This window comes from Trachurus trachurus (assembly GCF_905171665.1).
Source record: "Trachurus trachurus genome assembly, chromosome: 3".
Classification (NCBI taxonomy): Eukaryota; Metazoa; Chordata; class Actinopteri; order Carangiformes; family Carangidae; genus Trachurus; species Trachurus trachurus.
Window position 1 is genome coordinate 21,988,880 of NC_139893.1, and position 144,179 is coordinate 22,133,058.

Here is a 144,179-nt window from a genome sequence, read left to right on the forward strand (position 1 = left end):
TCCTTGGGTGTCTTGAAAGGCGCGATATAAATTAAAATTATTATTATTATTATTATTACTTTCATATGGTTCACTGATACTCCTTTTACACTTACAGTATGTCATTCTATATTACAGTAATGCATGTTAATATTTTGCTACTTCACAATTATAATACAAAGGGTTCTGTGTAGAAGACATAAAAGTGTGACTGCACTAATATAATCAGACAAAAGTAACACTAGGGCGCTATTTATGTCATGTTGGATTTTTTGTCATCATGGTTATGTATGGTCACCTCATTATATGTGAATAATTTCAGCCCTGTACATAATGTTCATAAGATTATTTGTGTAGTTGTAAGTAGTAAATGGACAACACAATAAAAAGGCACTATATGTGCTCTACATGTCCCACAAAAAATTCTTCATTCATTCCAACACAGTCTGCCAACTCACACACCCCCACCAAGGAGACATGGTATGATCCGCTATGGGACATCATTATAGAGAGTAGATGTCTTGCATAGAGGCAAAGCTCTCTAATCCGAAGGCCAGATAATTCGACTGCAAAGAGGATTAGCTCCACCCCAGAAGAGCCATTGGCTAAATTTAGCCCCCATACTCTCCGTCTTCACCAGTCTCCATTTGACCCCTCCTCCAAGCCCCGCCTATGAGTCCCTTCACTCATGCATCCAGCCACGCTATCCACCAATCATAAGCTGCGGTTCATCATTACGCAGTCATGACATTGTGGGACCTCTCCAGACAAATAATCCAGCATTTAGGCCCAACAGCCTGGCCCTGCATCCAGTCAGTATAAATGATACAGAGTGAAATCACAACACTGAGACACCATCTTGAAGCGATCACATAGGTGAGAGTTTTCCTGAGATGGAAAGTTAAGAGATGTGGCTGCTAGCATGCTACGCTCCCTAACCTGTGTGCCCTTCATCTGCACAGCTCCTCGTCCTCTGGTGAACACACTGGGATTATAGTTGATGGTGCCGGGCCGGCCCCCTCTGCACAATCCCTGTGATGGCGAGCAAACAGCATCGCAGAGACGTCTCATGCAAACATCCAGGAAATTAATAGCTTTCAGGGGGAGGATTCTGGGAAAGCGTGATAAACCCGCTCCCCGTGTCCCTGTTGTTCCTGGTTTAACTTGAAACCACTGTTTGCTACTTAGCTTTATTATTTTGCTCCAGTGAATTTGATGATGAGCCCAGACTCCAGGGTCAGTGGGATGTTTGTTTCTGTTTGTCTCTGATACTTGACATCCTCACTGGCAGCTGCTTGTTGATGATCTGGGATTTAAAGCTTACTCCACAGAGTCAGTGAAATGCACATTATTTAGAATATAATGTGTGTTGTGTTGATTTAGGTTAAGGAAATTATGTACTTTTGTGTCTTTTCTTGTCTAACGTATATGTGTGTGTGTGTGTGTGTGTGTGTGTGTGTGTGTGTGTGTGTGTGTGTGTGTGTGTACAGTATACAGCATATTGTATGTATTTTATTGTTTATAAGCCCATCAGGGTGTATCACCAGCTCTCTTTCCCTTTTAAGTGCCTCATGCTTTGTATGTAGACAGAAAATAACTTTAAGATAACAAGGCAGAGAAGAGATGCAACAAACAAAAACCCTGCTGGTGCAATTACTGCCACAGAGTTTTGTGCCATTTGTCCTGCTAACTGGGCCTTAATGGGATCAGTGTCACATTTTTGGGGGGTGGGTGGTTGTGTTATTTCAAAAACACTTGTGGAGCATCACAGTGGATCTTGGACCTGGAGCAACCCTTGAAGTCTTGTTGTGGCTCATTTTCCATCCCTTTCCTCTGTATCTAATGTTCAGAGTGCACAGGGTGAAACGTTACAAATCAGAGTGTCACACTCCCTGATGTGACTGACAGTGCAAAATACAATCCAAATGATGGTGCGTTTTAGAGAAAGTGATTAATTCTCTGTGTCCTCTGCAATACAGAAATGGAGCTAGCCTATATATATTTCTCTCCTCTCCCCCGATGGATTGATATGGTCTCATGGTATATTTAATGGACCAGACTGATGTTTTAACATAGAAAAAAAGATAAAATCTGAGAGTATGTGTCAGCAAAAATATGTTAGGCCTGCCTTAGTTTTTTCCCCCACTGTGCTTCTTTGAATTATGTGTATTGATTTACTGTGCCTTCATTCTTCCTGCCTACACCTAATTAAAGAGGAGAGATCCTCCAAAGGTAATCTCCTAGGCTTTAGTGAATGGAGGTATAGGATGTGGATGAGGGTGGGAGGCAGCGTGGATCCGACCTCCCCAAATCCCTCAAACCGGATTGGATGCAACAGCTTGGCTTAAGTCACCTGACCTGGCGTGCATCCAGGGCTGAATGTGCGGCACATGCATGTAGATAAAAATAAAGATGCAGAGGAGGTTGGTAAAAATTCAGGCACACTGAGGCAGTTGACTGGCTGTCAAATTTCAATCATAGTGTTACAACAATGAAAATCATTTGCTCCCCATTCTTAGGTTTGAAAATGCTTGGAAATGTTATTTTACCATTCAGGAAGATTAGCGCAACACACACACACACACACACACACGCACGCACGCACGCACGCACGCACGCACACACACACACACACACACACACACACACAGGTTGTGTGACAGTGGTGTGTTTCGACTTCACAAATCCCAGCTGATGAGATCAGATGGACTTACTGACCCTGCACCACAGACACTGACATCTTGTGGACATGACAGAGACTGAAATTATTTATACCTGTTATAATGTGGATTTATTGACCTTTTTAGACTCGTGAAGAACAATGAAAGGTCACCTTCTTTCTGTCTTCTCCTGTAAATGTTTCTACTTTATGTTTCAGTTGTAGCTGTAAACATTATTATGCATGTCTCTTTGTACGTGTCTTTTGTTGATTAATCATGTTAGCCTAATAAAGGCTTAAAGCGGCACCATTCTTCACCTTGCCATACACATTCCTGCTTTTGCTCACAGTGATTTTTTTAGTCACCAGCATGTTCTTTTACTGTAATACTCTATGACTGGCTCATACAGAAGACATACTGTAAAACTCATGGAGTTTCATTTTTTATGAAAGGCAACATAATCTCCTAAAAAAAAAGCTGTGCAAACATTGCTCAAACAAAAGTAAATGGTGAAGTTGCTGGAGACTATTTTTAGCCGGTGAATACATATTGTGTGCTCTTTGTAGTGCAACAGTGTGCCTCTTTTGAAAGGATGGAAGATTCCTACTTCAATTATTATTTTATTTCATTAAAATTGGTATGTTGTCAGTTTTAGTTTTTCAAGGGATTTGTTGACAATAAAACTAAAGTATCACCTTTAAGAAGAGTACACATTGCCTGCAGGACGGCAATGTTGGATGTTACTCAATCCAACCAGCTGAATAACAGCAGTATGATTAGCATAATGTTAACTGTACAATCACACCACACTGTATCAAGAAAAGTCTGAGGTAATATTCACAAGCTAGGATGAAGAAAAGAGGAACTGATCGAGTGAGTCACACACCCTGAGACAATTTAAAGTTACAGAGAAACAGAATTGGTGTGAAATATCATGAGCCTCGTTGTACCTGTGGGGTTAGCATGCAAAAAACTCCACCAAAACAAATGCTGGGTGGAAGGTGAATGAACTTGCCAAGAAGACAGACAGCTTTAGCCAGAGGAGGCTTTAAGACATTGTCCGGATCTTTACACTGTATGACCCCCCCCCCCCCCCCCCCCCCCCCTTCGAACAGTGAACAGAAACTTTAAAGCAAAACATGTTAGGGCATTTTGTGTTATGTGAATGGCTACAGTTGACAACAAAACTAATCCAGCTTTGCCATTTTTACCCAGCTCAACAGAAGGTTTTGGCTAATTGATATTTACACTGCAACTGTTCAATTCTGGTTCACTCTCAGCCACAATTTCATTTGCTGCAGCCAGGTTTGGCTACTTGCCAAACATTAAATGACCAAATGATAAAGCTAGTCACTACCTGGTGAACACGATCGTACATTTAGAAATGCTTAAGCTAAATGGTCAGATATTTCCTCTGCAGTTAGTGAGGGAGCAATAGAAATGAAAAATTAGTGAGAATTGGACTTAAGTTCACCAAGTGGCCACGACTCCAGGTGAATGCTAATGCTGCTCTGTGGCTGTTAGCAGCATAAAAAAGGAAACTGTTTGCTGGCATGTTTACCACAAAACACTTATGAGGTTTTAATATGTAAATTTTCATTCTGAGCTGCCCTTAAGACACAAAAATAAATTATTGCTGCACTAAATCAAACTGGAGGACAAAAACAAAAACCTCCTTTATCTCTAGAAATGCTAACTAAAAATGCAGAGAAGAGGGAAGTGGTATTGTAAATATTCAGTTTGGCCTCCTAATTCGAGGAATGTCCAAGATAGCCCAAGATTATACTAAAAATATTCATCAATTCCATAATTCATGAACTTCACATATGAAATGAAAGTGATATCTGGTGCAGATTACAGATGTTTTTTGCAATCATGATGGGGAATTCTAATGAGGTTCAAAGTTCATTCTTGATCTTGATTCTTGATTAGGCTACATTCAAAAAACACATCAAAAAAGTAGCGAATACAATACGATTCAGCCTGCAGAATTTTAAACAAATCAGGCCCTTCATCTCGTCTGAAGCAGCTAAATCTTAAGCTTCATTGTATGATTTTATCCCACATTGAATATTGTTTTGTGATATGGTCGTTCGCCGGTGTCACCACACTGAAACCGATTGAACAGTTGTATGAAAAAGCTGTTACTGTAAGGTATTCGCCAAAAAATCTTTTTCCTCTCATCACTGTCCGATTTTAGAGAGGCACAATTTTCTGAGCTTTGAAAACCTTAGGAGTTTTAAGAATAGCTGTCTCATCTACAAAACCCTCAACGGGCTGGCCCCTCCCCCGCTGAGGGAATTTTTCAGACGGAGAGATAACACGCTCAGCACCAGATCTGCCTCCAGAGGGGACTGCGAGGTGCCATTCAGACGTAGCCAAATAGACCAAAACTCTTTAACTGTGAAGGGCGGTACTTGTTGGAACAGTCTACCAACCCCAATTAGAGACAGCCCCACGTTTAACGCATTCAAAAAACAGCTTAAAACATGGTTACTGTCCCACCAAACTTGCACCCATGTCTGAAATACTGACTAATTAGCACTTTCATACAGTACTACTGTAGTTCTTATCTCCTCTTATAGCATATCCATTACTGTAAATTATTGTGTAGCTACCTCTTTTATATCTATGCAGATATTATTATCTGGCCTCTCATTTCTTATTGTTATAATGGCTGCTAACTTTGTACACTACCTTTGTTACCACTGTGGTTATTACTATTATTATTATTATTATTATTATTATTATTATTATTATTATTATTATTATTATTATTATTATTATTATTATTATTATTCTATTTTATAAATTTTTTTCTTTTTTTTCTTTCTCTGCAAGTGGCAATGCGTCGCCTAGCATTGTCACCTGCATTATTATCTATTTATTTTTATTTTTATTTTATTTTATTTTTATTTTTTTCTCTTTTCTCTCTCTTCTTTCTCTGCAGGTGGCAATGCGTCGCTTAGCATTGTCACCTGCTGAGTAATTTGCAACATTGTAATTGTAACTGCTGCTAAACACCCTATGGAGGTTATTGTCTATCGTTTTAAATGTCTGAGTGTAATTCTATGTATTTATGTACCATGGGACTGCGGATGGAAATTAGCTTTCCAGCTAAATCCGACATATTTACAGCAATTAAATTTTTTTTTTTTTTGTATGTTCATGAATATGTGAGGTCCCATTCCAAATAAACCAATAAAATAAAAAATAAAACAAACAGCCATTGGCAAAAACTCATCTCAACATATGGATACCTTGGACAAGTCACCAGTTTATCATGGGACAGATACTGTATATAGACACAAACAATACACACACACACACACTCACATTTACACCTACGGACAATTTACAGTCTCCAATCATGTGTTTGGACTGTGGGATGAAGCCAGAAAAGCCCTGGGAGAACCTGGGAGAACATGCAAACTCCACATAGCAAGGCCTGCAAAGCCCGGGAATCTGACCCAGAACCTTCTTTCTGTGAGTGCCGACCACTGCACCACAGTGCCACCCTGGTCTTTGAGGTGATTTATAGTGATTATATTACCCAAGTTCTGTAATTCTGCTGCCTGGTATGGACACTGGTTTGAAATCAGCAGAATTAGGAGCGGTGAGAGTTGAACAGTGGTGTGTGAGTGTAAACTGGTCATAATGTTGGGCAACTTCGCTTGCATTTTATTGACAGATGTGATGTTACATAATTTGGGTATTGAAGTTCAAACACTTTCAAGCATTCCCCTCCTCCCTCTTTGGGACTGTTAAAGTTTCCCAGTGCAGCTTTAACACAAGAAAAACAACAAAATTCTGTCGGACCAGACTGAGCAAGAAGAAATGTGGGCCGGGTTGCAGAGCGTAAGAAGCTTTCCACTGAATTGTGAGACAGTGTATGCAGCACTCTGAAGGCACTTCAGCCAAATGATATGCCTCTCGCTCCTTTCCTCTCGCTCCCCCCTCCTTTCTCTTGCAACTAGTGTGTTTTTGTCTCTATCCAAGTGTTTACTCTGGCTGGGGGGTTTTCAGCGCTATCTCTTCCATCCAAGTCCTTCAACTTACAAAACCTCCTTTTATCGCCACACAAAGGCAGCTATGTACTTCTTTGTGCCGTGCTTGTTTCCCTGTCTCGCTTATGTTCTGGTAGTCTGCAGACTGCCCTGCTTCAACATTCGCCCCACGTCCCTCCTCTCCTCCTCCAAACTCCAATAATGTGTCGAAGGGCAGCTCAGCATGGCTTTGAATGGAGACTCTTTTCAATAACACCTGCCATTTATCTAACCCTCTGTTGGCTACAGGTGGAGGAGAGAGACAAAGCACCAAGCTCAGATGCTTGTGAAGGGATGCAGGCCTGGATCCCTGTGGGGGATCTGAATCAACCTTTCTGTGGTTACATTTCACATACAGTTGGTGTGTGTTTATGCATGTGTTTGATGCGGTGCCAGATACCATCTTGTTTTGAGGGAATTTGAGCTTGAAAGACTCCAGTAGCTTCCTGTATGGTGTATCTTTATAGCTTTAGCTGCTGCTCAAATACATGTGTGTAATTTAGTCAACCGGTGACATAACAGCTTGTGTCCTTTTCATTTTTGTCCACCCACAAAAATGCAGTAATACCCACTTTTCCACAAATGTGCAGAAATTTTATTTGAATCTAAAAATGTTCTCAGGTTTATTCGTGCCCCCGCTATCCATCAGGCTTAAATGTAAGTCTGTGTTCTGCCTGCTGCAGCTGATGACACTCCACAGCAGAATACAGGGTACTTATTGTGTTTTCCTCTTCCTGGCAACAGTCATTTATTTGGAAAAGCAAGCTGACAGTGGTGTGATACATCTGTAATACTTTTGTCACAGTTATGATCCATAACAACATAGCTATACTGAGAGTGGAGTGGCGACAGACACAAACCCAGTTTCTGAATGGGATCTGATAGGTCAGCCTGCTCTTACAGCAACAAGCCATCAATCTGGAGTGTGAGTCGTCTCGTAAAATGATCAAAATATAGTACTTCAAAACTTAAATGATGAGCACTCTCAGACTTGCTGCCCGCTCCAAATAACAATTCTTCTTTCCTCCATGTTTTTTATACTTGATTTTTTTTTCTTTACAAGCTCTAATGAATTTTATTGATTTCTGAAAGGAAATAATGGAAACTATGAAGCTTAATGTGGTCAACTAATGCCGGGAAATGAATAGGCTACTCCTTTTCATCATGACCCTGCTTTGCACTCATGCACACCCACATAAAGAAATCTGATGAAAAGTAAGGTTATTCTAACACTGCATTCTTTCATACATGTGTGTACAACAAACACATTTAACACCTACAGTACTGTCTACTGAGGAGTAGAATCATTTGAATGCTTAACAGTGATTGTTTGTATTGAATATAAGGACGCCATTTCACTCAAGTAGCTAGAGATACACTATGAGTTGTTTTGATGTGAAGTAAAATAACAAAATACACCACCTACTCAAACTCCTCATGAGCTCCTGCCCTCATACATTATTGCAGAAGGCCTTTTAAACCAGCAGGGGGCAGTTCAAACCACAAGAGTGTTTAGTCCTGTGGCTAAAAGGTGATATGCAGTCACAATGAGACAGCAATGAATCCTCCCTACATACACCTAGGCTACCTAGTGTTTGCACTGCTGGACAAGCCTGATATCTGTGAATACTTTTATTATAGCTGGTTATAGTTTCCAGCTCTGACCACTTGGCCCAATTTGGCACACTATACATATTCACCTCTGTCCTGCAAAAAATAAAGATAGAAAAGGAAAAGGCGCCATAATCCCACAGATTCATATAATGTGTCTGTTATCTTCAGTGACCTTTATCTTTTTGTAAAGCATGTAATCACTGTAGTGTTTGATGATCCTGTGTGCTGAACAGTGACCTTAGTGTTCTTACAAGTTAATGCATTTTAATCCCTGAACAGTGATACTAAAGCCTAACACTAGGACAAGATGTGATTTATAGTTGGTCTTTCAGGCTGGTGTGAAGCAGTTATCAGTTACAGTGGTGGGGCACAGGAAACTGAGTCACCATGCTGATTATAATGTAGTTAGAGTTTGTTTGTTTATGACAACAATAAAACATACTGCGCAATAACACTAAATTTCAACATCTGTTCCCTTTTAATGCTGGAGCATGAAAAAAAGTCTCATTAAAAAAACGCAAGTTAGTTGGACGTTTGTGGACGGATGTTTAAATTCAAAATAAAAGTACACTTAAAAGTTAAAACATGGCGTTTGCGTTCTTGTTTTTGAGCCAAACTACTGCATGTGTAATTGTAATAAAAGTGTAGCACCTGTCAACACAAACAATCTAATAAGCTCTTCAAATGCTTCAAAACGACTGTAAAGTTGCAGAAACTCACGTTTCTCTTGATTTGAAGTTGCCTATTTTTCTTTTTTATGTATTTATTTATTTATTGTCGTTGTACATAACCGTAAAATGACAAAATGGGTCAGAAAAAAACGCCTTTTATAATAAGTTTAACTTACTATAACTACTCACATTTTAGCCAATATCCCGCATCAGCGAAGCTTTTATTGTGAAAAGTTCAAACAGGAAGTTCTCATAATTTTAGAAGCATCACCCATAGGTACTGGTAGGCTATCACCCTGTTGTTCGGGTGCAGCCCCTGAAAAGTCACCACTTCTCTAATGACGCATATTAAAATAATAAGAAAAAGTCCACTAATGTAACCTCGGCCTACCCCACGGCAGAAGACGTACTTCCCCTGGTGTGAAACTTAACTCCTGCAGAAAGCCCAGTGCAGATGGAGCTTATAATAGCACCTCCTGCAAGCTCCTCCCACTGAGTTGTCCTGGGAAACACTAACAACTGTAAGAAAGTGCACGCAGACCTCCTGCTTCTCACCGAGGACACTTTGGTAGGAAACCACGCCGCTGCTCGTCCATTTCACTCTACGGTACTCAACTTTATATATTTTAAAAAGGGACTTCGGCCCCGCTTTAGACACTCAAGAGTCGACCCACCAGGAGGATTATTATGCGTCCAAAAGCTGCTGCTTCTTCACGCCGAGCTTCATTTGCTTAAGGTAAGAGGAGTCATTTACAATGTCGCCCGCTGTTCACTGTAGGCTGATATATTATGAATGGGCTCCTACTTTGTTGGCCACGGTGGTGTTAAACACCGAGGGGAGCTGTTTAATGGCTGAGAGGGGAGCTGGGTTTTAACTTGTTGCTTGGTAGCCATGACATCCTCATCCACAGCCTGTAGGGCCAATGTGGGAACTTCTCACGTTTCTGTGAACCCAGTCCTCCCATACTCATGTAAACTGATACTAAACAAAAGCAGCAGGCACAATATAAGCTCTGTATGTAAAACAAATTATTCTAACTTCAGAAAGAATACCTTAAAGTGATTAAAAATATTCGTTGTGGGATTTTAAAAAACAAGACAAAACAAGACAAAACAAAAAAACACTTGATCGATTAAATGAGATGTAAAAAACATAATAGCCTACATGCGATAGTAGGCTAATTAGTTTAGAAGGAAGTAGCCTACATACTGTGTAGCCTATTAACTCTGCCAAACTATAATTTTTTTTCAGCAGGATGTCACAAGTAATCTGGTGAATTGGTGATTATTATCAGTAAATATTCTAACTAATGATGTGCTGCAAAACTGCTTTCAGCAACAAAAGTGATAGATGTGTTGACAAAGACTGCCCATTCTTTAGTGTCCAATAAAGAAATACACTGACAGTGTCCCAAATAAAACTCCCAGCAAGCACAATAAAACCATTATAAAATCCCTTTTGGGAAGCACTTCTGATCCCCTTGGGACTATTTTTTGTCATCAAAGAAGTCTGGTTACGCAAGTTTGATTTAACTTAATAGTTTATTTTTTCAGCCTGTGGGAGAGTCCTCACACATGTAAAGGCAAAACTGTAGCCTACTAATTCATTTCCACTCGCTTGACCTCACCCACTTAACCAGGAGCACAAACATGCTGCCCTCTGGTTTACCATGTTGTTGTAGACTCATAGTGTGCATTGCTATGTCACATCATCAGCCTCATCATTTTCTTCTTGGACTATTCTCACTCTGTCACAGCATGGAAACTGATCCAGTGAGGATACCCAGTCAGGAACTAGAGGGTACTATTAGTTACAATTGTAATACCCAACACTTTTTCCCCCCTAGTCTTTCAAAAATGAACTTTTGCCCTTAAAACTGATGCTAATATTAAAAGCAATCCTGCTTAACACTGTCTTAATACCCACACTAACTCACACCATACTGGATATCTAGACTGGACTCATGTTTTGTATTTAATTGACCTTGAGAAGAATAAACTGACAATGAAGAGCAGCTGGAAATACAGGTTTACACAAGTTGTTTTTATACCTTCTTTTTCCATGATTTGTTTTCAGAGAGGATGGATGAGACTGGACACAGTTGAAGTCACACACCTCTAGCATTGTGGCGTGAGCCTCATAATCACCGGTATTGACTCCTCACACAGTTTGTGACAAGCATGTGCTGTCATTACAGAGACGTGTTACAGTCAGTACTGACTCAAAGGGCTCTGGTGTTTAGTCATCTACTTTTTCATTGTCTCCATATGGATGCTTTTCACCGTGGGATTGGCCTGTTAATCTGAGTCACTGCCTTTTGAATGTAGGGGTTTATTGTCCATAAAGTATTATATTCTGCAGGGAAGAAGGAAACCTGTTGTGACTCTTTCCTGTAACCTCTTCAAGGTGTGTCAGATTTAGCCTATAGTATAACTTTAACTACTTTGATAATTTTTAACTTTTATGTGTCTGTGGAAATCTGTCTGAGCTTCACTGAAACTCTGCCACATTTTGATCCACACCATGATAATCACAATGATTCCTAGTAAGATCATGTTTTTTAAAAATCACAATTCATTGATTTTAAGGACAACATAACGTTATTGTACTTACACCACACACATAAACAGAGCAATGCTTTCAGTTCCTTTTTTTTGCCACCTTCCTGCAGATGTTTAAATCTTTGCCACAAAATAAGACAGACACTTGTTCACAGTGCATCCTTTATTAACCTAAGTTTGGTTTCATTTTCACACAATAATTTAAATGAGCATTTAATTTGTAGTGGGTTTACTTTTTAATGCTAACAAAGTAAATGCTGCTATCTTTTATAAGTAACCCATACTGTCTTTATCATTGGGGAATATAGCCTATGCTTATTCAATCTCTGGCTGCAATTACGATGAGAGGGTCCACAATCCTTTCATATCTGTTCATTAACTATAAGGCCACAACCAACAAGCAGTTGTTTGACTGATTATATTTTGTTTGTTTGAAGGAGCCAGTGTTAGCATTAACAACAGCTGTGTACTCACCAGTCTAGACAACATTGGAGTACAGCATCAAACTTCTTGCCAAGAGCTGACTCCAGAGGTGGTCAACAACGTCAATGATAACTCTTGTCTCTATCATGTATTTACCTCTACTTGTCACTTTTTGATAGGGACTGGCCTCCAATCTGTCCTGAACACATGGTAGTGCTGCTCACAGGGCGTATTATAACCTCCTGCACTCTAAACACAACAATTGCCAAAGCTCTTGTCAAGTGACAATCACCACCATCCACTTCCAGCAAGAAACTCTGTTCGGCAAAAAACACCTAGAGATAGCCTCTATATCTGTACGGTTCAGAAGCTCAAATGACTGTTTTATGAGGTGTTATGTGCCAGACCTTTTTGTTTTTTGTCTGGTAGCTGTTGCCAAGCGACCATTTGTGACCATGGGGAGTAAGTGCCCAGAGCCAGGCATTTGTCCAACACATACCTCCCAGAAAATTGGAAATGGGGGCATTTCCCCATCTTCAGTCTTAATGCTAAGATAAGCGATGCTAAACCTAAGCTGTAGCATCAATCTTCTCAGACAGAAAGCGAATAAGCTTATTTACCAAATTTTGCTGTGGGCTAACATGTTGTCAGGTTGGGTATCATTTCAGATCAATCATTGGATATAGTGATTTGTAACAACAAGCTACATATGCAAATACATATCACAATAAGTTATCAGTGCCTCTCTTGATACAGCTGATGCTATTAACCAGAGTGAGCGAGTGCAACAATAGACCAAACTGCATTTTTTGTTGTTATATTGCCAACACTCCACAAAACAGTAAACATTCATCTACAATTACATTTTTCTTCATAAGGCTGAGACTGTCAGGAGGGAACGTCTACACTATGCCTCCACTAAACAAAAGCTTATTAGTCTGCGCTTGACGTGTCTCCCTGAAAACCTTAGGCTCACTTGTGAGGCCGTCCCAGGCAGAAATATGTACAAGAGACAAATGAAAGAGGAGTTGGCCTCCCGTTTAGAGTACTGTAAATTACCATGAGGATTCTGCTGGCTCCATGTTGAACCCAGGCAATTTCTCATCTTCACAAACCCCCTAATTTAATGATGATGGAGGATACACGCAGTGTCAGCCTTGTAATTACACAGTATTTAGTGTTGAATGGAAGCATTAGAGGAAGTCTTACAGGTATGAGTGCATGATGTAGTGCTGTCTCAGGGATGGGTTTTGTATGCCTGGGAGGGTGACTGCTGAATTCCCTCCTGATATTTACAATAAAGCCTTGACTTAGTTTTTGTTAAGACAGGAATTGCTGGAATCCTCTCAGCATGCCAAACAGCAGCCACACACTCCCTGTTCCAAAACAGCAGCCATCTCTGCAGCTCGTCCAAACTCTATGGCCTGGAGTAGTAGTTTTCTTTTCTTCTGGAAATTATCAAACTGTGCCTCTGGTGATCCAAAGCTTTCCTAATGTAATGTGTAAATGCTGCGCGCATCAAAGGAAATTGACAGCATTTGACATTTTTCAGCAAATTTTGAAAAAGGGACAGAAAAAAACTGCAGTAATATTAATTTCTGTTTGGAAGACATTTTCAGACTCCCTAACCACCAGGGCTCCTCCATCCTGTTGCTATGAAAAGAACACAGGATAATTTTTTTTTACAAACTCCTGTGGTATTTCAAACATTTTAAGATAACAATAGGAAAGAGTTGACAAAACAATGTCAGTAAAACACCCAGTATGTAAATCTGTTCAAATTAACCCCACCATTTAAGCACTGCTTACATTCATCTTAATGAGTACTTAGTTTTTATGCTAAGTAAGCTAAGATGCTGATTAAGGCAGCAGGTAAAGATTGGCTCTGGTACAGATTAATTTGCTAAATTGTTTCTTAAGATTAAGGGATTAAGAGATTTTAGTCTATAAAACATAAAAAACGGTCCAAGGTGACTTCATCAAATGCTTTGTTTTGTCTGACCACTTGTCGCAACCACAACAGGTTCTGTTTACTATTATGTAAGTGCAAGATCAAGATCAACCATTACAATTTTTACCTAAAGGATTACTTTACCGCTTATTGGTGTCTCATGCCACATGCAGTGTGTGATTTAGGGATTCTGTGTTTGCCTCTTTTTTAGATGTGATGCACGTGTAAAAACATGGGGAGGGTCTGATACCAAACCAGAATTATCTTTTTTTTGTGACATTATGCTTGAAAAGTTACCCAATGAATTGTCATAGGGTCATCAAAGCTTTTGCAAATGATTTTTATGAAAATTGATTTATCGTTGACTAATTGTGGACAATCAATTTGTACATTAATTTAAAAAAAAAAATTCAGGACAGTTTTTTTCTTAGTGGTTTTAGCCTATAGTGTGGTGTTGCAGTTTTTACTGCAAACATGGCAACCATTCCCAATATCCCATGAGCTTCCCCATCATTCAGTAGTTGGGATTGAGCAGCTGTTTCATTGACAATTCCATCAGCACCAAAACATTATCGTTGGCCACAGGAGATAGTTGTAACGTGAATCTCCCCATGCTACGGTCTGCTACATGTCCTAGAAGATGGTCAAAGAGCAAGGACAGGATACCTGGAGTTGCACCATTGCAGTTGCAGCAGACACCTGACCTGTGGCCTGCAAGCTCCGCCTCTCCCCTCTGACATCAAGGCTTTGATCTGCCTACTGTCTGTGTTAGCACAAAGCCATATTTAGCTCAGTGTAATCAGTGCAGTGAGAGCTCACATGCCCGCTCCGAGGATACCTGTCTAGTATAAACACACCTGCTCTCTCTGATGGGCTCAAGATGAATTTAATGTGCACTTGAAGGGGTCCGCTTGCTGCCATTGTCATCAAATAGACTGTGGGTAAGGTTTTTCATTAATGCCTTCATGTGCGGTTTGTTAGCTGGGGTCGTTGCTGACAAAGTTGGCCTGTAGTTTGAGGTGACAAGAGTTCAAACAGTTAAATAATCATAGCTTTTAGTTTGTAAGGTGGTGATGTTAATGAAAGGAAAGCATTATGTATGAAGTTGCACACTGAGGTTGAACTGTTTTCTTCCTTGTTTTTGTTTTGATGATATTCCTCAGGGCAAAGTCTGAGTGTGATGCAACTACTGGGCTTAGCAACGTCTGCCTCAGTGATAATACTTAAAGGATTCAATAACAACACCTGAGACATCTGTTAAATTAAGTTGTAATTGGGCTCTGTTTAATGCAATATTACATGCAATATTTTATCCCTGTAGCAGATGTACTCAATATGAGATGTGGGACTTGAATGTAAGACATTGAAATAAAAGCAGACACTTTATGATGATACACTGCATTAGAGCACATTGTTCTCACTTTTGACAGGGTGTTTCAAAGCAAGTCTTCCACACTGACATAGTATGGAGTGTGAACAAATGCAAAATCAAAGTAGCAGTCCAGTCACAAAGTATCCCAAGGACCAAAATTGCTGGGGCCTACATTTCCCATTATGCAACTGTGTCAGAACAGTCTTAATTCAGTAATCCATAGGTGGGCGACTTCAGAATCTATCCAGATTGCAATTATTAATCTCAGTTATAACTTAACCCATTCATCCATTCTGTGTTGGGTACATAGATGGCTCCTGTGGGCTGAGCTCCTTGTTACATAAACAGGACATCAGTGGGGGAAGTGAGCAATTCATGCACATCACTTTCAATTCTGTTCCTCAAACCACTGCAGTGGTCTTAGTGTCACATGTCTCAGAGTCACTTTTGAAGCGATTCTTATGAAACGGAGTAGATTGACTATTATGTGTCATCTGGTTGTAGTATAACTCATTGGAAAGACCCTGGAGAAGTCACCATTGTGCTGCAGGGTAAATACACACTTACTTGTGTGTATTTTGTGGGGCATTTGGAGTTTCTGATTGACCAGACTTGCATTTCCCAGCCTCACTTAGAAGAGCTACAATTCAAGTATGAGTATTACACAACTACTCACCACAAAACCACTATGTGGTCACCAACAAAGTTGTGGACATACCTATATACATAGCTTTATTCCTCCTGCTGTATTACTAGAGACTAGTGTGATGACGTTGATTTGTTAAGGGAAGTGATGTGGCTTAACTATACACATCAGCTCTTACTGCAGTCGGGGAGTAATATTAATCTGATCAGGTCTGCTGTGAGACTGAGGTTAGCATTGCTCAGGCTAAACCTCTTACTTCCCAGATGGGACTAACAGCCACTTTCCTTTTCTAAAACCCTGTTGTCATCCTGTCTCTCTGCGTTTTCTTTGCTCCTGAGCTGTTTTGTCTTCTTTTCAATGTTAGTCTGTTATTTCACAATTGTTTGGTCAATGAGCAAGAGCAGCAGGATAGCTGAAAATCAAATGTTATATTGATCATTTCGAAAGAGCCTGTAACAGTGTTCTCTCTCACCAAATAAGGTAAAATCCACATTACCCATCTAGTTCTTGCACATCACCATTCTGTCACAGATCAGTTGCGAAGTGCAGCTGCAATCAAACAACTCAGATCAGCCCTGTTGATAAAGCAATATGTTAAACACAGGCAAAAGTATAAAGTGGATCTGATATGCCACTGCAGCTATCTGGGCCATCCTGAATCTTTAAATATTAACATTTCATCAGATAGCCATAACACCCTTAAATCTTCATGTGAAATATCAGCCCATGCCTATGTTTCTCAAGAAGAGCCCATCATTTTGTGAAATCCGCTTATTCACTTCACTATCTTGTCATGAGAACATTGATACCGATAGTATTTCCGTCGGGTACGAAGCTGCCACCAGGCAAGGTTAGCTTAGGGAAACTGCTAGTTTAGCAATGTTAACAGAACAAGCCACCTGCAGTTCTATAGGTTAGAAAGTAGCAGGGGTGTCTCATTTGTTTGATCAATGCAAAAAACCTATTTGAATAGTTTAGCATATACCTCGTCATTTTATTTATTTATTTATTTATTTAAAAGGGACAATACACATTAATGAAAATTTGTACGTGTGCACAAATGTAAATGCGTCAGAGTTAGCAACTTGCTAATTTGCATCCGTAGTCCCTTGGCAGGTAACACACAAACAGACATAAATACACAAGAATTATACAGTGGTTCACAATCATATATCATAATCAAAGTACAAGCTGCTGTTTTCACACCTTATTTTTTGTCTGATCTCAGCTTAATATTTTTTTTCCCTCCTATTTCCAATCTCGCTGTGATGATAACATGATACCCTGAGTTATCCAGCTGCTGGTCAAAGCATCATATTTGCTGGACAGATGTGCAAATGGTATCAAACTTCTAATCTAATGTTCTGCCCCCTCAAAAAAGGTGGGCTGTTCCTTTAAAGTGACTACAGAGCACCTCATGGTGGTGGAAACGGGGGGAGGGGATGGCATCAAACCTGGGGAGGAGCGCTGATCAAGGCTCAGGCCCTGATTACAGGCCGGCCCCCAGTGTGTGCCTCACAATAAGATAATGCTATCTGGGCCCACAGGTATTTGGTTTCAGTGGAGAGGGTAATAACTGTCACCAAACACTGAAGGGACCTTTCATCCCTCGGCCTCGTGTTGTCAGCCAGCGTTTGTGTACCGTTCCAGCACAGAGGCAGCTTTTGTGTGGGCTGGTGAGGTCGCGTCACCACGAAAGCCTCATATCTGTCCATAGAGACAATACCTTGGTTTGATTAAATCAAACAGCCGTGACTATCTAAACGGTAGTCAACATGGTGTGTCCAAGTTACTGTGGTGGCGTTGTTAAGAATGTGACGTAGGCCGGACTAATTTAGCTGTGCCCCAGAAGAGTGGTGCTGATAGTGAACCGTAAAAAGAATCAGATGAGGGTTCAACACAAAGCAGACGCACTTTGTCTCTCCGGAGTTTTTGTGCTGTGGGTGAGTGCAGGCGCTGTACGTCATGTTCTAGTGGTCTGTCAGTAACTAGTGGTTGACCAGGGGAGAAAACATGAGACGTTAAACAAATATCTGAGTTAAAGATCAAACCACTCTGAGCCACAAAGAACCTCAGTCCTCCCCCGGTGTCCCACATTTGAAGACTTTGATAGCCAACCTAATGTATTCATAGAGAGCCTATGTGCCAACTTGTCATGAGTTTGACAGGTTTAGTCATCAAGAGTTTTAAAAGTCTTGCATTACGACTGTAATGTTATTCACATTTTAAATTAAATATGTGGATATTTGGCCTAAAATGTCCAGATTCATTCTGTCTTTTATTTTACCCAAACTTTAGAATGGGAACTTTTATTCAGTGTGCAGCCCTAGCTCAAGCACTTACAGTTCTCATAAAAAGTGTAAGGTATGACCTAGACAGGTGGATAATAACAGAATAAGAGCTGGTTAAGAGGAGTAAGGGTGAGGATCAGAGGACTGTTGGACATTTCATATGATCCTGTCTCTCACTTGGATTTAAACCATTTAAATCAGCCTGAAAGCTTTCCCTGGCACACTTATCTACCATGTGGTGGCAGAGGTTTTTATCCAAAGCTCCTTAGAGTGCCGTGAGGTCTTACATCTAAAGCAATAGTGGCTCAAATTGACATTGAAACACAACAAACATTTGAAAGACTTGCATGGTCCCATGGTGGAGGTGCTCTCAAGACAAAGTGATGTTTTATTATATGAATGACTGAACTGGTAAAATCTAAAAATAGACCAAAACTGGCTCAAAAATATCCCAGGTATGTAGTTTATGTATGAGGGAAAGGGGAATACATGGGGTACAAACTCAGTCCTATTGCTCCCAGAGACTTAAGACTCTGTTGTCATCATGGAGTCCTGGTGTTGGTTGACACCTCAGATCTATTGGGCTTCAGCGCGCTCTTTACAGATGTCTCCATTTCCTCGACTACAGCTCTATATGCACTGCCAAATTTCAATAAACTCCACCAAGGAACAGCCGCAGGTAACTGTTGTCCCTATAACATGGGTCTCCCTGCCATTCTTCAAGTTAATTAATGGCCAATCGGAGGTCTGTGGCCTAGAAAGACTGAAGTATGAAGCTTTGAGGTGATGAAACACTAATGTTGATTGCCAGTGTACTTTACACTGTGTCCAAGTGATATTACCTATTTTATTTCATGATTCTACAGGCTAGACATTTGACCAGATTTCTCCGGCTTACACTTTGTGTGGGGGATTATTTGTCTAGAAGAGGTTGGATAAATCCTATAGTCTTTTTCAGCAGCAGATGTGAAGATTAAAACCTAGGAGTTGTTGAGATAAAGCGTTATTATTTGATCTTTTTTTTTATACCTTGTCGAGAACTGGATGGCACTTACTGGTGTGTGGCTCCTATAAGCTCCTGTCTGCTGACTTTCATTTGCGATGCAACACTGATACCATGGTTGGTTGCCAGAGTTCATTGTTCTCTGAAGGACAAACTCATCTTAAGACACATGGTGTGGCATAAAAGTAGATCAATCAATCAATCAATCAAATTTTATTTATATAGCACCTTTCAAAGCAAACAGATGCCGTTCAAAGTGCTTTACATTTTGACTGAACAAATAGGAGGTAAAACAAGAAAAGCAAGGAGACTAAAGCACGAAGATTAAAAACAACAAGAAAAAATAACAGCCTCAAACAACAATACAATTTTACAAAACAAAATAGATACAACTATTAATATTAAGCATCACTGGAAGCATTTCAATCAGGTGCACCATTTCACAGATTCTTGGTTTACAGTTGTTCAGTAAAGATGGACTGAACATATGTCGTTCTGAACTTAATTTCCCCGTAATGATGCCAGTTCAGTGATAAGATTAGCTAGCAGATGACCAAACTAAGGTGTGATAATGACTTGAAGAGCATTGCTGCACTGGGAACAACACGTAGACCATGGTTGTACTGTAGGGTGGAGTGAGGTTGGCACTGTTTGGATCATGGAGCCATAATGACTTTGTCTCTTGAAGCATTTTCCCAGGAGCTATACTCGAACCTTGACCTGCACCTAACATGTGCGTTTGTTTGAGTAGTTTGAAGAGTTGTGGCCTTTGGACAGGACGACTCAGATGTTCCTGCAGGAAGCGTCTGAGGGAGTGGTACTGACAGAAGAGATTATGTTGATGCCATCATGGGCCTCTAGTCACCTCTGATCTACCCACTGTCTAGTGCTCCTACCACCACTTCTTTAGGTTTGAATGTGATCTGTAGTGAATTCTCTTTGAAGTGAAGGATTTCAAAAAAGGTTCTCCAAGCTCCAATTAAAACTGTATGAACAAAACAACCGCATATTTCCACAAGTCTGGCTTTGCAATAGTTTTATAAGGAAATAAATATATTAAACATATATTTTAGATGCCAGATACACACAATGCATTTTGGCAAGTAACTCTGAATGTAAACATAACTTTTTCTGTTTACAAGAAGACTCTGCATGGTACCTTTAAGTTGTGTCAGAATGCACTCAGGCCTGTTAAAAAGGCACCTGATTCAGTGATCACAGTCAAGATGCTCCTGTGGCTTGTATTGGACCCAAACTGGTGTTTACTTGACTGTGACATTTACCGTTGTTGAATGCACCTCTCTCCACAGGGAGCCACTGAATCGTGTGTGATGGCAAGCTGGTTAGGATCTCTTTTTTCCCGAGAGAGAACTCGTCACAGACAAAAGCAGCACATTTCCAGACAGAGCTGTGAGAAAATTGTCTGATATTGATTAATGAAATGTAGTCATAGACAGTCCTTTGCATGTGGCTCTGTTGGGGAATCCTCAACCTTAGCTGATCATGGGGAAGGGTGTGGGAGACAGTCCGATTAATGAGTTGCGAAGCTAATCCTATTCATCCTCCCACTCACGCTGCAGTCACATGGCTATTATGGCTTATTTTGATAGCCAGGGGACCTGTGGAAGCCATAACAGGTCCATTCACATCCCTGACTCGGCGCATTACCACTCCTATCCCAGCATTGAGGGGCTTTTGTCTCTTGATTTATTGGTCCATTTGTGACGGCTGTGCACTTGAACGTGGCTGATGTCGTGCTTCTTTGTGGCCCTCCTGCAGCAGAGGAAGAAAATTCAGTTTTAGTAGCAGTTCAAAGGCAGTTTCTGCCGTAATGAAGACTCTGAGGAGCTCAGCTGTAGGCTGGCTGCACCCAGTGTTTTAGGTGGAGTTAATGGGTTGTGCAATCTCTATAAGCAAGTGTCGGGTAGCTGTAGGTTGAGCTTAGAGAATGTGATTTCTCAAGGTGCTTCTGTAACCAGCGAAGGAAACGGAGATACAAGGTCTTTTACTGAATTAAATAGTTTTTTTCTTGTTTCGTTAATTGCAAAGATATAAGCATGTTTGATGGTGTGAGTTGCTACAGAGTTTGGGCCAATTATTTCCTGATGTTGAGATTCACTCTGGCCCATTCCTCACTAAAGTTAACCAAAGGTCTAATGTAACATTGGCATGTGTTTAATGTAAACAAAACTGGACTTTCATTGTGGGATTATGTGTTTTTTTTTTTCTTTTTTTCTTTCATTGCTTGAGAAAAGGTATAAGATTTTTACCATTATATGACTTGTACACTGTAACTTGACCTACAAGCACAAGCCTTTTCCACAGCACCAAAATATCTTGTTGCAGTAAATTGCCTGGGACTTGTTTACCTCTGAGAAAATACTTCAGCCCTTTTGTGATACAGGAATCATTGTATTCAGTGCAACCATTTCTGCAGTTTTCGGTATCAGGAATTGTAGATATAAATGACCTACAGATGTAGCTATTTCAGAATTCCCCATGAGGGCTCTCTAAATTATTGCTGCTGGCCAAGAGAAGGCGTATGGCCAGATGAACTGTCACACCCACTCTACTGTAGGGTCATGAGGCCGACCAGAGAAAATGGACTCAAGGCCGTCTGTGGGATAGATATTAAACCTGCATCAAGGGATATGTTTTATGATATGAAAGAAGTCACTCCTGGGAGTGAACATCTCCTGCCCTCATGAACACACTCACAGAATTAACATCTCTGTGGTTGTAGCCCCTTTTAGCCCATTGTTTTTGTTTGGTTTGATTTACTGTCTGGTTGAACTCCTCCTCCCTCTCTACGCCCCCTATATACATCTGTGGGCTGATGGTAACAGCAAAACATAAACCAAAATAGACTACAGGCTGATAAGGAAACAGCATGATATATATGCAGTCAGGAGCTCCTAGATAACAAAATAAAACTTAAAAATATCCGTCCTTCATTCATCAGGTTTTGAGAAACACTATAGACAATATTTACTAACACATTAGCCTGAAAGGCTTGACTAGCTAAAGGTTGGGGTGTGTTGTGTTGTGTTGTGAGATCCCTTTGCAGTCTTTCTGTCCCGTAGTGTTTAGAAAAACAGATTAATTGTGTGTGTCTGTTATCAGCCGTTTGAATGTGTCTGCTGAATATATTATAGAAAAAATAGAAATGCAGTATCATCTTCATTTTCTTATGTTTTGTCTACTAATGGCACTGAATAATTTATTTTTTATCGATAATATTTTGTTAATTGTCCATTACACATATAAGTAGCAGGAAAACATCTGAAAACACCTGATCAACTACAAGCTTTACTTTTAGATTACAAACTACTCAGGTGGGATGATGTTGCATAGTAGGTTCACTAAAGAGGAAGTTCTGGAAGTATGTTGTAATCTTACACCCCCTCGTGAATTCTGAGTAACCAGTGGAGCAGTATCATCCACTGATGATGAAGTACACTGAATCAGTTTCCTTTAAGCAAGTGTGACTCAAACCGCAGAAACAGAAGTGACCATGTGAAAGTGAGGAAGGGGAGAAGGTGAGGAATGGGTGGCTTGTTCTGAAAAGGCTGATGGTTAAGGCCCACGTGTTTCTCACTAAAGTATGACTAAGCTTGACTTTCTCACTTGACTTGCATTACAATCTCAAACGAATTGGCAAAAAAAAGCTAAATTAAACTATTGTTTTGCCATTTGAAAATGGTGCCAGATCTACAAACCATGCTGTGCATAGAGTAATGAAACCTTATTGTCTGTTTATGACACTTAATCACTGATTGAGCTAAAGAACAGATAACAACACAGGACATCAACAAAAGATTTTTTTCATGAAGAGAAATTATTTCAAACTTTTCAGATATTTTTGGGTGCACTGCATTTGCAAAATCAATGTCCTTAACAGCTGCTGACATGCCCTTGAGGTAAGGAAGGAACATCACAGTTGCAGCCGGAGCTCTAGTGTGCAGCTGCCAGGTGTGAATATGTAGATGCTGACAAGCAGGGTGGAGCTGATAAAAGCTGAGGGAGAAGAAGAATACATCTTATCAAGTCTGTTGTCAACGTTGAAAACTGTGAATTTAGCAATGCACCTACTTCTCAAAAAATATTATCTTATTGTGCAATGGCTCCGGTCGTTGAGGGGCCATTAAGATGTCACATCGCAGTAAGTGAAATGTCATAAGTCCAACGCCTGCAACAGTTGACAGCAGTGTTGACCGGAGCACCAGAGAGAACGACCACAGCCGGCAGAAGATAAATGTCAAAAACGTCAACATATAGAAGAACCAGTGAGCCAGTTGGGGACATTATGTGAGAGTCTTATCAGTCAAAGTCTTGCATGTGTTGAGGAAGCTGGTCCCTGGCCCAGTGCACTTAAGGCAAGAGGATTAGACCTCAGAGTATTATTAGAGCAACTGATTATCCCCTTACCTGATCCGCCTAATTCTAGCTCGAGCCTATTTATTTAGCAGAAAAGTGGAAAAATGTTTGGATTGGGCTTCAGAAAGTGAATTGGCCCCACTGCACTTCAGTGCTCTGTCGAGCCCAACATTGACTCTTTTGGTGTACTCTGCTGAACCCATTAGGTCCTGGCCTTTTGTCTCCGCCTCCTCCGCCGTGGGGTGCATGTGATTAATGCACTGCTGACCACTGAGGCCAACAGCAAGGACTTGTTTTAGTGCCAGGGAACAGCAAACAAAAGAAAATTGTCTCTCCAAACAACTGAGGAGAATACGGGCCCTCAAAGCTGACCATTCCCTTGACTCGTTGATGAATGCAAGCAGGCCAATATCTCCTCAAGAAAGTATAACAAAAAGGTTTCCAATCCATTTGTCCTCAAGTCTATAGCTGTATTGCGTTTGTTTGGATGTAATTACACACCCACTGCTTCTGACCTTGTGCCCAGAAAATGGCTTTGAGGCCTGTGTCCCAGACAGGGAGTGGGGACTCAAACGTGAACATGAGCCGGTAAATCCTGCTAACTGATCTTCCCGGCATAAACCCAAGCTGAAGAGGCAAAGTAGTGTGTTATTGTTTTGCTCATTGAAGAGTTAATGGGTGACTTGAGAAGGCAGGAGCCTCGGAGCTCACGAAAAGTTTGTTATAATTACTGCGGCATCTTTGTCTAAACAAGCAGAGATGGAGAGCTGGCAGTTTTGGTTGGATGATGTGTGTGTGTGCTCCTGTGTGATCCTGTGTGTCTGTATTTCATACTCATGCTCTATCAACCTCCCACAGAGTGTTGGGCTTCCAGGGTCAAGCTTAATGTCACCTTGTGAGCAGCAGAGTGTTGGAAATAGTTGCCTTTTGTTTTCAAGAGGAATTTATTTACTGAAGCAATTTCACCTAGATAAATCAATTCTAAAGTTTTAGAAGTCTGACTAAACTTATCACTACTTTGATCCATCCATCCATCCTAATTTGGTGGCAGGCCCACGACAGCTAGCCTAGCACAAAAACTCTAAACAAGATATATGGTGTTAGTTACAGACCTTGGTTGGTGGATTTTGTTATTTTAAATAAAGCTAGGCTAGCTGTTTCCCATTATACTAAGATATCTCACCGGCCGCTGACAGCCATGTAGTATTTAAAGAAATTCAAGGTGCTGCTTGTTTTGCTGCATTTCACGCATGTTATGCATTATAGGTGGTAGAGCCTGAGGGCTATCCTTGTAGTCACACCAGATAAACATCCTACATTAGCGTCATGTGATGTGTTTATTTGTGTTTATAGTTGGAGCAGTTTGTTTCCAAGTGAAACCAGATACAGACAGTGTAAAGCTCTTGTGCTATAAAATGAGCTGAATGGACGTGCGTGTGTGGGAGATGTCTGTGCCATTATACCTGATATCTCAGTCTCTGAGTCACAAGTTGGAGGTTGGAATGAAGGGTTTTTCACACTCGGCTGCTCGTAATTATGGTTCAACCAATATGGTGTGAATGTAGCATTAGTGCAGCAGGTATCCAGCTAAATCAGCTCCTCAAGTGGCCTTTTTAGTGTTGGGTGGTGCAGCAAAATTTCCTCTCTTTTTATCGATCTTCTCTAAACCCAACTCTTGGCACCTGGGGCCGTGTAATCAGCTTCCTCAGAACATTGACATCATTCATTACCCCATGAGCTTGTTGTGGCTGATTTGATTTGCTTATTAAGACAGGCAGTGAACGTCAATGGAAGATGTGCTTGTGGTCTTCAGGTGAATTTAAGTCGGATATTCAGAGTTGATCACTGTCAGTCAGCACAAATCACTCATGCTATGATTTAAATAACCTGTGTCTACTCTGGGCTGCTCTCCGTCTGCCAATTAAAATGTGTTTCATAATCTTTGTAGCCTACAGGTGAGCCAAGTAGACAAATCACAGACAGACCTATCTGAGATCCCTAAAATGAACCAATATACAGATTATTGACAGTGGCTGTCAGGTCTTTTAGCCATTTGTTTTGGTGTGCACCACCATCTGAGGTATTTATCCAGCTGTTTAACAGCCAAATGCTCCACTGTGTTTACCACCACAAGCTAGCTGCTTACTATTGTCTGCCTGTCATGTGGTATGGGCAACCAGTGCACGGTTGGTTTACCTGAGTATTGGCTCAAATTACTCTGTAACATGAGATGTGTTTCTCGTAGTGTGAACCTGCAAGATAATAATTACCAGCTGCAGCAGGTAGCTGGTTTCAGGGAAAACCCTTCCATCTACCTACCTACACCTAGGCTACTCGGCACCAAACAACAGTCAGTTGCTTGTTCTCGTAGGAGTTGCTGGAGGGCAAAACAGAGCTAAAACGCTAATAAAAATTAGACTTCCAGCTGCTGTTTTGCTAACATATTAGCTATATCGACTTGCACTACTTTTTTTTTTATTAATGTTGCTTCAAGTCGTGACCTCTGCTTTTGTAGAGGACTACACTGTATTAACATACCAGCTAACCGAAACCTTTCATTGGTTCTTCTCTTCACAGTGTCCAGGGACATGAAACTCAATCCACAGCAAGCTCCACTCTATGTAAGTATCACTATATTCACACTTGTACCACTTGTACAGTGTAAGCAGGTGTTTTCACCCAGTGATTAAACCTCAGTTCAGGACTGAGGGCAGAGGGTCCATTTGCTGCACCTGGGTGGGGCAATTATTAGCACATAGAGTTTGATAACCTCATGTAATTCCTAGAATAGCTCCCCTGACTTCAAAGTAGGGCTGTCACAGAATCCCATTTTCACTACTCAATTATCACAGCCCAAATAATTCATTTTAATACATTTTTCCTTCTTCTATAGCACCTCATCACAACAGAAGTTATCCCGAGGCACTTCTCATATAGAGCAGGTCTAGACCGTGCTCACAGAGACTCAGCAATTCCCACTGTGAAGCTTCCACCATATTACAGCAATAGAGGAATTTAAATAAGAATAATATCAGTGAAATTCATCTTTTGTTTATTATCTGGTTTGTCCTTTTATTGTCAAATTAATTTGGTACGACTGCACAGAGGCAAACAAAGTAACAGTTATTCTCAATAGATAGCGAAAACAACAAGAAGGTGAACTGACAACATACAGTATATGTATTATTAACACATTATTTCATTTTTAGATCATAACAGCTATTGTCAGTACTGGTATATTGCAACAACCCTACCTCAAAGCTAAGAACAGGTCCAATTAACTGGAATAACTGAAAACAACTGTGTGGGTGAGTGGGCCAGATAGAGGAGAACACAACATCAGACTGCATGCAAATCGACTGTTTAATGTTTGCTGACGAGCAAATATGCATAACAGCCTGCGCTCTTTTTACTGTCCTCCACTGTGTATTTTAGTGGTCATGTTTTACATGGTATTAATTAAATGAAATAAGAACCACTTGATGGTCTGGTGATTTTACAAAAATAGATCCAGATAATTTAAGAAATGACTAACATGTGACAAAAGCAAGACTTCCGACATGACAGTGTGCAGCATGATGGATTCATCCATTCATATGATTTGTTTCTTTCATCAGGTTTGGGTTGGAAACAGCAAAGAGCAACATAACATGCATTCTGTTTAAAGAATAGGTGCTGATCCACTTAGGGGCCTTGTAATTTAGATAAGTATTCAGAAAAGGACAAATTGATGCCTAGTTTTCTAGGACATGTGCCATTTGTCCTAATCAATAGGTGAGCAGGTAATTACTGCAAAGAGCGTGGTGCCGCCTTGCTGCTGAGAGGATGCGAATCCTCTGTTCCTCTTGTTAACAGTGAGCTGAAACACTTTGATTACGCTGCTTGTTTGCGTGTGTAAAAGAACATGCTGTACTTCAAAGCTAAGTTTGTGTATGTACAGTCTCTTCTGGCGTATTGGCTGTTTGACAAAGAAATGAAAAGCCTTCATTGTGCAGTGACAAGGATTTTAGATGAGAGATGAGCAACAAGATAAACTTTGGATGTGGTGGATTAATTTCTCAAACCTCAACCAAATTTTTATGCCTCTTTTTAAACATGAGCATGACTTGTGCCTAATCATTCTGAGATACTTTTTTTTTAAAATCCTTGTTGTGACCACAAACATAGAGTAAACATGGTAAGTGTGTTATTTGCCCTCAGGTGTTGGGGAGCTATTAGCTTTCCCTGATCTGCTGGGAGACTTGTTTTTTTCCAGAGTGACTCGAATCTAATTCATGTTGTCCCCTCAGTTGATTGTGTTGGGTATTCCTTCAGAGGGAGACACCTGGGTGGTCTGCTACTCAGCGGAGCCACATGAGGTGGTTGATGTGGAGGAGGTGCAGCTTGTTGCAGAGGCCCTCTCACGTTGCTGAACTACCCACTGGGTCATGCAGAATGTGGCAAACAAGCTGCAGAGGTTAAAATCTCCAGCCTCGGGCAACATCCACACTAACACACTTCTGTTTTCTAATAAAATGTATTGGTGTGTTGTAAAGCTTTAGTCTGGACAGACAGACACAGGGACTGAAAACACACAGTATGTTTACATGCACAGCTTAATCGAGCTATGCTCAAAATTCGATTTTGGCGTCTAATCGGACTTCTGTCCCTGTCCCAGTTTATGCAACTGAGAAAATTGAATAACTGACGGGAACGTGTCCTTCTCCTCAACACCAGGGGGCGTTAATGCGTCATTTCAGTGGGTTAATACGGCCCCTTTTCCGGTTGACCTATTAGCCAGTCAGCCAACCAGCAAGATGGTTAATTGTACAGCTTTGTTCATGTCGTACGTAATGTGCGTGTTACTTATTGGGCAGATAAGGTGCACGCCATCCCTCGTGGTCATAGTGATTTCGAGAGGCAGGCAAGAACGCCCTAACGCTACAACAATAGCTTCTGCGACCGGCTTTCTTGGATGTTTTTGTTCCAGGGTCTTAAGCCAGCGCGGGGGAGGTGGAGCATGCGCGCATAAGAGAGAAAGCCCCGAAATAAGCGACATTTTTAAAACCCTACATTACTAAAAACACGAGATGGCCAGAAAAAAGAGAGAGTAAGTCAGTAAAAAAGTGTAATAAATACGCGATCGCAGGATTACGCGACGATCGAAACAGCAATCTTTTTCCTTTTTTTTTCTTCTTAGAAAGCGTCTATGTGGCCGGAAAAAAATAACAAGAGCAGTAAAAAAAACAACAACAACAAAAAAACAACGTTGCACAACGACCGCGCGATGATCGAAACTGTTGCACGTCGCCATAAGAGCCCGGTGGGTTCCTGTCTGCAGTGGAGACACGGCCACCGAGAGGGCCGAGTGAGAGGACGGTTCCTGTAGAAGTTCCTACCCCCTCCTTTTACCAGGAACTCCTGCAGTGGAAATGCAGCTAATAATTTGGTTTTCTCAAGTGTCATGTAAACATACTGACTGGTCTTCTTGCTTTGTGGCTCATATTCCTTCACGATCCCTCTTACCCTCAATTGTGAATAAAGCCCCAAGATGACTGGGTTATCTGTCAAGAATATAACAAGTTCATCCAGGAACACGCTGTGGCCTCAAGTAGTTTCTTGTCCTCTCTCTTTTTCATTCATTCATGTTCTATACCGCTTAACCTGCACTAGGGTCACGGGTGAGCTGGAGCCTACCTCAGCTGACTTTGGACGAGAGGCGGGGTACACCCTGGACAGGTCGCCAGTTTATCGCAGGGCTAACATATGTAGACAGACACCATTCACACTCTCATTCACACCTATGGGCAATTTTAGAGTCAATTTAAGAGAACATGGAGAACATGCAAACTCCACACAGAAGGACCCCAGCCAGCCGGCCGGCTCGAACCCAGAACCCTCTTACTGTGAGGCGACAGTGTTAACCATTGCACCACCCTTATTTCTTTTTTTTCTTCTAATTTTAATGTTAGATGCCGCTTGGTTTTTTGAGGCACTGATTTAGTTTTAAATACAGTTTTAGGTCCTGAAGTGTCCCGACTTTGGTTTGGTATAGAGCTTGATTTCACTGATAAGTATTTACTAAGATAGGTGTGTATATGTGTGTTTGTGTGTGAGAGAGGGATGGGGACATATCTGAGAGGGTGTCTGAGTGGTCACACTGGTCCCCTATCACTAGCAGGTGAGGAAGGCACACAGGAAATTAGATAACCGTGTGTGTGTGTGTGTGTCTCCAAAGGCTAGACTGGCTCTCACATTAATCAACCAGACAACTTTATCTGTGATTTACAGACTCTTCAGTGGAACCGGGCGGGCAGTCATGGCTCATTAGACATCAGATTTGAGACACTTATCACAGCAGCTAACAGTGAGATAGCTCATAGGTGTTAAGTAGTCAGCCTGTAATTATGTGTCTCAAAAACACACATTTAGGGAATGCTGCCACCCAGAGCGACTGAGGACAACGGCCCCAGTTTGTTGTCTAAAATTCCTAGCTCACTTACTTAGAAACAAGCCAGAGGTGAGAAGGTGCTCACCCAAAATCACTTTCACCAAAGAAGGACTTCTAATGAGGAGGTGACAGGTAAAGAAACAAAGTAAAGGCCGACTCTGTTTCTGTTATTTGAGGAAGATTCCTAAAGTAACTAAGAGCCTCTTTCACGGCATGTATCACCTAAACAAGCATGTAGGGGTTCCGTCTCTACACACAGGACATGTGATGAAACCTGTGACCTCTCTGCTGTGTGGTGATCTCCAACTGTACTGCAGCACGGATAAAGGATGCATGATATACCAACGGCCTTTGTGAGTTTTAAATGGTAAGATTTGTGTAGTTGATTTAGGGAGTTCTCTGGCAATTTCAGATTTCATGGCTATGTGGGAACAGAAGCTGATTTCATGTCTCTCTGCTCTCCTCAACTCGCCAACACGCTGCAAAGATTTCCATTAATTGTCTTCTAAACTGTCTAGTGGAAACAGTGTTTGCAGAAATGTTTGTGGGCAGACCTTGTCAATGTTTGCAATGTTCTGCCTCCAAGAAAAACCTTCACTCACCAGTGAAAATCTGCAGGAACTGGGAACCTTTGGAGAAGCTCTGTGTGTTTCCACCACAGGGGCCACGGACCCCCCAGCAAGGGTCATCCTGCTTGAGGGATCAATTGGCCATGGATGCATTACTGAAAATATCTAAATGATTAAGTGCTCCCACTTTTTTTAAATTTCATTTTATTCCATTATTAAAAATCTTAAGGTTTAAAGAAGAAGCAGAAGACAGCATATTGCAGATTGAAGAAGAATGAAGGCCCAGCCTGTACTGAGTATTTTTTTTGAATGGAGATGTGATGACTAAAAAAATCTCCTGAAAGTTAAGCAAAATTGAACAGTACTCAGATGATGAAACAGTGCTGCAGGGAGAAGCATTAAAGATGAAAACAAGCAGGACAAGACAACAACAGAAGCATGTACAGCTTGTTGTAGCTAATTCCTCTAACCTTGCAGCGTTGTGGAAAATGCAGCAATGAACTATGAACGAACCTTTTAGTTACGAGGGCAAAAAGTTCAGGACACTTGTTGTCGAAATGTGACTAATGTGGGAAATAAAACTCTAGCTGCTCTTACAAATGATCTTCTTCTGACATCGTCCATGTTACCGACACAGAGAGTACAGGAGGTAGGATACAAACCTCTATTGACATATATGTATCCCTGTAAATTGAGTGATTTTTACTATATTCACATGTGTGCTCAGTTGGACCCTCATTGACTAATATACTATGGAGCTGGTCCAACTGTTTCAGACATTTACATTCACATACACGTCCACTGGCTCATGTCTAGAAAAGTTCAGAGTTGCTGTTCATGTGTGAAAGCACGTTCACACTATCAGACAAATGCAGCCATAAACCTTTAACTTTATGACTGCTCAGCTCCTTACAGAACATTGCAGTTGATGTATTGTCAATACCGTGTTTTTAATGCTATTCCAGCAGTTTCTGTACCTCAGGACTCAGGAGTAAAAGGTCCAAGTCTGAACTGCAGTCAAGTAACTGATGAGCAAATAGTCCTGTGCATGGCTCGTGGATTTGTTGACAGGTAGCTGTGGCACTGAAATGCAGTAAGAAACAAATCATCAATGAGATGAATATTAATTAGTATTACGCTGAAAATGTTTGATCTAAAGCCATCCTTAAAGTCAGAATTCATTATATAACAATAATATTATGGAGGTAACAAGGCCTTAAACCGACCACAGCATTACCTGGATAGTTGAACCGTGTAGAGTCACAGGATGTGAGGAAGGGCCTACACTCACGCATGCATATTTAAAAAGAGGGGGTTGGGTTCGTAGCCTCCAGCTGTTCTTTAGATGTTGCTCAAAAGCTGCCTATTCGCTGTTGAAGTTCCATGATTAGCAGGTCAATACCCCAGTAGGTCACTTTTAAGTACTTATTACCAGCAGAGAGCATAGTCATACTGAAAGAAGTGGCTGAAAGAAATCCATTTGAGTAAGTCACACAGCTTTACAAAACACCAATCAAGTCACTTCCCTGAGTTAAGGTGGACTCTGGACTGTTTTGCATTTGACTTATTGTTGTTATTAAGACACTTATTATCAGTAGTAGTAGTTTGTGCATTGGCCTGTTTGCGTGCTTTGCAAAGGTCGCTACGCGCAGCTGTGTTTCCTGCTGGTTCCAACAGATGTTTCACATCTCTGTTTCTCTACCTCCACCCCCTGCTACCACATGTGTCTCCAACGAGGCTGACAATAACCTTATTCAGTCAATTTTTTCCTCTACTCTCCACTTGCTTCTCTATTGAAACAAATTTCAGTTTACACATTACAGATTGATTACACACAATCTTAACAATAGAGGTAAAAAGCAATAGGAGGAGAATGAAAATGTATTATGTAGTCATCAATTTGTGAATTGTATTAGGCTATTCCTGTAATCTGGTTCCAGGTGTTTTTTTTGTTTTTTTTCAGTTGTTTATAATGGTATTCGGGAAATATTAATTTAGACAAAATAAGAGACCGCTGTGTTGCTTTCACAAATCATTTGAGAAGCCATTGTGTCACAATGCAGCAGGTTGGTATTGTGGCTGAGGCGATTTGCCACCTACCTTCAATAGTGGAGAGAAAACCATTTCTCCTCTTGCCTTCACCTTTTCTTTGTAGTGAAGAGGTGGAACTTATTTTGTACTAATGTGTGTTCATTTTCACATGGAGTGCAACTCACAAATCTGCGGAGGTACCAATCCATTCACTAGCCACAAACCTTAATTTCCAATCTGGGCTTTGGATAAGAGATGAGTTTTTAATGGAGAGAATGTCATGCCTGCTGGCTTCCACCCATTTACAACTCATTTACGCCAGTGCCTCTGCTCTGCTTGTTAAGGCTGAAGACTCTCCCTGCATAGTAAAGCTCTGCATCCCCCGTGCTGCAAGTTGGTGTATTCAGTCCTGGCTCACAGAGTGTTCCTGCAGGCTGTTTCTCTTCCTGTGGCCTCTGGGCTATGTGGTCGTCTTTGAACTCATTTCCCTCCCCTCACATTGCTCTGCAGCAGCAGTGGCTTGCCAAAGTGAGAGATCCCAAGGTTGCTGGTTAGCCTCATTGCTGTCAACCTGCTGATCCCCCCCCCCCCCTGTATGGAACAAGGCCTTGAGTCTTGAGTCTACCACTTTGTAAGAAGAGGAAGAAGCACCTTTAACCCTGACTGTTAAACTCTCCTCGACATGAGCCTTCACTGGTCGCCAAGTCAGGCTGTTCATGTTGGACCAGTCTGGTGAAAAGATTGCAACACTGGTCAGATTAAGTGGGATGAAATGTCCCATTATCCCTCCTCGGTGTCAACAATCTGCAGTCCCACAGTGGAAAGCAGCTAATTTTGAACAATATCCCTATTTTTGTGCCGCTTCTCCTCCTCCTCACTCTGTCCTCAGATGACACCACATCATACCCCACGACACTCAGCCACAACACAACCAATTGTCACAAAAAGACTGCACAATAAACTGTGCACAATTGTGCTTGCACAATGGATGATAAGCACGTTGAAAAGACATTTAATATTGTTTAGTAAGAAAAATTATACAGTAACCAAGAAAAAGTATGCAGACAGAAATTGATTTTAAGTAGATTCTGGTTCTTAAACTCCCTGATCCCTGCCGCTTAATTTCTACACCTATTTTCAGTGCAGTGCCAGTTTTCTGTTCTCATATAACACATATCAGGTTACAATGAAAAAGGTACCACTCAAAATTGAAACATTTTGTGTCTTCAGATGCTGTTAGACAAATGTACACTTCTCTTTTCTAGCCAGTCACCACTGGTTCTGTCAGCTGAATGTGGGTATAGAGTACACAGAGTTTTAATAAAGCTAACATTGGCTTTTTGAATTGGTTGAAAAGGCTTCAGCCGACCTTTTTTAATGCACCCAACGGACTTGTTGTATCCTGTAAAAGGGGTCTTGAATGTGAATTTGATGGCTGTCTGCTGCAAAATATTGTGTCAAAATATAGAGCTTAAAGTTGTCTAAGGCCAATGTCGAGTGGTCAGTGCCCACATGAAAAGAAGAGTCATGTGCTTAAATGAGGGTGTGGGGGCGAAACATGTAGCCCTGAAATAAGTATGACAAGATCAGACTTATTTCTGACTTGTTTCCCTGCTTGGATACTTGTTCAGTTTTTAGGGGAGACCGGGGTAAGTTTGGCCACTCTTCATATTCAGGATCACTACATCAAAACAATTATATTTTAGGTGCTAACTAATTTCAGGATGTTTTGAATCCCTACAAATAAACAGAATGAGTGTAAACATAACTGTTTTGATAATGTAGCCTGTCCAAAAAAAGTGGTCTCATGGCTCAACTCCCCACATGCATGGAGTAAGTTGAGCCACCCCCCTCCTTCCCTTCCATCCATCCCCCACCTCCCCCTTTACTCAGTACTCCACCTGTCCAGGTTGCAGGTGAATACAAACAGCTGGGACTTCCTGCTGCTGAGCCACTAACTCAATGAGGTTTGGGGAGTTTTGCTTGGCTCACCATAACCAGCTTTGCCTGTTCTCTGGAACATACTTACTGTAATCATAAAAATGCAGAATCCTGATTTAATATTAATAATTATGAAATATACAACCAAAATACACTCATGGCACAGGTGGCTCAACTTACCCCATAGCATATTGACTTTGTTGGTCCCCACAGCTAAAATGGTGCACTTTCATGCTAGGTTTACTACCTCATGTTGTAGCTTATAGATACCACAACCGACGTATAAAACACATTTATGATTATCTCTTTTGGTCTAAACACAATTCTCATGAAACGTGTGATAGACTGAATTCACGACACGTTCGAGAGTGAAAAATGTTTTTTTGGCCATACGCTAAATTTTTCTTATGGTTTCCTAGCAACAACGGGTGGTTCAACTTGCCCCTATGCTCAACTTACCCAAGTCTCCCCTAATTGGAGCTGTAACGTTGCATTTAATACATGCGAACTGTCACATCTTTGGGCCTTTGCTCCAGACTTGTACATATTGCTGTGGAAATCAATTAGGTGATAACCATTAGTGGTGTGTGTATCTCAGGTGAAAGACGCCACCCATATGAAGTAGGACTTAGGAAAAGAGCAGTGGCCTTGATTAATGTCCCATGGAAGCACGAGGCTTAAAAAGCTGGAGTACAAAAAAAAAAAAAAGTGCCAATAGAGAAGAGTTGTTGTTAATTATGTTGCCTCCTTTTTGTAAAAGTCCACATCTGGCATCAGACTCTGACTTAAATGCATCTTAAATGAACAACTCTGATAGGCTTTTACTTTTCTGATCATGTTTGATTTAATCTGTGGCTAAATAGATCAACTGACACAGCTATGCTGAGACAGTTAGTCACAGATGTTCTCAATTTCTCTTGTTTTACACACACTCCTTGTCGCACTCGTCTGTCCTTGTGTCAGGGATCCATCAACAACCTTGACCATTCTTTTCATTCACTCCTTTGTGATGCTCCTCTGACTAGCTCCTGATGTAGATTTAATAAATTACACCCAAATACATTCTCATTTCATTTGCAGTCATCTAGAGGTGTCTGTTTCTAAACGGATCAGCCAAGCTGCAGTTTAGCAATTGTGAACAGGGTCTTTGTTCCTCTTCATTAGGACTTGAGATTAAACAATTGTGCTTGTTTTACAGAACCAGACACAGTTTTCTTCAAATTAGCCCAGTTACTCTTTTGTAGCTGCAGAGGTTCAACAAATAGCACAACTCAGATGTATGACAGCTGATCATTCCCCCTGTTTTAATATGATGTCATAATGATGTATGCAAATTCACTTTGATATCTCTCTTAAGTATCTTGTTCTCTTTTTTTCTTCCTTTCTTATTTCCTCTGGCTGTCGGCCTATCTCTGCAGGGGCGGTGTGTTATCTGGGTGCAGCTCGCTGATGAAGAGCTGGCTGGGGATGAGGAGGGCGTGGACTACTTCCTGCTGTTCGCTGGCAGCACACAAAGGCACCTGACCAGCACCCTAAGGAGCAGTCATGACACCTTGCAGGCAGTGTGTCCCGGTAAGCCACCCCACTCACAATGCCTTGTGCTGTCTTTGTCACTTCCAATGGACCTGAGGGAAGGCAGCTCCACCTACAGTATTTAATACAAGCTAAATCTATTTTTAATTTCTGCCACCCTGTTTGTTTGTGCTAAGTGACAGGACAATCTCTTTACCTAGATTACTCTGGGTACATGAAAACATGAAGCTTAGGTTCTCTGCATGCAGCTGTACTCCCCCATATTTAAAAAAAAAAATGACAAAGAAGTGAAAAATCTCCCTTAGTGGTCTATCCTCTGCAGCTGCATCGTGAGCCATAGCCCAAGATTAACATTAACATTAGGGGTGCCAAAAGCATGCTCAAACATCACGTACTGTAAAACAATAATTGTTTTTAAGAGAGGGATGTTATTCTGACCTGGCATCAATCAGAGAGCATGGGACAGCCAAGAGTTATTATAGCCATAGAAGAAAATCAAAGTAATAAATGATTAATTATCCACCACCACTGTCCTCGTTTTTAAAACTAATGTTGTGTTTTGGAGAGAGAGAGAAATCACCTCACTTTAGGTTTTATAGAGCCTGGCTCATTTATCACTCCACTTGGAGCACATCCCACTTACTCTCACAGAAGTGAGTATATTTAAGCATTGCTGTGAATCAGAGATACTTTCTCTGAAGTGAATGAGCCACAACCGGCAGCACGGAGATCAGGGGTCAAAGGTCACTCTACACGAAAAAATAGGAGGTAAAAAATGCAGAGTACTTTTACTTAAAACATAGATGGCTACCACACATTTGGAAAGACATAACATATGAGGTGAAGGGACAAATTAGAAAAACATTGCGTAACTCATTGTTTTCCTCAAGTCTTGGCCTTCTCCGTGAGGAAAAAAGAAGGTAGAACATGATAAACTCTGTTATCTTGTTAAGAGCTCGACTTAATTACAGCCGTCTGCATGGGGGGGTGAAGAGGTGTTACTCTACTAACAGATTAGTTCTGCTTCACCACTTCCTCCATCAGGACAAACAGAGCTCCATAGGAACGGTCCCGTGACTGACCCCAAGGTCGCAGGATAGAGTTCTCAGGTGGCCTGACAAATCACTGCAGAGACACACTGAGTTAGTGCTTCAGCTTTGACTGAGGTGCCTTTGAGCCAAGCCTTTATGTTAATGAGCTGACTGTTTGACACATGGTCAATGATTGGACGGTGTGGTAGAGAAATGGGTTTGATACCGTAGAAATCAGATGCACAGGACGCATAGAAGTGACGAGATAATTTCTTTTGAGAGAGTACAGTGACAATGAGTCGTGCATCCAACAGCATTTCACTTGGCTTTTTGCGAGGAGGCAGATTAACGGAGAAGGCTTTGGTAACGAGGAGCAGGAAGTCTGTCAGCACTGCATTACAGTGCAGCCAGTAGAGCTGTGTTTTGACACCGGCCACAATCCTCTTTGTTCTCTCTTTGTTTTTTTGTGAGAACTGAAAACTCGTTCTGCCTGAACTTTCGTTTAGTTGATAACATGTAGTGTTGTTAATTTGTTTGTAGGGGAAGTTTTGATTTGTGACTGCTGAATGGTCATCAGTGGGATGAACTGAGTGAAATAATATTATGATTTATTTGTATTAATTAGATCTGGATTTGAGTCAGCAATGCAAGTCTGTAGCTGATTATTGTTAAAGCAGATATCAGCTTCACGGCCGTTTCGGCTAATGCTGCGTTCAAGGCAGGCTTTTGAAACCGTAAGTTACAGCTTCAAGTCACAACTACGACTTGGTAGCGTTCCAGGTAACCCGTAGCTCGTGTTTTTACCATCCTGTTGTCTGTGAAAGTTCCCTATAACGGCCACTCGTAACTTCCGACCCGTGAACTCGTACCAGATCGAACTGGTATGACTTCACAGGAAGGAAAAACACAAAGTACGAGTTTCTTTGAACGCACCATGAGTTAGCAGCCCCCGCCCTTGTCAGGCATCAATTGGTCCTCGTGCTACGTCACCACATTCACGCGCATCCCTTGGCTGCACACACAGCCCTTCATGCCGTTCTCTCTCCTCATTGGATAACACTTGTATCCCACAAGGAAAATTTTCTCCTCGGGTTACAGCAGAGCAGAGTGACGGAGAGACTCGTGTTTAGGCTGAAATACTTCATGTAAGTGATTGCTGACGGAAAATAGGACTATTTAGGACTTATATTAACAAAAACATTCCACTGATATCTGCTTTAAGGATTGTTTCTTGTTTTACAAATTTGTTGTGACATCAAGTGAAAGAGTATGATGTTTTTTTTTCTTTGTTTATTTCATGAGGGTTTTGGATTGTGACTGTGTGTGACTGTTTCATCTCCTCTCCTGCATAAACCTGCCAAAGGCACAGAAGTTATTCAAACAACACAACATCAGAGACATCTATCTACATCCATGAGCTAACAGCTCCATTCACACCTGGCACTAACTTAGTCTTTGTTGTCAGCTCGAGGTACGTCAGACTATAACTGGCGTTGAAATGCATCTCAAGTGACCACTGGTGATTGGATCCCATTTCTGTGCTCTTAATGCAAATAAGCGTGATGTCTCTTTTCAAAGACCATGAGTGACGTTGGCATTATTACCATCACCTGTACTCATTACCCGGCATCTGTTTTGAAATGACCTCATAAATCGCTCTGTTGCGATTATGAATCTTCCAGTTTCTGTTGGACCAATCAGACGGTGTGTATTGTGTGCTCAGTCAGCCCACAGGAATGTATTTACCTTGTAATTGTTGTTGGTCTCCTTTACCTTCTTCGTTTTGTTGACCCATTTTCAAATAACACAACTGGCACATGAATACATGCAAAGGACATGAGTTGAGTAGTTGGTTGTTCGGTGTGACACATCCGTGTACATACTGCTAAGAGAAAGTGACCTGCAATATACTCTGTGTGCTCACATGTGTACTGTTAATAGCCTGTGAGAAAAGGGCCTTAGATGTGTTTCTTGGAGTATGAAAGTTTGGGTGAAAGAAGGAATTTTAACATATTAACATCACATTAATATCACATTTCTTACGTTGCTTATTGATTTCTCCATCATTGTTTTTATGCTTTCTACAACTCACTCTGAAAACAGCTTATGTCAAAGACTAATTCAATAATTAATTCATGGGCTTAGTCATAAACACAGAAAGACTATAACTAACTTATTTGTTGTTTATTTACATATCTCATTTCCTTCTCTCCCTTCCCCCTTTCTTCTTGTCTTGCAGCTCATGACTGCTGTGAGGCGGTGCTGGTCACCTTGTGTTCTGTAAGCCGGGGCGTCCCTGAGGACCCTGATGCCCCCGAGGACCTGAGACCCTGTCTAGGCCGCGTGGCTCCGCTGGCTGAGCATCGATTCAGCTTCGTCCAAGATTTGGCTTTTGACATGGCCCAGTTTCTGGTGAGTGACAGGAGGATGAGTCATTTCCATTTTTTAATTTCTCAGCTGTAGAATTATCCCCAAAAATGGAGGCTAATCATAGAGCAGGAGAAAAGTGGTTACCAATGGTAACAAGTGAAAGAGCAATGTGGGCAGACTGATAATAAAACAAAAAAGATTACCGTGTCAGTGTTCTTCCCTGACAAGGCCTGATGTCTCACAGTCCTTAGTATTTAATTAATGAAATCTTCTCAGCACAGTTTCTCATCCCATAGACATTTAATATTGAGTTTGTTTTGTCAGTAAGGAAAAGATAAAAGGTGTGTCCTCAGCGCTCAAACCTAAATCTTCTCATAGAACATTTTCCAATTTTTAAATCTGTGTTTTCGTCAACACAGCGTAGGTCCAAATTGAGCTTAGTGCTGATACACACCCATGGATATGTCTTCCTCCATTTACATCGCACATTTTATGCGTTTGGTTAATGCTCTTATGCTGAGCATCTTAAAACGAGTGCTTCCAGTAGACTAAGCCTCAGCTCCTCCTCTGTAAAACTTGACTCATCTTTGTAATCACCCTCCACACAGGTGAGCACAGCGGGCCGGGCCGACGGCCTCGACGGGGCGCTGCTGCTGGATGAGTGTCAGATTCCTCTGCAGGAGTGTGAGCGTCTGGATGAGAGTCTGGCACTGGCCCTCCACCACCTTGCACTGCCTCCAGGATGGAGCCTTCTGGGAAACAAACTAATCAACAGCACCGGTGAGACTGAGGGGCAGTTGGCTCACTGGAACATGTCATTTCCTCACACAGGAAAATGTACAAGAGTCACGCTACATGTGTCTGCACTGATGCAGAGGCATGTTGACAAATTATAGTTGTGCCACACATAATGACACACAGGGCGCCTCTGTTTGTGTGTTTGTCAGTGTGCCACATATCGTCTAAAGTGGTGACATTTGTCAATGAAATTAGGAAGACTGAGCTCTTGCAGCAATCTGTTTTCAAAGCCGTGCCACAATTACAGGTCAACACAATGAGACAGTGCTGTAGATTTCTGCAGGAGGTGGATGTTATTGGCACACGACTTCCAGTTTACTGTCCCCATAGTCTGTCTGCATGTGTGTCCATGGACATGGCTCCTGTTAAGCATTTAGCTTTACAGACGACTCAGGTGATTGATTTTTGCGTTGCATGCTCGAAGCGAGGACATTTTGCGCTGACAGTAGAAACACTGATGTTTAGGAGGATAATCACGGTTGACTGTCGCGTCCTCCAATACTTAAAGGTAGTCTGTGTGATTGATATGTAGCTTCAAAACACAAGACCCAGTCTTTGTCTTTGACTTTCACAGTTTGGATGAGAAAGTGCTGTGTGAAGTAAGGTGACTAAATCCAGCAGGAATTACTCACTGACTTTATTTAAATCATCAGACTCTGATGGTAAATGTTACTGTAAAGGTGGAAATTTAGTCAGTTAACATAACAACACACAACATTTAAGTCTGCATACTATAACCTTTATTTTAATGGTATTTGATCATTATATTATCAGTAACATTCTTGTACTGGATCTCCGAGACATATATCTTGACTTAAAATAAGGGGCTAAAAATGAAATCCTTAAATGATGATAATAATAACAGTAGGTGCTTAGTTTGATACGCTGTACAATATAACAACCTCATCGAACAATGTATCGTCGTCAGTGCCTACAGTAGCTGCTGTAGGCGCAGCTGCATGGTTGTGACCCCTGTGATGGAGATGCCACATGGACAGCACAATGATTGTTTTCCCCCACGGGAGCCGGCGGAGATTATCGGCTCCTTTTCAATAACACATCATGCAAAAATGATTTCCGCTGCAGAACGACTCCTTGCTGCGATCCCTTCTCTCCGTATCACCCTGAATGAAAACATGTAAACAAGGCAATTGCACAGGAATAGTCTCCTATCTCTAAGTAAATTAAATTAAATAATTAAAGCACAATATGGCCCGATCACGTACGATGCATCCATGCAGTGTTGTAGTGGTGATATCAGCACAGCTGCAGGTTTATTGTTCAATCGAAAGCAACACTGTAGGTTTCTACAGCAGGACCTCTATTAACCCCTTTAGTTGGAGCAATGACCAAAAAGAGGAAAAAACACAAGCCAATCATAGCATTTTTGAGGACACAACCAGAATATAAAGGTTTTTTCACTCACTCTGACTAGTTGATGAACTTGATGCTTAGTGGAAATAGCAGAGGCTGTGCATATATCAGTGTTGTTCATACTCACAGATGGACATGAACATGTCTCTGTTGGGCTTTGATCTGACTCTGGCATTAGTATGAGCAGAGCCTGGTGCTGCTACCAAACAGCAGTTTGTGTTGTGAGAAGGAGCCATGTCAATCCAAACAAACATATTTTATTATTAAAATTAAAGTACTGATTTTTTTCAGCCACTGACTCTGATGACTTTAATCTGCTAAAGGAAGCCAAATGAGCTGATGGGGCTGATAAATTCTGCAAGGTAATTGCCCTCTGTGAAGCAGCATAAACAAGACTTTTGGGAGTAGTTAGATCTTTCCTGCTGCCTGTGGCTATTGTTAAGGTAATAGCTTATGGTTTAATTCAGACTTGGATATTAGACCAGACCAGCACAACCAGCAGGATTTTAGTTTTTTAAATGACAAAAAAATGAGCCAAGAAAATTGAGTCAGTGTATGGTGAAGATTGAAAGTCTACACACTTGTTTATTTAATATTATTTTTGAGCCTGGAAAGAAAACTCATCAAATCAAATTTTCACACACACACACACACACACACACACACACACACACACACACACACACACACACACACACACACACACACACACACACACACACACACACACACACACACACACACACACACACACACACACACACACACACACACACACAGAGGCTCCTTTGGGCTGAAGTCTGTTGTCATGTTGTTGATGTGGAAGGCGGCTTCCAGCTGCGGTGAGTGATGTGTGCTCTAATAGGCTGTGCTCCACAATATGTCAGCGCTTCAATACAAGACGCTCAACTGCAGTGAACTGTGGGGAGGAAGAGGAGTGCAATTCTGCTCTCCATTTATCAGATCTGTCAGATGATGGATAGCCGCAGACTACAGGTGGAGGTGACGGTGGTTTATCTCAGTCATCCTTTACGCTGTGGGTACGCAGCAGTCACTGATCTCACCATAGCCAGCCATTTATTGTCCTCTGAGAAATTCACTTCTCTTGGAGGAACTGTCCGTGTTATTGGAAATATATGACACACACGCAATTCACTAACAAACTCACAGCATTCATTCACAAATTAGCTGTAGCTTTTGGTTTGTCATTGAATACTATTGTGGGGGTTGTTGTGGAGCATGTCTATTATGCATTTAAATTGTTGAAACTAAATCAAATCTAATTAATTGATTATATGATTTAAAAAAAAGTATATAAAAGTACTGGGCTTGAGCTTCAGTTTAATAGTAATGTAAGGTAGGTATAATTTGTGCTATGTTTAACTTGTTATTTTAGCCGACTAGCATGCTAATGCAAATAATTATAAATCACAGCTGCATCTGAATCCCATTAATCTTTTCAGGTATTTCATGCAAAGTATTGGACTAATTAAAATTGTGGTCATGCCAGATGAAAGGTTAGGTGATAAGATTATCATTTATCCTCAAGTGAGTATGTGTGATTTCAAGGCAGTCCATCCAAAAGTTATTATAATTATGCCAATTCAATCTTCAAGCAAAAGATAAGAGGTTAATTGGCTGATAACATGAATGATTTACTAATTAGAGTTGGACAACAGCTAGTTGTGGTCAAGCTATTATGGTGACTTATGGTTTAACACACCGTTGGGCCTGGAACCATTAATCCATCCACACCAGGGACAGTGGAAGTGTGACTTGAGGGGGGGGGGCACACATTTTAACAGGTTAGTTGTTACTTTGATGCAGAGAGCTGGCCTCTGGTTTTATTTTTTACATACAGTCCTCATGTCACAACAACATTAGGCATAGAAAAGACCTGTTGGTCTCATATTGGCATTCTCCCAGCAATATTAAGCAAAACTGACACCACTTCTACTTGAGTTATGTATTATGCTGAACCTTCATATGATACAGACATGAAATATATGTGTATATGTATAAAAAAACATTTTAGCAGTGCCATGTGGAGGCATTGGCATTTTAATGATAATTTCTGTCATGAATAAACCGGAAAGTCATTTGGAATGGAAAGATATCTAGCATTAGAGAAGCTTGCAAACTGAGGAAACAGAGAGTGCTTCTCCACAACAGGTCAGCGACATCAGCAGCTACAATCATGCAACAAAGGCATTGTGTTCCCAGTGTTAAGCCACTTTATGTTGGTGGTTGCTGTATTGCAACAAGTCACTGTATGTAATTACATGTATTTCCCAGATTAGCCTCCCAGATGCCATTGTAGGAAAATGTCATGGGGGTTATGCCAGTCAGTTTTAAGGAACTGCCATCAAACCCAGCAGTGAAGCATTTCCTGCTGCTGTTTGGCACCTCACATTCCAGTCCGGCATAGCTTGGCTAAGTGGAGCATTAAATTTGACCAATTAGCTAGAGGTTCATCAGGGCAGTCTGGTACAGGCTGGTCCCACAGTAAATGGAGTGAAACCTCTCATCAGCAGACACAACCAGCATTGTAAATGTTGCCTAATGACTATTTTGGGGCAGAACACACAAACTAAAAAAAAGATGTTTTGTTGTTGTTTATACGGCCTTATAAATAAATATAAATGATCACATCTTACTCGTGAGATCTGCACAAAGAACAGTTAAAAAGTCCTTGAATAGATCACATAAAAGCTCCTCTCTCAGTGGGAAAACCCAGAATTTTCCCTGTGTTCTCAAATAAATGTCAGTTTTTTTGTATGTACACTGAAGAAAACCCCCTCTGCTAACAGTGACAAATGAAAACTAAAGAGTAAAACAAAATGTTTTTAATAAATAACTGTGAAGAGGCACAGCAGCCGTGTCGTAATTCTTTTCTCTTTCTCAGTCCTGTAATTTCTGCTGTGTGAAAATAACCACAGACCAGCTGCTTTGATAAACATGAGCATTTTATGTGCAGTGTACTGACTCTGCATTTCATCACATCTGGGTTGCTGAGCAGGCTAGAGTTTTAGCTTATTAAGGTTTTTATTGCTCTCTAATGATCTGTATGTTCCACTTTTCATTGTGAAATCACCATCAACTGAGCCTGGCTCACTCCACACGCTTTAGTGCCCTTTATCTCAGAACACCCTTTTAAATTGACAATATATTTGTAAGTAGTCAGGTAGTAAAAGATGCTAATATTAACAGAAAAAATTGCACAACTCACATAAACAAAACACAGATTCAGTGGAGGATTGGGGGGGTGGAATAACCAACGCCCATTCAGGCTGGCTTTAATACGAATGGGAGCTTTGCTGGCAAAATGTCGCTTTGGCAGAAAGAGAGTGTGTGTTTGTGTTTGGGTGTGTGTGTCCATGAATCTCCATTACTGTCTTTGTGGACATATAAAGGAAGGAATTCAGTGTTTGATGGTGTTATTAGAAGTCCGACTGATAAATGAGGCCATTAATGGGCTTTAATTAAAACTGAGAGTTCAGTCTAGTGAGTGTGGCTCACCTCTTGTAAAATAAAATGGTCTAGTTTGATGTCATCAAATACATCAATGTTGTTGTTGTTGTTGCTGTGATTTGTTTGTTTTATTATCAGGTGTTAGATGCTGCTTCAGAGGTTTCTCCACACTGTCCTGAACCGTGAAACGGAAAAACTCGACATATTGTGTATTGCTGTCAGTTGACATGTGGGCTCTTACCCAGAAATGACAGTGTTGGTCCATTGTTAAAGACAGACAGAGGCAAGCTGTTGTTTTATCAATGTGTGAAGGTTGTTCCTGTGCCTGTTTAATTTAACACTGCTGTGTTGCCAAGTTGCTGCGAGTGGTGGTATGTCAGCTACGATGCTGCAAACTGGACCACCCCACCCTTCAGTCTCTCTCTGCTTCTTTCTCTGTTGCTCATGTTCTTGATTTCATGTATTCTTTTTTCCTCCTGCCTTACAGTACCTGTCATCCTCTGTCTTTTCCGCAGACCTGAATCCTCAGGAGACTCTGCTGCACTTCTCGGCTCGGCGGGGTCTGCTTCGGGTAACGCACTTCTTGTTGCGGCAGTCTGGAGCGAAAGAGGCCCTGCGACTGGCCAACAGACAAGGCCACACCCCAGCCGCCATTGCTGCTTCACGGGGACACGAGTGTCTCCATGAGCTCCTCACAAAGTAAGGACCAAACTTACATGTAACATGCAAAAAAAAATAAAAAAATACTGAAATGTTTTGAAATCATAAATGGTTAATCTTTGTTTTTCGAAAACGCGCTGCTCCCAGTCTTGTTGGTAGGATTTATCACATCGGATTTAGTTTGTTTCAGGTGTAAAGATTACCTCTAAACTGTTTCCACTGTGCTTGACAGTGATACTCTTACAATTTCAGAGAACATTGCCCTTTCCACCCTACAAACAGCCTCATGTCAATAACAGAGGCTAGATAGCGTGGTTCCTCCAGAGCCCTTTCAGGCAACACTGTTTGTCTGTTGTCGTGATGGAACAATGGAGGTATCTAAAGAACATCACTACAAAGCCACACTGCAGATGAAAGCTTAGCACTCTGGGCCGCAGTCGGATAGTTGAGGGCAAATTGAAACGGTGTGGGCTGCCGGGATCGTTCCGAGGAATCCAGAAGGATGGGAAACTATTCCACAACACAAAAGCTGTGGGTTACGACTTGTACGTCTCCTGACCTATCGAAGCACCTCCCTACAAACATCTTACTATCTGTTACTGTCAGCCAAACATACTGCAGCATTGTCTAGTGTCGAGTGTAATGGCAAATAGATGTATGTGTTTTGTTTGTAGTTGTCAGGTATAATCCTTAGCAACGCCCTCTTTCTGACTGACTGTTGAGGTCAAATGCCTCTCATCCTTTTAGAGTGAAACATTAAACTACACGGGGGAAAAAAATGCTATTTTGGTAAATGAACTGAGACACAGCTTAAAGTGGAAATAGACCCCTTTTATGTCTTCTAAGCGTTCCACTTATCTGCTGAAGAATAGTTTTCGCTTACTAAATGAAGATGCCACAAGCTGAAAGACAACTACCACTTAGTGAGCTTGCTTATTGCCTGGAGTTGCTTTACAACTTACAGCTCTCTCTCTTTATGTGTCGGTAATTGCATTTCCCTCTTCGAAAATAGTGAAGTCACTCTCAGCCTGGCTGGTGACCTCAGCTGCTGGGCCTCTCAGCTAAAGCAATCCACCCAGGATTACGCAAACATTTTAGGTGTCTCCTCTTTAGCACTATCTTTATGAAGAAAAACACTGCACATACTTTTACCTTCTCTACACCCGCAAAGGCAGCAGGGGGAGTGAACTTCTCTTGGAAAGCTTATCGACAAGGAGTGGTCTTTATGTGTGCTATCACCGGGTGCATTCTACCACAGGGAAGTCACTTTTTTCCTTTTTGCTTCTTTTCTGACTCGTCTGGAACTTTTTAACATTTACTAGCTGCGTAATTACCTGACAGTATCTCTGTAGGTTGTTTTATTACTTGCTAAAAGGCACCACAGCACTGGACTGGTTGCCCTTTCCTATTCTGTGAGAAAAAAAACACACACACACACAAGCACGTGGGGTTATGGAGGAAAAAGTGTGAGTGTGGAGAATGCAGCTGACATCACAGTTGAAACCTTCCCTGAAAAGGAGTTTCTGTGTTCTATTAGCCAATCGTGCTATAGGCTCAGAATGATCTAAGTGTTTATTTCTCGACAGGGCCGACATGGACACAGAGACGGACGAAGGCGCTGAGAGTGTCCACCTGGTCTCTACAGATGCCCGAGTAATTTGCCACCTCCCCAGGCTGAACACGCACACCCTGACACTGAGAATCCACCCTGGGCGTGAACCTCCGACCCTTCAGAGGAGTGTGGAGCAGCTGCTGCACTTGATATGCCATCTCCATGCCAAGGTGAGTCACTCCACCCTGCCCATTTAGCACGATATCTCTACCCGGGTTGGCTGGAAGCAGGGCCTGGACTGCCACTGAACATTGTTGGACATTGTTTGTCTTTTCTCTGCCCTCATTTTTTTAACCTTCAAAGTTTGTATAACTGGTGGAACACCTTGTGTAATCACTGAGTTGGCGATTGATAAGAAGTAGATAGCAGCTCTGTTGGTTTCTCTGAGGGGGAAAAAAAAACAAAAACTAACGTCTCTCCTCCTCCTCTTCTATATTCCGCAGGGAGTTTCTGAACTGGAGCTGCAGGTTGAGTGTCTGCACACAGCTGCTGAATGTTGTGATGGTGTCAAAACAGAGATAACCTGCGCGGAGCAGCCTGCTACAGCGTCAGAGTGCTCGGATACAACAACCGAAGGCAGCGGGGTAGAAAACTGCACAGTGGAAAGCGCCGTCGCCGGCTGTGGACATGGTGAACCTGGGAATGCGGAGAAAGACTGGAGTTTGTCTGTGAGCGCTCCAACATTAGAAGTACGCCCCCAGGAGCACGGCCTCAGCTCCCCAGAGGAGCGGGTGTGTCTCAGTTCAAACACTGGGAGAGATTACTGCCAAACAGAGGAGGAGGGAACGGAGCAGCCTGTTGTTTCCACCCAGAGTTTGAGTTTGTGTGACAGGAGTGAAGGAGCACGGAGTGAGCCAGAAGGGGCAAAGCTCACTGTGGGAACCACACCAGCAGCAGGCTGCGGTAAACAGGCAGAGGAAACTGATAGAGGAGAGGCTGTGATCCGGGAAGGACAGGAGGCCACAAAGGGAGAGGACAGATGTGAGCAGGAAGAAGAGGACAGCACAGCCAGGAGGAGGGACGAGGATGCCGGCACAGAGTCAACAGAGCTAATAACGACCAGTGGAGACACGACGGCTTTAGTCATGGGCCAGTCTCCGTCTTTAAGCGGCTCAGAGCTGTCAGACAACTATGATTCTGAAATGAAGGACTGCTCTCAGGTAGGGGAGGCTGTCAGGGCAGAGGAGCTGAAACTCAGCGAGGATCGCCTGGACAAGCCCTCTTTGGACCAGGATAAGGCAGAGAGTGAAGGGTTAACAGACCTTGTATCAACCCCCAGCCCATCGCTGATAGACTGCGGTGATGTAATCGAGGAGCCCGAACCTGCTTATTCACGTCTCCTGATAGAAGGCCTCCACAAGGGGGAGCGTCCACCAGACATAAACAGCCTGGAACAAAACCAGGAAACAGCTGGTAGGGGTTACGGCACAGAGCAGCAGCAGCAGCAGGGCCGGGCTCCAGAAACTTGTTGTCATTCTGGGAATTGTACTGGAGCAGCAAGCGATAAAGAACTTGGTGGTGAAGACATAGCTGAACCCTCTGGATGTTGTATCGAGAGCATTCATTTTGCTATGGACGAAACCGACAGCGCAGAGGATTGTCAGACTGCTGACAGCTCCTTGGAGGAGACACGGACCGATCAAGCAACCGACTGTGAGCAATCACCTGAAATCGTGCCCAGCTCTGGTACCAGACATGCTGATCTAGACTCTTGCGTGGCTCACGGCCTCTCCAGCGATGACGATGGCAGTTTCCGATCCCTTGGAAGCTCCACGACAGAAATATACCATCCCACTCAGGACAGCGCCACCGTGGAAGAGTCAGGCTTTAACCGAAGCAGCGTGGAGATAGCAGAGATGTCTTCAGCGGGATCTGTGATGGAGGAACCGGATGATGTGAACCCCGGTGAAAGCGTTGAACACTCAACCGCCGTGGATGCAGAGCTCCCCTTGGAGCCAGGCACTGTCAGTGCAGAGACAGTGACGGACTGCGACCAGACTGGCACTGAGCCTGAATCACAACTGCCACCCAGCCCTCAAACAATGGAGGCTTTGAATCCCGAGGGGGCAGGAGAGAAACTTGTCCCAGAACTCTCCAAAGAGGATCTGTTGTTAGGTTCAGCGTTGTCAGAGAACGAGGACTCTCCAACTGTGAATATGGATGAAAGTAAAAACGGAGAGGCCAACGGCTCTGACCTGAATGCGGAGCCTGAGCATTCAGCATCAGAGGTCACCACCAGTACAGTGTTAACTGAACCCGGCCACTTTGTTGCAGAAGAGTCTGAAGTGACTGGTACAGCTGGAGATGACTGTCAGTCATTAGAGACCAGTGATAAACCTGTGGTGGTCTCAGCAGAGGAGAGTGGACAAGTGCAATTGGTGCTCCAGCAGGAGAAACAGGATAATTTAGAGATGACAGCACATGAAAGGTCACCTGATGAAGGCTCAAGACACTCGGAGAATCAGATCGATGCACCTCCATCACAAAATATCGGTCTGCTTTCAGACAGTGGAGAAGTAGAGTCGTCTTTTCCAAACATTGAAACATCCAGTGAACCTGCTGTTGTGAATGAGACAACTGAAAAGCCAGAGAGTCTTGATTCAGTGGATGGAGGCTCAGAAAACCACAACAGTGCAACCCAAGGTGGGGAAAAGCTGATTTATTTCAATACAATTGCAGGTTTATTCTTGTGCCATGCACTCACATACATCACAGAGCTATGTGTTTGTCATCGTCTTATTTCTAAACAAATCTGCTGAATCAGATTCAGTCCCTGTCTGGTGATTAATGGCAACATTTCCACAAAGCTAAATGCAATGTAGGCCATTATAATTGTGCTCACAGGTATTGCGGGCTTGTGTCTGACAACCTGTTGTGATAGATTGCTGTTATAAAGACACATTTTGTTTCGTCTTTCTACTTTTTTTGTGCCAATTGTCTCTCTAATGAGGATTTAGCTTTCGGGCATTCTTTAGGATTCGCTTTTTGTAATGTCAGAAAAGAGGTTATTAAAAAAAAAGTCTCTCCGTAAAATGTCACAGAATCCCATTAATTTAGCCAGATATCGTGCTGGGACACTGGGATACATGACATATTACATAACAGGAAATACTGAGCTGAGTTATATCTTTGGTACCTCAGGCCATGTATAGTTTGACAACACTTCCCTTTATATTCATATGTTCTCTGTTGGGCTCTGCCTCATGCACACTCACACTCTTTGGCTACAGTATATGTCAGCAGGCACAGTCACATTACCAGTGCATGTGACCGAGTCTTAGACGCACAGCCAGAAGGCTGGGTTCCTCCAGAACAAACATACTGGAGCCAGCTGATGTGAGTATAGAGCAGGAAGTGAGAGCTGCAGAGTCTGTCTCTTCTCCAGCACTCTGTCTGCAATTTTCACTCATCAGTAATAATTGTACTGGACCCAAGTCAAATAAAGAGAGGTCAAGGGCAAGCCTGATGCTGTGCGTCACACAGAGAGTGGGGGTGTAATAATGAACGAGGGGACGCATCTACAGCCTGATATTAGCCTAGCATGGAGGTGACATCAGGCAGACTTTTTGTTGTATTATATTTTGGGTATAAAGAAGTGAATATTCACTTTGATTCTAGAGGAGGCTTAAAAACAAAACAAAGTCGAAAGTCATTCTTCACTTTTAATTTCATCGAATTATATAGAAGCAAACTTTTAATCCACCCAAATAATTGTATAATACCATCACTGGACCATTTGCATTCTGTTTTTCTAATCAGAGAATGATAAATTAATTTACATTTTAATGGTTATTTTCCCCATGGCAAATTTTCCTTTTAGGAAAGTTTTAATAGTAATAATAACCCTATACACAACTTGCTGCATCATTATTGTACAGAGTCTTAACCCATCAGTGGATCTGCAGTGAGGATAGGCAAGCCTCAGTTCCTTTCACATCAAAACAGTTGTTATTGATTCCTGTATTTGGAGGATTTGCCTTTGGACTGATTGCATTGTGTTGTGTGTATTTCTCCAGAGGTGGATGTCATTAAGTCTGAAGACACTGTAATTGCTGCAGGGGAGGAAGAAAATGATACAGCGGAGGAAACCGACTTCTCCACGGTGAGCTTAAAGTTCCTACTGCGGCTGTGAGCGATCACGCTCTGCTTTGTTGTTCGACGAGGCTTGATTAACCTTTGTATGAAATGAATCATTGTTTGCCAAGGTCTTGAAACACCCTAGGTAACCTTTGATACGAAGACGTGAACGAGGAGGTGACCACCAGTTTCCTGCTGTTGCAACACGACCAGGGCTGAAATACAATGTGAAGCTAAACACTTTTCACTTGGAGTTGTCAAACACAGGTGTAACTAATAACGTCACCAATTGCTGCGTTGCCAGGAGCCGACATTAACGTAATCAGTTCCACCTGACGAGTGCAGTGTAAAAATATTATTTCATTCAAGGAAGTATAAAGAGACACGTGTGCTCTGATGCTTACAAGGCTGTCAAGGTGATACATTTATTTAACAAAAACATAACAGAATGTGCAGTTGAAGATGGACAGACTTCTGGCAGACAGAAAAGAAAAGCAGGTATGAAAAAGATTTCACATTTTGGGATTTCTGCGTTTATGGCATTTCAAACTGTCGAGTGCCCATGACCCACTCCACCATAAATCAACAAACATTAATGATAAATAGTGGTGAAATCCAGATAGGCAGATTATAAAAATGTATATAGAAGACATTACCATGGATTAGAATAAAAATTTGCATGCATTGATTTATAAGACACACATACTCAGTGATAAGGCATGTTCAGAGTCACCGTTTGTTGTGTGGTGCGGGGATGTGCTGTGTGTTTTCAACAACATCTATCATCTGTGGTGTCTGGATACCACTCATTTATAACTTGAAACATCCAAATATGGAGTGGGTGTTTGTGTTGTGCATAACTTACCATGGCCGGTTGGCACCATAGTCTCCATGCAACTGAGTAAAGGCAACTGCAACAGAGAAATATGCACGAGAAGAAACATGGAATTTGTGTGCAGTCAAAGTGAAGTGGAATCTTTGTTCTCCTTTTGGTTTTCTCATAATTGCTACTAAATGTTTTGGTGAGACTTTTTTTTTTTTTGGTTTGGCAGGGATATCCACAGTACAAAAAGAAGAGTATATCAAAATTTGGGGGGGGAGAAGGCAAAAGGCAGGATTTGCTTACGAGCAGCTTGATGTGCCAACTCGAGATTTGCAGGAAGTTCAGGAAGAAAGCTGTCTGGAACATTTTTCCCTCCAAGTAAAAGCTCTCAATTTGAGACTTGAGCTTAGTCAGCTCTTTCTTGTACTTCTAAGGAGTGCAGTCATTCAACAAGGAATATATTACCTGCTAGCATGCAGTGTGTCCTTAACCATGACCTCTGCGTTTGCTTTACTATAAAATCAAAAAGGATCTCTGCCTCATCCTATGGGACGGTGTTGCGCAGTTAATTTTCTCTCCCTGCCACTGAGCACATGGACGTGATCTTCAGTAGACAAGACTTTACTCTGAAATGTTGCTGACTGACAGATTCCTCGGCAGCCATAGACTGGAGTGGCTCGGCTTATTCCTGGGTTGTGGTCTGGGTCAGTGGCTTGTTCTGAATGCCAGATGTTTGACTGCAGGAGGACGTACACACACACATGCACACGCACACACACAGACACATGCAGGGTAGTGGGGTCGCCAGCAGAGGGCGATGTGGCACCAGAGGCATCACTGTAGTTTCTCTTATTGGCCTGAGCCAGTATTTAATGATCCTGCATTTTGATGCTGTTGAAATCTTCTGCAATTCTTATGACGGTCTATGAAGTGGTTTGGACAAACTGTAGCATGATGGTAGGTGAAGAGTGGCCTGACTTCACTGGGCATTTAGGACTTAAGTTTTACAGTATTGTCAATTTTGGTAATATTCCTAATAATCCTAATAATGGGAATGCACGTTAATATTAGAGCTGATCAATCGGTGTTTAACCATCACAACGTTTGAAGCCAAGAAAACTGAGAATGTAGTGGATTATAAAATAAAAGTGAATGGAAGTGACTGGATTAGAGAATCTAAATGACAGCAATAACAACTACGTATCCTCAAATGAGATGCAAGGTTAATGAAGTAATTAAAATCACAAAGAGTGTGTCGATGTTTTGACAATATGTGAGCCATTTCGACAGCAGATAATTTAGTCCTGGAAAATTCAGCAGGCTAACATCTGCGTTTCATATCTCAGAGTACTGGAACTTGTAGTTAGTGAGTCCACACAGCATCACGGCTCTTCAAAGTTCTTTAAATCACACATCAGAGCGGAATAACATGGTTTTCATCTGCAGCTGTGAGTCCTGTCAAAGTGCCAGACAGAGTTAGACACTCAAGACATGAGCATGAGATAAATTTAGATTATTCTGTGATTTGTTTTGCAAATGGAATTCATATAGACATCTGCAGGGAAGTCACAGCAGAGATCCAATGCTGTAAGAGAGGGTAATAGTGAAGTTAAACGTGGTGTTGTTGAGGTCTGTTCAATAAACACATTTGGCCAGTGATGTTGTTTTTATTTACGACGGGGAGTGGCTGCGTTCACAGTCTGGTTGGATAACAAGGATGGGGGAAGTAGCAGCTTTGGGGATGTTAGTTTCATTTCAGCTGCCATTTTGCTATTTAGGTAAACAGCCATCGCATGAGTGAGCTTCACAGCCAAGGGGCCTGTCTTTAACCGTTTGTAAAAATGGGCTATACAAATAAAATTGCCTTTCTTTGAACCGATCAGTTTTTCAGCTCTGCCCAGTCAATATAAATACAGTTTGAATATTGAGGAGTGGCATTTGATTGATTCATTGATTCATTGATAAATGGGTTGGTGACAGTTAAATCTTACAGGAAGATAAGAAGCATTTTTTTTATCTGACAGTGTGTGGAAATTGTTTGGGCATTAGTTAAGACTTAGTGACTGAGTAGTGTTTTTCTTTTTGATATGAATCCATATTTGTGTATGTGGGTGTTGTTGTGTGTTTATAGACTCATATGCGTCCTCACTATGTGGAGAGGTGGAGTAATACACGATGGGAGGTTGTTCAGTCATTGGGCTCTGTGTAATTTTCTGGCTGTACACTGTGAGCTACAGCAGAGTGATACAGAGATTGTCAGTTCTTCATCCTGTCAAACAACAAACACTGAGGTTTGTCTGGTTCAACAAATTGATCGCAGTGTTTCCCTGAACTATGAAACACCTGGTACGACGTGAAGGTCAGAGTTTTGATTAGAGGAGGAGGGTTTGATTTGTTTTTGGCCACTGGGATTAAAGCCTTTGCGATATTGACCAGCTATGGCCAGGGACCTGAGGGCAAAGCAGAGTCTCGTGACGGGGACAACCCACAAACTGCAGCGACCACCTCGTGTTTACATGGATCTACATATCATCCAGGAGGAGCTCGCCACAGAGTGCAGGCTGCCTCTTGCACCCAGTTTGATTTAGAAGGCGGTGGCCACACAAATATTGTTGACTTTTGTAATTCATCTTGTTTGTTGTGTTTGTTAAGTGTGATTTATCATAAAGAGATATGATGGATGAGAAGCCACCAGGGGGAAGAATATTCACAGATGATTTCACAAGCTCTTGACCTACTGCTGTCCTGCAGAGTTGTGGAGAGAGAGACATATTTCCTGCTCTTAAAGTGGCATGTTTTCACCCTGGAGCAGGGCAGGAACCCATCACAGTGACAATATAATGTTCCTTCATTCAATTTGTTTCTTAAACCCAAATTATACTTTTCACATCTGCCTCACAGTGAGGGTCCGCATAAATTTTTACCATCGCGGCATCAAGGTATCTACACACATGCACAGAGCCCTCCACCCAACCGCTGTCTGTGTCCATTTTGGGATGTAGCAGGGCCCTGTGCTGCACTGCCTGTACGAGGAGAGAGAGAGTTTTGTCTTACAGGAGACAATAGATTCATCAGTAACTTTCACAGAAATAAGAAATAATGAAGACTGGGCGATTCTATTTCGCCACAGCAGAATCTTATCAAAATGTTATGATGCTTTTATCTCAACATTTTAATAAATTACTGTTCGTTCTCTACATTTTATTTCGTATACAGTATATAACGATTTATGTACTAATTTCAAACATATCATGTGGACGGGCACATAATATATTATGTCAGTAATTAAGAAACCGCTGCCCCCATAGAAGGAATGTGCATGTAAAACCATTTATTTGCATCACTTCCAACTTTTATCATCACACCCACTGGTCATGTCCACTTAGGGGCATCATGTGAGGAAGATAGAATCACAACCAGTGGCTGCCTTGTCCAGCAGGGGGTGTTGAATCTCACCAACATAAATTCTGAGGATTGAATAGCATTAACTGAAGTAATAATGGCCTTCTGTCATCTGTCATACTGTAACTGGTACTTTAGAGGGTTGTTTCACAGGATAAGAGAGCAGCATTCACAGCCTCTTAAAGAGAGAGAGATAGAGAGAGCAGACAGAGAGAGAGGCAGTGAGTCAGGCAGAGTCAGGAGAGAAGTTGAGAGGCGACAGAGGAAAGAAAAAGAGAGGGAGGGAGGGAGGGAAGACGAGAAGGAGGGAGGGAGCAGGGCTGGAGTCTGGTAGGAGGCTGCTTCTGCGGCCAGATGTGAAGCTTAGCAAGCAGCCTGAGGTCTCCACAAGAGTGTTTCTCCTGGATTTTAACTCTCTCTTCAGTAAATCTGATCTGGATATTTAAAGGAAAATGTATGAACGCCACAAGCGGAGGTACAGTCTCTGTGCCAAAGGAGAGAGGGCTGTAGACGTGGTTTTGATAAAGGTAGGTTACCAATCCGTACTTTCAAACAAAGTTGTTTGGCATTATAACGCTGCCACTGCCACGGTAATAACAGTTATTTAAACAGATGCTTTGATAACACAATTGTTGCTACCTTGAACAAATGAAAAAGTAACAGCGAAAGCAATAGAAGAAAGGTAAGAAATACAAGAGCAGGACTGAAATCATAAAAGTTAACAGTAAAAAGGACGTCAAACTGAATTAATAAGATTATTACATGAAATCCTTTCAAGAGAATCAATTCAGCAGCTTAAGCTTCTCTGGTTTGTTTTCGAGGGCCGGATCAGACCTATTTAAAAAAAACAACAAAAAAAACACCCGGTAAAAAGTTTTTTCTCCGGTAAAGCATAATCATAACTGTGTTACGGCAAACCTGTCGTCAGCCAGGCATGTTGTGAGGGGTTTTTGCTGTGTTGCACCCTGGGAGATGATTGCATGGTTGTTGATAGTGGCCCTCCAGATGCAGAGTGCTGATTATTTTGGGGTGGAGTGTGGTTTCTTTGGATGTACACTGCATGGGTATGCTGTAAGCGACACCAAGACGAATGCCTGCACTCTGTCCATCTCTGTGGAGCAGCTGTGTATGAAACTTAATGAGGCTCAGACAGTTTAAGGTCTTTCTGGGGTTGTTTGGTCAGGAGAGTGAGTACTTGTCTTACAAACTATGAAGCTAAAACGGAATAGAAGTCCACTGATGCTTACAGTGACTTAGCCCCTTTTCCCTCTCTCAAAGGTCCTGTTACTGTATCATAAATGTTCAGTGTTGAACCTTTTGAACTGGGGTTTCAGTGGAATCTTTCTAAATGGGATCTTTTATAGCTCCCAAATGTTATATAAAGCCCTTTACAACATTGTTTTTTCTGGGCATTTTTCTTGTTTTCTTCCTCATTGTTGGTATTTAAAAATCAATCAAAAAGTTTCATTCATTGAATATAGCCAGTGAACCAACCCCAAGCCAGATTTTGACTTTGACAGTTTCATACTCAAGTATATGAAGTATCAAGAAAACACATCTCGAAGAATCTAGACTAAATATAATGTTCGCTACAAGAGCCGTCAACCAAACCAGAGACGCTAAACAAAACTTAATGACTCAAAATGGAAATATTTCCCATTGCTTGATGACTCTTCACTTTAATCTAAAGTAATAAACAGACTGAAAGCTGGACTGTTTATTATAATGCATTAACTAAACTTTGAATGACTCCACAGTTATGTTTGACATGTCCGACCGTCTGCTGAATGTGACATCCACAGGCAGGGCAGAGCAGAGAGGGAGGTACTGAGAGGAAAATATTTATGAAGTGGATCGCTCTGGTATATGTAACACCTCTCTCTAGTCTATTGTCACTTTCTAAACTTGTTCCTGATGTCAGCCTCTCTTTTCACCTAAGGGGTGAAATAGCAAGGATGAGAGAGTGTCTGTCTGTGTGTGTGTGTGTGTGTGTGTGTGTGAGAGGGAGAGAAAAAGAGAGCGAGAGGAAGAGGGAAAGTGAGAGAGATATGACGGTGTGGGAAAAAGGCAGCGCCGGGCTAACGGTTTCCTCTGGCTTCAGATGGAAACAGGCGTTCGGCCAAATGACTTCATTCCAGCCAGTGTTTCACATCCCAGCATCTCTCCTGGCCTTGAGTCACAAAACACATCATCACCCTACTTACCAAGTTCAGTAATTGTGAAAAGGCCTTTACACAAACTAACATAGGTCTATAGTATATACACGCAGCAAATAGATGACAAAGAGGCATGCAAAAAACCCATCTCAAACTCCCCTTGCCCTTGTTTGGTCTTTACTTCTGTATTCTGCTACAACTTCTGACTTGAAGAGTGGTGATCCATGATGTGAGGCTTATTATACTGTTGATCCCACAGGAGATCAGTATTGGTCCAGGTCTTCTGGTTGATAAAAAACCCAAGGACTTAGATTCACTTCTGCACCATGCTGAAATGCTGTGTGTTCACTGTGTGCCACCTCCACTTGTGCACTATTCTGTAGTTGCCTGTGACCTATGATCTCAATAGAGCCTTGAATAGACTTTCAGTAGAGCAGAGCACTTTGTGCTCTTAAACCCTAAAATAACATCCATGATAAATAAATCCAGTCCAACAGTTGGGCCATTGTCTGAAAAGTGGTGTGTTTGCTTTTATCCTATTAAAATGTTTTGGAAGTTGGATTTAGTGCACTTCCAAGGTGCAACAGAGAATAGCTTTGCCCTCAGGTCTGCCACCAGCCACCCTGAGGGATCAAATGGTGTATAAATACCTGGCAGGAAACAGTCATTCAGTCAGCCATTGCATCTTTCAATGCTGCAGAACCTCTCTGGCTGCCTGCCTGTTCAGAAATAAGGCAGCAGGCCAAGTCCTGCCTGTCCCGGCGTACACACGCTAGCCCGCCTTTTTATTTTTAAACCAGATGTGTTTTTACTGGGTACAGTTTAGATTCCCCCGGCACTACAAATATGCACTGGGCTGTTCTGAATCCAGGGTACCAGCTTTCAGAGGGGGGGATCAGTTCCTCGCTCGCTGGCTGACAGACCAACTTTGGCTGACTGATTGAATACGAGGCTGCCCAACTGGCTGACACTTTGTGTCTCTTGGTTTATATTGGACACAACATTAACCACCTCATAGATATTGCTACATTTCCAATCCTAGGTTTTCCTTTTATTCACAGTGCTTCTGTCAGGAAAAATAGGCTTTGTCTGGTGATGTGCACAAACTCCTGAGTGTTGTTGTTTCTGAGACGAATGATGGTCTTTTGCCAAGAGCTTCAGCCATTGTTGCATTTACAATTGTTACCAGGGGTTATAATGAAATCACTGAGCATTGCTACCTCTTCAGGGCAGACTGGATGCTACAGCGAGTCGGTATCAAAAAGTGACAAGATGGGGTGTACAGTACTGGCTAACATGATAACCTCAGAAAAAGAAAAGAGGTGATAGAATTAGACGAGAATTAGATTAGTTAACATTGGTGTTGCTTTATTTCACAACTGGAGACGACCCACGGTGAGTGAAGGAATGTAGTTTGATGCTGAACTCACAATGTTTCTTCTAGAACTGGTTAAACAGAAGCAAACAGCTGTTAAAGCTAATGTTGGCTGAAGTCTGACAGCAAAGTTACAAAGCCTGACCCTGACTGGCACTCTGTTTAACTTAACTAGACACAGTGAATTTAAGCTAAAGCGCTGAGTTTGTGTGACTCTGTGACGTTGTTGTTGCCTGCCTGTTTACCCTGATTACATGGGCACCTGTGAATCACTGGCTTTTGCAGCAGCTTCAGCGATTCTGTGTGACTTGTATCAGTGAACTGAGTTATGAATTGAAAGAGTCTGATGATGTGATGATTGAAGCTGAAGAGGCTGCTGCCTTGTACAGAGTCAAGTGTATTTTATCATTCTTCATTCATGTCCCCCATATTTATCCCTTTCACCAAATAATATGGACTGCAACACACTGCCAAAAATACAAATAAAGGAAATAGACTACTTAACCTGCATTATATATTTCCACATATGTTCATCCACTCCCAAAGACAAGTATCCACTTCATATCTCATTATGCTGAGGATCCAGCCCATTGCATAATTGTTGCCAAGACACACAAAAGCAGTTCTGGTTCACAGTGGGCAAACAGTCTATTAAAATACTTGGAGCTGCTGTTTCCTTTACTCTGGCTCTAGTGTGTGTTTTACTCAGGTTCCTTTTGTTTCTGTTTGAAGCTCTGTCACTATGCTCCTCTGAGGTCAAGCCTCATAGCCGTTTGTAATTTGTTGCAATCACTTGCAATCATTTCACTTTTGCACATAAACCTGTGCATGCATTTGTGTGTATGTGTGTGTGTGTGTGTGTGTGTGTGTGCACGCTTGTGTGTTCGTCTGTGTTTGTGTGCTATGTCTGTCTCTACTAGCGCCCTCTGTGACCAGCTAATCTTTCCTCGTCAGCGTGTTTGTTCTCTCTCAGCGGGATCTGTTTGATATCTGAACACAGCTGTGAGAAAAGAAAAAGCCTGTGTGTGCTGTCTGTGCATGCAACTGTGTGTGTGGGATTTTGTTGTGTGCACGTGAAGCTTGATGAGTGAAAAAAAAGGATCATAAGCGAGTGTTTGTACAGTAACATGTGCACATGCAGGAGCCACTGTTGGCCGATGCGGTGCCATTCGGTATGTAAGTAGTTGTCACTTCTCAGTGCATTTTTAGGAATGTCAAAATGTGTGATCACAGTGGGTGCTTTCACACACGCACACACGCGGACACTCACTCTCACACTCAAACACCCATACCCATGCACCACTCCCAGGCCGGGACAACAGCGCTCAGTGTTTTTGTGGACCTCAGCAGGCTTGTCAATGCTTTGGGACAGTTGAGGGTTAGTTGTTTAGAAACTGCTCAGTCCCCACGTCCCTCACCCTCAAAGCATTCTGGGAGGGTCAGCCTTGCTTGTTCCTCCTCCTCTATCTGATGTACCTCTTTCATTTCTGTCTCTGTTCTTTTTTCATGTCTGTCTCTGTTCTTCTTTTTAACAACTGCAGCGTATGTGGTCCAATTTGGTGTTGACTTCTTTTCCTGCTTTTATTTGTAGCTGGATTTGTTTTTTTTTGTGTTTTTGTCTTAAACTCAGTAGGCCAGTAATTTGCTACATTTCTCTGTTTGTGTGTAAAATTAGAACTTGGACTGCTGTGGCAAATTGTGAAAGACTCACTTTTTTCTGTTTTGATTGATTGATCGGTTGAAAATATAATTGGCAACCGTGAGGATGAGACTTTGTAAAGATGGAAGTTCTTGTTCTTTTCAAATAGTCTGGCATGTACCTGAATATAATGCCACATTTTCAAATAAAAAAAACGTTAACACTCATGATATAACACTAATTATTAAGTATTGATGCTGCTGGTAGGAGGTTTTTTTTTTTTTACCCGTTTCTTCTTGTTCCTTGTCTTTGTGCCCTGTCAAACCTCTCATCTAATTCTTGCCAGTGAAACCAAATAAGCATATTTTCCAAAATGTCGAACTAATCCTTTAAAATCAATATTAGCATTCTTGTTTTGTTATGTTTATTTTGGAATATCTCAGCTCCTTTCTTCCATTTTCTCATTCAGACAGAGAGCTGAGTGCTGCTGACACACATCTTAATGAATTAGAAATAATAGTATGCACATTGCAGACCTCGCAGTGTAACAGAAACAAGGTTAATTGTATTGTATTGAACTGTCAAGAACCTGGGAAACATTCACAGCTGATAAAAGCTACAGGATCCATATTGTGTCTGAGACTCAAAGACTGAGTTGGTGGCCCATGATGGAGCTGCTCTTTGTTTTATTCCCCTGATTCCTCCTTCAGATTAAAGGTTGTGGCCTTAAGATTAGTGAGCTGTTTGTACTATGTCTGGAGGTTCCTTTGTACAAGTCTCACACAGCCCATTTTAAAGGGCCATGCTAAAGCCTGCTGATCTGAGCCGGGCTTAACTTGGGTTTACTGCAGTTGAAAGTTAAATGGGAAGAATTAAGAAGAGGAAGAAACAAGTAGTACAGTAAAAAAGGAACGAACAAGCCATTGATGCAGAACAGACCATAAACATCTTAAAGGAAGTAGCATCCATTATCCTTCCAGTAGCTGGAGCTGCAGTTCAGACACCACTTGACCCCCAGAAAACAAAAGCCATGCGTCCAACCTGTAGGCTTTTGTAACGGGGTTATTTTGGTTAAGAAGCTATGTTAATGTATTCTGATTTTGTTAATAGATTGTTTATCTGCCCTCCCTCAGTTTGTATGAGAGACCCATCTCTGAGTCAAAGCTCATCATTCTTATCTGCATCTTGTTGATGGAGTTCATCAAAACACAATGAGTCTCTTCACATTGAGAGCTGTCAGTAGAGCTTCAGCCAAACTGTTGAAGCTTTTGTGTTGCATGCGAAGAAGGGGGTGGTGGGGGCTTTTTTAAACCCATCTCTCTCTCTCTCTCTCTCTAACCCACACACGCGCACACACAGCACACACAGCACACACAGCACACACACAGCTGTTTTATAGACATTCAGAGGAAGCAGAGCCCAGCGTTGTGTGTTTACAGCCAACCACAGATCTCTGACTGTGTGTGTGTGTGTGTGTGTGTGTGTGTGTGTGTGTGTGTGTGTGTGTGTGTGTGTGTGTGTGTGTGTGTGTGTGTGTGTGTGTGTGTGTGTGTGTGTGAGCCAGTGTGTGTGTGTGTGAGCCAGTGTGTGTGTGTGTGAGCCAGTGTGTTTGAGTTGGTGTCAGCATGACTGTTAGCTCTGACGGCTGAAAACAGACCAAAGCTAGATCTTTGCAAGCAGTTCCTTGAGGAGATGGAGCAAGAGTGCAGCTACTAAATCCTATGAATACACTTAAGCCTGCGTTTATAAAGAGTGACTTATCGTTGCCTCCCATCCTGTGCACTGAGCAACGCTTCCTAAACAGACACACTGGTCTGCATCATTATTTCGTTGTGGGTGACAATCACATGTTGCTGAGGCTGATTCAGTGTCTTCCTGTTTCTTTGTAGATCCACCGAGACAGAGAGGCGTCGTTTCATCAGCCCTGTAACAATCAACTCTCAGGTAAGCTACTAAAAATCCAGACTAGCTGCTCAGATTGTTTTTGTTTTTTGCCTTGTTTCCTTAATTTATGTAAGCTTATTTATAGATATTGTTATAAGATGCAATATTACTTTGCTACAGTGACAAATATGTTGCACTGGATCATTTATGTGTTCCTGTTTTTGCTGGAAGACGTTGTAGCCTTTGACTCATGATGATACCCATTTGTTTGAAGTGATAGAAAATGGATGTTTGGCCTGGTGACTTTTCAAACAGTCTGGTTGAAGTGTCACAGATACAAAGCACTGACACTTGTATTGTCTGAGCCTTGCCATTTTGACAACAGTCTTTCTTTTTTTTTTGGATTCAATACCGCAGCTGTTAAGCTGCTTTTTTCCACTCAAAAGATACAATGGAGATTATTGTAAATGTAGCTGGCCTGACTTCGACCCATATGAGATCTTCTTGTCAGATATTGGTATTTTTGGAGCCTGCTATCCTCTGATTGTGCTTTTTTGCTGATATTTAATATCTTTGTTTTGCCAGTCTCATGCCAAAGATTTTCAAGGATTCACCCAACATTACAAAGTCGACAGATATGATCAACTGTGGCTGTGTCTGCGTCTTTTGTCAGCCAACAGTCGAGTTGTGGGTTGGATAGTAATTCTACTGCTCAAGTTGTCGCCCCTGGCACGTGGCTCAGCTGTCGTGTTGCTACGGTGTTGATCGAAATGTGACTTTAAAAATATAATACAGGCATACTATGTTTAATTTTGTTTTGTTTGTTAAAAAGTAGTTGATCATTAGCACATATACGTGTACTTTTTGGGGGAAAGTGTGAGCTTTCCGATACTGAAGGGACTATAAAGCACAGTGTTGATGAGATGGACTCATGTCTGTAGGCCCATTGTTTGTATCTCACACTAAAACGGCATGCACACAGGGATATGGATGCATGCCACGAGCATGGCAATGATGTGATGCATATTTTTGCCAGCTGCACAGGGTGGTAACAGTTGGTGTTATTCCAGTTGACCCTTTTTGTGCTGCGTTTGACCCTCTGGAGATTTTGGAAGTGGCCCAGCATGTGTAACCGAGCTAATTAATGTTAGTGCCAGTGGTGTCACAGGGAAACAGCAGGATGGACGGTAGAAAGCCTGAGGTGAGAGATGTGATGTTAGCTCAGCAGTTTAGCTAACAGTAGGTTACTTAAAGTTAAGTTGGCTTTTTATGCATGTTGTTGTCACTCCTGTTGGATTTAAACTTTAATTCATTCTTCTCTGTCTCTGTCTCTGTCTCTGTCAGTGGTTAACAAGCAAGCAGCTCCTCAGGGTTGTTGAGATGAGCTTAAATATGAACATGCTGGTGTTTATGGTCGCCACGATCAACTTTCGCTATGGAGAAAAACTTTCAAAGTACAGCCGAGCGAGCCAGATGGTAATTAATGTTGGAGTTCAGTTAAAAACGATTAGTATTAGACCATGTAGAAGTTTGACCTCGTGTTGGTGTTAGGTGAGCAGTCAGGGGATTGTTGCTGTCATGAGGAATTATCCTCAGGGGACCACCGATGTCCACACAATTCATGGCTATCCATCCAAAATGTGTTGATATGTTCAGATTTCAGCTTTCACTCTGGACCAACTGATTAATTGATGGACGTTACAGTACCATCCATCCTGCTTTATGTGGCTAAAAACAACATGAGCTTTCTTGACTTTCGGGCAAACAGCCGATAGTTGCCAGGGCAGCTGTGAATGTATTTCTGAGTGAAAGCAAGAGAAATCCTTAAACTGAATTTTAGATGTTGACACATATACGGTATATGTACGTCTGAGCAGCAGCCAGAGCAAGATAAGAAAAAAGGATTCTTTGACCTCTATGAGATGAGACTCTCAGCAGAGACTGGTCTCAATAAAACAGACCAACAGATCAATGAGCTGGATCAGCCTGAAAACAAAAAAACTTTTATTTGTGTGGAAAACAGACAAACATCAGTCTGTTAGATAGAGGAAGATAAAAAGAAGTTGGAGTCAGTGAAATAAAGAAATACAAGGGAAACTCAGGAAACTCAAAGGTGGTAAGAGAAAGATTAAAAAAAAACCTGGAGTGTCAAACGGAAGTAAAATAGAAATGTGTTTGAGGGTGGGATTTCCTCTGAAGCAGCTGGAACAAGTCCACATCACTTCCTCTTTGGTGGAAATATACATCTTGCTTCCTTACTTGACCCCACCCACCCCCTACAGTCTCTCTCTCTCTCTCTCTCTCTCTCTCTCTCTCTCTCTCTCTCTCTCTCTCTCTCTCTCTCTCTCTCTCTCTCTCTCTCTCTCTCTCTCATTAATTATTGGGGATGACAACAGAAGGTAGGGACAGTAGCCACAGCAGGAAACCGACTCACTGCTGGTAACTCTCTATGTGCCTGCAGAATACGGAGGGCAGTAAACGTTATGTTTCTATAGTTTTATCTGAAATCAGCCCCTGATTTTTTTTAATACTTTAAATTTACACCATTGCAAGTGTCTCAATTCGCCATTCACAATCACAAAGCATCCTTGTGAGTTTTTTAAGCCGTTCAAGCAGCAGCATGGTTTTGTTTCTGTCAACCTGTCAGTTGGTGGGTCCACCACTTTGGTTCAGACTGAAATATTGCAACAGTTTCTGGATGGATGTCCTTGAAACTTTGTAAATGCATCAATGGTCTTCTGACAGGACAGGACTAAGGACTTCTGCAATCCCCTGTCTTTTCCTACAGTGCCACAGGGTGTCAAAGTTTCAACTTATTCTGTGAAGTCTGTCAACATCTACTCAGCAGCTTGGCACTACACTATATTTGGTACATGACAGTCAGGGCTCCCAGGTGATGAATCCCAGTGATTTTGATGATCTGCTAACCTTTTCTCCAGGGCCACTGTGAGATTGATATTTTAAGGTTTTGAATCGGGTGCACTGCCTTGACATTTGGTGCACACAATAACACCTAAGAATGATTTGTAAAGCTGTTGCTGACCTCTAAATATTTAATTTAGCACCATCATCACATCAAATGTAAGTTTGTCCGATACTTTGGTTTATGAACTCATATCTGCAAAACTTAAGTCATTCCCCTCAGGGACATCTTCAGGTCAGAGTCAGACCAGAGAGCTCAGTGTTGGTCTGTTTCAGGGTTTCAGTCAATGTCCACTTTGTTGTGTAGCCAACTGTTTCTTGAACATTTCCTTATGTTGATATGAAAAATCTTACTGTTTAGATTACCAAGCACCAAGGATGACACATATATCCGATGATATATCTGAATTTAGCTGCTCCATACTGCTGTTTGTTATGTTTCATATTACATGTATCATTGGTTGAGCCGTAACCTGCTTTGCTCAGCTCAGTGCAGTAACCCTTATTTATGCAGGAGGAGACACACTTGGTGTGCCACGGGTTCAAGGCAAAAATAAAACAGTGAGGAAACAAAGATATAGAAGTAAATCAAAGTGAAGTTTTGAATTATAGTTTAGTTAAGCATGCTCTCTAAAATGTTAGCAAGGAAGACAGCAGAGGACACATCTTAATTTCTGTAAAAAATGAGAGGCTGTATGAAGTGTAGCCTCTAGACAAAGTTGCCAAGACTTTTCAGTTGGTATTTTACTGTTTGCTTTTTTTTTATAATTGGTTTGTTTTGCAAATGTGTGTTGCCCAAACCAACACACTTAAGAGCACATGTTAATGAGATAGTTAATAATCCTTTCACCTGCTGCACTTTCAGAATGTGATACAGTACGTTTTCCATCCCCATGCAGGATACACAGTGTATCACATGTGGTTAGACCCTAGCGGTTTCTCAGTTTTGTCTCCTGAGACCTGCAAAACGTCACCTCAGTTGCACAAAGACAAGTTTGACACACAATGTTCTCAGAACATACAGGAAAAGGAAATGAAGGGTTAAAAGGAGAAAATAATTTTGATCGAAAATGTTGATATTATCTGCAGGAGAAAACACTTACGGTAGCCTCAGTGGCGACGCATCTCCACTAACAGTCTGAAAATGTGCAGAGAAGAGTGTTTTGTGTGTTTTGAGACAGGGAGGCCTGATGGATTCCTTATCTTGCATGGATGATTTTTTTTGGGATCATATCTTCTTTGCAATTTTTTCCTCTGCCGCAGTCATCTAATAACATACACTTCTCGTGAATTCAGCTTCACTTGCTGACATTTGAACCACATTGATAAAAACACCAACAGCAATAACTGTCTGGACTAAAAGCAGCATTTCATCGAGTTGGTTCAGCGTCAGCATGGCAACATCTGAGCCATGAATAGAGCCTATAGCATGACAATATTGACGCGGTTCGTTTGTAAGATCTCTATCTAGGTCACCCATTTTTGCTATGGTTGCTTACATCTGTGATGATCTGAAAGCTGAGGCTTTTTTTTGATGTTGACCCTGTTTGGCTTCTCTAAATAAAAGTCAAATAGATGATGAAAGATAAAATATCTTACAGTTGTGTGAACAGAGTCACAGTAACCAACAACCCCAACCACCCACTGACTCATTATAGGGTCTTACACCTGTTCTCTGCGTCTTTTCTGTGTGTGTGTGTGTGTGTGTGTGTGTGTGTGTGTGTGTGTGTGTGTGTGTGTGTGTGTGTGTGTGTGTGTATGTGAGTGAGTGTGCGTCTCTGTTTGAAAGAGAGGGAGCGAGACAGCTGTTAAAGCTCACAGTCCCCTGCTAGTTTTGGTGGACAGGTGTGAGGGGGTGGAGTCCGGGAAAAAACTCCCATCGTCCACTTTGGCCTCCACCACTTCTCACTCTCCTAACACAACACAGACACACTCAGGCACGTTTCACATTTACATTTTGGCATTATCCATGCACAGAGGAACAAAGAACAGATGAAGAACAAAGGACGAAATGTTTTTGCATTAACCTCCGCAACCTCTTTGGTCAAGGTTACGCTCCCCTGCAGCACTTTAGTCAAAGGTCAGTGGAGTTTTCATGTTCAGACTGTGATCTAACCACCATACTGTAAAGTCATGAAGAGACCGTCTTTATGATGCATGCATACTGTATCACATATAACATGATACAGTACATATATGACCCTGTGTGCGCAATGATCAGTGATTATATTTATTTGATTTATTTGTTTATTTGAATGGGACAGTGCGCATTAATGGACATAAGAACATATAAATATGCCGGATTATAGCAGGATGCTAGTTTCTGTCCGTATATCACACAGCTGAACTTTTGATCTTTGCTCTGGAGAAATGTTTATGCTTTTCCTGTGTGAGGAAAACATGTTTAACCCTCTGCCTGTCATATTGTGGCCAGTGTGGAGTCCTACAGCTTCACATTCAGGCCAATTCCTAAAATAAGATGTAAACTGCAGACACCTCTGATATTATCCCCCTCGTTTCAGAGTTGAACATTATGTCATTTCTTTGTTCTTTTGAGCTCCGTAAATGCAAATGATGGATACTTTATAGCGTCAGCCCACAGATCCGTGCAGCACTGTGCAACTGAGATTCAAAATTTAATTCCAGTCAGATATTAAAACAGCTGATTAGTTCATCCTCTAAGGTTAAGAATGTGTTAATTAGCCAAATCAATGTGGGAATATGTGAAAATCCACAGTTAATTTGATGCAGGAAGTCTCTTGATTGTACTCCCTGTTTTAGTTGCTTATTCATGCAGCGTAATAGCTACTGTAATGTCTGGCTGAGTGATGGAAGCCCCCCATCCCACCTCCCCACCCCCTGATGGCCCCTTCCTCAGAACAGCTGACCTGAGCTGAATCCTGAAGCCTCATGTTTCTAGCAGCCTCAGGATTCCCTGAGGCTGCTCTTAGCTGTTGCCCATGAACATAGTATCATCATGATTATGAGCTCGTTCATTGCACCAACTGCCAGACCTGTTCCGTGTTCTCAGGCTGCAAAAGGTACAAAAAAAACGAAAAACAAAACCATGTTGTGGGACAGGCAACAATGTGGTCTGCCCTTTGTGGTTTTGTGGTTTGGCAGCTTGGCAGATTGGCTGCTGCCACTCACACGCCCGAAAGAAAAAGCTCCTGTCTGAAAAAAAAAGTCAGACCAGTTTCACAATGAATTTTGTACACATTTGATACACAATGTTCTTAGAAAATAAAAGGGTAAAAGGAAAAGAAAAAAAAGTTTAATCTGTAAGTGCTGATATTATCTGCAGGGGAAAACACTCCAGGTAGCCTCAGTGGAGACTTATCTCCACTAACAGTATGAAAATGTGCAGAGAGGAGTTTTTTGAGACAGGAAAGCCTGATGGATACTTCATTTTGTTTGTTATTTCTTACCATACTACCTATTCATTGCTCAAGACTGAAATATTTCCTTTATTTTATTTATTTAACTTTTTTTTATCATATCTACTTTTTTCCTCTGTCGCAGTCATCTACGTAACATCACCTACCTACCACTAACCCTCTCCTGCTGAATTCTATTTAACATCCCTTTTCTTCTCCAAACATTTGAACAACCTTGAAAACGTCCCATAACAGTAAATGTTTGCATTGATTGCAGCTTTCGATAGACCTGAGTAAAAGCAGTGTTAACTTCTGCTGTCCTCTCTCCTTTTGCAGTAACCTCAAACTTAAACTCTGTGACTCCTTGTTGTATGAAAAAAATATGGACATTTTCAGTAATTGCAGCTGTGGGTCGTTGTCAGTGAGAATACAGAATTCATCCATGCACACATACACACACAAGTACATACATGGAACTTCCTCTTGCTCACATGAGTGCAGGGAATGTAAAATGTTCCTGAGGGATAAAGAACAACTTCCGCTTTTCAGGCAGAAATAGACATGAGAAATGATGCAAAATAACAAACTCGGTACATGATCTCATCCAGTTGTTCTTGGCAGCTGGCTAAAGTAAGCCAACTGGTATACATTTGTGGCTGGGGCACAATCTTCCTCTTTTAGTTTGCCCAGGAATATTATCTGTACATGTCCTTACATGTACAAAATATTACAGCAGTGAAACCTTGTTACATAAGAAATGTTGCTCTGTGTTCAGACATTAGGGTGGATTGCTTGTTATTCAGTAAAAAATGGGCTTGAAACAGCATCAGAAATAGTTGTGTGCAAACTCAAATTGGGCTCATGGTAGGCTGCTGTTGAAAAGCAGCTGGTTAAGAAGCACTGGGGCTTGATGGGAAGCACTGACCTGGGGTTTCAGGCCCAGGGTTTATCAGTTGAATGTGATGTGATACATCGTTGGCTTTGACTCAGTGACTTACTCAAGGCACATCACTGCGGCTGCCTTTTCCTGGAAACATGATTGCATGATATCCGTGATTGCTGTTCACCAGACAAGTGTAACTGCAGTGAAAATTACTTCTAAGTTTAAAGCAAATACAAAACACACTGCTGTGGATCCTTTTTTAAACATCAGTGTACCGTTGCCCCGAGGGTTAATAATGGTATATGTGATGCTGCTCTGTCATAAAAGCAGTTTTTCTGGCTCTCACCAGCAAGCAAGATCTTCATTTCAGTTCTGCCCTTAGACCTTTTTTAAAAAAACAAACAAACAAACCAAAAAACGATGACATACAAACAGTAATTGTTTTTCTTTGCAGTTCAGTACAGATGGCTCTAGGCAGGACAGTCAGCCATTGATCCAACAGGCTTTTCACACCTTCTCAGATTCCCAAAGTGCTTTCACTGGTGTCTAACAAACCTGCTTGTGTATTAGAGCCGGGAACCAAAACATATTATTGTGGAAACATGGTGTTTTTCGCTTCAAAAGCTGAGCGCTCTTAATTAAGAAAAAGTTGTAGCACTGAATGTGACGTTAATCAGACAAACAGAACGTTTTTCTGATGAAAACTTCAAACTTTCTTTCGTTATCTTAATTTTTTTACTGATTGCTCAAGTTGAATTGTTTTCCAGTTGACATTGCCATCCCCCCTCTCTGTATATAATTGTTAATGCGTTGTTGTTATGTTTTTCAGGGTCCTCACAATCTTCAGCATTTCCCAGTTTGCCCAATCGGACCAGCAGTACCTCCAGTTGCCCCTCTGCAGTTCACAGAGATTCTGGCAGTGACATAGAGAGCCTCCTGAACGCAGAGCCAGGATACGACAGCATCTTCAGAAAGGTCTGACCTGCTGCGGCTTGTGGATTTTCTATTTGCAGCCGGGGTTGGGTGGGGAAAATTTGCCTCGAGGACGCACAAAGTGGACTGGTTTGCTAATTAGACTGTCCTTACCACACAATCCACTCCCTGGAAATCAGCATTAAGGTGTCCTTGAACAATACATTAGATAATACTGTGTTGATGTGAAGTGAGCAGATTGGTGGTTCAAAATCTCTAATATGAAAACATGGTCAGTGTTGCTGTGTAAGTTTAATGCAGCCTGCTACAGACCCCAATGAATAAATGTAAAAAAATAAGGGAAAGTATATTAACTTTGATTCAGCTCCTTTGGCTGCCGTCCAAAAATGCAACACTCATGTTGCACAGCAAGAAAATATTTTGTGTTTGCCCCTGCAACTAGTCCTGTAGGGATTATATACTATAAATGAAGTAGCTGTTTTGTCAGTCTGTGCTTGGCTTTTTTATTTATCAGCACCCAAGGCTGAGATGCCAAACATCTACTAAGCATCTTTTTAAGCCAGTAGCTCTACACTGCTGCTGAAGAAGCGCAAGCCGCGGTCCCTGCTGTCACTCTGCTGCTATTGAAAGTCTGTTTGAAGCCGCGCGCCCTTTGGTTAAAGTTGAAATACTTGTATTTCTCACTTTCTGCTGTGTTGAGCACTTGAATCGTGCTCATGGTAATATGACGTGTATGTCCTTTCTTTGTTATAAAGAACAATAGAAGAAGCTGCTGGGGAGTGTACAGTCTGATGCTGAGGGTTAGGACGCTGTAGATGGAGCAGCGATGGACTTAATGTGCCATGAAGGCCATAAGCTTTAATTCCAAATAAAGATCACAGCAGTTGAATTCAGTTTTAAAAGAGGCTTAATGTCTGCACTGCACTGCACTGCGGGGGAAAGTGTATTTTCCTTTGCACCATGCAATTCTGTACATTTTTTATGTAACTCAAAGGAAGGTCGTGGCATTGATAACATGTCAGCTGAATGCCCAGGTGCCCTGAGCAATGCCTTGCTCAGGGCACCCTGAACTACGGTACTCAATAATTATACAGTGCAAGGACACGAGCATCATCTTAAATCTAAATCAAAATCTAAAATACAAAGTTTAAAACGGCTGATTCCTCCTCCTAGCCCTAGTGCTGAAGTCATGTGACTCACAAACATACACTGCAGCAGCATGCACTCTGAATACACATAAACACATGCACTCTTTCACTCCCAGAGGAAGTTGTGTGCGCAGCATAAAGCAGATCTTTCATTCCCGGCTCTCTCAACAGAAGCAGTTCTATGCTTGGCTCTCACGTTGCAGCTGGCTGCACAATAGGCCCAGTTAAAGCTCACACCTACAAATTAGCTCTAAATGGACTATTCCAAACTTGTGTGTTTGTGTGTGTGCATGCAAGAACTCTTTCCCACCAGACGTAGGCAATAACACATTCACCAGCACTATTTGTTTTCATAGTTTTATTCATTGCTTATATTACAAGGCTGTCAGACCAGTCAAGGACAATGAAAGGAGTCCCAGCATTTTTGGCCTCCTCCACCATACATTCTGCATTTTCTGATTTGCAAAGATTCCTATTATTGCCAAATACTGTATATCAACTGCACCCTGCAGCAGTGATGTATACACCATGACTTGACTATACACTGTACATTAACTTAAAAACACTTTCCTGGGAAAGGTTTGTTTTTGCAAGGAAGCTGTTATTTAATGGTGCTTGTTTTAATGTCTGTGTTGCTATTATGACTCTGGCTCATTATGCCTGAGCTTTGGCATTTGGTCCTCATTATATCCCATTCCTGTGGGTTAAATAACTTCACTAACTCCCCTTAAATTCATCTCCTGCTTTAGTTCAGAGATGCTGATAGCTATACTGTGTATAAAAAGTCGTACGCCATAGGTAATTAAAAGGAATTTTAAAGACATCTGCTCTCTGCGTCTTTCAAAATAGTGAGATTGACTTTATGGGGGGCCATAAAGTTATTTTCTTGTTCAGGGTTAAAGTTTCCACTTTTCTAACATTGCCTGTTGGAGTTCACTGTGGTTATAATTCATTCTCCACTGGAGCATTCCTTAATTGACTGTAGAGTGGAAGTGTGGACTTAAAAAAAACACTCCTGGTCCCTGAAATAATAAATCAATCGGTATTTCATCAGAGTTTGGCATTGACTTTAGTCATTTTTGAAGTTTGAATTTCTCAAAGCCCATGGTAAACCATCACTTTGACAGTTCTGCCCAGGTGCACGATGCAGGGCAGTGGGGCATTCGAATAATTATGTGTTTTCGTTTTAATGTTTGCAGAATGATGAACCTGTGACAGGGGGAGACAGCGCCAGCGAGGTTTCCGTCTCCTGCTCCTCCACAGACGACACCGCTAGTGTCGGCCCGTCCAGCTCCAGTCCCGAGGGCAGCCAAGGGTTGGGCTGCAGCTGGAGCCCAGAGGAGGGCATCCAGACTGGGGCTGCCACCTCTGCAGGATTGGATGGTGGAGGAGGAGGGGGAGGAAGTGCAGCAGGAGAAGCTGAAGAAGAGGCCAAAGACAGAGTGACAGAGGTGCCGCGACGCTCTTGCCTCCTCCGGAACAGTCTCCGCTCCCTCTCACCTCTACGCCGCCACAGCTGGGGTCCTGGGAAGAACAACGGAGGCGACGCAGAGATGAACCAGCGGAGGTGAGACTGCAAAGGCCTCTGGATTATATATCATTCTTTAACATGAAGAGTTGTTGCTTATAACTCAGATGAAGTTGAAATGGTTTTGAAAACAAGGCAATGCTGCTGCTGTTGCTGCTGCTGCTGCTGCTGCTGCAGGTGTTTGTCTGGTGTTAGTCAGTAGATGTCAGTAGACCTGAAGTGGGCAGATGTCAGCATTATTAGAGCTTGTTGATGCCACTCCCTCTGTGCCATGTTGAGTTTTTCCTCCTCCTGCTGTGGCCAGCTGTGCTGCCATTTGTCTGGTGTTGTTAGGAAGCTACCAAAAACTGTCTTTGTGTATATGCATCTGTGTACGTGTGTACACAGGGATACACACCACCTTGACTTGAACACATGCACTTACACACACGGATTCCAAGTCACACTGTCACAGCATCGTGTGCAGCAGTCATCAGTTAACACATACTACTTGCGTTGACACAGTAACAATGCTAATAGACACAAGACAAAACACACACATCAGACCTTGCAACCCATTTTGTGTTCTGCAGAGCAGCAGCCTGTCAAAAAATATCTGCAGTGTAGCTGCCTGTTGGAGAAACAACGGAAAAACAACTCATTGTGCAGCCATCACCACAGAGCTTACGTTAAGTAGTCTTTCTTTACAGCGTAACTAATGACATTGAGTTTGGATGTTTCTAAGCATTAATTTCTAAAGTTTAGCTTTAGACTAGTTAAACTGGTTTAAATGTAAGAAAACAGTCCAATTTACCACGATGAGCCGTGTTAAGTCGTCTCACTGATGAGGATCACAGCATCTGCAGGTAAATGATGTTATACTGGTTTATAGAAAATGGCTGATGATAGCAGCAACCTTCCTCCAGTCTAGTAGTTATATCCCAATTTATTCTAACAGATACATACAACCTCATTTTCATTTTGGGATAAAAATTCTGCCAAAGGGTGCCCTGATCATGTTGCCGGTCCTGCTGTCCACATTGCTTGTTTACAACATCTGAGCATTAGCGCATGGAGATGCTACAGTTAACTGGTGCTGCAAATTAATTAAATACTTATAATTAGTTTAAACTGAATAGTATTTCTGGTGCTGACAAGCAGGAGCAGCAATGTTAAATAGTTTGTTTGACTGATTGAGCACATCCCACTTCTTAACAGAGAGACCTGTACTGGTCTTTTGACATGAGGTCAATGTTACAGATCAACATGATCTGATGATAATCAGGCAGCTGGAGCACATGAGAAACTGGAAAAGTGTTGAAGTTAAAACTTTTAGAAAAGGTTCTTCTTGCTGCTGCATGAACACACAATCTGTAAAGAATAAGAGCTGTGACAGTAGAACTATAACACACATGCAAAGCAGTATAGGAAAATCAAAAGAGACTCAAACACATGGCATCATAAGAAGTCCAAAGCTGTAGCTAGTAGTTGATTAACATAGCTTAGCATCAACACAGAAACAGAGGGAGACAGCCAGCCAGACCACAGTCCACCTATTAGCACCACTTCAGCTCACCCACTTTTAAAATTGCAAAAATTACATTTTGTGGTTTTACAGGGAATTTATTTCTTCACTGCTACCGGCCATGACATAGTTTGGCACAAAAAATGTTATACTTTTTTTCTCTCTCTCTTTTTTTTTTATTTTTTTTATTTTTTTACAGGTGCTGGTAGTTGGATTTTGTCACCTGTTTTCAGTGTTTGTGCTAAGCTAAGCTTACTGTGTCCATAATGTAGCTCAACTTCATTTATTGAACAGAAGTGGTATAATTTTTCTCTAACTCCTGGCTAGCTCCTTTGTTAAGATCTTTGCTCTGAACAAAATGTCATTGTTATGACTCCATCATGGTGGTGTGGGCCTTAGAGCCTTTTTCACAGACAACAGTGCTATAATAGATATCTAACTCACTGAAAAGATAATGGACCCCTCATTAAGTAATAGAGTCTGTTCATTCATTGATCATGCTCTTATTGCCCTGCCATCCCCTCATGTCCCATCTCATCTCACCCATCATATACCACCCCCTTTCTCTGTCTCATCCATCACTTTCCAGTTCCATCCGTAGCCCTGGTGAGGGGAAGCCGACCTTTCACAGGAGAAGGTACTAATGAATCACATTCATCAGCTCATGTATTGTATAGACTAACCTGTTGCTGGGTGAGAACATTAATGTAGGTGTAGCCCCTGTGGTTCTCCCATTTTTTAATGTATGCTCGCTGAACTGCTGCTGCATTGTGCTCCATCCCTGCAGGCTACCGCACTGAAAAATGTTGCTCTCGTTTCACCCCTTGGAATGTGCAAGAAATACTGTGGCAAATAGATGGTTGAGACACACTGGTGTTTTTTATTGCAGTGGTAATAACAAGCAGCCACACAGAAAGAGGGAAGAGGGGAGTTTAGCTCTGCAGGCTCAGAGGACTGTATTGGCCAGAGATTGAGAACAGGGTTTTGTTGTCGTGTTTTGTTTTTTTCTTTTTTTTCTTTCTTATTTTCCTTTTTTGGTGTAATAAGTTCCTGTAGGGAGAGATTTTTGTCAAGACCTCAGAGGAGTTTTGAATTTCAGTCCTGAAGGAGACATTATGCCACAGCAGTGAAAACAGGATGGAAGTTGTGCTGGCATTGCACAGAACTGGTCTAGATGAATGGCTATGACTGTATAAAAAACTATGCTGGCAGCAACCAAGCCAAAGTCTGTGTCATCCACCATCCAGTGATCATGATGCTATGACCCAGAGCAGAGTTGTTTAGGATGAACCAAACCCTGTGAAGACGATCTTGCAGCTTTAATGGGCCAAAGCCTCTGTAGTGAGGACTGATGGCGGTCATAATTGTAGTGCCGTGTTGGGGGAGACTAGTCTAGGTCGTTAGGACCCACATGTCATGTTTCAACCATCTGGTATGACTGCAGTGAAGGCCTGGAGGATGTTAGCTGGAGATCTGTATGAGATACTACATCAGCAGGATCTCAGCATCACAACACAGACAGTAATCTGTCACTGCTTACTGTATCAGTGAATAGAGAAGGTCAAACATGGTTTTCGAGGTCAGATGTGCCAGTCAGCAGTTTTTTAAATACTTTTTTTCTTGTTCCTCAGTAATATTTTGATGTCAGTTTGTTATTCCCTAAAAATAAGCATCGTTCTCATCACAGCTAGATCCAGACGGATGCTGTATTGATGGATTGTTGATATTTCTCTCTTTTGATATTATTACTTTTTTAGTTTTTACCTTCAACGTTAGTAAAGAATTTAGACCAAGACCCTCTGGTGGGCTGCCCCTACTATCTGTCAGATTATAATTAAGACATGGCTCATATGATTAGAGGCCACTGCTGTAAATGGGTCGCATCAGAGGCTGTGCAGTGTTAACATTACCTAACAAGTACCAAGGCTGCTCTAACATTAGGAGGCTGCGTGTCTGGGTAACAACTTGTTTATTTCCTGTCTGCTATTGATGTTATAATAATCATGGCAACAGGAAATAAACCTTAACACATTTACAGTATATATGTTTGACTGTGTGAACTGATGCACTCCAGTCCAGATTGTAGACTGCACTTCACACCAGTCGCCGTACTTGCTTGTCCATCTACCCATCACTCCTCTTTTATCTCTTTCACCTCTGTTCTTCTCCTGACTAATCCTCCACCTCAAACTCTGTTAGTATCAGCTGGTGCCCTCCTGATGCTCCCCACAGCCACCGTGTGGAAGTAGTTAGTTCCCTCAGGTACAGTGTGTGTTTCTGTGTGTGTATGTGTGTGCTGTTTTTTTTCCTCTTCTTGCCAAGAGCCCATGACCTACTTTGAATTTGGTGTATTTACATGCTGCTCGATTTGCATTTGACGTTGTTGTGGCCGTACATACCTGTGTGCGTATATGAATGCCCTTCCCAGTTGGTCTGCCAGTCAGTAACTTCCTGTAGCAGAGAGCTGCTGGTGTTATTCATGTTTCAGTGCCTCGGACCTTCTGCTCTATGGGAAAGTATGTAATAATACTGGCAGGAAGGAAGCTTTAATATGACAAATATAGTCATCTGCATTCACAGCCCCGAGGATAGGTGAGTGCTGCTCCATCATTGGTCACTGGTAATCACATAGTCATGGTTCTTTTGGTCCAGTTTAGGTTAGTGATGTTTGAATGTGTTGGACTGATGATTTACTGGATAATGGAGTGCCATATAGACCCAAGGGCTGGAGATAAGAGAGATTTACTGCTGGAGCTTTAACTATCACAGAGTCTGTCCTGAAGCGAATAGAGCTGCAGCCGTGCAGCATATCTCATCCTGAAATGTAGCTGTAGTTTTCTTCTCCATAATCATTGTATTGGATTTTTCAAGGCCTCTTATTTCCAGTCATAGATCGATGTAATAGGGTTTGTAAATCACAGTTGCAGAGCTCCCTATGCTGATGCTGATGTAGGAAATCATTTGCTGCTGCTTCAGCTGTAAATCTGCTCCGGAGCACAGTGATAACTCAGCTGGCTAAACACTGTGCAGGACCAGCTGTGTGTATGCATGTCTGTCAACAGGTGCATGCATGCATGTCTACGAGTGTGTGTGTGTGTCTTTGATGCAACTCTAGTTATGGGTAACCAGCAAACTGTAACATGTTGAGTGCTCAATGCAGTCAATTTCTCCTTCACTGAGGTCACCTCTTGTATTGTGTGTGTCTGTGCAGCTACAGCCTGGAGGGGCTTAGTGGGGGGCCAGAGGAGCTGAGAGGTCGCACTGTCCAGGGGCCCCGAATCCTGGAGCCTTTAAGGATGCCCCGACAAGACAGCGATGACAGGGGCTCACTGGTCTCTCTGACAGAGGAGCAGGAGGAGCTCGGGGAGCATGGCAGACTTCATGACCAGGTCAGCCAACACACACCAACACAATCACACAAACACGCACAGGCTCATCGAGTTTGTCCTTTAGATGTCATACTGTATCTGCATACTGTCGCATATTGGAGCCAGAGGGATCCTCATAAACATCCTCAGCCTAATTCACATGAGAGGAAAGATGGATATGAAAAGCGGGTACATAAACCACAGTCGGGGGAAATTTGAAACTTCCCAGTTTGGGGATTAGTAAGATTTAATAACATGACTTTCCTCAGGCATCTGGACTCCACTCTCACTGAATTCGCAACAAATTGTAAACACAACATCACATATCACTTGTCAAGTTTCTCCTTTTAGGTTATTGTTCCTGTTTCCACTCTGGCAGCTGATGATGTTTTGTTCCACGTTGCATCTGCCTGGTTTACGTACCTTTTTATTTGTTTTTACATTGACATTCACCTTCCAATTGAACCGTGTCCTTCTCTTTGTGTAGAAATCGCGGCGGTATCGGCCTCTGCGGAACAGCTGTCCCCCCATGAGCCTGCCCCTCACCAAGTCTGTGTCTATGCTCGCCATCAGCCAGAGAGACATTGATGGTGAGTGACATGCTGAGAAACTGATTCAACGGCAATGTGTAATTACTGATTCTGATCACAACTAATATAACGTTCAGCCTCATTAATATATTTATCAACAGTGTCCTCTTTGTTATCTACATCCCTATTATACTGTACCTCTAAATATTTAAAATGCAGGATTTCAAATCTGCCTCTAAGCGTATGTCACATCCAGACAATACTGGATCAGAAGTCATTTAAATGTAGACTAACATGTGTTTTGCCAGTATTAATACCAGCAGGGATGTAGAGAAAGCTGGATGTGTAAATGGTGGCATGTTGGTAACAGGAAGAAGAATAGATTCCCTTTTACTCATTCACCTATTTACAAGACTTTTTTTTAAATTTAATTTATGATGTATTAAAGGCTCTCTTTATTTTGACATGTATACCTTCCATTCTTTTATAAAGTCTCTTAAGTGATCTTTTCTTACTCTTACTCTTTTCTTACTCTTCGTCTTTCCTCCCCACTGCCTCCTTTCAGCGGTGGGACGTCTGAGACGTAAAAGGCGAATCTCCTTCTCTTTCAACCTTTCCCCAATCCTCACCAAATCTAAGTCTCAGTTCATTTACGGGGATTCTTCATCTAGCGATGATGAGGATAACATAAGTGAGTACTGTAAACGTAGCCACAGTAGGAAATAGCTGTGATGTGAGAACCCAGTGGCTAGCTGCTCCCTCTCCAGCTGCTTAGGACTGCAACCAACAGTCAGAGGTGTCATTACTATTCACTGTGTGAATATGAAAGTGAGAATACCACTGAAAAAGGTCCAAGGTCGTGTTTTATCTATGGACACGGTTACACATTCAAATCTTCACACAAGAGCAGTAAGCTGATTTACCAAATATATACCTGTATGTATCTCCACATGAGTGGAAGTGTAGTATCTTTATGCACCCCTTTTGTGGAGGTGGCAAAAAGATTTCTGCAGCCACTCAGACAGATGAAAGCAAGGTCGGCTGAGGCAAAGCTGGCTGCACTGAAAAAAGAGTCCTAATATTCACAAAACACACTAAATGGATTCCATTGAATATTATACACAGCCTACCCTTTGCTGCGACCTTTCTGTTTCTACAGGCTTGTGCTGGGTGAGCGCTTGCTGTCGGATTTATGCTGTTGTAGTTGAGTCTGAACACAGCTAGAAACTGAGGTTAGACGAAGCCCAAAAGTTCAGTTGCAGCTAACTTTTCATGAAGCACTAATTACTGCTGATATTAAGCCACTTGCTGTGTGGATGTGCAGTTAGACTCAGCTTGTAGCAAAATCACTGGTGTAGAAACCCACCTTTCACCTAGGCAGCAGACTTTGTGTTAATAATTCCAGTTGACAGCATTAAATAAGACTTGGGCTTCTCCCCTCCTCCACTCAGCCCAAAATTTAGCTGACCTTTACTTGGATTAGACTTTTGTTTGTCTCCTTGCAAAAAAAGAAAGAAAACATAAACAAAACACAATCACCAGGAATAGGAAAAGGGTGATCATAAACCGTGCAAGTGAAGTATAGGAGCCCTTTCCTCCCTCCAGATAATGTGAGCTTGTCACCTTTAGTCAAAGACGCTGAGCCATTCCCCCCCTCTTTCTTATCTGTGAGATATTTCCATTAGTGTTCTCTGTTTTTTCAACTGTGTTGGTGGGATTGCAGGAAGGCCAAGACTTTGTCCTCATTATCCTGTTTTTGGGTTTTGACTTTCTCATGCAGAGCAGCCGAGTCATGCTTTGCATATTTCTGTGTTTTGGTAGAAATGATTGTTTACAGGGAGGCAGAGTAGTTACTCATAAAAAAATGCATGCCTACGTTCAACTGATGCCAAATCAGAAGACTGTGGTGATTTCTGCTTGGCAAAGACTTCAATGCATGCCTCCATTTGTATGTTGTAATTATTATTTCTTTTTCATCTGCATTATGCGTAAACAGATTAAACTACAGCTACGTTAGAGATTAATTGAATAATATCAACATTTTGACAGTTCATTGAATTTAGGGAATCTGAATTTGTTAATCAGGGAGTTTTGCTAGTAACAGTTAACTTGGCTTTGTGTGATAGACTGAATAGCACAGAATAAGTTAATTTAAGTTTTTTTTGTATGTGGGGGAAAAAAATGACTGTATTTTGAGAGTTTGTGAGGTTGGGTGTCTGTGCAGCCACATATTTTTGGCACCTGTGTCCAGCAGCCATTAATGGCACTGGATCTAAAGGCAGAGCTGGCATCAAGCTTTTGGCCTTTTTTCCTGCCACCCTCATTGGTGCCAGAGACATTTTGTTGTCAGCCTTCACACACCTCTACGAGGGTAACTAGAGGTTAAGTACCATACTCAAGGGCATTATTCTGTTCTTTGTCAGATCCCCACAGCCAGGACATGAACTGCTTTCTGGTCTAGAGAAAGATTTTTTTAACCATCATGTCAGTAAGGTCACTCTGTTACTTCAGGGAAACCAGGACGACACAGTGGCGACTGTGAGTTTTCTCTGCCTTAAATAGAGGCAGGAAGGACAATTTCCACCTGAGATGACAGAAATAGCAGAGAAAAAAAAAAACGCTACTGTCCTATTTATACCACATCCCACAGCTCACATCCTCTCTCTCGTTTCTTTCCAGGTATGAGGTCGTTTTCCAGCACCTCTGGATCACTAGCATACAGGTCAGTCTTTAGGTTTTTCTCCAGCTGGGACCTTTATAGACCTATAAAAGAAAGAGATTCTCTGAAGCGAAATCTCAGAATGTGTGAACAAGTAACTGCCTTGTGAATGTTTATAAAATAAAATGAAATAAATAACTGTGTGTGTGTGTGTGCTCCAGTATATCAGAGGAGGAGCCTGGACCTCTGCGGAGCGACAATGAGGGAAAGGGTGCGACAAAAGTCAGCCGGACCTTCAGCTACCTCAAAAACAAGATGTACAAGAAGACCAGGGTGAGCAAAGATTGAGTTTTCATTCTCTTAAATCAAACTATGGCCTTTTAAAGGTCTCCTCTCTTTGTTCGACTTCACTTTATAGCATTAACTGCACTGTTTCTCAGAGCAATGCCTACATGTGTGCAGTGTGCTTTGTCAACATTCAGTCTCCTTTCATACTCTTCTCCTCCTTAAACATTTATTCCTTCAAGCAAGGATGACTGAACAGCAGGCTACTTTTCAGCCTCACACTGCTCCACATTCACACATCTGCACACATCCACACTGGAAGCTGCACTCCGCATCTTCTCCCGTCAGTCTCTGAGTAGCTCAGGTCAGACAGCTGGGGGGGTTATGTGTCTTTGCTTTAGGGCAAGTTAGTGTTTCTTGTAACTTCTCCCATTTCAAGTCTCCAGCGTAGGTTTGGTTGTGAACCCACAACATTTTCTGGTCGCAGACCTGAATCTCTGGTGTGAGATGTGGTCAAAGTCATCTTTATTTTACATCTAGTACTAAGCCATGTGAGGTGATTGACTTAAAATGTCATTTTCCGATGAGAATATACAAGGTCTTTTCGGACTGCACTGTGAGCAATGATAATCCTGAATCCCTTGCACTAATAACACGGTGTCTGCGGGTCTTTAAAACTCTGATAATTGAATACAGTTTCCTCAAAAAATGGCCCTAGAAGGTATCAGAAAGTCTTAAATTTAATTTTCAAAGGTCTTAAATATTTTCTGTCGTCTGCCATAGGCTGTGATGTCCGTTATAAAATGTTTTTCTTTCCAGCTGCAGGCTGTCAGGAGACATTTTACAGCTATAAAGTAAAACTGAGATTGTTGCACTAGAGAGTAGACTGAAGTCAGCACCATCTGTCCTAAAGCAGGTACTGTGCCTGATGCGCATATGTACATAAATTGAATTAACATACATGAAATGTAGGCAGTATAGGCACATATAAAATTCCATGTGTAAAAATGAAATGAAATGTATTTTACAAAGCACAAGTACCGTATATAGAATTTCTACATGTATACTTAGATACATTTAAATATATTAATTAAATGTACACCCTTACCATATGTATGCTTGCAATATACAGTATGAACCATTACTCGGGATATGTTGCAAGCTTTACTTTTATATATCCAGGGGATCTATGTGTTTGATAAGAATATACAGCCTTAACTGTATGTCATATATGACATCTATATAAAAGACTATTTTCATTTTCACATTTATCTTTGTTACATTGCTTATCTTTATTGTATCAAACAATAATGAATAATTCAAGGCCATTGGCTCTGCTGGTTTTCCATCATCCATGGGTGTCATGATTGTGGAATAGGCATTAACAGTATTGCAGGTCTATGTTTATTATGAAATAGCATGCTGAACCCTTTAAGTGGGTGTTTTCTTTCTGTTTGCTTTGTGTAAATGTGCCGCCCTTGCAAAGACACACTGAGGGGTGAACAGGAAGTAAAACAGGAAGACAGAGGGAGCTTTGGTTCTATAATCTCTTGTCTAACCTCAGTTGTTGCTTTCCTTTTAAAGCGACAGAGTTTGGCTGCTCCCATCCTGTCAAATGTCAAAATAATTGATTAGCGTCGTATAGAATCCAAGACAATTAGCAAAGCTTTGATGTTCAAATTGGACTCATTTTGGCAGCTGTAGTCCTCGTCAGGCTTATTGGATTGCCTCCATAATTGACAGAACATGTTCAGTGACAATTAAAGTCGCCCCCCTCAGTAACCACAGTCGCACACCAAATTAAAACATTTCTTTATTGAATTAATGTGAAAAAGAAGTAAAGAATGAAAAGCAGGCATCCAAATGTTCACTTTATTTTTCACTGCTTATCTGGTTTTGGGTGAACTGTGTGCATCCAGGTTGTTCGCAGTGTCTGAAGTTTGACTGTTGGAAGGGGAAGGGGGCCTACTGTAGTTTGTGCTGTGTTGTCACAGCGTCTGCATCAGAGCGAAAGATCATTGCAGAAATAGCACCTCCCGTTGCAATCCAGTCACTTCCTCATTGCAGCTTTTCTGATGTCGCCTCATTGCTGGTAGCAGCTTCAGCTACTCATCCACAGTCAGGGATGTTATATAGGAGATTTACAGGGAGCCACGGATTCTCACTGAGATGGAAAGGCTGGCACGAGGTAGGCTAACAGGGAGCTCTGCTTTCCCAGTCAAATTACAAAGAAAGAGACTGTCACAATATCATGTTAAAAGTGACTGGTGCTCCCCTCAGGGCTAATGTCTTTTTCCAGTGAAGTCAATGCCTGTTATGTTATTTTTCACTCGAACGTCTTCTTGTTTAAATCTCTGGTTTAGATGTCACAAATGATTACTTCCTCTGTTGTGTTTGCGTGTAGCCAAAAGAGATGTTCTTCTGAGATTCTTTGCTCTTTGTGTTTTTTTCCAATAAGTTGAACCCTCTTAGTACTTAAGATATGAACAGGCCTAAAATTGTAAAACAAAAACAAACAAATGACAATAATTCCTCCTGCAGTGTAAAATACTTTCAGTAGGCTTCTAGTTCACAGGAGCTTTTCAGTGAGTTTCACCACTGGTGAGGCAGCTGTTGTTGCAGGAAGTGAAAATGAATGCCAAGCGTTGCAATGGCTGTGAAACATGCAGGCTCGCCTTGGTCCAGTCAGCCCTATAGTATGTTGAATCGTATGAACTGAATGAGCTCTAGTATGTCAGAGCTCTGTGGTCCCCTCAAACCAAGAGGCCCAGGGCTGCCCATTAAAACGAGCTGGAAACTCCATTTTCCCATTTCCTCTGGGTTTGGGTGGAGGCTCTGTGATGTAAATCCAAGAGAATAAGAGCTCTGTTCTCCTCTGCATCACTTTTATGGGATTGTGATTCAACGCAGCGTACGAGGATGAACAACAGCTGAGGATGACCTCGTCCATTAATGCAGAGGCAGCAGAAAGGCCACCCTGTTATTGAAAGGTCAAAGATTTGATTCCCAGACAGTGTGTCTCCATCAGTCATCCTGCAGGAACGTCTTCCCCAGTGCTCATTCACCAGACACTGGGGTGAATATAAGCATTTGGGGAAGCTGGGAAAACACGAAATATAGCATGAAGATTCGCTATAAATGGCTACTATTTGTGTTGCTTCACCATCATCTCTGAGATCATATTAACATCTATATGTGACATCTACCAACTGATCAAATTATCATCATGAGTCTTTGAGGAAAAACCCAAGAGCCAAAACTCTTGGAACAAACACAAAACATTTAAAACAGACTCTTAATGAGACACTTTGTTGTCAGCATAAATAATGCAGCACTTAATATGCAAGGCCCCCCGCTGTGTCGTACATGAGAGTAATAATGTTGCTCTGCTGGATTCAGATTGGAATTTAACATAATCAGCTGGACAAATGCTTAGATATTGTGTCAATGACTGCTACATTAGTCCAGTTTTAGCACTGTCTTATTTTTTCCCTGAACATCTAATTGTCTGGCATTAACTAGTCGCTGAAGCAAAGTCCACAGTCGCTTCGTACCGCTAACCACAATAACTCTACTATTTTCAGGAGAAGGAGCGAGATAAAAGGGAGAAAGACAAGGATGGGAAGGAGAAGGACAAGAAGACTACGAATGGTCATGTATTCACACCAGTCAGCTGGTCCCAGGGAGCCCAGTGCTCCCAGTGCAATAAGGCTTTCAACAGCAAGGATGCTTTCCACTGCATACGTACGTACCTTTGTTCATCTTTTTTTTTTTCAGGCTCTTTCACTCCAGGTGTTGTTCTTTTCATTTGTGACAGATACATGTGAGTGCGTCTGTTGCATCAGGTTTAATCAAAGCCCATTAAGTGCTGTGATCCTTTATTAAAACATTTCATCTCATAATAAATTTAATTCCAATATGAAAATGGACTAAATGCTCTGCTCTGCTGGTAAGAGTCAGCAAGTGAGGAGAAAAAAAGAAGACACAGAGGAGAGGATCTTCAGTGGACATACATCATCAGACATGAATCATGCTCTTTAACTTCCAGTAAAGGCTCAGTCAGTACAATTTACAGTAGTATCTATGTACATATGTTATTGATTGAGCTTTATTATTTTGATTCACAGTTGATAACAATTGATAACACTTCATAAAAATGAATGATTTGCAAAGTTAGTCTGTTACAGCCCAATCCATGTATGCCTTGTCTGTCACATATTTGTTTTACACAGCCTGATGATCTGTATGAAGTACTGAAACTCCATAAAGAGCTACTTCTAATGTTCAAGTCTGGCTTTTAGCACAGACAACAAAACTTTTTTTTTTGCATTGTTTTCCACTGATGCAGCAGCAGCAGTAGCTCTAAAGAGGATGTTTATTGCACAATGCTTTTGGCGCAACCCCAGGAAGAGCCTAAAAAGGAGAAACCATTCTGCAATAGATCACAGAAACACTGCGACCCTCTCAGCGGTCACAATCTGCCTCAGATACTTCAGACTGGCCAAAAAAACAACAACAATCAGCTCCAGTTGTGTTCAGTCGTTCTGGTTGGGATTATTGGAGCCACAAGCGGTTCTGAGAGTGTTTTTTTTTTTTTTTGGGGGGGGGGGGGGGGGGGGTGGGGGGGTGGATTGTACTTGCAGATGTCTGGCTGGTGTCCATTCAGCAGACAAATAACAGAGATCCTTTGTCTCAGATTAGCTAGAATTAGTTGTACATCCACAAAACACAGTGAAATACCCAGTAAGACCATTTAGGAAGAGAAAATCACTGCAGGGATTTAAGATGGTTTTACTGTGCAGGTTATAGTTTGATGCATCACACAAAAAGCCTTTTCTTACAATTAGACAATCATGTATTTTCATTTTACAGGTGGAAATGAAAATGGAACTCCTGTTGTTGTACTTACGAGATGTTTTTCTCACCCTGACGGTGACTTTAAATGGGCTGATGTAATTTCAAAAGCGGAAATGTCATGTGACTCTGAGCATAGATGGGTCCTATAGTGGGTGCGTTGGTTTCACTTGTGCAACATGTCTGTTTTTCTGTCTGTTGTTCAAAGAAAATGTGAAAATTACTGGAAACATAGTGAAGACTTTAACAAAGCTGAAGATGGTTCCTCTTATTAACACTTCCTTTTTTTTTTGCCACTGAGGCTCCAGTTGTAGACAAGTTTCTGCTCGATAAAATGACCGAGTATGAAATGTAAACATTGTGTGGTAGCTTCTGAAGGAGAACAGAAGACTTTGAGTCCTTGATCGACCGATGGGGATCAGATTACAGGGCAGATCTTATTTTAGCAGCCTCACATGATGACCCCTGTCCCAAGTAGTGATTTGGGAATGTTTATATAAATGAAAATTTCCCATGCAATTCAGTTTTTATGCGTGTGTGTCATTCCTCCGCCTATCTCTCTTTTTTCCCCTCTCCCCCCGTCATCTATGAGAAGTATTACATCTCGGTTGCATCACATGCTTTGCTCCAGTCTGTCTTTCATTAGTGGGCTGGTGGAGTTTCCTGGCCGGCTATGAAAACCAGTCAGAATTTCTAACCCCCACCTTTCCTCCCCACCTCCATCAGCAGCCTCATAGTATTCACTGAGCGTTTTGTTGCTTTTCTTTCCAGACTGTAATGCTTCCGTCCACAAGGGCTGCAGGGACAGCCTGCCTCCCTGTGCCAAGGTGAAGATGAAGGTAAAAGTTCCCTCACAGTTACTCCACCGCCGATTGTGCAGTATTTTGTTGTCTTGCAGCATGTATCGATTTGGGCTTGTCACTTATGCTTTTATGCTCTCCATTCCTCTGGATAGTTGCCCAAGCAGCAGTTTGCGGTACCAGATTCAAGCCATTTTCCTACAGTCACCATGAGGAACAAATGTAAGTGTCAAAACAAACTGGAATTCTCAATGTAATCATCATGGCCTGTGATTGTTTACAGATTCATCGTTCCGCCACATCTAGTAAAAAGTGTAGTTTCTGTACCTACACTATGAAATCAAGCCATTCCTTTTGGGTTGTTATTGTGATCCAGGGATCAAAATAAGAAATTTCATGGGGAAATTCATCAGAACACAGGATGTGATGTTTCTGTCTCTCAAAGTAAAAGAGAAGTCTTCTGTGCAGGATTCACTACACCCATATCTCCAATCTGAAAGTCTCTATGTTTTCAGATCAGTTGAAGCTTTCGAAGTTCCTCCATGAAATAAACCGATCCTTTCATCTAGATCCATAGATGTTCTGCTAACTGTGCTATATGTCTGTCTCTGGTGCAGCTGGTGGGACGCGGGAGCGCCCTTGGTCGGCCATCTTGTCCCCTGAAGACCATTCTTCTCTGATGATCCCACAACCACGGAGACACACCAGCATCATGCCTTTCCATGGCAACAACCTGTCCAAGAGTCTGTCCATAAGCAACATCGCTGGGTGAGTGTGTGTGTGTGTGTGTGTTTGTTATTCATCCTCGGTTATTCACATTATTTAAATGAATTGTTGCTGTTGGTTTGTGTTGAATTATCATTATTATATCTGTGGTTGTTGTGATGTGTTATGAAACAACATTCTTAATGTAACCTTTATTGTTATTACCCCTTTTTCAGTCCGGTGTTTGATGAGATGCCCATTAAAGGCCTGCGGTATCTCTCTCAGTCGACTGACTCCCTCAACAGAAACAACCAGGTCACAGAGTCCATGGAATCACTCACTGATGAAGGTCATTAAACACACACACACACACACACACACACCTTTATCCTCAGAGCGTCAGCTTTTCTAGTTCAATGTGAGAATCGTGAAAATAATGAATAATAGTGGAAATGTAGAATGTGGCAAACTAAATATTTCAAGTTTAAAACTAACAATCCACCAGTTATTTAATGAAAGGTGACGGTTTGAAAATCAATGTGTCAAGTGCAGACTGTGTTGTTGGTTCAGGGACGGAGATGATGGACGGGCAGTTGATGGGGGAGTTTGAGGCAGAAGCCAAAGAGCTGGAAGCTGATTCATGGAGTTTATGTGTGGAGCAGCAATACATGCAGCAGCTGGACAAAGAGCTGGTGAAGAGACAAGACGTCATCTACGGTACAGCATCACCATTCAACACACTCATTCAATGAAAAATACCAGTTGTTTCAGAGCGTGAGTTCATTTTAGCCCCAAAGGTCAGCAGTATAAAAAAAAAAGTATCACTTCCACTCTCATTCTGTCACAGCATTTTAATGTCGTCTGTCAGGTGACACAAGCCTGTTTTGACTTGGATCTTTGGTAGACTCACTCTCATCAAGCAGTGATGACTCTCACTTCAGTTTATTTCAGTTGCACTCAAGTCTCTATGGTCTACAGTGGCCACACATTTACTGACATCTTGCTTTGAATTCCTCAGTGTGTTTCCAGCTTTTGATTAGAATCTGTTTGCAAATGAATTTGATTGAAAAATCCTGAGAAGCTCATTCATGTCCGTATGAAATGTGCAGTCACATGCAAAATCATGTCTTGAATTTAGTTCTTGTAGGCCTCTGAGTCACACTGTATGAAACTGCTGCTTATGTCATTCTCTGCCGCGGTATCACTTCCTGTCCTTCAGAGCTGATGCAGACGGAGATGCATCACATCCGGACGCTGCGCATTATGTCAGAGGTCTACAGTAAGGGCCTGCAGAAGGAGGTGCAGCTAGAGCTCCAGACCGTGGAGAAGCTGTTTCCGGTCCTGGACGAGCTGTTGGATTTCCACACGCAGCACCTCCTGCGCCTCCTGGAGAGGAAGAGGGAGTGCCAGCTGGAGGGGGGAAGCTTGGAGGGAGAATTCATCATCAACAGGATAGGAGATATCTTGGTCAACCAGGTTAGAGGAGGGATGAGTGTGTGTGTGTGTGTGTGTATGTATGTGTGTGTGCAAGAAAAAGTAGAAATCCTTTACTCAGGGGAGAATAATGGTGTCCTCAACAAATACTCAAGTCTTCGTGTGCTGCATACATGTAGACCTTCTTTGAATTAGATATTGTTCTCTATCTCCTGCACCAATGTGTATTTTGTGTGTATTAACGTCAGTCAAACTCTTCTCCAGTTCTCAGGATGCAACGGTGAGAGTATGAGGAGGGTTTACGGAAAATTCTGCAGCCGCCACAATGAAGCCGTCAACTACTACAAGGACCTGCTGACCAAAGACAAACGCTTCAAAGCCTTCATCAAAGTAAGGCCTTTATCTCAGCCTGTGTCTGTGTATCTATCATACATCTATCCCTCCACATGGTTGACATCTCTTGTCATGCTTTTGTATTGTTCTGCCTTTTTCCTGATTTATGTTGAATGACAAAACATCTTGGTTGGAGCATTATTTATATTTTTGCATAAAGTAAACTCACTGCTGTGTCAACCTTGGGAGCCTGCTCTTGCGTTGTTTAGCTCCTGTGTTTATTTCATTTATTCATTTTTCAACATTTTTGAAACCTCGTCTTGTTTTGAGCCAGTTGTTGTATGGACATGTTTTACTAAACCGCCTCTTGTTGTCTCTTTCAGAAAAAGATGACCAGCAGTATAGTGCGGAGGCTTAGTATCCCAGAATGCATCTTGCTGGTGACCCAGAGGATAACAAAGTACCCGGTGTTGATTCAGAGATTGCTACAGCACACTAAAGGTTAGCGTCATCTACTGTATTTACTTTGTGATCACAATGATTTCATTTGGGGGGAAACTAAAAGGAGGCAAGAGGAAGATCCTGGATGACCACAGATTCCTGTATAATTTACAGGCTAACAAAGCAACTTTATTCTGGTTTTCAGCTGAAGTCAGTATAGTAATATCAAGCCTATAGTTTAACCAGAAAACATTTCTAACCCAATTTACAGAGGAATGAATAAGCGGGAAAGTAGGTGATTAAGATGTTGCAGTATTACACAGTTCCCAGCTGTCATTTTAGAGTAAAAGAGCAAATTAAAGTCATAGATTTGAAGGCTGTAAAGAAAATTGTCATATTCTGTCACAAGTGCTTTTTTTTGTTTGTTTGTTTTAAAAAAAAATTGAAACTTTCTGCTGGTGGGCTGCGTTAATTACGCTCTCGTCTAAAGGATTTTTGCATAAACAAGTGACAGAAAACATGACAGAATAAGGCTAATCAGTGCATTGGGGTCTAGAAAATGTTGCTGGCTCATAGATCATTAGACAAACAAGTTGATTTGCAGTCATTTTCAGTTGTAATAGTGCGACACACACCAAAGTGTTTGTTTCAAGAAGCCTAAAACCCCGTTCATATATTCTGAGAAAAATGAGACATGCGTCAGATGGATGTTTTTTAGGATAAAGGAACAAGCACACTAAGAGGAACTGAAAAAATTCACACCATATTTATATCTGATTTGAAGCAGCTCTCGTCAGCTGGCCTCCCACTGTGTACATTCTCTGTAATCCGTCCCCAAAGCCTGTTTATAGTTCCATGTGGGATGGGGGAGCTCCGACTTAATTCCCAAGGTGCTTTAAGAAGACTCTCTCCTGCCAACTCTGATATGCACTGAGTGGAAATGACACAGTGCACTACCAGTTAAAGATAGTATTTTGATGCTTAGGAGTACAACAGCCATATGGGGAAAATATTGCATTTTTTTTTGGGGGGGGGGGTGATATGTGTTGAGTCCAAAACTCAGGTGAGCAATACACAGGAGAAATGTATCAGGGGTTTGTTGGTTCTGGAGCTGTGTCAAAAGTTGTTAAGTGTTCAGTTTCTCTTTGTTGAGCGGAATAGTTAGTGAGAGCAACTGCAGCTGAAACTGCTCAACACGCTGAGAACAGAGGAGCTGCATGCACATCAACAAAACATTTTGAGGAATAGTTCCACATTTTGGAAAATATGCTTATCTGCTTCCATGCAGAGACTTAGAAATGAGACTGCGATCGATCCTCTCAGCTTATAAACCAACGAGACGCGACACGTTAATTAGTGAAGTTCAGATAAAGCGAATAAAGCTCTTTTCGAAGAATGCTGATTTATTTTTTAAGGATCCTGGAAACCTGTGATCTCCAACAGCTCCTCATTCTGAGCGATGGGATCCTCGTTTAGAGAAACATGTATACACTGGCATCAGCTTTCAAGAAAAAAAGTCTTTGCAGCACTGACTAACGAGAGGGAAGTTTAGTGCAAGAGCAGCACAGCTCTGAAATACTGCTCAACAACAGAAACAATAGGTTAGGTCAGAAGTTTGTATAATGCCTTTCCATTTTCTGTCTCTACTCTGACACTGGTGAAAAATACCAGAAACTGTAGTCAGTAATACAGGCAGTCATCAGTTTGCATTCTGAGGCACATTATACTCTACATCCTAAATTCCCATTAAGGTGTGTTGAATGGATCTTTTTAGGGTAAAGTGGAATTCACATATGAACAGTTGGGGAGGAAGATGTATTCAGAAAGACTATTATAATTAACTCAAAGAGCAGGCGCTGCTGGGTCAGACAGAGCAGCCAGTGGTGCATACAAATGACTCTGACTTGTGTTGTCTGTTCCAGACTATATAAGCAGGAGAAACAGAATGAACGTGGCTCACATGAAAGAAAAAGTGACTTTACAGAGTGTTTATTTGTGTGTCCAACTCCACTGACTAAAAACAGGCTAACAGGCTTCCATTACTGTTTGCAGCACAGTTAAATGCCAAAACTGGTACCAAAATTTCACAACACCCTCTGCTGTGTGTAAAGTGGTCCTCAGCTGTGCCCCGCTAACCGTCTGGTTCTGCTGTGGAGTAGTTGCAGAGCCATTACATTACCAAATTGACTAGTAGCATTGGCTTTTGCCTTCATTTCTACTTCGAGTGGTTTCGCGTCTGTGTAATAATCTTTTCATAATTTAAACTTTTCACTAAAAGCGACTGGATAACACACAGGGTTGGCTTTGATTTTTATTCCACTGACAATGAGAATTATTTTCCTGTTGGTTATGATCTAACCTTACACTGTGTGGTTACTGTCATGACATGCCCCGCCGCTGCCTCTCTGACCCCTCTGCTTACATGTCACAACACAGAGGACGAAGAAGAGTACGATGACCTGACGGAGGCTGTCCGGCTGGTGAAGGAGGTGATCGCCGCGGTCGATAGCAAAGTGAACGAACATGAGAAGAGACGGCGTCTGAAGGAATTCCACAGCCGCATGGACAGCAAGTCCATCATGATGATGAAGAGCGGTCAGATTTTCGCAAGGGAGGATCTGCTGAGGAGGAGGCTGATCCACGAAGGAGCGCTGCAGCTGAAGAACAGCCAGGGGAGACTAAAGGGTTTGGATGCTTACTAATGTATTTACACAATTCTCTTTATAAGTATAAAATGTGGAGACATGTTTGCATTTGAACTTTTCTCCTGTTGATCCTCCAGACATCCACGCTCTGCTGCTGTCAGACATCTTTGTCTTCCTCCAAGAAAAGGACCAGAAATATGTCTTTGCCATGCTGGTAGGAACCTGCTGTCATCTCTCTCTCCTTTCATCTCATTATGTCTCCTACCCTCTCTCTCTCTCTTCCCGTCATCAGTTCCCTCCATGTGCCCCCCCTCCCTCCCTCCCTCCCTCCCTCCCTCCCTCCCTCCCTTCAGTAATAAAGATGTTATGAGCGCTGCCAGAGATGTTGCTGTCATATTTTCCTATCCCACTGTTGTTGCTGTTAGCACTAGCTGCCCTGCTTAGCATTCCCATTGTGTAACACTCTGAGCTTCTGGCTAACTCGCTAGCTGCACCTAATAAAGCTGATCTGGCCCAGGGCACCTAACCCAACTGTGATAAATCATATAGGTTTGAGTCATTTTTTCCATGTTTACAGGACTCACAGTTACATGGCATGGCACACACACACATACACACATACACACATACACATACACATACACATACACATACACATACACATACACATACACATAGTCTGCCTCTCTCTCTCTCACACACTCATCAGGGAGAATAAAACAGAAGTAGGCCTGTGGCATCATAATTACATCTATCATTAAAATAAAGCTTGGCATGTTTTGAAGTGAGGCAGTTTCATAAAGAGGAATACCATGTGGTAGTAAATGGATAACAGCCATCTGACCCATGCTGAGTTTTGGGGAGGGTCGGCGTCAGGTCTGAGGGTGACCAACTGTCCAATGCGCCTGTAGCAACAAGGACAGAGAAGTCAGAGCACCAGGCCAAGAGGTACAATATGTTGCTGTGGCTAATATGATGCTTGAGGAGCCAAATCAGTTGAGCCTCATCCACAGTTGTGGTGTTAATACAGATTTCATTTGTTTCTACGCTGCACTGCAGTGAAAAGTCCACAAATCCAAAGAGGGAATTATATACAAAAACAGGTAGAGCAGTACTAAGGACTGTGGATTTTACTCACAGCACAACACAGTCACAGTAAGAGCCAGCTGGAGGGGGCAAGGAAAAAAGAATAAAAAACCAATTGTTTCTTTCTTTAAACCTCAGATAAGACATTGCATGAGAAACGCTGGGATGTGGTTACATTGAGAGAGTGTTGCTGGACAGAACAGAAATGAAACGGCGGTTTGCGGTGTTACATGTACAATGCTGAAATGTACTTCATAGTGTCTGCAGCCTTGAGCTCTGCTGATGCTCCACAAGTCAGCTCAGTCTAATGTATGATGATAATCAGAATCTCTTTCTGTCCTCTCTCCCCCTTTGTTCCACGTCTTTTTCATCCTCTGTAATCCTCCTTTTCTCTGACTGACCTTCCTTCTATCTGTCCCTCTGTCTTCCCGGCACTTGTTTCTGTCCTGCTTTCTTTTTCTCCTCCCACAATTGTCCCTCTCTTTCTCTCCCCCCTCCTTCTCTCTCATGCTCCAACCCACCCTCCACCATCCTCTTTCCCCCACCTCAACATCTTCCTCCCTCCTCCCCTTCTTTCTCCTCGACCCTCCCACTGTCATCTTTCCTTTTTCTTTTCATTTTTTCCTTCCTCTCTGCCTCCATCAATACATCCCCTCCTTCTCCCACCCTCCTCTCCCTGTAGGACCAGCGCTCTACGGTCATCTCCCTTCAGAAGCTGATCGTCAGGGAGGTCGCAAACGAAGAGCGCGGCCTCTTCCTCATCACGGCAGGCATTGAGAAGCCGGAGATGATGGAGGTCCTGGCCAGCTCAAAGGACGAACGTAACACCTGGATGCAGCTGATCCAGGAGGCCATGCAGTCCATGTAAGTAGGATACATATATGTTTTTGTTTGGGTTTTTTTTACTCAAAAACATTTGTAGGTCAAATATGCAAGTACTTAAGGCTTTTTTGTTGCCAGAAGAATGTTTTTTACCAAAGGTTTTACCTGAGTGGAAATTTCCCACCTAATCCACCCTATTTCCTCTAACTCATAAACCTTGATTACAAAAAGCAACTCCACCTTTATAGTGTTTAACATTCAGTGCTGGCCTCTTACAGTTCACCCACAGAGCGTTTCTGTTGTAACCTAGGAGTTAGACCCAGCCCAAGTCTCTAGATAGTAATATACGGTAAGCTGCGACAGAGCACTGTGCTGTCAGGAGGATTAGCACTACTCTACCTGGGGATGGGATGTACTCAGGGACAGTCTAATGCTGGATTGGCTTCAAGGGCAGCTCACTATAAGCAGAGGATTATTTGACTACAGCCAGCGGGAAGGAGAGAGATTTAATACTCTGTTTCTCTCTCTCTACCTCTGACTTCCATCAAAATACGAAACTGAGCTCAAGCTATTGGCAGAAATAGATGAGATTTTAAAAAAAGAGAACGTTTTCCCTGATGTGCCGATAGTCCTCCACCAAAAACACAATACATATGTACAGTATGTATGTAAATTGTGAACTGTGAATGGTGCATCTTTACCTGACAAGAACTTCAACAGTTGATTCAATAGTAGTTATTAAAATCCTGGGGCAGTTCATTTTTGTTCAGTTTTTTGCTGACTTGTCAGCTGCTTTATCTGACCACTGGTTCCTGGTGTTGTCATAGACATAAATATTGTGACTCGCGTCAATTTTGTTCCAGTATTATTTTAAGCTCAAGATATTATACACCATGTTTGCTTTCCTATTTTCTTTTCGGCTGGACAGGGAAAAGGATGAGGATGAAGGTATTCCCAGTGAGACAGAAGATGACAAGAGACAACTGGAAACTAAAGCCAAGGAGATGAGAGGTGAGAGACGGAAAACTGTGTCAAATTTGCACCTATTTTCACAAAATGTTTTCTTATTGTCCTCCTCACTCACCCTTTATGTCCGTCTGTCTCTGCTGGTCAGACTTGTTAAGGCAGAAAGACACAGAGATCATGTCTCTGCTGGAGGAGAAGGTGCGGCTCTTCAGGGGGATGTGGGAGGGCCTGAGCCCCGGAGAAGAGGCCTGCCAGCAGGTCGAGCCCTTCTTCAGGTCAACCTGCAGCCTGGAGCCTCCCAGGGGGGCGACCATCATGAATGATGCCCTGTTGGAAGGTAAGACAGAGACAGAACGTGTTGATAATATACATGTCCTGCAGATGCATTGTTTATTGAGAATTTGTGGCATGGAGGCATAATGAAGTGAAGTGAACAGAGAGAGAGAGAGAGAGAGAGCAGCAGCAGCAGCAGTCTTATCTCCTTTTCAATCCACATATTTTGAAGAAATTAATATTAGAGCTGTTAGTCATTATGTCACTTCAGCACATGAGGAAACCACCCATGTTTTGTATAAAGTGCCCACCCTGGCTTTAGACATGTTGCCGGCAGATGGAAGTACTACCTGATGTGGTTTTGTTTACATTCTTACATGGAAGTGTGAAATCCACCAACAGTAAGTTAACAGTAACAGTGTTAGGCAACACTAAGATTAATTGCTCTGACTATTAACCTAAAGCAGGCGGTTGTCAATTATCACACTTAGGGCAGAACTTTTCAAACAGTGGTCTCTCCCTCACCATGATTTGAAAGCCTTTGCCCCATTCAAAAATAACATCTGACTTCTCCCTCTGTTGCTTTACCTCATCTGCCATTACCTGGGTGGTGGTCCCTGAGAAGAACACAGCTTGAACAGCAACTATGCAGCAAACCTAAGATCAGTTACCACTGGTAGCATGTCTGTTAAAGGTGTATAGTGGTTTTCATGACATGCTTATCAAGGATCAGTCATATAATCTATCACGTGTCAACCCAAAAATAGCAGATTTAGCTATTTTGTTGCATAATAGACCTTTTTCCCCATGAGACATTTTAGACTTATCATGGTACTGTAGGAAACACACTTGTAACATACCACATAACATTAACAAAGGCTCTGTTCCATGTCAAGTGCCCTGTTAAGCTAAGTTAGTGAGCCAGGGTGCACAATCACAAGACCTCGCCACTGGAGAATCAAAACTGAACCGAGCCATCAGTTGTGTCATTACTTACACTCACATTCTGTTTGTTATTACAAGTCAAATTGTCTGCTATGAAAAAGCTCATTATTTAAAAGCTAGCATCAGCCACAGATCACAATTCTGTGAAATTTCCTATTATTACAGAGGTTTTTGCTTTAGTTTTTTTTTTTTTTAGGATTTTCCTGCAGCATTGTTGACAGAGTGAGGAGACAGAGAGGCACACTGTATTCTCTGCACGTGAACCTGACCTCATATTTAAGTTAGTTGGCCTGAACAAATACCAAGTCTAACAAGTGTGTCAGAAAGTATTCAGAAAGTACTTCATCTTGTTAAATCATAAAACCTTATTTCACTTGTTTTTAATGCAGTTTGACAAAAATAAGATTTTTATCCAGTAGACTGACTCGTTTAAATTCTCATCAGTGCAGAAACATTATTATCAATGGAGAAGACGCAGAAAAAATAGAACTGTGATTGATTGTCATTTGCAGTACAGTACTGTGTTATCATCATACTGGATTATTTTGTATATTGGATGTGTCTTTTACTTTATAAATTAACATCTTGAGCAATACACGCTTACTGAATTTAAACAGTTCGTACTGTTTCCGCCTGAAAGAGCTGAGCCACTGGATCTATCAAAGCTGGGAGTTGTACAGACTGAGAAAGTGCACACAAATGCAGCTCCCTCTTCAACTGATTTCTAATTACTGCTGCAGAAATGGTGTGTTTCAGGTTTGGTGACTGTGTGACATTTAAAGATAAATTGTCTGCAGCTTTAAAGCAGGAAAGATGTATGAAGGGGAACTTCTGTAATGATTTGGAAAGGTTTAGCTACACTATTACAGAATGTATTTGTCATCTTGTTCTTCCAGAGCCTGGAGCAGTGGTCATACTTACTTGATATGTGAATTTGCAGCAGTAATATTATTTATTCTGCCTCTTCTGGTTATTGTGTTTACTGTGCGCCCACAATCACCGACATACGTATATGTATGTGTCCAGAGTTTATATAATCTTCGATGGAAAAGATGTTTAAACTTTTAGTAAAATAGCTCTCTGGTTCAAACAGATTGTCAATAGTTGCTTAGCAACTGGAGCCTGTACCAGGTTGAGTGCCTGGTAGGATTCATGAGAGCAGAGCCGAACTGTAACACAGTTAGCCAGGATAATTCACTTACTGACCTGCACATTGGTGTGTGTGTGTGTGTGTGTGTGTGTGTGACAGTGGAGACGTTACAGGCGCTGGTGAATGGCAGCCTGGGCGGGGCCATGGCCAGTGTCCAAGAGGAAGGAGGCGTGGGGCCGGTGTGTTTGCCCCGTCGGGCTGAGACGTTCGGAGGCTTCGACAGTCACCAGATGCACAGCAACAAGAGTAAGTCTGGGCTGATGTTCTGTTTTTTTCCTCGGAGAGCACGGTCAGACCTAATGGTCAGCCGGTCTACATGTTTGAAGCCTGTCACAGTCAGACAGAGTGAACCCACCTGCTGGTTCAGATAACTGCATCCACTCAGTGACTGGACTGTAGATGTGTACTGACACTGCTGAAAACCCAGCCCGGTAGGAAAAGTAAAATATTTCACTTTCATCCTAAAAACTGATTTTTAGCAGTCACATAACAGCAAGCACCACACCCGGCACTTCCCACAATTCCCCTGTTCAGTGTGGTTAGATAAAACATTTTAGACAGAGGCTTGGACAGTAGAGCTGAAGTTTCCTATGGGAGACACAGCCCGGGGCCATACCTCTGAACTGGTGGCTTGCAAGCTCATAGTGGGACTCTGCTGACAGCGTGGCAGTGACTGAGCCAGGAGAGGTCCACACTTCATCAGTAAAACTGATGTATAATAGTAAATGTGAATGTGGTTTTTCAGTATGACACATTTAAAAACTACATTTTGCCCATTATTTTTGCTCAGGAAGCAGACACAGTAACAAATATGGACACTGGATATAATCCAGGTATAATGAAAATGAGATGATATGTGGATATACAGTATGGATTTTGAGATATGTAAGAATAAACTCAACTATATTATTGTTTCAGATCAAAGGAGGACTTAGCTTCACAGTGAGGAATTTGATGAGTGGGATGAGAAGGAAATGCAACAGCACAGGAAAACAAAATGCAAATAATAGTATTATGATAATTAAATGAATACAGAAACGGGTTAAGCATGATTTCCAGATGAGGTATCATACCATGTAAGATCAACACAAACAATACAAAAATGTGGGTCAGCAGTTTTTCATCATGTGCATTAGCAACTCAGAGGAGCTCAAGACCTATTTTACTAGCTTAGCAACAAACAAGCAGGTTGTGACCTTAAAAAAATCATGACATCAGCAGGTTAATGGGCACAACATCTGTCTATTACATTATGGATCTAGTTTATACAAAAAACACTGTCAGTCCCCTGTCTACTACCTAAATAGCTAAACCAACTTATTTGTCGGTCTAATGTGTAAATATAAATAGGATAATCTTAAATCTCCAAATGCTTTCAATAAGAGCAGCATATATTATCTGTACCATATCTGTACCAGCTTGTCCAAAAAGCACACGGTTACACTTAACACTACACAACTTAATCAATTTAGATTTTTAGTTTCACCTGACATTGTGATTGCTGTTTCTCCATGTGTATCATCACTGGCCTCGGAGTGACCGTTGAGGCTGCAGCTCTTTTACCTCTTCATGAATCACTATCTCACTTGTTATAATCCATAGTTTACCATCCTTCCCCCAAAATTAGTTTTGCTTCAAATAAACTTTCCACAGTAATTTTCACCAGCCTCTCATGTTATTTAAAGCAGAAGTGAGTGGTCCGGTCGTTTTCGCTAATGCTGCGTTCCAGGCAGGCTTTTGAAATCGTAAATTACAGCTTCAAGTCACAACTTACGACTTTGTAGCGTTCCAGGCAACCCACTCGTGTTTTTCCGACCTGTTTTACCGGTGAAAGTCACTATAACGGCCACTCGTAACTTCCGACCGGTGAACTCGTACCAGATCGAACTGGTACCACTTCACGGTCGGAAAAATACGAGTTTCCTTGAACGCACCATAACAGTCCTCGTCGCTACGTCACCACATTCACGGCGTCCCTTGGCTGCACACACAGCCCTGCATGCCGTTCTCTCTCCTCATTGGATAAAAACTGTAGGATACGATAAATGTTTTCTCCTCGGCTCAGAGCAGAGCAGAGGGACTGACAGACCCGTGATTCAGACCAAACACTCTATATAAGTGATTGCTGTCGGAAGATATAACTATTTAAGACTTATAGTAACACAAATATATCACTTACTTCTGCTTTAAGCCTCTAATATCAAATCTGTTTTAGGTATTGATTAGTCTTTATTATGCAAATGTAATTCTATTGCACTGGACACCTGTTGGTAGATTCTCACCCTCATGTCTGAAGGTTATTATATTATTATATTATTGTGTTACTTCTAATGTGTGAGTGCGTTTATTTCTTAGATCTCACAGACCTGGTATCATGTATGTAAATATTTACTGTGGCACTGCTCTTATGTTCTTTTGCTGTGAACCTTTTTATTTGTGAATGTTGATTTTTCTGCTGTCTTCCCCTTTGTGTCAGGTGGAGACAAAGACGAGGGTGAGGATACAGTGGGAGATTTGCGCAGGACGGAGTCTGACAGTGTTTTAAAGAAGGTCAGTATCCCAACAGCAAATTATTCACGAATGTTGAGCTGCTACACCCCCACGCCTCAATGAGAACTCGAGGCCATATGTGGGGGTGCATTTGTCCTCAAACATTAACAATACCATTAAGATAAATTTAGCTGCTTCTCTCCCTCTAGTGAATTAGCCTCTTGACTTATCCTGCCAGGTCCTGTTGCTAATGGCGACCATCAGTTGCGTAAGAATTCAATAGTGGATTGAAATGAATGGGCTGCCTTTAGGTGTTGCTATTGGAGTCTTGCACTGGATGCTGGCCTTTGCAGTCATTTATCCTGCATGTATCAAGCACATAATTGTTTCTTGAATGTTTTAGTAGACCAAGTTACTGTAGTGTGCAATTCCAGTCTCTGGTCAAACACACAAAGCCATTCCTTGTTAACGCTGGTATCTGAATGAAAGAGAAGTGCTTTTTTTCTAGCCTGAGCATGGAGCAGAAGTTCAAAAGGAGTTCAGGAGTAATAAAGGGAGTTGGAGCAGAAGTCAGAATCATCATAAAAGATACAACATAGAGCTAATTCAAGCATTTTCTATTATACTCACATTAGATTATGGTTTTCTTTGAAAATGGTGATTACATTTTTGGAGATGTTAAACACAACAGCTGAAGTAGCTACTGCTGGATTACTGCATCACAGCCTGATACAATTAGATCTTTGCAGCACACCCACATGTGCAGCTCTAATCACATTCATATTCATACTCTACTGTATTCACTCTCACATACAGTGACATACACATGATGCAACCCACCAGCAGATGTGTGTATATGGGCTCAGACTGTACTCAGTGTGTGTTTGTGTTTATTTGCAGGGAGGAAACGCCAACCTGCTGCTGCTGCTGAAGAGGAACAGTGAGGTAACACTGACTTCCTGTCTCTAATTAAATGAGAGCCACTGTTTACATGGTAACAGTCAAAACTCTGTGTCAACATCATTGTCATCAACATCAGTAAATGCAGTAGCTCAAAGAACCATATTTGCTTTATTGTAGATGTTTGTGTTAGAAGTATTAGATGTTAGTATCATTATTCAAAATACATGAGAAGGAATTTAAGAAAACAAACAAACAAAATGCACTCAGACAGATAGCAAGCACACATGGGCAGCAAACTGTAAAAGGAAAGAGTCATTTAACAAAAGCATGTCTATAAGAGGGAGTTTTAATGGAAAAGAAAGAGATGAAAATGAATTATGCATGAGAACAGAGCAAGCTTCCCAAGCAGTACAAGTGAGATACCAGTAGAACTCAGCGAGATGAGAAAGTATAGCAGACTAACCACATTAATTCATCAAATTTCTTCTGAAAGGTTATCCATAACGCCTACAGTTATACAAAATGTATGGTTTGCATTCTATTCTAAGATGGCAAAGTTGAAAAATGTATTATGTGAAATGAGTCAACATTTAATTTCACACAGTACGCAACAGTGTGTCTTTGGTAACAGTTTCAATAAATCAAATTCACAAAAAGTACCAGAAAAGTACACAACACATAATTCAAGTATTTTGGCATTGAAAATAAACAAGAATCAATTGAAACGATTTTCTGAGGTAACAGAGAATAAAGTTTTTCTATTCTATTCTAGTCTATTTTAAGTCAGGCAGAGTTTTGGCAAGCTGTTTGATCGAATACTATATTCAATAAAAGGTGTAATTGTAAAATATTGACCTAAAAAAGACACCTGAACAGCAGAATCAGATACATTATTTCTCAGTTTTTCTTTCTTCTTTCTGCAAATGGGCTGTTTCATAAATATTGTTTTGTTCAGTTCCCAGTGAATGTTAATTAGAACATTGTGTGTCTTAGTAAACACGAGTGGTGGCTGAAAGCTCAGTAGCCTTATCCCTTTCTCAGTATTTAATTGAGAAAAGGTCACATTGACGTAAACTGTAAAGTTTTAGTGTTTGACGCTAGCTTAGTCTTGCACCGCTAGATTCATATCACATGAAATCCACTGCCAGCACTTAATAAAATGTAACGTTGCTATTATTCATGTCATATTTTAACAAGCAATGAGTCTAGTGCAGCGATAAGCTGAGGCAACATCACACACACTCTTCTCCTTGCAGGATTTTCCCTCTCATCTCACAAGGAGAACAGAGCTGATGTTTTGAGGTTAAATGATACTCAGTGGTTTCTCTTTTCCCAACAGCAGGTCCTCCACAGTGTCTCCAATCTGCATCTCCTGCTCAACACTCTGCAGGTAACTCGATTTGCGTATAATATACTCATGTGCTCCAGATCAGTCCTAACATGATGCAACTCTGTGCAGCTTTTTGCTGTCAGTGTCAGTTCGAAAACTTTGCTTAGATTTTAGACACAGTGCGGTGCAACGTGAGCAGAGCTATATACAGTAGACAGAAGAAAGATAAAACAATAATAATAATATCTTGAGAGGATTGAGCCAAACACCAAACAATAGCAGGAGGGATGGTTTTGACCTAATCTCTGTGGGGTGTGAATGTTCTCCTGTCTTATCTAGGCGGTGGTGGTCCAGCAGGACAGTTTCATAGAGGACCAGCGGCAGGCCCTGAGCGAGCGCTCCTCCTCATGCACATCTTTATCGCGGCCGTCCTCAAGGCCCAACTCCCTGATTGAGCAGGAGAAGCAGCGCAGCCTAGAGAAGCAGCGGCAGGAGCTGACATCCCTGCAGAGACAACAGGCAGCTCACGCTGAGGAGAAGAGGAGGAGGGAGAAGGATTGGGAGCTCAGGGAACATCAGCTGACTGAGAGAGAGATGCTGGTGAACATGCAGGTAGCTATGCATCATTTTCCACTCGCTCTGTGCATTGTTCCAAGTTTCTTTGCAGTTGTACTGTAATATTTGCAATAACTTGCTTCATATTGCAGTTTACCTGATGAATACCACTGTAGACTTGTGCCGGGTTCTCGTGATTTCCTGCAGCCCTCTCTAGTACTATCAGGCTGATTCTAAAAAACAAAAAACAAAGTAATAATCAACTTCATGTTATTAAAACTGAGGAGTCGACTTACATTAAGCGTGAGCTAGCATACTTACTCAGGCGCTAGAGACACATGTGACTTGTGATTGGCTGAAAAACAACATTTTTTGGCTTTACTGTGAATATCATCTTGCTCATTTGAACTCAGTTGCTAAATTCTTACCTGTAAAACCAAAATGCTGCACTAAGTAGAAATTCAGAGAAAACAAAAGAAGAAGAAAAAAAATATATTTTCTTCTGTATTTTCCATCAACATTGACAGTAATGTGCTGAGCGTCTGCTACACAAGTCTGGATTAGTATAGGCCTCACAGTGTTCCTGTAGTTTACTGTTGATGATTAAACTTACAAGTGAATGACATACGTTTTGTAAAAGTTTATGCACTTATATTGTGCAGCAACATTTACAGTAAGAACATTCAATGAATAAAATGACATTTTTTTAAACAGACACCTGCAGATATAGCACATTTTTATTCCAATTTGCATCATCTTGGAGAAATCACTGCAATTAATCAGAATCAGTCACTGCACTTGGATGATGTTTTATTTTGAAAGGTGATTCAGGGCCTGCAGACTGTTCCTATACGCAGATATAAAGTATTTTTCACCGTCTGTAACCATGATGTGCCTTGGTCCTGTACTATTTCTATAAATCCACCCATCCACCTCCCAACCACTGCAGGAGGAGGATGTGCTGAAGCAGCATAAGGAGCTGGAGTGGGAGAAGCAGGAGCTGCAGAGTAAGAAGGAGGAGTACCAGAAAGACCTGGAGAGACTGAGAGACGCCCAGAGGAAGCTGGAGAGAGACAGAGAGGCTGTGCAGCGGCAGCTTGACAAGATGGAGGAGCTTCGTCTGGCTGAGGTGAGCAGGCACATTTTAAAAATCATAACAACAATAATAAAAACATCATCTGTTGCTCCCTGCAGCAAAACTGCCTCTTCTGTTGCCCCCTCGGCTGCAGGGGAACACTCACCGAGCTGGGAGGGGTGCAGTGTTTCACTTGATGACACTTGAACGGAGTTGATGTTTATAGATACTTATATACAGGAGGCTTGAACCCAGGTCCTCTTGAAAGTGAATTTAAAAGTGCTCTTGACATTCAATTACCGAGCACACCAGCTATCCAAGCATCAGGGTTATGTTTCCAGGTTTTTATGCCTTGGAAAAAAAAGAATATACCATACTCTACTGCTGCTCAGCTTCACAATTTATTGATCATCACAACAGTTTGGTCTCTTTCCAAACATTTTCTCTCATTTCCCACTCTTAAAATGTTTTCTGTAAACACTTATGCACATGTTTTATTCAGCGTTAATTTGCAAAACATATAAACCTGCACCTTTTCCTACATATTCATTCACAGATGTAGACAACAGCTGTTCACCTGTCTAACTGACTTCCTTTACTTACCAGAGGACTCCCTCGACGACGTCTGATGAATCCCAGTTCCCTGGCAGCTCCCAGTCTCTGGAGCTGGACCCAATGGAGCTCTCCTCCTCCTCCCATGCCTCCCTGCCCAGGCTGCTGCCCCAGCAGTCAAAGCCCAAAGGAAAAGGCCTCAATCCCTTCACCTCATCCTCCACTAACGCCAACCTCAAAGGCAGCGACTCCAACAACCAGATCTCAAAGAGCCTGCTGCAGCTGGCCAAGAGCAAGAGCAAAGAGGGGAAGGAGAAGAAGAAGAAGAAGGGCAAAGGAGGGAGTGCACAGACAGCAGGTAAAGAATGAAAGGGTGAGAGATTTACATTTAGTTTAATCATGCAGTGTCTTACATTGAGCCAGAGCTCAGTGTTTTTGTCAAGGACACATGATTTCTAGTTGTCAGTGGAGGAGGAAATTGGCAGCCAAAAAGTGGGTGATGGCTTTGACTTTGATGACCGCACAAGCCTAAAATTAAGTAATTTACCTGTGTTGTAATGGAAATACTACCTATAAAAATTGTGCATGTTTAATCTGCCTGATATATTCCATTTTCCTTTTAGTAATAGTAATTAATACTGTAAATTCAATATTTCTAATTCGACAAAAAGACTCATAATACATGTCGACTAATAAATGTTATGCACATAACAATTAAAAGCTCAGCTGTTAAAGCAACATCCAAACACAATGGCTCATACACTACAACTGTTTCACATATGGATTCACTTATAAGAACAGATGTTTGCAGTTTCTTTTTTCTGTCAATGATAGAACCTATAAAATCACTATTACATTTTCATTAAGCCATCTGTATATGACTTAGGCCTGCCACACACATAAAGATTTTATAAATAATTTTATTCTCTAAAAAGAAACCAACATGTGTTATCGAATGACAATGACCCTCATCTTCAACAGTGTAGTAATAATAACATTATATTCTGTTCAGTTTGTCACATTTTAAAGAAACGTGGCTTCTGAGTGTCAGCTTGCAACACACTGCTGCTTCATCTCCTGTCTCCTTTATCTCATAGAGACTCTTACCACAGTCCACTCTGCTGCGCTGTTACCTGGGGCCTATTGCACACAGAGATGTTTGAGTTAGCCACTATCTGTGGGTAAAACCCAGGTTTTCTGGTGTCACAGAGCTGCCTCACTTTAAACTGGGGTAGATCACCATGGTAACCCGTGCAGATTGCAGGATAAACTGACTCTTACCACGGGTCCCTGACAACGATGGTTTACCATGAAATATCCACATGATATCGATTATAGTGGAATGTATGTAACTGTAGTTAAGGGTAACATGAAGAGCCCCTGGGGAAACAACTAAAAGTAAAAACTCTCTATTGTCCTTTTTTGGAGTAATAATCCACTCATTGTTAACTATTCTCTGTGATTATAAATACAAGCTGCCAGTGAGATTGATACATGTCTGGATGTGAGCTGATGGCTGTGGTGTGAGCAGCGAGTGCAGCACATTGAGGTGCTCACTGAGGCACATTCTGTCAATTCTTTAATGGATTTCAGTGACAGCACAGTGCACTGTGGTAAGAGCCTAATCGATATGAAGCAGGGTGACACGGCTCCCTAAACATCCCCAGGGAATAAATGTTCCAACAAATATGCAATCACACCCGTCTTACAGTAGGAGTGACTCCTCTCTCCTCTCCTCCCTTCCAGACCCTCAGCACCGCCCTGAGCCTCCTCTGGATGGAGAGATCTTCTTCTGCTGAGAGAAGTGGCTCTCCCTTTCCCCCTCCTCCTCATCATCGTCAACCTGTCAGATCATCCTGACATCCAGACAAACATGTTATGCTGAGTAGTAACGCATAATACTGCAGTGTGCTACCAGGCTGTTTGGCACCTTTGAAATCTTCTTAGTTCATTTCATAACGTCGAGCAGTTTAACAATGCATGCAAGAAAAAATTAAAATGCGTGTTTTCTTGTATGTTACGATCAAACACCACTTCCTCTAGTTTCTGGAGAGCAGAATATTCTAGAGATTCTGTTATCATGTTCAAGTAGGCACACGCACACTCGAGTAAAAGAGGCAACATGGATTAGCTGAGCGCCTTTGGGTATTCTGCCTAAAAACCCTGTTTCCTTTTCCAAAGAAGTCGCTATGAAGAATTTTGAAGTAAAATATACATTTGTGGAGGCTCTGTATTAAAATGAAAACTTTTCACAGTGAATGCCACTGTGAAAACTCTATCAAGTACGTTATGGGCCTGACTGCCTTCCTGTGTTCACATGTTGTCATGCCCCAACCCCAATATTTTTTTCAACTGTCCATATTGGTATTAAGTCCCACACCAGCACACTGTTATAATCATATTACAGAATGAAGCAGAGCCACTTCCATGTGGCTTTAACCACACATTTAAAAAAAAAAAGAAAAGAAAAAAAGATACACACATACATATCCAAATGTTTCTTGGAAGTGGATATGAATGTCAACATGCTTCATGGACTGAAACACCTAACTCCTCATCATCTTCACTGATAATAGAGGACTGTAACCACGGAGAGGGAAAGTCTGCCTAAACGCTGCACCCTTTGTGCATTTCTTAATCAATATTTTCAGTGTTTTCTTTCCAAAAATGTTTCCACACAAATTTGCACTGACAGAAACCTGGACACGAGACATTCCTGTACTCACAATTGGAAAACCAGATGTGGTTATGTGTTTGAATTTTGTCTCCAGTAAGCAAAGTGGAATTGTCACGCTCCTTGCTGAGGTTTTAATTTATTTGAGTTATGGATATCTCCATTTTGAAGTGATACTCGTCAGATGTGTGTGTCTGTTTTTCCAGACTCAACAGTAATGAAAGGATTGAGATGTATCTTTGTGTGTCTAATGGCTGAATTCATATCCTTTAGTGTGTTTTAGGGCCTTGGATGGATATTAGCTTGATCCTCGCTTATCTGCCTATCAATGGGCTTTTATGAGCCCTCATCTTTCATCTGAGTGCCGACGAGCAGGGTTTTCCTACTTTTTTTTTTTAATTGCATACGACTCCGCAGGTAGCATACAAATGGCCTCTATCTGATAAATAGTTCAGCTTTCTCTTTCAACCTCCCTCTTTTACCTCTGATTATAGACTCAGTGGACGCATGCAGCTGATGGTTTTAGGAAATGGAGGCTGTTAATTTAGGGACAAAGCAGCTGGTTAGAGAAGATGAGAAAGGACATTAACTAAAAACAGATGATGTTATGTCTCTCTGTTTAATGACTAGACCTGTCTAGCCCAGTTTCTGATCATTTCAAATGAATCAACACACATCAGTGTTGTTAAGCACTTTGGTCCTAATATATTTTCCTGTTTGTCTGTCCGTGCGTGTTTGTGTGTGAGTGTGTGTGTGTGTTTTATTCTCAGTATGAAAAATGAGACAAGGAGATCTTCGTATTATGTTATTTGATGCTGATGAAAAGCAACAATGATCCAAGATAAGACAATTGGTTCAAGTATATAAAAGATGCTGCAGTTCTACTTTGTTAGTCTGCATAATTAAAAAGGAGCTGGTAGCTTTTAGGTTCCCATGGTGACATGTTTAATCTGCCTATGTTTCCCCACTAACCCAATAGTGGGCCACACAGCTACCTGCTGGACAGGTAGGAAATAAAAGCAAGAGAAGATAAAAAAAAAAAGAAAGAAGTCCTTGCTTTTCCAGTGAATTACAGAGCAGCATCACTAATCTGCTTCCTTTTTGCCTCTTTTGTCTAACGTTTAAGTGCTTGATTGTTAACTCGCCATCTATGTTGATGATTTGACTTCCTGTCCAGGCTGGTTTATCATAGTATGTCTTCTAGGAGGCTAAGGACCTGCCAATTAGTTGCTTCTTGTCTTTTGTTTATGTCTTTGTCCTAATCCTGTCAAAGAAACAGAGGAATGGGCTTTTTTTTTTTTTTCCTCAGTTGCTTTAGGTATATTTTGACCACTAGGGAGTACTGCACCTATGACAAAATAATTTCCGTCCTTTACAAAAACAACCAAAACTCTGTAATTGATTTGTTTTATTTTATTTTTTATTTCATATATTCTCCCTGCTGTGTAAAATTAGCATATTTTTTGAGCAGGTAACCGCTGTACAAAGATAATGTGATGAGCAGGGGCTCTCACACTTGACAGTTTCCCCACGGCATTTGTAATCGACTGCAGAAACAAATAAGTTGTCAGAGATTGTAATTGGTTATTCAGTGAAACAAGTCAGCAGAAGCTTTAATATAGAAAAAGAGGTCTAACAGTTGAAGCGTGCAACTGGGCAGATCCACAAACCTCTCTTTGTAAGGGACAATCAGCCGACGCGAGTCAGGAAAATGAACTCCTTTCCCCGATGATGATAGGCCTGTCCACGAGACGAGTGTGTCCATCAGGTGAACCCTGCGTAGCCTTAAATCTTAATGATAAAATGCACTAGAGTAGAACCTGGCATCTCCTCAGGAGAGAGGGGAGAGCTTTTATACCTCTGCTTTGAAACGAAGGAAATGTTTGTACTATAAAAATGGTACACAACTGTTGTATTCTACACAATGTAAAAAAAAAAAGGGCAAATGTGTAAATATGATTTCTGTATAAAAAACAAACAAATGTAAAAAAATGAATTGTTTCATTTGTGATTCAATGCAACATTTTGTAATGTTTTATTTATGTTTTATTGTCACCCCCTGGGTGAAACAATGTAAAGTCACATTTCTCTCATAATAAAAAGAAGAAAAAAAAGAGCATCTCAAGTGTTAGTTGTGTGCTTGCTGTCATCTGTCTCCAATAATAAGATAGATTATGTATTTACAGTATATAGAGTTATTTGAAGTGTGTTATGTATGTATGAATAAATTAATTATCAAAAAAATTTAATAATGGAGCGTTGTTTAGTTCAGTGGGTACAGTAGAGCAGTAGACGGTAGACCCATATGCAGGGGCTATGGTCCTGGCTGCAGCCAGCCTGAGCCCCGTATCGTATCCCGATTCGGGTGGCCCTTTGCTGCATGTCGTTCCTCCTCTCTCTGCCTCCCCGTTTCCTGTCCCTATCGACTACACTATCAATTAAAGGCAAAAGCCCAGAAAATATACTTTGAAATGTAAAAAAAATAAAATAATGACTGTTACCTTACAATAATGTTCATTTTTTGGACATAAACCTACATAAGTATACTGTACTTGATCCGTTGGTATTCATTTGCCTGTTTTTGTTTTCACTATAAACTGTTTATTGTAATAACACAGGAGCTTTCCTTCACCTGAGGAAGTCCATCAGTGGTCACACCATTGTCAGTGATCTACAGTATGTCCACATGTGACACAATAAGAGTGTCTTGCAAAAAGACATTTTTGGGCCATGGGTCATGAGAGTAAGAGCCAAAAACATTTGGAAACAAAGCCTGTGCTTTAATGTTGATATTTAATTGCCAATTGGAAATGGCAAAAGCTGATTAATTTGTGCGATTACAATATTTCTTATGATTCTATCAAGGAGGAGAAGAGGAGGGCTTCTCTGTCTTCAATGGTCCTCTCCTGGAATATTACATGGCTTTCTCTGTGGTGATTTTAATTAACCACAATCTGCAGTGCCTGAAGAAAGCATTCACACCCCTTGGATGTTTTGAAATTTTTAGAACTTCTCTATTTTAATAGAGAAACCAATCTCAATGTCTGCCAAGTAATGCGAAATCCAAATACATGTAATAATAAAAAGAGCATGTTTATATAAATGTTCAACCCCTGCCAAAGGTACATTCAGTAGATACACCTACTGGTATTTCTTCTTCAGAGGATAGCTCAAGCTCTATCGGGTTTAGTGCAGAGATGCAGACAGAGTTTTGACTGCTTAGAAAATACTAGAGGGCCTTATTCATCCCATATACTGTAGGCACAATATCATTTTACGTAATCAAAATGTTACAATGACTTTTAAACTCAGTCCATCTCGAGGATCTGGGTTGGTAGTCCAACTTTTTATTGGTGCAGTTTCACTTTGTAGTTCTCCTCTCCCCTCTGTTCTGATCTGTATTCTACACCCAACTAAACTGCTTTTTGTGTTTGTTTGTATTGGACACCTTATTACAATGGAAGCAGTTCTTCTCATTAATCCACCTTTTTGTTGTTCCAGAGGCAATTAAATTGCTATCACTAAATTCAGTTAATGGTTTGATTTTCTGTTTCCATTAGTGGCTGTACTGCTGTTTGAGCACCAGCGCCAGAGGAAAAAGTTGACAACAATCTTGATGGATTGACAGCAGTGCAGGCGCGCGGCAACACTCGTACTTGCTGATAAATAAAGAACCAGCTGCTTTAATCTCTGCACTCCCTACACTGCTGCAGAGAGGGTTCTGCCTGCTCAACCCTGCAGTGTTTTGCCTCTGGAAATCTCCACTGTGGAGTTTTCTCAACATTTTTTCTTAACTTTAGGATCTTGCACGCCACAACAGGTTAATCAAAATCCCATCTCTCCTCATTGCTGCCCAGCTCCGACTTATCATCTGAACCATGGGATTTAGTTTCAAGCCGTTCAAAATATATTTTTTCCCCATTCTGCTCATTCAGCATATAAACCCCAGAGACAAACCATCACCTGATAAGATGAAACAGGGAATCAGACAGTTGCTTGATAGGCTACAGTGTAAATTTAGGGGTTTTATTTGGAGCAAGCATATAAAAGTTGTTGTCTTAGTATTCCCACCAAATAAAAGTTGGATAGCAGTGAAAATGTGACCAACATGCAGAAAGCTAGATGGCCTCATCTTCTTCTGGTTGTCATGGCGATACGGGGAATACCAGGACACATAGGACAAGTTAACTGATGAAAGGAGAGATAGTAAGGAGGAGGGGCAGATTAGGTTTAGGCTACTAATAAAGTAAAACAATTCCTGGAATGGGAAAATAAAGCATGTGCTGCACTTAATAAGTAATGCCTGAGTGAAGAATGACAAAGTTGATGATATTCTAGCGGAGTCCGCCTTATCAACGCATCAGCACTTTCCTATACTCTGTTCTATCACAGAATAAGCTTCAATTTCACTTAAGAGATGGTGTCTCTGTAGCTCTTTGCACTCACAGGGCTCAGAGCTTAGCAGGTCAGGGTCATTCAGTAGATATGAAGGCTATTAGGGCCACTGTCTGTTCAAAACACTCTATAGCCTAACCTGTTGTGCTAGGCCCTAGCACAACAGTGTTAGAAGAAGGGCTCAAATTTACAAAATATTCCAACATAAAACCAGAAAGGCTACCATGAAAAAATACACTATAGCTACCAGGCCGAGGCACATGCATTGGTTTTATGGCGTCCAGTTTTGGACCACTCAGGCAAATCAAAAACAAGGTGCAGTGTAGATAGTTTCAGGTGTGTAGCCACATGTGGAGTTGTGTAAATTACCACGACATTGAATACAACATCAAACCTGACAGCGTATTTTATTTTCACGTACGTCATGTTCAGTAGGCTAGTTGCTGCATGGCCACCTGCATGAACGACTCTTGGTAGAGACCTGAGGGGAAAGCTACAGTAGGATACTAACAGCGTTTACAGGCGTGACAAGGTTAATATTGCCTTCATTGTGCTTCACGGTGTCCTATGAGTTACAGTTGGTGACATTTTGGTGAATTCATACTGTGTTTTGATGTCGAAAGGGCGTGCATGCTTTGGACTCACTCGGCTAAAGGACTAGCTGGCTAGCACCTTGGTGAATATATCATCAGGCTTCAGAGAGAAGAGACCAGCACTGGAGAGACCACCTCCATCCATGGTCATGGTCAAGGACCGGTGAGAGGATCAGCCTGCCCGGTTTCCACCAGGTTTCCACTGAGGTGAGTAATCCTGTTAAAATCTACAGTCTGGTTAAAATGCGCGGCCGGAATGGGCAGCCATCATTTTTAAAGTGGCTAGTTTAATGCCTCCAGTTTTTTTTCACTTCCGGATATTTGTTTGTTTCTTGCCCACAAATACTGAATGAGTTGTTTCAAGGTTCATTGTGTAGTTGAAGATTCATTTGATGTAGTAAACGAGTAAAATATAGAAGTTGAATGCCTTAAAAAAGTAGGCTATCCTAATCTAGTAGGCTATGGTGTGGCTGCAGGTTTTCTTTACCAACCAAGCAGCAGCACAACAAACCTATTTTGTTTGCAATTTGTTGCCCAGAGAATTAATTGAGTTAGTTTACCACTTTATTCCATAGTTGATATAGTGCATCCTTGCCTCTGTGAATTATGTTATGTTATTGGGGGTTAAAATGTATATTATAGCCTATTGTTTGTGTGTATGACTCCATACCACTTATGCAGCACGCTCTCAGCAAATGAGTGACAGATACGCAGAGAGGACTAGTGTCATGGAACAACAGGATCATATTAAGTGGGGATAAACGTGTACATGGCAGATTTACCTGACTTGCGACCAGCCGTGACACCTGGTTTGACAAGCAGGAAGACAAAGCGAATAGTCTGCAAGCAGCGAATCTAATAATGTTCAACACCCGCTCTTCTCGTTATTTCCATAATTGAGCATCCTATAAAACGAGGATATGGAGACACTGCACCAGTTTGAAGAAGGTAGAAATGGAGCAGAAAATGTCAAATGTCAGAGAAGATGAGATGGCAGACAGTCTGGCTGGAGTGACTCTTGCTTGGTGGTCACAGTGAAAAACTCACAGTCACATGATGAGCTGTTTTTAGTGACCTTGCTGGGAAGAGAACATCAAAAGTGTTTAGACTTTGTGCTTAATCAGGATTAGAGTTGACCTTAATGGCTGTGAGTTCCCTATGTTGGTGGAGTTTTTGTTCCATTAGATTTTTGTCGGTGTCAACCATGCTCAGGCCAAAAAGGCAAAATCATAAAAGAAGATACATACAATCCCACGTCGAAATCATTATTTGTATCATGTTGGGACACAAAATAGCCAGAGGCGTGTAGTACTGTACCTGCTGAAGAGCAAACTTGCTCAAGAAGTGACTTGGTGTGTTTTGGACTCTTTGATCTATGGTTTTTAGGCCAGACATCATTGGCATCAATGGCATCATTCAGAAATGAGCAAATCTTAAGGTTAATCTAATTCCAATACAGAGTGCACATAACATTCTTCAAAAATCCTTTAGCTGCTCAAGAGAAATGCTTCAGGGGCTGAATAAGCTGAGCTGACCTGGTCTAACCATTCACCGCTCCTCTGAGGGTATTTCTTTTTCTATCTTTTGATCTTGTGTGTGTGTGTGTGTGTGTACCTACCTGTCTGTGGCATGTTTTTCCAACCTTCATGTAAAAGTGTGACAAAGCGCGTGTGTGTGTGTGTGTGTGTGTGTGCGTGCGCGTGTGCGTGCGCGTGCGTATTCATCTTTATTTTTTATCTTTACAGTATAAGTTATTTCATATTCTTTATTCTCTCTTGAAACAGCAAGTGTAACTCAACTTGATTTTCCCCTGGGGATCAATGAAATATACTTAATTTTATGTTATATTGTTACAGGCTTATGAATCAAAAACGTACAGGTATTTCTGTCTATGTTGCTGTGGGCAAACTTTCTAAACAATTCAGATTGAAAATCTGGAATAAGAATTTATGTGAAAAAATTCAAATACAAACCCTTGTCTCAAAGTTTGAAGTATTTACCTTTTTAAAAGGGTGATGTGTAGAAACCATGTGTATGTGACTTCAGCCTCTCCATGACCCTGAATAGGAAGAGCAGAATTTGAATAATGAATAATAGTAGCTGAGCAGGCTCCTTCACCTCACACAACGTCACAACCTTATGAGTTGTCTTACTGTAGGATGAAAAGTTGAGGAACAAAAAAGCAGCAGCTGAGCACCAGCAGCAGACCGACACAGTACACAGTAAATGTGGCACAGCTGCAGTGAACTGGAGTACATTCTCCCAGTGGATATTTACAGAATGCTGAGCAGATATTATTCCAGTCCTCCCGGAGGTTTGAGGGGAATCACGGCTGTGAGCAGTATCTGCAACACAGTGGGGAGATGGGTTATGGCTGCACTAGGGATGGAGGGCGGGGAGAGACATTGCCTGGTCCTCCATCTTGCTCAGAGATGTGAGGATGATTTAGGAGGCCTGTCTTTGCCAGGGTGTCGAGAGAGGGAGCAGGGTCGAGCAATCCTATTACTCCTCAATGACCCTGCCTTAATGCGTGCCCGTGCACACACATACACATGCACACACACACGCACACACACACACACATACTTTCCCAATGCCCAGAAGCTCACACTGTGGTCAGACAGCCACCACACTTAAAGACCACACTGTAGTCAAAAACCAGCAAAGTATTAGCACAAAGCAGACAATGAAACTATGTTCATGATAGTCACCAATGTGATTATGACCTGTTCTATAAATAACTTCTGACCATTATCCCTTGTTTTAATGAAAAGTCTTGGTGAATTTGGTCACTTTGAAGTAAACAGGTTGACCTGATGATCCTTAACCTTTCATCTACTGTAGCAACACCTCGGCATCAGAATTTGTCTAACCTCTAATTAGCAAATAGAAGTATATTAACCTGTTTAACAAAGATGGTAGATGTGATAAGATTATAGCAGCTAAACATCAGCATCAACATCAGTAGCTTTGTTGTCAAGTTACTACTACAGCCCCGGCGTCAGGGGGTCAATTAGGGGGGCAGTGCCCCCCCCCCCCCGTGCCTCCTTGCCCCCCCATTGGCTGTCAGAGGAGCAATGAGTTTTTTTTCCTGCTGAATTTTTTTTGGGGAGGAGTCATAATTTGTTTTGTGTGTCACATTGTATTAATTCATATTCAGTTAACTGAAATCAGTAAAATTTAAAATACAAAAAAATATTTCATTATGATTTAATTCATTATGGCAGATACGTCTCGGCTTGTGTCACGTGACGCGTACGTGCTGCTGCAAGTGACGCGCGGAAGTTTGTTTATATTCACACTGCCGTCTCGGAGCGAGAGGAAATGTGTAGGCTAATTAAAAACTGATATCAATGGATATTAGGAAATTCTTTTCCGACCACCGCCACAAACTAAAACTGCCTCTGGTAGGACAGAGCAGCAACCTGAGGCACGCGCGACAGCTGAGCAGGAGAACCATAACAGGTGTGTGTGTGTGTGTGCGTGTGTGTGGGACGACACTCTATTAGATAGTAAATAAATATTTTTTAAAAGTGTGCCCCCCTAAAAAGATGTAATGCCCCCCCTTTGATTTGGTTCTGCAGCTGGGGCTGTACTACTAATGTATAGTACACAGAAGCTTAGCAGCTTTGACAGATTTTGTCAGACCCAGAGACAAATCTAGCAACAAACCTTAGCTTTTTTCCACAGAGAAGCATCAACAACACCGCCCCATGAGAGGCGCCTTTCTCGCTCTCTGTGTCTACTTTTGCAAAGTTGTAGAGCCACAGTCTTGATTTTGCCAGATGATGTTATGGTTATGAGTTCAGGATTTTAGCAGTGTGAAGCAGCCTCTAAATGGTTTGGATATGTAGTTTAAATTGGACCTCCACGTCTCAAGTCAGCATTTGACACTTACTGTATCCTAATTTCTCTTATGATTTGCTGCTGATTGTTTTAGCTGTATTAAAAGACTGTGTATTTGAGCACAGAGAGCATCAAATTGAAACCTGTCAACAGTCTGACCACTGATCAGATCACTGGAAAAAAATGAGTCGTCATTTTTACTGAATGCCGGAATGGATAATAGAGTTTGCCACTAAATAGCTACATGATGACTGTCATAGTTTCATGTACATGTGCAAATATTATTTATTTGTCGGAAAGACCCTTGGTCTTTAATTAGAAAAATGATAACACTTTGAATCGTTATACAACATGCCAGTCAGAATAATTGATTAGACATAATGATGTTTCCCCTCCTCTCTCCTCTCTCATCATGATATACTTGTTACTTATATGTATCATTCATAATAGTTTCCAGTGATTCCAGTGTATCTTTAGCCTTACTGTACCTTAATAACTATTTGGAAACTGACTATAATTGGGTGCATTTACAGTACTTTTTTTTTTTTTTAATGTTCATTAATATACATTACCCCTCTATAACAATTACATGTAAACGTAAACTAAATTGAATTTCATTTTCATTTAATTCCATATAAAGTATTTCATTCATGATCATGACAGACTGGTCTGTTATTAACATGTCTGCCCCTTTCACGTACAGTAGCTGGATAGGTAAACCCACCGTTGACAAAGCCAGACGACTAACTTTAACTTGCTTTGTGGTACTGGCCCCAGAATAGTGATTGGTTGAGGAACATAAATCATTTTATTTTGAGGTCATTCCTTGTGGACTTGAGTCGGGGCATGTCTGGCACAAACTGACACTAACACTTGCATCACTCAAAACAGCCCGTTGGATGAACTTATGGGTTTTTGACCTTGTAATGTTCCACTTCACTTGTCTCTGACACAAGTTGAATTTGTCAAAAAACATTTTTTTTTCTCCAGATTTCACTGCTGCCTTGATTTTTGACAGGGGGAAAAAATTAAATGCCACTTGAAAAGAGCTCAGTTTGCAGGCACAGACAGTGGAAAGATAAAGTCACTACTAATCTTCACCATTACTATGAATCCCTTTATATGTCCAAATAGCTTTGGTCCTGTACACTAGAACAGTGTTGAATGGAGTCCCATTATAAATAAGACTTGGGCTAGGTTTATAAATATTTACTCTAATACGGACCAGTGAGCCCTGATGATTTTTCGTGGTGATCAAGTCATGTCCTTCACTTTGTCTTCTATCACTACAAAAAACTACCCATGACTTAGCAGTCCAATCTTTTAAATAAACTACAGCACTGGTGCAGGACCCCGGACAATTCAAAGACGCACACTCACGAAGCAGGATGCACTACAAGACAAACACAAATCTCATGCTTGCTAATGTAGCCCATTGCTGTGGCAACCACCAATCTGTGTCATTTAAAGCAGCCCTTGATGACCACGGTGCTGCTTTTTGAGCTGTGATCAACTTGTTTGCTTGTGTCACCTCAGCTCCCCACAGGTTTCAGCAGACAGAGGCGTCAGGGACTACGGTTGGATAAAACTTTATTGCTCTTTTTACCAAGACACACAGCACTTCGGTATTTTACTTTGAAAACCATTTGAATACCATTTGAATGTATGTATCTACAGTATGAAGCCACTTTTAAGTTGTGCAATTTCAAATTCTTTGCTTTCAGGACATTAGGGCTGGGCAATATGGCCTAAAAAAATTCTCAGATTTTTTCACAAGAAATCCGATTCACGATTTAAATCATCCCCCCCCCCCCCCCCCCCCCCCCCCACTACATAAAATCACTCTGCACTCTGCAGGTGACAAAGAAATTATTAAAAACAAATTTTAAACCTTGATTTTTTTCCCATCTGGGAGTGCAATCAGAAATAACAAGCTGCGTTCTCCAGCCGGCTTATACCTGCAGCTCACACAGACGAGCTGTCAGAGGAGCGTCTGCTATCTCTCTTTGTGCCGATCAGCTTTTAACAAATCATCCTAAACTACAAATTCAAAATAATTGAAAAAATTAATTTATCACTGAGCCCTAATACACGCATTTTTAAATTTCATAAACAGGAGGCCAGTATTCAAACAAATACATATAACTCATTCAGTGAGCTCAATTCATATCAAAAGTCTGATCCAAGTTAAGTCAAATGGGTCTGGCAAAATATGACAACAGCTTTCAATCTGAATATCTGGGATACTAAGGTAAGCAGTCATGTTTTGAAAAATTAATACATTTTACATTTAGGTGTTCAGTGGCTTTCAAAATGCAAACCTCGACAGACATCTTTACTTATTTTATTATCCACTGCAAAATGACAATGGAGCAACTAGTGATTATACTCAAGGATACATCCATGTTAGTCACTATGGTAAGGGGAGCGATACTTGTATATATTCACTATACAAAATAGCTGTAATGGAAGAGTTCTGGGACATTGCCATTCTCCTTCTATAAAATTCAACCTGATACTTAATAAAGACAAACTGTGAAATCAAACATTTAAAAAGGCATCCAGCTGATGGTTGCATTCTCCTTCAAAAGCTTACCAAAATTGAAGCTGAGGAAAACACAGGCGCCTCGACCCCAGGACAGGATTTGTGCTGATGTGATTGTCGAGATGGAAATGTCAGCCAGCCTCTCAAAGGTCAATGATGAGTTCTTCTCCTTAAATCTTCATCATCTTCAACCATTTCTAACTTTGTCTATCTTTTAACAGGGGTAGATAGTAATAGCTCCATAGACTGAGGGTCCCAATTATGTTATGATACAAACTATAAACTCACTCTTTTTTTTCTTCCTTTCATAGGAATAAAAGTATACCCTGCAGCACTGGCCAAAATGTATACAACAGGCTTTTGATTAAAACATCAGGATACACATTTTCTTGAGTCCCCTTTAGATATAACAACTTTTTTTTCACAAGGCACAATATTCATTACTAACATACATGAAATATCCATCCATCCATCCATCCATCCATCCATCCATCCATCCATCCATCCATCCATCCATCCATCCATCCATCCATCCATCCATCCATCCATCCATCCATCCATCCATCCATCCATCCATCCATTGTCTACAGTAGATCACAGGGCCAACATGAAGAGATGAACCACACTGTGTTTTCATTAATCCCTTATGCATCTGACACAGTTCAATACACTTTGGGATTTTGCTGCTACAGCGGGTTGGCAGGAATGTTACCTTGTGGTGGCCATTGTTGGATTAGGTAGATACAGTACACTACGGTGCTTGTCTCAACTTAAGCTGATGCACTTTTTTTTATGTTTCTGATCGAATTAAAACAACTGAAGTGAATTTTGGGAAATGCAGTGGGTCATTATTTATAGCAGTGACTTCTCTCCGCATTGAAAACTGTTCATTGAAATTGACAAGGTAGAAAACCCAAGGTTGCTTATGTTCTTTTGTCCATTACACAAATAATTTTGGAACTGGCCAAATAAAGGGTATTAGGTATTTGTACCTAATATTACGGGATGCATAAAAAAACCAGAAGGACAATTTCCCACAGGTCTTTGAGCAATACATCTGTAAAGATAGAGCATAATACGGTTAATGATTAATAGGTCAAGGGACAGAGATCATACCATCTAGACTGTTAATTAAGAAGAAGAAGAAAAAAATCCCACGGTAATAAGGATCGATAATACATGCACAAATTGTGCCAGATGCCACTGGTCTTGTTTTTTTAATGCAAAAGCTGTATGGAAATGTCTTTCTGTGACTGCCAAGACAAACTGGCTTCATGTGCTAACAAGTGTACAAATGTTTAGCCTTCCCAAACCTGTGTCCCCTCAGTAATTAGTGTGATAACTTTTTACATTCACTACCTATTACAACAGTGCAGTGTGGACTCAAAGCTCCCAGTGCCAGAGCAGGACTTAAAAGTTGGCTCATTTTGCCATTAAATGGAGCTAACAAGGTCCGCTGGGATCAAGCCGGCACAGCAATTGATGTCAGTTTAGAATAGTTAAGGAGCGCTGATAATGCTTGCAGGAATGTCCCAGTGGCTCAGTGCTCTTGTTTTTCCACATTGGAACTGGTAGAAGCGGAACTGGACTCCATACACCCATGAGCTTTCTCTTAGACTCTTAAAAAGAAAATGGCTTTTAATGGACTTGTATCCTAAAATCGTTACCACTTCATCTGTTAATAGATTCTCTTTGAAGCCTGCGACTTATTCTTCAAGGAGACATTCCAGTGGTGCAAGTTATTGTCTTGGCAATCAGCACGCATGCTAAATGTTTGATTTAATCCAATGATTTACGTAGTGATTAGCCCACTTTTTCACGAGACTCTGTAGTATATTGTGAAAAATGGATGTTAACACTGAAATTATATTTCTCTCTGTCCCTTTGAGCTTGTAGCATGCTTGGAATTTGCATGTCATTATGCTTACCTCACGGTTTTGATCTCAGAGTGTTCCTTGAAGCCACAATCCTCTGGGCACATGCATGCATGAACTTGCATTTGTCAAATACTTCCCTGAGCTCATTGCTAGGGAAATGGGTCAGTAGCTGAATTTAACAAAGTTCAGTGCATGCATAGAAGGTGGCGCTGACTGGCTAAAGGCTGGAGGTGGTGGGGCCATACAATGAAATATAATGTATAACAAATAGAAAAATATATGGGAAAAAAGGCAGTTTGAAATTTCTTGGCAGCCTGTCCAACACAGTTAAGCAAAGCCTTATCAATTTTCACAAAATTAACACTGTTTAATAACATGCAGTTTTTAAATTTGGGAGCCACAGCTCTATATTGCCTTTATATATATATATATATATAATCTACTGCTAGGAATGCATACATTTACCATTTAAGCTTTTTTCACTATTTAAACCATTTTTGCAGGCCTAATTTATCTTGCATTACCCTTTTCATATTTTTAGTCAAGTCATCACTACTACACCCACTGTTCATCCATTACATTTACCTACGGATGTGAACATTTTATCCAATACTATAAGTTATCTATTTCAAACCTTTCTGTATTGTTTTTAGCTAACTGTTAAGACTAAATCATTTTCATCTAACCTAAATTGCAACAGGATGTGTTAGGGTTGGGGTAATTTCTGTTTTTTTTAACTCATTTCAGCTATTCTATAATCCCAAGTACCTCTGGTTAGCAATCGTTGTTGTAGAGATGTGAGCAAGCAAATGTGTGACAATGTAACTGGTGTAAATTCCAGATAAATTAGAGAAACTTTTAAAGCTTAGGAAGGAAACAGCCAGCTCCCAACCAAGGCACCTGCACGCCTGTTTCTCCGGTAAGGCTTGCTCTGTGGCTAACAGGTGCAGCCCATGGTTGCACTGAATTTCTACCAGCGTGAGTGTGTAAGCGTAAAGCAGGGTGATGCTGACAAACAGCATGGAGCTCAGCTGACTCTCCCTGAATAATTACAGGCCGCTTTATAGAAGAATCTGAGAGCATTTGTGCTGCAGTGGCTTATCTGTGTCTCTTTGTGTTGCCTCTACTCTTAAGTGCACCATCTGTTTTTGCATTGAGTCTGGTTGAACTGTAACACTAAGTCTAGGGCTGTCCTAAACAGTTACTTTTCTCTCAATCTGTCAATTATTGTTTTGATTTGTTTTGATTAATCAAAACAAATCAACACAACACATTTTTCAACCAGTCTAGCGATTAACTTTTGGTTCGTCAATTAATATTAATTAATAAAAAATAAAGACTTCCCTTATACAGTATTCTTTATTTATTCATTCATATTTTCAATCCCTAACATAAAGTTATATCTCTCTTCGTTCAGCCCTTTTCCCCTTCACTTTTAGGGTGTCTTCACACATACTGGTGTGGCTGCGGATAGAGAGCAACTTTGCAGTTGGGTCAAGGTCCGGCCGCATTCACATAACACCCAGAGTTTGATTGTAGATTTTATTTGATTTGGATCCCCATTAGCTGATGTAATACACATCAACTATTCAGAAATACACAATCAAAGCATAACAAAAGATCTACACACATAAATTATCCATAAATCGTCTACATAGACAACATACAGTATGTAAAAGTAACAGCATATAATATAACCAATAATCTAAACATCTAATAATCAGATATAGAGACACACATAAAGTGTCAAAACACGTTATCAGATACAGCGACACACAGGAAATAAATATTCATTAATTGGGTACACTACAGCCTTGTGTGGGGCGGCAGTGGCTCAGGAGGTAGAACGGGTCGTCCAATAATCAGAGGGTTGGCGGTTCAAATCCCGCTCTCTCCCAGTCTCTGTAGTGTCCTTGGGCAAGACACCTTACCCAACTTGTCTCGTGTGAATGCGTATGAATGATCATGGTGGTGGTCAGAGGGGCCGTTTGGCGCACATTGGCAGCCACGCTTCCATCAGTATAAGCTTACCACCATCGGCAGCGGTGTGAATGTGGTATGAATGAATGATGGTTTCTGTACACGCTTTGGGTACTGGGTATCAATAGTAAAGCGCTATATAAATGTAAACCATTATTATAATAGCAGTCATGAGGTGTTTCTTCAGCTGTTGTTTTAAACTAACCTTGCTCTGGGTTTTAGAGATGTGACAGTGTTTCCTCCAGGATTTTTTTAAAGAGTGGCGGCGTGGGCGTCCAAATCCTCCGCGGCCAGCTAGCGCCCTGCAGCGATCTTTTCGGCAGTAAGTCACACAAAGAAACACGAGACAATCCGGTCAATTTTCAAAATGAAACACCGCGATTGACAAATACGTCGGATGGTCTGGTGGGGGGGCGGATAGCAATTAATTAGCGCGATTTAGCGCATATGTTTATTACCGTTATTACCTGTCCATGTGCCCGTGTGTGTGTAAGTGCGTGTGTGCGAGAGAGAATCGCGGCCCCACAGAGTCGTTAATTAACGCTGGATGCGCTGGGTGATAAGTTTCGTTTTTACTGAGGAGGAACTATGAAGAACTCAGCTGTGATTGAAAAGAAAAGCACCTAAACCCAGTCGAGAGTTGTAACTGTGTAGTGGAAAGGGTGCAAAGTAATGGTAACTGGTAGTGGAAAGCCTGCTTTACATTGTTTTAACATAAAAAAAAAAAAAATCATCATTCTGAAGGTGTGGCGGCTTTTATTTTTATTCACGATCAATTACATGTAGCGGAAACCCTGTGTGACCTGGAAGGGAATTCCATTCGACAATGGCTCTGTGGAGCACTGTTTGTTGTTTGAAATTTGTTTTTGCTTTTGGAACACAGTATTTACCACTAATTGCATGTCTGGTGGGATATGAGTGTGTATCAGCACTGAGTGTAAGTTGTTTATATGGACAATCAGGGGTTTTAAAATAATAAATGTCTCTCATAAAAGAGATGAGAGACAATTTTAACCTTGCATCTACTTTCAGCCAGTCAAGTTGGACATGCATGCTATTAGTGTTGGATCTTATCGTAGCTACAGTCAAGGGCAATGTGAGCTGCTCTGTTCTGAGTCCGTTATAGCTTCCCTAAATTTGTTTTCGATGTTCCCGACCAAACCATCGCACAGTAATCTAGTTGTGACAATACCAGTGTCTGCAGGACAAATTTTTTCAACTTTGTTGTTAAGAAATGAGAGCATCTCTTAACTATGGAAATGTTTCTCCCCATCTTTTGTGCTAGTATGTCTGTGTGCTTTGACCATGACAAATTGCAGTCTAGGGTTACCCCAAGGAGTTTACAGTAGTCTCCTGTACTTGCTCAACAGCTCAGAGACTCAGTGTGGCCATTTTGGTGCGCACCCGAGTGCGACTGTTGTGTTCACTTTAACCCAAACGCACCACACTTGGGCCCAACGTTAAACCGGGCCTACCTAAACACTGCCTGTGTGAAAACACCCTCACTTTCACATTCCAGACCTGCTGGGACCGGGGGCCCTTCGAAAGGGTGCAGGGTCCCCTTCACTTCGTTAATGAGTTTCTTTTCCTCTGTTTAGGAACATATGATGTGTGTGTGTGTATGTGTAACCAACGTAATCGATGACGGTATGTTGTGTGTGTCGACATATTTACATCACCAACGTAATCGATGATGTTGATTAATCGGGACAGCCCTAACTGAGTCTGAATAAAGTTGTGTGATCAGCTCCCACTCAGCAGGTCATAGCTTTCCTCAGCCTCTGGTATCTTACACTGTAGCAGCTCTCTAGGATTTTAAACCCATTCCAAAAACTACTGTCTTTTAAAATATTAATATTCATTGCTGCTTGTTATTGCCACTGAGACCCATTAAACTTCAATTACATGTCATTTGAATCCCCATGGGGCCCTGTGTGGGTGTTTTTTAACAAAATGAAAATCACTTCCTATTTAGATTACATTGAGAAAAATCTTTGTTTTGTCACTGGGTGAAGTTAATTGCTGTGTTGTAAAGGAAATGGCAACAGATTACTGCAGAGACCTTCTGTTCCCCTGCAGACTGCAGGGAAGTTGGATGGTGTCCATGTGAACCTGCTGACTAGAACAAATATACAGAGGAGAAGCAGAGCTCCACTTTCAGCCAGGGAGGAGGAGGTGAAGGAGAATAGAGGAGTCATCTGTTAGATGCTGGTCGCTTTGGTGGTTTCACAACAAGTGCAGTTGTCAGGAAACAGATCCACTTTAAAGAGCCATTGTGCAGTACAATGTGCAGAGGAATTCACTTTCTGTCTTGTTTTTAGGCCTTTTTCCAGCACTTTAGTGTAACTGGTTATTTTTACAGAGGCATTGTAAAAACATTGACACCCTAAATCTCACTGATTTAGAAAGAAAAATGCTGATAAGTGTTAATTGATACAACACTTAAAGCAGAAGTGAGTGATATATTTGTGTTAATATAAGTCTTAAATAGTTATATCTTCCGACAGCAATCACTTACATAGAGTGTTTGGACTGAAACACGGGTCTCTCAGTCCCTCTGCTCTGCTCTGAGCCGAAGAGAAAACATTTATCGTATCCTACAGTTTTTATCCAATGAGGAGAGAGAACGGCATGCAGGGCTGTGTGTGCAGCCAAGGAACGCCGTGAATGTGGTGACGTAGCGACGAGGACTGTTATGGTGCGTTCAAGGAAACTCGTATTTTTCCGACCGTGAAGTGGTACCAGTTCGATCTGGTACGAGTTCACCGGTCGGAAGTTACGAGTGGCCGTTATAGTGACTTTCACCGGTAAAACAGGTCGGAGAAACACGAGTGGGTTGCCTGGAACGCTACAAAGTCGTAAGTTGTGACTTGAAGCTGTAATTTACGATTTCAAAAGCCTGCCTGGAACGCAGCATTAGCGAAAACGACCGGATCACTCACTTCTGCTTTAAGTCCATAACTTCTTTGACAATTATGAATTACAATTTGTAAACAAATTACCTCCACCACCTCCACCACAAATGAGATCTTCACTTTACACAACCAAATTGCAGATTTCCATGAAGAATCCACAAAATATGCGAGGCTTGCATGATTTTTTAATTTCTGCATACTAGTCATATCTTCGCAGAAAGTTGAAGAATGTTGCATGTTTACTTCACACAGGAGCAGCCATTTTCCCTGTTGCCATAGGAAGGTTATGAAGTGACATGTTGAAATGTTATCACCTCGTGCGAGAAGATAAACAACACTGGGAAAGCTTAGAGCTTAGAGTTTTTTTCAGCAAATCAAATTTTTTGCCAGCTCCCGCAATTTTTGCAAGTTCCCACAATGTCATTGCATAAGACGTTATAAATAGCTACCCCGCATATTTCATTGCATTTTTTTTAGGAAAACCAGCCACATAATCAAGGATTCATGCCCGCAACAATCACAAAAAAATCTTTCTCTCTGGAAGACTGTCTATTTGACTGGAATCATTATCACAAGCACAAGTAGACATCATTTGACAAAAAAAAAAAACTTAGTGGCGAGACAGTTTCCAACTTTCAACACACTCATTGGTGCTAAATTTAGATTTAGTGTTACATTGAGGCATTGCTGTCAAGAGAATCTCAATAATCCTGGACACTGCAGTGGACACACTTTAGAGTACAAGGTGGATCACAACATCTGTAAGAGCACAGCAACAGGATGAATGATAATTCCATTGCCTTTGTGCTCGCTGTAATGCACCTGTCTAGGTAAACAAGAGCCACAGGCTATATCCTTAAATTAGTACAAAACTTTGCAGGCAGATTTCTCACTTAAAAGATGGAACATGTTGCACTCATTTTTTACGAGTCTTACTCTGTGTTAGAGTCAACCATGCTGTGCCTTGACTCAGCCAGCACTATGTCTGTGCTCCCAAGGTCTGGACCAAATGGATCTACTGAGCCTTAGGAGACAACAGCCGCAGCTGTAGAATAAACTGCCTGAGGAAATTGTGTTAGCCAGATCGGTATCTGATTCTAGATCTCTTTTCTAGGTGTGAATTCATCAGTTTTCACATTATAGCTCCCATATCTGAAGTATTAGGAGGACAGAGTCCAACACCACAGAAAATGACATGAGGCAGGAAGAAAGTGTTGATACAAATGTACAGATTGTTTTCTACAATATTTCACAATAGGGAGGGTGACCAAGGAAGAATTTGTTTTAATTGCTCAATTATAGTGACATTTTCATAGACTTCATATATGCGGGCATACATATGCATACTGCATGCACACACACAGACACACACACACACAGAGAGACACACACACACACACACACACACACACACACACACACACACACACACACACACACACACACGCACACACGCACACACACACTGCTTCATGCCTTTATCTGGCAGCTCTACAACACAGAAATGGAGTGCACAAAAAAAGCAACTGTGCAGCATCGTTCAACAGCAAGGCTCAACTTGCTTTCCATAAAAGGCAAAGGGGCTGAAGACATGAAACAAATACAAATGGGATTTTAGAAGAATACAATAAAATAGAATACATGACAAAAGGGATTCCTTCATCAGTTCACTCTATTAACTGTGAAGGTTTGAATTTTTGTTACCCTAAGGACTATATTATATATTTAAATATTAATGTAAATAGATGCATCCCATAGTTTTTAAATTTAACTCAAAATATTCTGTCTACAGGCCAATTATATATTTAGATCCCAGGACATGTTGTCTGCAGAATAAATCAGCCCTGTAGCAACAGTAAGTAGGACACACATATGCACAGTCAAATGTTTTTTCCTTATTCCGTTTTACATTTTAGGAGTTTATTTCATGTTATTCACAGCGAGCTTCATGTTTCAAGTGTTTCTACTCCCCAGTATTCTCACTCCAAAGACGGTTATTGCAGTGCACACTCTTAACACTTGGGAGTTGACTGAAAGCAACAAGGAGCAGACTCTTCGCCTGGGGATGTTGGCCTGGGTCTGTCATGTTTGTAGAGATAGACTCGAGCATGAATACTGGGAACATATGCTCAGCCCAGTTTAACCATATGCCCATTCTGCTGCTGCTGTTTCCCAACAAACTGCATTGTGCCTTAGCCCAACAAGTCTGTGCCTGGCTGGCATGCCTGTTTGGAGAAGCACTGAGGTGGACAGTCACAGAGGCTGGGAGGCAGAGGTTAAAGGAGAAATCACCTTAAATCAGAATTAACATAGTGCAGCTGTAATGACTCTAGACAGTGAAGTGCTGCAGATCAGAGCAATACGACATTCATTTATCTGCAGAGCTTATATTCTCTAATTGACACTAAACTTCTAACAGACTTCTAATGAAGTTTTTGTTTGAGTCATCCAATCAGACCATATTTTATACAATAGTAGCTTCCAGCTGTGACTCGCAAAATGTCCCAATATCTCAGTAAAATCTCACCACAGCTGCTAACACTCAGTGTCCTAGCAGTTGTTCCATTATTCAGTGTCTATGGAGCAGCTTCGGCTCTTGTCTCCAGACGGCTATGTCAGCAGAGTCTCTCTGTGCTGCTCAGCTTTAGGACAGGGAATAATGTATAAATCCTGTTTAAAGCAGGGTTTTATCACTAACATACAATAATCTGGGAGTTGTCTTTTTTTCCCCTTTTTGATGAAGTTCAGATACAGAGATGGTAGAAATACATGAATTTAAATGTGTGGACTCAGTCTGAAAATACTTAATACAATACCTACATCCATATCAATCCAGGCATTGTAAAGCTCTGAACCTCTGTGGTGCCAACATGGATACACTCTTACTCTTCCTGAGCCTCCTCCTGGCAGCCTACAAATGCTTTACATGGGAGGCTGAATATTTTCCATCCCAATTGTACATATTCACATCCCACTATCATGTAAAGCTGTTTTCTATCAAATGCAACCCTGAAATCTAGTATGCATGAGCGCTACATGGACTGCCAAACACTTGGCAGGAAATCCTTTTCATATTCTGAGGAGATGCCATTCTTCGAATGTCCCATGGCTGTGTGCACAAATGCCTTCCCCTTGCCTTTTTGCTGCTGGATGAAGTACCAAGGGTAATGCTCTCTCTGGGTGTTGGTACTGTGTAAGCCATTAGGGGGCACTGTGACTATGTGGCAGTCCTGCGCCTGTTGATTTCCCTCTGCAGTGGCTGAGTGGAAGGTGGCCTCGGCTACATTATATCTGTCTTCTCTCAGGAGTTTTCACGGCCGGGAGAAATTCACTGTGTTTGCTGATGATAATGCAATTAATTAAAGAGCCAATCATTTTAGCCCGGCACGTCTAAATTTGAATGGAACTTGTGACATATTGCTATATATTGTACGTGCTGTTGCTGGGCTGTGTCTCTGCTCATCATCAACAAACTTATTTTGCTTTTTAGGTGACTGACCACCATAATGCAAATTGTGTTTTCTTATTATTTTTGGTATTCAAGTGCTGCATAACAAGGAAGGAGGGGAAACGAACAAAGACACTAACAAATCCTCCCCTGTTGTCTCTGCAAGTTACTTTTAAATTGAGTCCTGTTTCCCCTCTTGTGGAGTGTATTGGTGAGGCTTAATGTATGTCTCTGTTTAGCCGGCAGGCAGCTCTGTAGATGAAATCCTGTTCCCCTGCGTGATGCAGGCCTCTGCTGCCATTAGTGTAGCGGTGGAGTTAGGAGGTTCTCACTCAGTGTTCTGGCTTCACAGAAAGGAGGACAGATGGAGTGAGAGACATGTAGAGTGGAAGGCAGGGATCCTAACCAGCATCTTGGGCTTGACCGCCAGGCTGGATGACTGACGGCAGTACAGATCCAGATCTCCTCTAATGCCCTACTATTGCATTTTGCGTGCTCCTTGGGAAAAAGGGAGGAGGTCTTAAGTATGTGTACACATCACGAAGAGTGTGTGAGGTAGTGTGTGTGTGTGCGTTGACAGGGTGTTTTAGAGTGATGAGGGCACTGGCGTGAGATCCAGTCAGTGAACATTATTGCATGGCTTTCTAGTGAGGCTGTTATGCTTCTGTGATGTCAGAAGAGACAGAGAAGAGGAGTGATGTAAAGAGAGAGGGAGATCGGGAGATAATCAGACAGCCAGAGTGAGAGAGGGAGGGGAGGGGGGAGTAGTAAAACCGTCAGCAGGAAATGCTGCTGGGTGTTTTCTATTTTTCTTGCTTTGCAGCCACTGGAAAATAAAAAAAATCATGTAAGGTACTCTTGCACAGCCTATAATATGAATTTGGTGTGTGCGTGATTTTTCTTACACACTGTCCACAGGGATCTGATTCACTCTCCACTGAACCAAAGTGCAGGCTGTTTGTAAACCATGCACAGTCAAATCTCAAGACGGACTCTGCTACAGTGTAAAACTGTATAATGTATCTGATCGACTGATTATCTAAGAGCTAAAAATACACACTGTTGCTAACTGTATTTACTTTGATAAATTAGCATTTGGTTCCAAAACAAAGTGTACTTTGAAAGCGCAGATGCTGCAGAAGCTGTTGGCATGTTACTGGAGGATCATGGATTCTTTGCAGTTGAGTATGAAGCACCAGCTACTTCCTGATGTTTGGGATGCGATTGTGATTTGTCAATCAAGGCTCATGGAGCTTGTTGCCCTGGCAACTCTACCGATAGCTCATTTGCACCAAGTCTGTGAGAAGCGTTTCTGAGAGGCACTTTCCATCAGCTGCGAATATTGACAGCTTGAAGAGAAATGGGCTTTGAGAGAGAACATGCAGGACCCTGTTACAAAGTACATTGATAAACACAAATGCTGTCTCACCATAGATGTCAGGCTGATGGAGCAGGTGAAGGAACAACACAGGGACTTAGAATGACCAACTCTCTAAACCTACAACAGTGATGAAAGTGACATATTTAACACTCAATTATTTTCAGGCAGAGGTAAATTAAAGCAGTTTCTCATTTTTAGTTAAATAAAGTTTCTTGCTGACAGAAACCATCGCTTCACATCACAGATTTTATGAGATACAGATCACTCCAGCTAGCTCCATAATTAAGCTTCATTAAACATTATGGGTCAGTGGGGATTTTCAAGACTTTAAGATGATACATGTACTGTAGAAGACATACAAATAAAGAAACGGCAAAGAGATTATCCCTAATTGTCCAAGCCTGTTTGGCTAATAGCTGACGTATTCAAGATGCTAACCCTAACCAGAGTTATTTTAATGCACGTGGTGGCATACTAAGTTACAGCGTAGCCTACCTGGCATGACTTTGAAGAACATTTCATACTTGGTGAAATTTCAGGTTACATTATATGAACTCTCTGTTGAAACTGCCAGTAAAGTCAGTGTCCAGCAGTTAAAGCCGCCTGTGTAAATGTAAGAGCTGGGGATGCTGGGAAAAGATATGACATGATAATTACAAGATGAACTAGAAAGATATAATGGTCTTTTTCCCCACCATTAATTGAATTTCTAATTGTAAATGTGTTCCTTTTGCGATTTGCTGTAGCACTCGCAGGTAATTTAAACTCTATTTCCCATCTGTCCCACTTTTGATCAGACTATAACAGCAATGATACTATATCATAAAAGCAAATCTTTTGTGCTTTTCGATCACAGTTATTTTGTTTAAGAAGGAAATAAGGCTGAATTATATGTTTATGCTCATCTCCTATTTCCACTGCCAGAGTTGGTAATTTGCTTGCTGCTTTGGCAGACTCTTCAATAAGTTCAGAAAAAAGGGTGTATGTTGGTGATTTACTGTGGAAGAGAAAGCTAATTGAAAATCTGAAGTTTCAGGTCTTGATGTGTGTACCACTTTTCAAATAACAGTACACTGCATGCAACAACAAACATGGGAATAAGCAACATACAGATGTGGGTAATGGTAGGCCTGGGACGATAATCAATAAATCAATTAATCGCACGATAAATGAAAATGAATTCGATAGTTTTTCCGGCCTCGATAAATCGCCATGTACATGCGCACATTTGTTTTCCTCCAACCAGGCTGGATGACAAGAGGCTTCACTCTGTGCATCGGTCTCAGCACCTGGGCCGTTTGTTTTGCAGAATGAAAGGAGTGAACCCTCTTTTCAGTCATCCAGGATCTTTGTTTCCCAGAATGCATGTCGTGGCAACCGGCAGCGCTAGCGGTAGAGCTAAAGCTACGCAGCTAACAGCTGTTCTCGCTGCAGCGCTGTTAACACGTCACTTTTTAAAGTTTTAATATTTTTTCATGCGAGAAAGTCACAGTTTAGATCCCCAGTCTGTGGTCAGTTTATCCACATCGCCTGTTAGGAGATTTCCTCCGCCGTTGTTGGAGCTGATGTGGTAGCAGCGAGCAGGAGGAGCGGGGCTTCCCACAGTCTGCAGCCGTCTGCAGCAGCTCACGGGCCGGTCAACCTCCGTCATTGGGGGAGAAAACGACTAAGAAAACTTATCAGCAGGTTTTTAGAGGTTTACCACCGGCTGGTTTAATACTAATAGGAGATAAATGCTAGTCTCATTGATGAAATCTTACATCTGTGGAAGTCACATTAGTTTGTTTGAATGAAAAGTGGAGCTTCGGGTGTGTAACGTTATTGAACAGAAGAGCTGCACTGCACTGTTTATTTATTTTATTTATTTAGGATAAATATGTTCTTGTCATTCCAATTACAATGGTTAAAAAAAAAAATACTAATGAGAAATAAAAGTTTATCGCATTTAAAAGGGTCTACTTGCATTATTATGAAATATTATTATTATATTAGTGGTTAATTTGTTCTAAAAAAAATGTGTCAATAATATCGTTTATCGTCAATAATTTGTGGGACAATATATCGTCCAGCAAAATTTATTATCGTCCCAGGCCTAGGTAATGGTCATATTCACACTGTGGTTTTGTAAAAACTGCATTTTTGCCCCAATCCCAAGAGAAATGGCTTGAAGATAAATTGTTAGCTCTGTCTTCTCTGCTCAACCAGTTGTTTTTGAATAGTGAAACACGAGCTTTGTAAGATATATTTGTGAGAATTGCTTGGAACATAAGGGGCCCTAGTTTCGTCGACCAGGTGAAGTCTAACGTCAGCGCAGCTTCGCCACGCCAACGGGGTGTGGCCCAGGTCCATTTCGCAAGATTCGTGGGCCGCGCAGTCAGACTTACGCCAGCGCAATCCCTCCCCTCGTCCCTCCCACCGGCGCAAACGGCAAAGAGGGAGGAGAGAGGGCGGAAGGGAGACAGGAGGAGGAGAGAAAGGCGTGGAGTGGGTTTGACACAGCCGAGTCAGATCTTCACCAATCAAAGGAGCTCCTCTCCTCACCTTTAACTGCGCGGCGGGTGATGCACGCTGCAAGTTTGTCATTTTATACTTGGACATGGACGGAGGAAACAGCGACGCCAGAGGCCGAACCTCTCCCCGGAGGAAACAGCTGTTTCCCCGGAGGTCCGAGCTCAGAGTGACCAACAATGAGTTTACTAATAATAATACAAATATCCTTAATCAGGTTTGATCTGATACACTGAGAACCCCTGCCCAATAGTATAAGAAACAACAACTAATAAACTAATAAAGAAACTCACATTTATTCAAACCCTGTGCAAGATGATGAGACAAAGATAAACAAACACCATGCGTAACGGATGAAATCCGCGTAAAGGACGCTCTCTCTCTCCCTCTCTCTCTCTCTCTCTCTCTCTCTCTCTCTCTGTCCGTCTCTTTTTTTCTCTTTTTTTCTGTGATAGAGAGTATACTGTAGTAGGCTATATACTGACTATCTGATACCGAGGCAGTGGTGGTGGACTAAGAGAGATGAAGATTTGTGTTTTGTTTTTCATTACGGCTGCCTGATGCGGTCGCTGGCGTTAATAAATTAATAAGTAAATAAATAAATAAATAAAGCGATCATCACAAGGGCAGAGTGGTATCTCAACACGGCAGCGACATGCAGTCATTCACCCTCAGTCCTGCTTGGGACATCCACAGCTGCTTTTCAGTGCCAGTTCGTCCCTGCTGTGTTAATTCAGGTGGAGTTTCCATTACGCGTGCCACAGCCTTTGATCTCTGCTTTGATCTGACGTCAGATGTGACGGGACAATCTATATAGATATAAATTCACGTGTTGATTCCATTAGTTGCATTAAATAGTGGTTATTGTGGATATTTATTGCATTGAAATGTGTCTGGAACTGTGGAGATCTGCCTGTGAGGTCTTGGTGACGTGTGTGCACTGCAGGTCAGTCAGCCAAACTTGCACTGCACCTGCTGCGCTCCGCGCTGCGCTGAGACTAGACCTGGTTGGAGGTGGCGAGCTTTCAGCGCAACTTCGGCGGGACATTTTCGGACGAAACTTCCACTGCACCAAGCTGAATCTGTGACGCCTCCCCCTGCTGCGCGGCCACGCCTATCTCAGCGCAGCGCGATCTGCCAATCTTCCAATCTGACTTTGCGCTAGGCTGCGCTGGTCGAAACTTGCATTAGACCGGCTGCGCTACCTTGCGCCACCTGCGCTGCGCCAGCAAACTAGGGCCCAATGGCTCAAACGTGGAGGACAATGGCTACTGCTCCATAATGATGCACAATAGACTATGTGAAAAGAAGACAATGCAACAATTCTCCAACTGAATTAAGCCCAGCGGCAGTAAACATGATTGCAGCAAACGGTAACATGTCTTTTCAATCTGATGTAAGCGACGCCCTCTGTTGTGGGAATTTTAACTGTCAAGACTAAAATACCTTCAGTGCACTTGGTTTAGCTGCATGCAGTGCTAAACAGACCAGCAAATAGTAGATCCCCTCCACTCTAGGCTTGGGCGATAGGACGAATGTATCGCCAATCGACCACCGGCTGAGTCCGTCACGGTTGATTTAATTTTTGGCGATTGTCTGGGCGATTTTTTTTGCATTTTATTTCGCCAAATTAATGGTCTGCCTCCACAGAATTCAACTCTAATTCCCATGGAGCACAATTCAAAGCGTGCGTAAATTGGATCTGGCAGCTAGTTATGTAATATGTAGCCTATGTTATTCACACTGATTTCCAACAAGTCTGAATTATTTTTAGAAGAGCGTTATGGCTGTAATGTTGCCCTCGGTGCAGCTGGCTCAGTGGTCAGCATAGGTGCACAGTCCACACATAACTTTACCATGCCTTTTAATTTCATACTTTCATAATTTTCGATTTGATATGTGGACATTCCGTTCAAATAAAACGTTTTATGCAATAAAATATAATTATTCTGTTGAAATTATTTATCTACATACACACCTGCGCTCCGCACGCGTGTCATAACTGCCGAATATATCGTCAACCGCCGATTTAAAGGGGTACGGTGGCCGATTGGAAATTTTTAACCTATCGCCCAAGCCTACTCCACTCCTGCCTTAAAGACCCCCTCCCATGAAAATCGTGTTTTTTGTGCTTTTCACATGGCATTTTTCTTATGTTAGAGGACATATCAGCAGAAAAGGAAAGCAAAATTGCATTTCTGAGTTTTTCTGCCTTCAAATTGCTGTGAACCAATGGCAGACGTAAACTGGCAGTTTCAGGGGGACTGGGGTTGACGTGTCACAACCCCAGGGGAGGGCACTAGTGCTACAAGCTCCCACCCCGCTCTGCATCTGGCTCAGAGGTGAAAGGCTTGACAGCTCGGTGTAGCTGTCAAGGTACAGTAGGCACTACTTCAAAGTGGCCATTTCACTGGCGGGGAGCAAGATTCACGCAACGCTGAAATGTAAGTGGCAACTGTAGCCACTAGGTGGAAGCATAGTACTGAATTGCAGGTCAAACGATTTTGGGACAATTCCACATTTGACCACAATGTAGCTGCAATGGAGAGTGGCGCTGTTTTAGGCTACAGGTAGAGTGAATGGAGAGGGGGACTGCTAAACCGTATCAGATTGATTCAGACTGATTGTTTCACAGCGGTGGGACATCTCAATTATCTGTGTGACCTTGGATAATCACTTGTGCTTTCTTTGTTTTACAGTAGAGCTAAAATATGGACATTAGTTATTTTTTAAGGAACATTCACGGCCTGACTGGATGTTGTAGCAGTGCTTCCACCCGCTGCGCATATCAGACTAAACAAAAATAAGGCTAGAGCAACCTATAGCGGTCCTGAAGGGTGTACACGAAAACATAAGCAGGGAAGTTGGTGCCTCGGCCCGGCGGAGAATTAATGCTCATTTGCTCAAACGTGGAGCCATATGTGATCATGATGATGAGACAAGAAAACACATTAACTAAAGTTACAACCTGTTCTGAGATTCGAACCCGTACTAGCGGATGCTTCTGCTTATTGAGGGAGCTGTTCTACCAGGGGAGCTATACATCAATCATAATGCTCCCATGTGTCTTAATGATCACCGTCCCGCTGCTCCAACTGACACACATCAGCGTCTGGACATAACGTGGTGCTGTCGTGTCTTCAACCTAAAAACTGATCTTTATACATTTTTTCGTTGAGTAAAAATCCTCTCTGAATTATGGAACTGATAAGAATCATTTCTTAAATGCTTGTATGGAAGTTGAAACTTCTGTAGGCTGTGCGTAATTGTTTCTGCCTCCGCTTAGCAGTGGCTGCAGCGAGCGAGGAAAATCACAACCTCAGACGTCTTTAGGGTCACTGCTCCCTGCTGCTGCATGTTATCGTCCTCCTGCTCACAGATGCCACCTGGTGGTTGTTTCGGCACATTGCCGCTTCTCATGAAAACACAATTGACCCTTCGCGTAAGCCCCGCCCCCTTGGTTACTGTTGCTACGCCGGGCAAGCTTTCACTCCCAGCCATGCTCCTGGCAATATTTGGTATCGATTTCAAAGGAAATATCAGCAAATTTCTGGATAAACTGTTCTGAGATAATAGAGAGAAGTCACAAAGATCATTCATAGTTTTCAGTGACGTGACTCGCGCAGGAGGATAAAACATCTGTTCAACGACACGACTGGACAATGTACAGAGCAGCAGTAAGGGCTGGTAATTTTACCGTCTATCAACCCACGAAGACTTAAGTCATCTCACTGGTCATGAAACGTTGTCAAACTGCAAGTTTTTGGGCGATTGTGAACCACATACAGCTTTCGCTGCTGTTTTTTATTGTATCAGTCAGTGAAAGCAGTCCCTGCCTGGAGGATCCCTCGCCTAAAAGCCCAGGTAAAAGCCGTAAAAGTACAGCTGTCATTTCGGAGGTGAACATATGGTTATCCCCATATTTACACTTGCTCAAGTCGAAAAAAAAGTCCGCTCGTATCTGAACATCTCTATATTGCTGCTGCCGCTGCCGCCGCCACCACCGTAGTAGCAGCAGCAACAACAACATCCTTCTCTACAAACAAATGTTTTTCGTCCTAGTCTCAAAATGTGTCCACAAAAGCAAACGTAATGACTCACTGCGGAAAGCTTGCCAGGCCTATAGTTACGGTTGCTAACGTAGGATTGGACAATAGCCGTTTGTGGGAGGAGTTGGCAAAGGGTCAATTGATCCTCCACTAAAAAGCCGCGTGATTCACGCGAGAATCACGCGTGAAGTAGGCCAGAACGAAGTAGTTCCTACTGTAGAACAGGTGTAGCTCACCTGGTAGAGCCGCTTGCACCATGAGCAAGGACTATATTCCAGTCTGGGATCAAATCCCAGTGTGCAGTTTTACGCTAAATGCGTTGAATCGGTAATTGTACAGTGTCCAGCTGTCAGCGAGCGAGGGAGTGGCTGGGCGGGTGCAAAGCAGCGCAGTCTCCGCCCACCCTCCAGAGGTGCATTGCTAATGAGCTGCTGGTGCTGTGCAGAAGGAGAGCCCTGGGAAATGGCGCAGGTTTTGTGATTTTGGCTAAAAACTTCATAATCACAATTTAAAGACCACAGAGAATGTTTTAAAATAACCAAAAAGGGTCGTGGGAGGGGGACTTTAATGCAGTGCAACCAAATAATTCTCCCACCGAACAACCTCTAGTATCTCTGAGCCCATGCCACATTGCTAAATAGAGGTGAGCTTTGTTTTACAAATAAAACCTCAGGGGAAGTGCAACACAGCGCAAAAATACTGTAAAAGCCTTGAATGAGTGCAGCTGTGTATTTCTGCAAACTGTTTTAGCAGTGTTGTTGAGATGCTTCCATTTAATGTTTGTGCCAATAAAGTAATTGAGTTTGGAAAAAAAAGATGCAGGTACAGCCAAGGACATGATTCACATTCAGCTTGTTTTGACTAAGTCCAGTGTCCCTAGGGGCAACGTTTTTTTAAATAATTTATTTTTTATTTGCATTTCTCTTGTTGTATTGTTATTAAATTACCTTCATCTATTTCTCATTTTTTCCGGTGTCCTCTGCAGCCAGCAGCCTCTGAGCAATGCTTCCTTGCGTTTGTCATTTACGTCAGTTGTAGGCTCTCAAATGGTTAACACATCAAGCCAGCACAAATATGTGCACCACTCTTAATTAAGTCGTTCCCATTTAGGCATTTATCCACACAGTAGAAAGTGCTTTGCACCAAGGTTTTCACCATCCTAGCAGCTTTCCTAGCTGTTTTCAGCACAGAGAGTATAATGTCCATATCTCACAGAGAACAAAAGCTCTTCCACCAACCTTATTTACTGTATTTCTGGGAGGTAAGCAGTGTTGTTCCTGAGCCTTATTCTCAACAAAACAAGCCTCTTCCACACTCATATCAAAATCAGATCAAACAGCATCCTTTCCTTAGTCGCTCTTACTATAAATATACTGCAGGTTTCATGAACTACCTGACACTGAGCAGGACTAGTCACAGGCCTCAGTACTTGCTGTGAAGAAGCCCTGTTTGGGATTAGGATTGCATGAAAGACTCTCCCAATCAGGTCTCATTTAGGCAAGTGAAAGTGTATTGCTCTTTATTGGAAATGGAGAAATAAACCTTGTGTGCAATCGAAGGACAACAGGGAAAACACTCCCAGCAAAACATAAATCTTTATCTCTTCATCCTCTTTATCTTGATGAGGCTGCAGATTCCCAAATCACAGACTGATACTTAGTGGAGTGAGAACCACAGTAAAATATGTGTTTTCCACACAAAGGTCACAACAGTCTGTCCAGCCTGTTACTGGATGCATGCCACCAAGTTTACAGTAGATGAACAAAGCAAATGTGCTGATCCAGATTTTTAGGAGAAAAACTATACGACACAGAAGCACATATTCCATGTTGCTTTTGTGTAAACATAATGTGACCCCGCTGAGGTATAGGGTTGTGCACGGTTACCCGAGTACCCGGGTACCCGAGTAGGCAATCTGCTATCCGGTTATGAATTTATTATCCGGTTAACCTAGGATTAAAAAAACGGCACGTTAGAGCCTAGTCTAGTGTCGGATCAAACTATATTATCATGCCATGTTTCAGCTTTTTGTAGTGTTAAACAGTTTCGGATCAGGCAACGTGATTTTCTGCTGTGTAAAAGCGTTTTTGGATCGAACCTCGGACTTTCAAACCTTTTACAATAATCTGTGGTGGTTCCCTCGGCGTAAACCGTTGGGAGGGAGACGACAGGTGTCATCAAGTCTGTTAGAAAATAGGCTTTCGGATTACAAACATTCTGAAACCTTCACAGTTATTTCCTGAAACGATGCGAGGCAGAGAGGACCGAAGGCACCAAAATGTAGTGTGGACTAATAAATAAGCACCGCTAATGATTTAAAAAAAAGAAAAAAAAGTTTTCTCCTCCGAGGCAGCCGCGGCATAAATGCGCTGCACTCAGCGCTGCACTCAGCGCTAAGAGCACATGCAACGCATTTATTCCCCGGCATAAAGATGCACATATGCCCCATATGTGCATCTTAAACTCCAGTCTCTACTCTTATTATCCACCTGATATTTTGTCTGACGACGCTGTGTGTCAGTAATGCGGACTGTCTGACGGACAGAGCGCATTTATACACCGGCTGCGCTCTGTCCATCAGACATGACGTCATTTTGTTTTTTTATTACAGTATTCGGTTACCCGGGTACGACGAGGTTAGGATACTCGGTTAGAAAATTATTCGAAATGCCCATCCCTACTGAGGTAAAGATGTAACCACATATCTGGACATGTGTGGCTATAATGCACTCCGATCCCCCCGAAAATCTTAGAAGAATTTATTAACTTAGTCTGAGTGCAGTCGCTTTATTTTTCTGCACAACAGAAATTGCTGTTGAAGTGCTCAACTTGGCAGCTCCAGCTTGTATCTTTTACCTTTGCAAAGCCAATGGCAGAGATGGCATGTAATTTCCCCCATGGAGATAGCTGGAGTGACTACAAGTCTTCTTTGGACAAAACAATTTTCTATAATGAAGAAAATTGGACACCTTGCTAATCTAGTACCTCTTCAAAAAGACTGCTGGTGGGAAGGTGTGATGCCTTATGTAGACCCCTTTAAATGGCTTAAGTGGCTCCATTATAGATCTATATGTCAATGCAACCTCAGCTCAGCCTTTGACAAACACAAATTGGCAAGCCATTTGGTGGACCCTTTTCCCTCATTACATATGTATTTATTTCAGCAGCTTCTCTTTTCATGCTGTCTGCTCCTGTCAGAGACTGTGCATTGGTGTGCATCAATAACAGGAACATTTCAGACTCGGTGCTGATAGCAATACAGCAAGCTGAAAGAGAAAGAGACAGACAGAGAAAAAGAGACAGGAGAAAGAAGCAAAGTAGAGACAAACAGAGAGAGATAGTCTCAGACACTGACACAGACAGAGGGACATAAGTGAAGAGCAGTGCTAATAACTCAATTTAGCATCACACAGCAGCTCTTTTGGAGCAGACTTTTAATGTCAGCACATTTGGAACTGACTTGAGAAAAATCAAGCACATTTAACTTGCTGAGGGGAAAACCTGGCCGATATCCTAAAAATGAAGAACACAGCACAGCTAACACTGCATGACATCTCACTCTTATTGTGTGCTACACTGTGAGAAAGCAATACCAATGTTTGCCTGTGTTTGTGAATGGATTAGCATGTTTATAGCTTCCATGGTCTCTAGCCATGGCCTTGTTCTAATCATGACTGAAAAGACAATTTCAGGGAGACAGAGGGGTTCAGACATGAACACACAGTCAGAGACATAGTCGCATGACATCAATGAAAATTACAATATTCACTGCGCTCACAGTATTTCCCTCCTTTCTTGTACTGTTGTGTCAATACTATACTTAGCATTTGAAATATAACCATCATTTTCAGATTAAAGTGCCGACGCTCAGCTATAATTTGACAGTGTTCACACCCACATTGGTGAACAGTTTAAGAATTATAGCTCTGTTGTTGTTGTTGTTGTTGTTGTTGTTGTTTTAAATGGAGAATTGCATTAAAAAAACTGCTGGTAATATTGAGAAATCAGACTTGATTTGCATTTGCTCTGTGGATGGTTGTAGAAACCCTTGGTAAGGAGATGGATCTGTTTTACTGCCTGGCTAAAGGCTGCGAGTGACAGCCCCATCAAAGTTACAAATAGCCACGATCCTGGAGAAAGTTTGGTCCAGCAGCAAATAGGTGTTTCCATTTAAGGTAATGAAGCAGTAAGACTATACAGGCAACACTCATGTTTCATCTCTGTGACTTAGTGAATAAGAAGCAGCTCTAATTAGCTCATAGACAGACAGCTGACTAATACACTGAAGCACTGTGTGTGTTTGTGTGGCATATTAGGCTGACTTAAATCAGCCAACAGTTTTCAGATTTCTACTGTGATCTCCTCTGAAATCGCTTCTAACACAGAGGATACCTCAATCAGCTATCATCAATAATAAAGTCTGGTTTTTCCATGTCCAAATAAATGCATGACTTTTATGATATTAGTCAAACACATCAACTACTCACATCAATCTGGGTTTAGTTGTCAGCTGTAAGGAACTTAAATACAATAAAGCCCATAAGCCTAACAATACCTGTATTGAGACCGAAATCGTAACCCACGAATCTGTGTTGCCATCGACATGACAGAACTGCGTCATGCCCCTTCCAACTCCCAGAGTTGGTGCCTCCGATCCAGTTACAGCGCTATGAGCTGCCAGTGCTACCAAACTTAATCAGGGCTTAAAATTCACTTTGGGTATTGCACATAATTTAACATATAATTCCCGCAAATCTAGCGTTCCTAATGCGGGAAATTCCTGCACACATTACAAACCAGCCAACATTAGTACACACTACAGGATCACTGCGTCAGTCAGTCCAACTTTAATAACACATCGAGCAACTTTGGGTTTTTTTCTTGGTGATGTTATACTGTAAAACACACACACTGCTACAGCTGTGCAGCTCCGCATCCACTGTTCCTCCTTTTCTTTCTGTTTTTTCCTCTTTTTTTTTTAGGAGCATCGCCTTTACAGGTGAAGAACACACAGATGTCTGCCTGACTTTATTTCGAATGACGCTGCCCCCCCCCCCCCCCAAACACACACACACACACACAAAAATCGAACCATGTATCGAACCATGGGTCTGAAATCGACATATGAATTGAATCGTGATTTTGGTTGTATCATTACAGGCTAAGAAGCCCAATAAAAGCCTGTTGTACTAAGTCTTATTTCAATACAAACCAAAGTGCATGTTTTTAGGTGTGCGGTTCAAGTGCTTCACTTTACTGCTGGAGAAAAATTGTTGCTGCATCAGATGGTTCAAAAGAATCTCTTAATTACTCATGAGAGTGTTTTGGGTGTTAAATCCAATAAACCCAATACAATGCCATCTCCCATTCTCTTTACCAGGCGTGCTTTCACCTTGGTCTGTTTCTAGTATAATGGTGCAGTGCTTTAGACATTTACATATTATTTGCGGTCATCTGATCACTTATTGTCACTTACCAGTGAGCACAGATCTGACACATGTACACAACAGCTCTGTGTCCTATGTCCTCAGGGGCAAAGAGAGGCTGAACGAATCAGTGCACTGCACACAGGCTTGCGCACAGTGACTAAACGGTAATATTTGATTTTATATGATTAGAAGTGTGAATACATTTTGGGGTTCTTATGAAACTGTGTTGACAAATTTAGTTGAGTAATGAAAACACAAGTGGGTTTAACAGGTAGTGACTACGAAGCTTCTCGCAGAGCCTTATGTAAGAGACGTGTAAGACAACGCACAGTGTGGCACAAGGAAGCTCCAGCCCTCTGAGGTTGTATTGTAATGTTCCACCTTACATACAGTATTCCAACATCCAGGTGCATTTTCGACACACTGTGCTTGTGCATAATTGGCAAAGTCTGTCCAAACTGTGTGCCTGTTTCTCTTCCGAATGTGACTTTAAATAGCAGTAAAATACTGCACCACTGTCTCAAAGTCATCTCGAAACAAATGTCAGATTGTCATTCACTTCCACATGATGTATGTGTTACTCGGCCTCGGCACAAATATGGAGCCAGTACAGTTAGCCATTAGCCAATGCAGATACTGTAGCTGTTGATAGTGTTGAATGTACGTCAAGCACCGCCAACAGGATTGCCAGTAGCTGTACTCTGTTGCTGAGGACTTCTCTCCACCACCTTTACCTACCTGCTAACCTCATTGATGAGTCTGGTGAAGAGGGAACAGATAAAGGCAATGAAAAAGGAGAAACTGTTTCTGGAGTGAGACCATGTATGTTTGGAGTAATTATGCTAGCAGGGGAGAGATGCAGGCTCATCCCCATGATGGGGCTGCTGCTTCACAGTCAGCACAAACACAATGTCCCCACATACCCATAAACTAGCTCCTAGGTCCAGCATGGGGGGTTGATGGTTACTGGCAGGATTCATAGTTTGAAGGAATGGCATAGAAATTCCAAAAACAATTTTAATTGGATGCAAAATTAGGGACGCCTTCAAGTCCAGAATGAGTCATCAAATGTTTTCAATAATTTTACACTTAGATAATAACTTTTGGACATGATTGTGAAATAAACCAAAAGATAAGTGAACAATTAACATGGCAATACAGGATTTAAACAAGGAAAACACATTGTTCATTTCTTGAGGCCCTTCAGACCAGGTTTTTGCTAGTTGATCATGCAATCACTCTGTTTCCATCAAGATAGCAACCCACCAAAAG

At 41.7% G+C, this 144,179-nt stretch overlaps 1 protein-coding gene across 4 annotated transcripts; it reads left to right on the forward strand.

Annotated features, from left to right (window-relative positions):
* The first annotated feature begins 14,713 nt into the window (after positions 1–14,713).
* akap13 (A-kinase anchoring protein 13) lies at positions 14,714–109,545 on the forward strand. Of its 4 annotated transcripts, none has more exons than XM_083999935.1 (40): positions 14,714–14,847; positions 26,173–26,216; positions 35,985–36,138; positions 39,370–39,542; positions 40,109–40,280; positions 45,659–45,842; positions 47,390–47,585; positions 47,859–50,058; positions 51,432–51,517; positions 62,777–62,831; positions 70,783–70,928; positions 73,234–73,601; positions 75,656–75,703; positions 77,266–77,328; positions 78,278–78,455; positions 78,922–79,024; positions 81,644–81,686; positions 81,845–81,956; positions 85,493–85,652; positions 87,534–87,601; positions 87,718–87,784; positions 88,180–88,330; positions 88,504–88,616; positions 88,838–88,984; positions 89,487–89,743; positions 89,966–90,091; positions 90,418–90,535; positions 92,912–93,160; positions 93,258–93,334; positions 94,889–95,070; positions 95,957–96,039; positions 96,143–96,331; positions 98,462–98,608; positions 100,839–100,912; positions 101,753–101,797; positions 103,095–103,145; positions 103,425–103,697; positions 104,590–104,769; positions 105,322–105,625; positions 107,014–109,545. In XM_083999935.1, exons 2-40 carry the CDS (start codon positions 26,184–26,186, stop codon positions 107,064–107,066), a joined length of 7,428 nt encoding a protein of 2,475 aa, XP_083856061.1. In that variant the 5' UTR covers positions 14,714–14,847; positions 26,173–26,183; the 3' UTR covers positions 107,067–109,545. The 4 variants fall into 4 exon arrangements, with proteins under 4 accessions (XP_083856061.1, XP_083856062.1, XP_083856063.1 ...); XM_083999936.1 differs by having other exon boundaries at positions 103,098–103,145; XM_083999937.1 differs by lacking the exon at positions 77,266–77,328.
* Positions 109,546–144,179: the final 34,634 nt, after the last annotated feature.

Bases quoted from the DNA above. Each gene is read 5' to 3' on its own strand.
- akap13 (XM_083999935.1), top strand. From the start codon at position 26,184: ATGAAACTCAATCCACAGCAAGCTCCACTCTAT. The intron at 88,617-88,837 runs GTCATTAAACAC...TTGTTGGTTCAG, and splicing joins GGAATCACTCACTGATGAAG to GGACGGAGATGATGGACGGG. The intron at 88,985-89,486 runs GTACAGCATCAC...CCTGTCCTTCAG, and splicing joins GAGACAAGACGTCATCTACG to AGCTGATGCAGACGGAGATG.